Source organism: Hemitrygon akajei, chromosome 2 (genome assembly GCF_048418815.1).
Source record: "Hemitrygon akajei chromosome 2, sHemAka1.3, whole genome shotgun sequence".
In the NCBI taxonomy this organism is placed as follows: domain Eukaryota; kingdom Metazoa; phylum Chordata; class Chondrichthyes; order Myliobatiformes; family Dasyatidae; genus Hemitrygon; species Hemitrygon akajei.
Window position 1 is genome coordinate 112,659,237 of NC_133125.1, and position 144,179 is coordinate 112,803,415.

A 144,179-nucleotide genomic window follows, 5' to 3' on the forward strand; every position below is an offset into this window, starting at 1 on the left:
TCTCTTCCATTCAATCTTGGAATAATTTTGTGAACAAAGATGTCTGTTGTTATTTAGTGTTTTACTTTAAATGCAAGAGACAACAATATGTTCATAGACTCATGACCAAGATTTTCAGAATACTATGTATTTTTTTCTTTTTGTAATGTTGTAGATATAATGTAGCATATGCATTAAAATCATGCATCTGAGTACTTTCTTGTCACTGATTTATTCAGCAGAATGTGACTAAATTAAATATTAGTTTTGATATTCATTATTTATTAGCATACTGTGTGAAACATTTAATTGTCTCACATAGTAATGACTGCTGATATATTCATGGTTTATGTAAGTTATGGGAGCCTTTGATTTTCTGTTTTCCCAGGGTTCATATATATAAAAAAATAAGTATATTGCCTCTTTTCCCTTCTTATTTATGATACTTACTTCTCTTTAGGTTGCAATACTTTATCCAAAAAAAGCCCAAAAATAATTTTAGTTAGCTGTTTGATATTAGGCCAGATGTTCACCAATGGCGGGGCAAATAAAATTGGAGATACCACTTTAGAAAACCAGACATCTGTAAAGCAACAATTAAGAATATTTCAAATATCTCACTCGCATTTTAACCAGTCACTCTCGATGAATCAGCGTCAAACCTGCACAGCGCTTTGATGCTAAACAAGAGATAATGTGGCTTCTCTCAGACACATGTTAAAGAAATACATTTTCTGGAAGGAAATGCTCTCCATAATGAGTGGATTATCAAGTCTTTTATAGCAGAAATGGTAACTTTATCTCCTTTTCCAAATGATAGTTGGAAGAAGCTGATTGAACAAAGTGACAGAGCACAGGAGAACCAATTTAAAAATCAAAGTTTTGGAGAAGGTTGGCTGATCGTGGTTCAGAATATCTGGCTTTGTTAATGCGGTAATACCACTCTTACCATTTGATTCATCTTATTTCTGTGAATCCAGATTCTCTAATTTGGCTGTGCTGCAGATAAAGTGACATTCAAGAATAAAACTGAAAGACAATCCCTGTGTTGGTTTAAAAACTCTCAAAGATTGATAAACTGGTTGTAGAAAAGCAGGCACAACTTTCTGAATAATATAGGAGTCTTCAAACTCTGTGCATGAATGTTTATAATTATTATTCTAATTCAGTGCAGTAATCTAAAGGAATATGTATGTTTGTTCGATGTTCTGTAAACCAGTAAAGGTTATGTCATCTTTTCTTGCAACACTGATTCAGTTTTGCAGACACCACTCTGATTGATTTCATGTAAAGGTATTGTTAGGAGACATGCGAATTGGTAGACTAAATGATTAAATTTAGCATCTAGTTTTTTATATGTTACAACATAACATATTCATGGTAGGGAGAATAATTCCCAAAGTCATGTGGGACCAAGAAAGAAAGTTAAGGAATTACTAGATTTCTTGAAGAATCACAGTTTAAGTTGTAGTTAAGATAACAGAATAAAACAGTGGTTGAATTGAGGTAAACTTTACAAAGCTGTATATATGGCAATGGACTTACAGAGATACAAACTGACAGTTAGAATTTGGAATTAATGATGACTAGATTGAGAGGCAGTTCTTTTCAGAAGTGACTCTGACCTTTGATAATGCATTGAAAATTGCCTTTTCAGTGAAACAGGTGCAGTTCATTTTGTATGAACATAATTTCCTATACATGAGCTGTTTTCTCATATAACTTCCTGCACAGATTAGTTTTGATTTGATCTGAAGACAATCATCTCCATTGACTCCTTATTTTCCCTTGAAACAGCAATATCTGTGAATCTTACCTCCAAGTTGCTGGTAATATTAATAAACATTTAGTAGATACATATATTTTGAAGGAAGATTGTGTTTGAGTTTATCTTTGCACCACTAGTTTATTCTTGTTTACACTGCACAATTATGACATGCTGCATATGTATATTACCTTGGTTAACACCAGTTGTGAGAAAAATTGACAACTTTAATATGTTCAGACATGCAACAATTCTGTATTGAATTTAATACATATTTTAGATAACTGCAGTTTCACAGTAAAGAGATCTTATTAAAAATCCTGAGAAAGCTTCCATCTTGAGTGATTTTTGGGAAGTTGTTTAGTTCACTGCATAGCTGTGCACAGTGAGGGCAGTAGAGGCAAGTAAAGTTATGCAGGATATGTGTTATTATGTGTGTACGTAATAAAAAACGGTTCCCAGTATGCAATGTGGGCAGTTCATGAGGAACTGGGAGTGATGTGGATGAACTGGGAGCATGTGCAAAAGTAGGGAACTAATAGCTATCACGTCTAGAGTGTCCAAATAAATGTGTTAGTTTTTTACCCACACAAACTTGTCTTTTTATCAAGAATAAACATAACATGGTGTCAGCAACCGGTGTGAGGTCGAAGTACAAAGCGTAACTGAATATTGCGAGAGACTAAGAAAGAGAGTGCTAGGTTCCAATGGAGAGAAGCTGCTGGCAAGAGAGCATGATGTCTCGAATTTCACCAAGAGATTCAGGTGAGAGAAGCCCAAAAAACTCTGTTATGGATAAGTTAAGTCCTCCTGCACCTATGCAGTTTACCAGCAATCCAGCTGATAACTGGAAACACTTCAAACAGTGATTCAATATATATTTACCAGTGAGCTGAGCCGGTGAGGTGGAGGAAAAATTGTAAATATTTGGTGCAGATTCTTTGGACATCTACAATAGCTTTCAAATTGATGAAACAGCCTTGACACTGGGCACTCTGATGACAAAATTTGAGGAGAATTTTGTCCCAAGTAATAACATCACACTTGGAAGATATGTTATTTTCCTGCATCCAGAAACAAGGTGTTAGCTTTGACCAATACTCAGCTGAGCTTCACACACGGAGTGAGTCCTGTGAGTTTGGAGGTTCAAGAGACTCACTAGTCAGAGACAGAATAGTTTGTGGAATCCCAGCTAATGGGCTCAGAGAAAGCCAGCTCTATGAAAAGGTTTGATGCTAGAAAAAGCTGTGGATATGCTTACGGCAGTAGAGACAACATGAGCACAAACTAAAGAGCTGCAAAGGTCAGAAATAAGAGTGCATGCAAGGTACTGACTGCAAAGCTGGAGCTACCAAGAGAAAGGAGCATATGGTTACTGAAGAAATGGAGGACTTCTTTGTAGATTCTTTACAGACTTCTGGTGCTGATAAGACAGAATGGATTGTTCCAGTGTCTGAATGAGACAGTAAGTCAATTTAAGCTTACAGCAGAATTGTTATCCATGAATGATTACAAGACTCTTAAAGTAAAGAACAAGATTTACCCAGTGAAATTAAAAGTGACTGACTATTGTGGAGAAAATGTTCCAGTTAAAGGATGCTGTGTAGTGACCTTCAAGCACAAGGGACAGCACCTAAAGGGACAGCTACTGGTTGTAGAAAAGAGAGTACAGCCAATATTAGATCTCAGCGCATGTGAATAGCTCAACCTGTTGTAAAGGATCTTTGTCTTGACTTCACAGACTAAAGAAGTCTTCATTCTACTCGTGGAAGAGTATGTAAATGTCTTTGCAGGGCTTGGATACCTACCCAGTACACACAAAATCCATGTAGATGAGATAGTAGGTTCTGTTGTCCATGCATGCAGGAAAGTTCCATTTGCACTTAGAGACAAACTTAAAGAAGAACTAGCATGGATGGAATGGATAAATGTCCTTCAGAAAAGTAAGGAACCAACAGACTGGATGAGCTCCCTGGTCTTCGTGCTGAAGCAAAATGGAGCATTGTGAGTATGTGTAAAGCCAAGAGATCTCAACAAAGCCATCATTTCAAATTGCCATCACAGGAGAAGATTATGTCCCAGTTTTCAGGTGCCAAGTGCTTTAGCAAACTTGATGTATTGTCCGGGTTTTGGCAAGTGAAACTTGATGAAGCAAGTTTCCAGCTGTGTACTTTTACCACACTAAAGGGTAGATATTGCTTTCTTTGGTTACCTTATGGGATCCCATCCACACTAGAAGTCTAGAATAAAACCATCCACGTGATCTTTGAGGGCATACCTGGCATTGAGACCATGAAGGATGACATCATCTTCTGGAGTCCAGCAAGGAAGAACATGATGCCTGACTGAGACAAGTGCTTGATGTGACACAGAATGTCAATTTAAAATTAAATAAAGTGAAAAGTGAGTTTGGTGTTAAGACACAGGCTTTAATAGGGGATGTCATATTGGAAGAGGAGTGAAATCTAACCCAAGAAATACCATCAGCCATTGAGAACATAGAGAGGCCCCAAAGCAAAGAGGAGGTGGGACATTACCTGGTGAAGTTCATCCTTGTGTCAGCACCCTTGAGTAGCAAAATTAGTTGATTTGATCTCTCAAGCAAGAAGAATGTTTCCAGATGCTGAAAAAAAAATCATAACTGAAGAGCCCTCACGGAGGTTTTAAGATCTGGAAAGGTGTACTAGGATCTTGGCTAATGTGGCTTGGTATTGGTCTTGGAGCAGTACTACTGCAGCAGTATGATAACACATGGCAACATGGGGCCTATGTATTAAGGGTTTTAACAAGTGCAGAAGCCACTATTCACAGATAGAGGAAGAGCTTTTCACTAGCATATATGCATGCAAAAGGTTTCATCAGTATATCAATGAACAAGCTTTTTAAGTGGAGACAGACCATAAACCAATGGTTTTAATTATTGAATAACTGTCCCATGAGGATACAGTGCATATTGATAAGGCTGCAGAAATATGATGTGAAGGTGACTTACACACTGGGAAAATAGATATTTGCTGCTGATGCATTGTTGCAAGCAATCAACAAGAAGAAAAAGAGTGACCAAGAGATTAAGGCTGATATACAGGCCTATGTCAACATTATAGTTACTTCTATTCCAGACCTCCCAATAGAGCAGAGGAGACTAGGACAGCAGCAAGGATGGGTGAAATGATAAAAGTACTTAGAGTCAATACAGAAGGGATGGCCAGCAACTAAGAGTGACTGTCCAATGTGTATTCGGGATTATTGTGCATGCAGAGCTGAACTGTCAGTAGTGGAGGATGTGGTCTTCAAAGGGAACAGGTTTGTGATTCCAGTGTCGCTACGCAAGGAAATGCTCCAAAAGGTACGTGAAGAGTGTCTCAGTGAGTAGAAATATAAACAAAGAGCTTGTGAAGTGAAGTGCAGGCCAAGAATAAAAAAGATATCAGCCAGACCATTGTGAGATTTGTCTTACTCACAGACCAAAGCAGCAAGCAGAACTGCTTACATCGCACCCTGTGCCAGGCCATACTTCAAAATTGGATTAGACTTGCTTCAATGTAATGGAAAAAGATAGATAGATGCAGTAGATACATTATTGATCTCAAAGGAAATTACCATGTCACAGTAGCATTACAAGTGCACTGTATACAAATATTAAAAGAGAAGTAAGAAAGAATAAAAATAAGTTACCTTAAAAATAAGATGTACAAGATTTACAAGTCAAAGATGACAATATTTCCAAGATTTACAAGTCCACACTGATCAGATAGTAGTGTAAGAATTGCCATACTATTATACAGTAATGGATGAACATTCACATATAGTAATGTGAACCAGATTCCCAGCTCTGTGACACAATAGAGATTCAAAGATTCGAAGTACATTGACTATCAAAGTTTGTATGCAATAAAGAATCCTAAAATTCATCTTCCCACAGACAACTATGAAACAAAAAAAAAATGAAGGGAGCCATTCAAAGAAAATTATCAACCCTCCCCAAGTAGAAAAAAGCAGCAAAAGAGAGAATAACACAGGATATAAAACAGAAAAATGGAAAGAGTCAAGCATATTCATGACCTGAAGCTGACTGAATATGCCTGAGAGGTCACAAAAGACAACCTCTGAATTAAAAAAAAAAGTAAATCTGAAATCCTGTACTTCTAAAAGCATTGAGCTGAAATTTCTGGTATGGCAATGAATCGTCAAAATCATTGCAGGCTCTGAACCAAACATCTGGGCAAGAGGCTAGCTGAAGGAAATTCCCCTGAGTTCGAGGAACGTTCTTCATGCTACCATAAATGAAAGCAGGTGCTGAAACACGTAGCAAAAAAATAAACTGCAGGAGGAACTCAGTTGATTGAGAAGCATCTGTGGGGGGAAAATTAATGCAGGATTCTAATGCAGGCTCTCGCTGGAAACAATGATGATCCTTTTGCCTCACCGATGCTGCTTGACCCACTGTGTTCCTCAGCAAATTGTTTAATTCTTCATATTGAGATGAGTGACACTGGCTCTAGAGGTGGTCACTTCTGTTTGCAGTTACCTTGTAAGCTATTCTTTAACTTAAATGTTCTTTAAATTTAGATAAAACTCACTCTGACAACAGAATATGGAACATCTCCTTGTGAGGTTCTTCTCAAAATTGTCTTCCCTAAGGCTTCAAAAAATTACATTTGACAACAGCCATCTGAAATTCTACAACTAGACCATGGGACCTCTGGTTTATGAATTTCTGATTTCCAGTCATTAGCTATCAAATCTCAGCATTCTCAAATTTGCTAATACGTTTTTCCCCTGAACTTGTTGAGGACAAACCTAGCCTTTTAGGAACTTACTTATGTTTTACTTACGTAACTTGGTAACACTGTCACATAGCAATGTCCAGAAGAAGGCCTTGACTTTATATAAACAAATTCTCCAAGATTTCCTTTTCTTTCAATACACAACCTGTTTGTAAAGATTAACACTGACCCTCAATTCCCCACGGAATCATGGGATAGGAATTTCATTCAATTTCTGGTCAACTTTGATTGACCATTACTTATGTACTCTTGGCGTAGGCATAACTGGTCAATTCTGATTCACCATGGGTTATACACTCTTGCTGTAGGCATGACTGCATTAATTACCTGATATATAAGGAAAGCAGCTGTTGTTGCATATGGGAGACCCCTTATCATTTCCGGTACTGGAATCCAGGACTTAGATGAATTCTTAATTTATGTGGCCAAAAATTTTTTTTTCATCAACCAGATGCAAGCTGCTCATTCCAGACTGAGAAATATGATTAACTAACTTGCATTAATTTGGAAAGTGCTCATGCAAAATTCTAAAACTGATTGTGGCCTTGATAGACACTGACAAAACATTTTTACAATGTGCAATGTGCAGATTCCAGATATAATATCTTTCAGTCAAGGTGATATTAACCAGGCAAGACATATGCTTTGAGTAATAAGAAGGTAGGATTGAGTATATGGGATGTTGAGAATGTGCTTAACAGTTTTGGGCCCTTATCTAAGAAAGGATGTTCTGGCATTGGAGAGGGTGTTGTGGAGGTTTGTGAGAATGATCCCAGGGAAGAAAGAGTTAATGCATGAATTACATTTGATGGATCTGGCCTGTATTCACTGGAGTTTAGAAGAAGGTGGAGATCTTATTGAACCTATCGAATTTTGGAAGGCTTAGATAGAGTGGATGTGGAAAGGATGTTCCTTTTCTACATTCAAGACTGGGGGGCACAGCCTCAGAATACAAGGACATCACTTTTGGATAGGGATGAGGGGAATTTCCTTTAGCGGGAGATTTTCTTTAGCCACAGATGGCCATGAAGATCAAGCCATTGGGTATTTTAAAGCAAAGGTTCAGAGCTTCTTGATTAGTAAAGGGATCAAAAGAAATGGGATGAAGGCAGCAGAATGGGGTTGAGGGATAGTAAATAAGCCATAATGGAATGGCAGAGCAGACTCAATAGGCCGAATGGCCTAATTCTGCTCCTATGTGTTATGGTCTGATGTTATGGTGACCTGGAGTAGTTCAGTCGTAGAACAAGTACCTACTTCATCTGTTGCCCTCAAGTTGGTTAGCCTGTTGCTTATAGTTTTCTTGAGATTGCTATTGTAGTTATTGTTGTTGCTTCCACTCTTTCTGCAGATTTCCTTTGACTATAGTTTTAAGAAAAATTGGCTTACACAAGAAATATGCCATTCCAAAAGCTTACACACTGAAAACTCCCTTAGAAATATACTGATCAGAGCAGTTCACAGACCCCTATGATGAGAGTACCTTCAGTTGAGTCTCCTTCAATATATTGCTTCCAGTCAATTTAGTCATTGCCTGCAGCTAATTTGGCAGTGTTTTACCCACTTGGTAAACTGATGGATTAAACTTCCATTACACATCGATAGATCAGGGTCAGGCTCTGTCTCTATCCTAGACATATTTTTTCAACAATTAATAAGCAGCCTGCTTTCTTCTGACAGATGATAGATAGATCGATGTTCTTGAGCAGAAATGGGGTTGTGAAGTAAATCAATTACATTTATTGGCCCTCCAACCTGTTGCACACTGTGTGGGATGGATTTGCATCAATTCTCACTGCATTTTTCGCCTCTTCTGTCCTTTAAGCTAAAACTGGAGATTTTACCTTCGTTCCAGCACTTGGTTCCAGAGCCTTGGAGCTGGTAATATGCAACTGAACAAGCAGATTGAACTTCTGCACTCTGATGTCAAATGAAAACTGATCAGTGTTGCACCAATCTTTAATAATTTTTGTGCACGTAATAAAGGCATTTCCATTACTAGGGCAAATTCCTGCATTCTGTAGCAAGTTGATCACCTTTTTCTTTTCTTATGGAAATAGTGTTCTATTCGAATCCAATAAAATGTTTTCACAGTTAAGTATTTCTATTTCTACAGCTTTGAGAGCTTGACTCTCTACTGCGTCCATCTGGATTTTTTTTCACAGCCTGAAATGCATGGCATGTGCCAGAAGACATATTTCCTTTGGCATTATAGGGTAAGTGAAGATAATATGACTCTGTCACTTCAAGTTTGGAGGGTTTGCTGCTACCTTAGGACTCCATGCCATGTAATGAACTAAGGAACATTTATGTATCATGCTTCCATCCTGTTTAGGGCTGGAGTTCCCAACCCTTTTATGCCATGGATCAATATCATTAAGCAAAGGATCCATGGACACCAACTTGTGAACCCCTGCTTTAGAGTCAATTGTCACAACAAATATGTGTTCCATGGATGTTCTGGGGAAGGTGCTCTGATACTCCATAGCACAATGATAAGGAGAACCCAGTACATTAAGCAGGAGCAAGATCAAATGCCTACTATGAGAATCTATATCATGATAGTGATACACTGGTACGCTGTGACTCAATGAATTAAAACAGAATGGTTAATTCCTCAATTTTGAAATAGAAGGTATATTTAGAAGGATTCTAAGTAAGATGGCTGAAGCAACACAAATGAGGTATATTGGCTATTTGGCAAACATTACAAGACATGTGAAACTAGCATGTTGGGATATCTTCATCAAAACAGAGTAATTCTGAGGTTAGGAGTGATACTTCTGAGAAGCAAAAGGTAATGAAGACGTTGATCTGGAGTTACACTCAGACTTTAGGTCATTGTGGTGGTGGGACCCACTCTTAGGGGTTCAGAACTGGCCACTTTTTAATATCCTTTTGGTTGGCGCGGCTGTAATGAAACCCAATTTTCCCCTCGGGATCAATAAAGTATGTCTGTCTGTCTAAGAATGCGGCCTCGAAGTCGAGCGTGCCTCCGGGTCGCTGAGGTTTCAGGGCCCTGTGAACAGGCTGATTCTAAGGCAGTGCCCCCAAATGAACCTTCGAGGGAGAAAACGGCTCTGTACTTGGCGAATTGTGCTCTCTCTCATTGGTGGGGAAGGGATTGTTGCCCATTCCCTGGGTGGAGAGCTCAGGAAAATAATACTATGCTAGATAGACACTTCTAACACCATAAATCTTATACATTCTTTTATTCTTAAAGACCAAATAGTACGGTGCATTATACGTAGTGCTATTACCTTATATGTAAGACTGTTACTTAAGGTTAATGGGGTGTCGTTAACCCAAGGAAGTTCTGTGACTTAAATAACGTATGTATTTTGCTTCAGCTTAGTGAGTCAACTACTACAAAAGATCATGTATTTCCTTGATGCTGTAAGTAAGATCATGTGAAGTTTCAGTCCAGTTAGAAGAAGAAACCAATATACTCTAGATATTTTCATATAATTTCATTATACATTTTATTTTTACAGTTGCTTCTAACACTTCTCTTCACTGAAGCTGCCTCTTCACTGGAATGTGGGGGAGTGGAACTGGAGCACTTAGTTACATCGTCACAGTGAGAATATAAACTCCTTACAGACTGTGGCAGAGATTAACCTTGGTCGCTGATGCTGTAATAGAATTACACTAACCATTACACTACCGTGCCACCTCATTACAATCCGTTTTAATAATTTATCTGCCCTATCTCAACTTCTATGGTTAAATTCCTTCTTTCTTATTTGATGCACCAGCAGTAAGAACTGTAAAAACCCCTCATAGACAGCAGCAAGAAGCAAAGGGTTTGACTCCTTCTGCTGTCGATGAGGAGTTTTTATGTTCTCCCTGTGACTGCGTGGGTTTCCTCCAAATACTATGGTTTCCTCCCACAGTCCAAAGATGTATGGTTAAGGTTGGTGAGATAGGATTAGTGTGGACATACTACGGTGGCACCAGAGGTGTGGCAACCTTTGTGGGTTTCCCCAGCACAATTCTCGCTAATTTGATTTTATGCACTTCACTCTAGTTGTGCCAAATAAAGCTAACCTTTTCTTTAAAAAATAGCATTCAAACATTTCTTTAGCTATAGTTTTGTCAATTTTGCTTTTAAAATCCAGACTGTGGTTTCAATCTTGTAGCTTCCTATTCATTTTTTGAATATACAGTTCTGATCCTATTTTATACATCCTGATAATACAATCTACAGTATACACCTGATGATAATCTGTACTCTTTGGTTGTCCTGTTTTTATCTGAAGCTTAGCAGCCTTGTTATATATGATCTGTTTTGTTTCATTTTAATCAACCTTCACAGTGCCTTAGTCATCCGTTTTGATTTAGCATCCAAATTCTCTCCATTTCACACTTCAATATTTTGCATGGCTCTTCTATTAACCAGTTTCCTGCTTTGCCAGGTTAATTTATACCTGATCACTATTTGTTTACCTGCATAATCCTTTGACTATACCATTTAATTTATGAATGCACAGGATGTATAATCACAAAAATCACTTCTCAGCTCAACGTAATATTGATAAGAGAGGACAGTTATTGTTGAGCAGTTTCTTTGAGAGAAAATCAGCATTATTCAAGCATTCCTTCAGATATGCACCTGTTTGACAGATTTTTGAATTAAGTGTAAATTTTGCTAGGCTGTGATTATTGTTTTTATCAGCTTGCTTCTTTTCAGATCTTGAAATCAACCATACAAGCAAATGCCTTGCGGAGATCTTTGAAGTGACTCGGAATGAATTTTTCAAAGTGCTCATTTGCCAGCTATTTCCACAGTCAGCAAAAATTCAAAAAAGAATGTTTATAAGAGTTAATTATAGCTTATTTTTTGGTGGAATATATGTCAGTAGGCACTATGTGAAGGCAATCTTTGTCTGGCAAATCTAGGAAGTCTAGTTTTTTTTTCTAATATGTGGTCAGGATATATTACTCTAAATAGGTCATCAGTTGGATACGTTAGAAGATGCATTTTTCTTAAAGGAGAAGTACATCTTCCCTTTAAGACAAGCCGCTTAAAAGGCAGGTGTACTTTTTATATTCAAACTTTCTGAAGAAGCAACCAAAGTAATTTAATCAGGGCACTGTGAATTCTCTGATGAATCTATGCTATTCAGGAAACAGAAAATCCTCTTCCCTTCTGAAGTGTGATAGGTGCTGAAAAGAATGAGTCAGCTGGAAATGAAAAAAAAACTGTATGAAGATTCATCAGGAGATCACCCAGAATGAGGACTAGTTATGTGAAGTGATTGCAGAAACTGAGATCTTTCTCCACAGATCAGAAAAAAGGTCTAGCAGAAACCTATTAAAAACAGTTTTAAGTGATATGATTTTGATAGAACAAGTAAGGCAAGACAAGTGCCTCCAGCAAGTGTGACAGTAATTAGGAAAATAAATAGAACTTATTTCAAATTGAGATCTGGCAGGATTATTAATAAATAACTTGAAAGGATGTTAGTATCATATTTGACAAGAACTTTCAAAGGGACAGATGCACTTGCGTTAGAAGAGGCCTAATTTATAGGGTTACAGGGTATGAGAATGAAAAAAAAACTGGCATGCTCACAATTTGATAAGTAACCTCTTTTTATGCCCTAATATTGTATGGAATTTGGTAAAGCAAATTATATGGTCCTGAATCTACAGTGTAAGAAGAAATTTATTGCTACATCAGTGCTACCAATCCATTCTTCCTGTTCACTCCTTTTCCCTTTGAGTGTATCATTCTGCTTTAGCTGCATCACTGTCAATAGATCCCTTTCTTAGTTTTCCATATCTTTCCTGCAAAAAGAAATCAATCTTCACTTCATTTTCTCCAGCTTGCATGCATACAAGTGAAAAAAACTGTTGTCTTCACAATGACTTTGCCTTCTTGTCCACTTTATTTCAGTTCTGCCTCACCTTGCAGAGTTTACCAAGCTGCTTCATATTTATTTAACTTCTTCAAAAGGTTGCCTGGAACTAACTTTCAAATTATCTACAAGAGAATCTTCCAGCTTGCAGGGAACACAAGAAAGAAACAAAAGACCAAATATTTAGCACATTTTACATCACTTAGAGAGAGATACAGAGCATACAGAGTGTCTCAGCTCATCCATAGCTAACAAAATAATTTTACTGCAGATACTATTTCCTACATAATCAGTTTCTACAAACAGCAGTATGAAAAGAGGAGGTATGTTTCAGAAATGTTATTGATTATTGACTGGGACAATAAGGATGTTCCTTTCGATTTTCTGGTATAGAATCCTTCACAAGGAAACTTTTATAATCACTAGAGTGTCATATCAACCAAAAGACAGCTGCCCAATATACTGGAAAGAAATTTGCAATATTCCAATGTCCTATACAGTATAATTCAGTTTTGCTGAAAAATCATGGAGAAAGAAAAATCACTGCAAGTTTAAGGATGACTGTGATTTTATCTTTAGCTGCTCTGTGCTTCTGACAAACTGCCTGTAGAGCAATTCAAACACGCTTATACTCATGCCTGGAAGGTAGTGTCGTAATTTATAATTGCACATGTGGAGAGCCTGAGAGCATGCAGAGTTAGTTCTTCACAATGCCCATGAGGTTTGCATCGGCATTTCTAATGGGAGATCGACATGAGTGAGTGTGTTATTAATCCCACCTCAAGAAGATCTTCTACAAGTAAGTTCCTCAACCCTGCTGTTCATGGGCTGGCAGCTTAGCACTAGAGTAGTAATGGAAGGTTTACTCCAACAGTTTCTTATCCTACTTCATTTGCTGGGATATGGAAATATCTTACTGGAAGACAAATCATCTGTTTTTTTTTAAGGGCATCATTGCTACCTCCTCCACAGTCATTTTGACTTTTTGTCAGCCAGTGACTCAAAAAAAAAGCTAGTCAGGACAATGTATTATAATATGAGGCCAACACTTTTTATTGCCCAGAGCTGTTCGAGACCAACCTTCAAGGAAATCACCACTTCATATAAACAACTTGTCACCAGTTTGGCAATAGCCACTGGGGATGCATTGTGTAGAAAGCTGGCAAAGGCAAATGGAAGCCAAGAAAACAGATCTATGTGCTGTACAAAGAACTAAGCAGCATCAAGGTTCTTCCTCTTGACTGAGTGAAAAGAGACAGACTAGAAATTTAATCAGCAACAACAGAAAATCTGCAGGTGCTGGAAATCCGAGCAACACACACACAAAATACTGGAGGAAGCCAGCAGGTCAGGCGGCTTCCAGGAGAAGAATACAGTCGATGTTTTGGGCTGAAACCTTTTGGTCGTGTTCCTCCAACATGTTTTGCGTGTTGCTCAGCCTAGAAATTTATTCACACAGATTAGCATTTTGATTTTTTTCAGGGTAGAACACCTTGGGGCATATTGCTGGCTTTGTTACACCCATTGGTAAAATTGTCTCCTATATTTCACAGCGAGTTTTGTGCCAATAACAGTTTTTATTTAGCCTGTGACATTCTGAAATGATGTCAACAGCCTTGAAATGCCAGCATTTCTCATTGGTAAGATTTTGAACCACATTGATCTGAAAAATGGCTGTATGTCAGGATGCAACAAGTAATCCCAACCAAGGTGAAAGAGGCTGTCCAGGGTGAATTGGAAAGTATTAATTGACCAATTTGGGCATTTGTATCTTTTCTTCAGCTTGCATTGATAATCTTCATTATATCTATGAAGACTGGATGTTCCTCATTGTAAGAGCACTTACAGGTAGTTCTTGTGATTGTGACTTTAATTGGTATTAGGAAACAGCAGCGAAGGGAATGGGCTTTTTCTGCCAACATACAGATGATGTTTACACATGGTAGCGTGATTATGCTACAATGTGAAAGTATCGAAGAATATTGCAGGTGCTTTCTTTAAACATTCTTCTCCGTGTAAACTCATCTGATTCATACATTAGGGAAGAGAAACGTTTCTGACAGGGTTCTGGATTATATAATTAAACCATTAATGGTGGATCCCTATGCCAATGATGAAGCCTCACTCTGCACTCTACCCGAGGGAAAGGATTGAATTCTGTTTTGCTGGAATAGAAATCTCTATACACACCCATTTTCCGTGATACAATGTAAACTGGTGAATCTTTCAAAGGTCTTCTGCTTTGGGCTACAAGAGCATTAGTAATCTTAAATGCCACGGGCAAAGCAGCCCGGCGTGGCTCTGCAACTACAACTGTGGCAGGTTGGTAACAATTCCTTACAGGACTTCAGTTTCCACACACAACCTTCCTTTGAACGGTGGACTTCACAGAATACTCCAGCTGAATAAGCCTCCCAGGGAAGCTAATTGCCCCAACCTCCACTTATTTCTTCTTCCAGTCAAAATGAGAAAGTGCACATATCACCCTCTTATAGAAATGGCCTTACTGTCATGGAAACCTCCACCATCTGTATCGTAGGTGTTGCTATTAATCAGAAAGTGAACGGGAGTAGCAACATACACAGGTTTAGAATGAATAAGAATCAGATTGGCCTGGTCTTCAGGGTACCTCGTCATCCTTTATGCAAACCATCACTGTTGACTAACACAGTACTTACTTCTTTAGGAGAAAGGCTGAACCCTAGCAACTGTACTTACTGTACAATGTTTTTTTTTCAAAACTGATTGCAGTTCTTTTTAAACACTTTGCTTTTAATCATATAAGTACAAAAACGCAAGAAATGTCAGATGCTGCCATCTTGAGCAAAAAATTACAATACATTGGAGGAATTCACCATGTCAGGCAGCATCTGTGGAGGCAAAGGGATGGTCAGCATTTTGGGTCAAGACTCTGCATCAGAAGTGAGAGAGTAGAGGCAAGATAGCCAGTGTGCAAATGGGTTGGGGAGGGGGAGAGAAGATGAGACAGGCTGGCAGGTAATAGGTGGAGTTAAAGAGAGAGTGGTGGAGAGGTGAAGCCAGGTGAGGAAGGGGAGGATAGTAGTGGCATGGACAGACAGAAGATGGTGTAAAAGATAGAGATACACAAGGGGAAAAAGAAAGAAAAGCAGGGTGGGGGTGGGGGAGAGGGGTGTAGATGTACAGACAGGAGGAGCTGGTAGGTGATACGTGGAAACACAAGATGCTGTAGATAATAGAATAAGGTAAGTAAGGAGGGTGATAAATTAATCCAGATATGGAAGATATGATGGGAAAATGGAACCAGGTAGGGAAGGAGAACAAAATTGGCTGGGTAGTCTGCAGGAGGTTAGAAAAAGGGGTGAAAAATTGGGTAGATCAAAAAGAGAGAGAAAGGACCCTTGGGGCTGAGGGCAATGAGAAGTTGGAGAATTCAATGTTCATACCATTGAGCTGTGGCATATAGAAATGGCCTTAAATGTCATACCATTGACAACCCAACAGAATATGAAGCACTAATCTTTAAGTCTATATTTAGCCTCCATGTGGCAGTGGAGAAGGCCACGGACAGATAGATTGGAATAGGAGTGGGAAGGGGATTTGAAATGACATGCAACCGGTAGTTCAAGATGTCCATTGGGGCACCGAGCATGTGCTCACAAAGTTTTCAGCTGTTGTACACTAGGTGTCACAATGTAAAGCCCACATTAAAAGCACCAAATGCGGTAGATGATGTTCCAGTGGTGATTTCCATTTTTTTTTGCCTAACTTTGCAGGGCTCCTTAGGTCTTTGGATAGTGGTGAGACAAGAGGTTTAAGCTCAATTATTCCACTTCCTACAGTTGCAGGGTGAGATAGCAGGTGACAGGGAGAGTGGGTGGGAAGATGAGTGAACCAGGAAGTCATGAAGAAAATGGTTTCCTGTGGAAACCAGAAGGGGTACAGAGGGGGAAGACATGACTGGTGGTGGGATCCTGACGCAGTTGGTGGAACTGCTGAAGGAGGCCTAATGGTGAACTTTCAGCTTGCATGCAAAATAGGTCTTACTGGAGCAGCTAACATGGAAAGTAGTGTGAATCAATTTATGTTCAGAAGTGAATCAACATCACTTTAACTGTTAAAACACATTACACATTATAACTAAATATCCCAGCCAATATCTAACAAATGGTGCACTTAAATACCATAATGTAGTATAACTAACAGGTTAATCCTGAAAATCTGCAATCTGGCCATCTGTTCATATCTTGATAACATTATTTTCATTCAATTCTATCAATAAAGCTTTCACATCACTCCACACATTGGGAATTCAGCAGCCTTCTTATTGAAGTGTATAAATCCATACCATTTTGAAACTCAGCATCTTAAATTCAATGCCAAAGAAAGTTTTCCTTAGTTATTGGTATGGCCATTTTCAGCTTTCAAATATTGATCATGAGCTGGAACTCGTCCTTGAAAATCTGTTTTCTATTCAGGGAGTCTCCATGTTAACTTGACAAACAGAAGGCAAGAGCATGGTAGCAAATATATTTCTGAAGGAGTAATCAAGGAAGATTGCAAAGTATGATCCTGTGGAGGAAATTAATATTTTGAACTCAACCTGCAAAGCTAAAATGCATTTGAAAATAACCATGGATGATAAAATTATTGATAAAAAGTAATTAAAGTTTAAATGCTGTGAAAATTGCATCATCTAGTGGAAAATTATTTTAAATCTGTCAGGTTTTATTTTGCTCAACTAAGTACAAAAATTGCTGGTCATTTTGTCCTAATAGATACAATTTAGATCAACAAAAGCTGTATAATAGATCCTTAAAATGCTTACGATGACATTTTGGTTCAGTTCAAAGTGGGAACTGAACAATTATTTTTAATTATCCAGAATACATTAAGCATTTTCAAATACTAATGGAATACATGCACACACTGTTCATTCTGAAAGCGGTAAATTTTGTCATCATCATTCAAACATATGGAAATCACAAAAAGCTCAATTAAAGTGAAAGGATATCCAAGGATGCTAGAAGATATTTCTGGATGATAGATGTTGATACCATATTATTTTATTTGTATTGTTTCTGAATAATTTACCATGATCCGAGAAACTTCTGGGGAATACAGATTAATCCCATATTACTTCTGGGACATAAGAAAAAAATATCAGCAATAGGTAAAACCACTGTTACAGTAAATAAGTCTTTTTTTTCCAAATCAATGATATTCAGTTTGAATTTCAGCTTATAAAACCATTTAGCTTTCTATCTTACTGTTACAAGTTGAGCACTTAACAGTTATTTTGTATTACTCAGATACTATTTCAAATTCCAGGTAAGGAAATAGGATATGTGGCAAATTAATATTCTACACCAAAGGGAAATACTTCGGAGAAAGAACAATTCACAATTCATTGCATTATTAAGGGTATACAAAGTTTTAAAACAAAGATCATCCACATTTCCCATGTTCACATAAAAGATCCCAGAATACTATTTAATCAAAAGCAGGCAAGGTTTTCCAGACGTTATGATTCCTTATTGTTTGAACAACATTACTAGAACAGATCACCCCCAGACATTATTGCTTGTAGGACTTTCCTGTGAACAAGCTGGCTGCTAAAATTCCTGAATTATAATGGTGACAACAAGCAGTTCTTGGGCTCCTTGGGTCACTAAGTGTGCTATATATGTATCTTCCTATATATTCCATTTCTTCTTCCTTTCTTCTTTCCTTCTCTCATTTCAGTTCATCATTCTATCTACCTAACAGACAAGCACTGAGTATAGGCCAGGTGCTAAAATAAGCAAAGAATCTAAATTCACCAGCATGAAAAAAATCTGAATATTGAAATATTGAAAATATGTCATGATCTGTTGCAAGTACAAACCAATAGTATGTGCTCAAACAAGATTTGAATAGCAGAATTTTTTGTTTGCAATTTTTTTACAAAATTAAAAATTAGAAGAGAAAATTAAAAGAGAATTAGTAACCACATAGTTTGTGTTTACAGTGCAAAGATGATAAGATTAAATTTCTATGTGACACGTAGAAAGGTGACATACAGTATCTAATTTCTTCTGTTAGTGATTTAGGTAAGGCTGTTGTGCTGAAAGTAATTGTAAAAAAATCTGGTTTAATTATTTCTGTCTTCTTTATTAAAAGTGAAGATTTAGCTGAGGATGTATATTTGTAAAATTAAAAGCAGAAATTGATGGAAATACTTGCATGGTCTCTAACCCAAAGCTTTTCTCTATCCATATCTGTTGCCTAACTATTAGTTATATCCAGCATTTTCTGTCCTGATTTCAATATTTCAACATCTGCCTTTTGTTTTATTTTTCAGATATATTTTTTGCCCTGAACTACTTTTGTTCCTAAATTTGGTGGTAACTGATATATATATATATATATATATATATATATATATGAAGTTTTCTAAATATGCTAAAACTTAAGTAAAATCACTAATAAGCTGCTTTATAGCCATATAAAACAAGGGTGAAGGGTGAAGTAAAGAGCTGGGAAGTTGTCTCTGAAAGAGGTAAAGGGCTGGAGGAGGGGGAAAGTGATAGGAATGATAGGAAAGTGATGGCAGAAAGGGAAGGAAGAGGATATATATATATATTTTTTGTGCATCAAGAACCTGGATTACTAAAATTGCAATTGAATTTTCGGAGTTCAACTGGTTGCCTGTTTTCTTACCTAAAAGAAAGTAAAACTTGCTTTTGAATCTGCACATCAACTCCTGCCTGCATCATGGTTTCTGCAACTGGGTTCATTCTCAATCCTCAGTGGTCGAGGGCTGTATTTATAACTCAGTGACCAGAGTTTGATTCCTGATTGGACATCCAGCACTTGAGACACTGCAGATAAAATGCAATGCTTGAGAAATTCCACGAACAATTTGAATGTATTTCTTTAATCAACACTCTTAACAAATAGACAATCTATGGGAAAAGCAGCACAAAAAAATGCTTGAGGAAATCAGCAGGCCAGGCAGCATCAATGGAAAAGAGTGAACTGTTGATGTTTCGGGCTGAGAGCCTTTATCAGGCCTGGGATAAAAGATGGGAAGTCAGAGTAAGAAGGTGAGGGGAGGGAAGGAAGAAGTACAAGGTGATGGGTGAAACTGGGAAACGACGAGGGGTGAAGTAAAGAGCTGGGAAGTTTTCTGGTGAAAGAGATAAAGGGCTGGAGGAGGGGGAAAGTGATAGGAGAGAGTAGTAGACTGTGGAAGGAAGGGAAGGAAGAGCAGCACCAGAGAGAGGTGACAGACAGGTGAGGAGATAAGGTGAGAGAAGGAAACAGGAATGGGGAAGTGGAGGGGGGAATTGCAGGATGTTCAAGAAATCAGTGTTAATGCCATCAGTCTGGAAGCTATCCTGACAGAATGTAAGATGTTGCTTCTCAAACTGAGTGTGGCCTCATTGCAGCAGTAGAGGAGGCCATGGACTGACATGTCAGAATGGGAAGTAGAATTGAATTGTGTGGCTACCAGGAGATCCTGCTTTTTCTGGCAGATGGAGTGAAGTACTCGGTGAAGTGGTATCCCAATCTACTTAGGGAACAGTTCACTCATGATCAGAAACCCCCCGGAGGATGTAGAAGGTAGCTCTATGCTCATTGCACTCTGGACAAAAATGTGATTGCGTCAACTTGCAGGATCAAGGTAACAAACAACACTGGAGTGAAAATGGTTTCTTTAAACGTTGTCTTTTTTTAATCTCCCCCCTCTCTTCGTTCTTACCTTTTATACTGCATGTAACAGAATGCAATTGCTTTTGACAGCCATTGTTCTCATTAAAAACAAATGCGGTTTCTTTTTCTGACACAACATCCCCTCTCTCTGTTTATTTATAGAATCAAAGAGCAGTGCAGCACAGAAACAGGTCCTTTGGCCGCTCTCATCAATGCCAGCCCGGTTTCCTGCCTTGTCCCATTCCCCTACACGGAGACCATAACCCTCCATATGGGTTTCATTCATGTACCTATCAAAATTTCTCTTACAATTTACAATTGAACTTCTTCTACTACTTCTGTTCCCTCTGCAACTGGATCCTCCATTTCCTCAATGGGAGACCACAAGCTGTGTGGATTGGAAATAACATCTCCACCTTGCTGACAATCAACACTGGTGCACCTCAAGGATGGGTGCTTAGCCCACTGCTCTTACCTCTCTACACCCATGACTATGTGGCTAGGCACAGCTCAAATGCCATCTATAGATTTGCTGACATCCAATCATTGTGGCGATGATGTCTGATCATTGTCTGATCTCATCAGATGGTGATGAGAGGGCATACAGGAGTGAGATGTACCAGCTAATTGTGGGATGTTGCAGTAACAACCCTACACTCAACATCAGTAAGGCCAAAGAACTAATTGTGGACTTCAGAAAGGGTAAGACAAGACAACTCACCAGTCCTCAGGGAGAGATCAGAAGTAGACACACCCATCCTCATAGAGGGATCAGAAGTGGAAAGAGTGAGTAATTTCAAATTACTGGGTGTCAATATCTCTGAGGATCTAACCTGCACCCAATATATTGATGCAGCAATGAAGAAGGCAAGGCAGCAGTTATATTTAATCAGGAGCTTGAGGAGATTTAGTATGTCATCAAAAACACACTCAAGTTTCTACAGATGTACCATGGAGCGAATTCTAACTGGCTACATCACTGTCTGGTATGGGGGAGGGTGGGGGCAACTGCACAGGATTGAAGTAAGCTGCAGAGAGTTGTAGACTTAGTCAGCTCCATCATGAGCACCAGCCTTTGTGGCATCCAGGACATCTTTAAGGAGCGATGCCTCAAAAAAGTGGCATCCATCATTAGGGACCCCCATCTCCCAGGACCTGCCCTCTTCTCATTGCTGCCAGCAGGAAGGAGGTATAGAAGCCTAGAGGAACTTTCTCAATGATTCAAGAACAGCTTCTTTTCCTCTGTCATCCGGTTTCAATGAATGGACATTGAACCATGAACACTACCTCATTTTTTTTTTATTTCTACTTTTGCACTACTGATTTAATTTAACTATTTGATATATGTACTTACTGTGATTCTGTTTTTTTTTACTATTATGTATTGTATTGGTGCTGCAAAGTTAACAAACTTCACAACGTATGCCAGTGATATTAAACCTAATTCTGATTTGAGTTTGTTCCACACTTGCACTATCTTCTGAATGAAGTAGTTCCTCAGATTTACCTTTTACCCCAAACCTATGACCTCTTGTTCCAGTCTCACCCAACCTGAGGGGGAAAAGCCTGCATATATTTACCCTCCATACTCCTCATAATTTTGTATAAGTTTCTTGTTAATCCTTCTATTACTCACTTTAGAATCTTATATCTCTTCTTGGTTTGCTCATCCACAAAATCATCTGACAAGTCCTCTATTTTTGTATCTCCCCTGACACCCTTCTTTTTGGTTTTGCATCCACTCAGCTGGGTTTTAGTCTTTGTGTTTACTTTTACAAGCAGCTGTTTGTCTCCCACTATAAACTCATCCAAAAACCTTAATGCATGCAGAGTAAATTCTGGTTCTTCATACTCACAAAAGCTGAATGCTTGCAACTTTCCTGTAGCTCCTTGAACTCTCTTCCAATTTAAAACCAAGCTACTCTTTGCAAGTAACTGCCTGATAAACATATCAGAAGCTTTCTCAGATACGTTGCCTACAAAAACAGTTGTAACTGGACCACTGCTTTTGCCATTGTCATGATTCCTCTGTTTCTCTGTTTTTGGAACATTAGAACATTAGAAAGTTTTTGATAGGAACAGGCCATTCAGCCCAAAAAAACTTGCCAAATTCCTATTGACATAATGTGCTGAAATAACCATTGAGTTTAAATTTGAAAGTCTTAAAGCTACTACTCTCAATGACACAACTAGGTAGTTTGTTCCATGTGTCCCCATCCTAGATTGCAGGGGTCTTTGTGGTAGCACTCCATGTAAATGTACTCAGTGGTTTGGAAGGTTTTGCCTGTGATAGACTGGGCTATGTCCACCTCTTTCTGCAGACTTTCCCATTTTCAGATATTGATGTTTCCATACCAGATTGTGATGCAGTCATCTAGGAATCTATAGAGCGTTTGTTCCATTAGTCAGTGTGGCTGAAAGATCCAGTCTAGAACTGCAGATATAACAGATTTTTTTAATTAGCACAAGCAAATGCATAGGGCTCACCAAATTACAAAAAACTACACACCCAAAATATACAGATATTTATATCCATTAGGTTCAAAGATAATAGGAAGAGATTAAATATAACTTCAAAATATACAACTACGTTGTTAGTTCAGCAGTTTAGCATGGAAAATGGCCATTATGAACTCAACTTCACTTGACTTCACTTGCTCCACTGCTGAACTGTTCCTACAACCTTCAAGTTAGACCAGAGGCAAGAGTTTAAAAGGAAGACAGCTTTATAGAGTGGGCGCTGGAGGAGCAGGTGACAGAAGAGAGGTAGACAGAGTAGGAGAGCTTTGGCTCAACAGGGCTTCGACAATAAAGGGTTGAGGCGAGGTATGTTACTAATGTAGAATAGAAATAGGAAGTATGTCTGTGAGGCCGATGTTCTGCACTGGGTGTCAGATGTGGGATGTCCGGGAGACTCCCACCGGTGGTGGAGGCGGGTATGATAGGGTCTTTTAAGAGATTCCTGGATGGATACATAAAGCTTAGAAAAATAGAGGGTTATGGGTAACCCTAGGTAATTTTTAAAGTAAGTACATGTTAGGCACAGTATTGTGGGCCTAAGGGCCTTTGTTGTGATGTAGGTTTTCTGTTTCTATGACTCTTCATCTTACGTTTTCTATTTATTGCTAATTGATTTATTATTATTTTTTCCTTTTAGTATTTGCACAGATTGTTGTTTTATTTACACATTGGCTGTTATCTGTCCTGCTAGGTGCGGTCTTTCAATGATTTTTTGAGGATTATTGGATTTATTGAGTAAGCCCACAAGAAAATGAACCTCAGGGTTGTATATGGTGACATATATGTACTTTGAAAATAAATGTATTGTGAATTTTGTTCTTTGAACCTTCATTATTTTAGGTATACCCAGTAGGAAGGCACCTTCCTCCTCTCTGAATTCATCAGAGACTTGCTTCTCTCTGCCTTCATCTTTTTTCGTCCTGTGTTTATTATTTAAATAGACTTTCTAGTCTTTGGTAAAGGTTGTTAAGTCTCTGTATTCACTGATATATTAGTTTACTGCTCCCTGATAATACGATTGTGTGCATTTGTATCACCAGGGAGCAGTGTTGACTAATGGGACTGTCGCCAGCTATTTGTCACATGAACTCTGTCTTTACTGATTCTATGATCTGGTAATCAGTTGGTTTTCACAGAAAAGGTACTGGTGGGGTGGGAGATTTTGTATTTACTGTTATTTCTGACTAAATTTTTGACTTAGTCTCACACCTTCCTCCCTTGAATGCACACTGTCCTATGTTGCCAGAGGAGGCCACACTGGTTACATATCATATCTCTTGTGTGATAGTTCCTCACTACTGGTTAGTGGTATAGAAATATACTCAGTGGCCCTTTTGTTAGTTACCTCCTGTACCAAATTGAGTGGTCACTGAGTGTATGTTAGTTAATTTCTGCTGCTGCAGACCATCTGCTTCAAGGTTCAATTTATTGTGCATTCAGAGATGCTTTTTTGCATACTGCTGATGTAACGTATGGTTGTTGAATTACTTTTGTCTTTCTGTCAGCTTGAACCAGTCTGGCCATTCTCCTATGACCTCTCTCATTAACAAGGCATTTTTGCCCACAGAACTGCTGCTCACTGGATCTTTATTTGTTTTTTGCACCATTCCCTGTGAACTCCAGAGACTGCTGTACATGATTACCATAGGGTATCCGCTGTTTATGAGATGATCTAACCACCCTGTCTGGCATCAACAATCTTTCCACCATCATATTTCTTCCACATTCTGTTCGCTGGCCTGAACACCAACTGAATCTGTTGGACACGTCTACGTGCTTTTATACATTGAGTTGCTGCCCCATGATTGGCTTATTAGATCACTTGTATTGATGAGCAAATATATAGGTGTACCTCGAAGTAGCCACTGAGTATATGTTCTCTGTATTTACACCTTGATTCCCTCTTCAGAAGCCACTATGTGACCACTTTTCTCTCTTCTTTCTTCTGTCTCCCCAGCAAAGGGCACTCTGCAGAACAGGAGGACCTACAGCTATTCATCGTCCATACTTCTTGATAGGCTGAGTTTGATCTTTCCTGAGAATTTTCAGGAAAATTGTATCATTCTAAACTGGATATTCTGCCCCTGCATTTTCCTCAGATATTTAATATTTCTGCATAGCATAGTCCATGGTCAGACATTGACCTTCTGAACTACTAACATTATTGTTCCTCAGTTCCTCTTGTCTTCCCTCAGTCACTTCCTCCATTAAGTTGTGGTATCTCTTCTCACTACTTGCATTCTAATAGTTGCCTGTATACCATCTTCTACATTCTTGACCGTATTGTCCCATGAATTTTAGGCATTTCACTTTAAACAAGAGAAGCAGGTCAGTTAGGTGCACCTGTTCCATTTTTATCATTTCTTTTAATTTATGCCAAAACAAGGCAATTTTGAGTGGGAGTAGCCCGGTCAGAATGCTCTGCTTCTCCCCTAAGGTAAAGGGTTTGTACATGGTGATAGTGAGTGTGAGGGGCTGGCTGAGTCATCAGGGTTCAGGGCCTGCTGTTACTTGATCTCAAGAGGTTGTGTTGCTGTTTCACTTTCTGAGCACTTTGACCAACATCCCTTTAAAGTTCTTTATACTTTTGAGACAAATAGACATAAGTTTTTCCAGTGCAAATGGCATTTTATTTACACACATGCACACAGAAATACATCATCACTGACGCTGGCAGAAACACTCATAGACACACAAAGAGTCCTGATGAGGCTTCTGGAACTGAAATATTGACTGTCCATTTCCCTTTATAAATGTTGCTTGATTTATTGAGTTCCTCCAGTGCTATGTGCGTGCTGTTCCAGATTTCCAGCATCTGTCAGAGACACACATCAACAGGTATACATAGACATACACATCCATACATACAGACATGCAAAACATAAATACTTAATTATACAATAGCTACATTAGGATTAGAATAGCAACTGTCTATCTGAGGTAAATCGCTAACTTGGGAGAATAACTGGCATCCCTGCTGGATTTCCAGAGTCCAATCTTTAAGAATGGTGGTGCCATTTTTGATTTCTTGGTTGGAATCTCCAAAGTAGGCTTTCACTGACCTTTCCGGCTGCTTTCAAGGTTCTTCTCTTCAGATCGCCAGGGTGGAGTTATCACTGATCTGGCTTGCCAGAAACTTCTCTTGGCTTGACCAATTGCTTCTAAGAGAGCCTCTGCTAAGCACTTCAAATAAGCTTTGAATGTCACCTTGAGGTGAGGTGGAGCAGAAAACCAAGGCTCCATTCAGACAGCCTCTCTATCGTTTCTCCTTCCTTGGAGTTAAAGGTTCAATCGCTGATAAATTGACAGTGCTTTGTGATCAATAACTCCTAGCCTACTATAGAATCACTAACCTGTAAATTCAGATTGACTTTGTGACCCAGTTAATTTTGCAGATTTAGATCTCCCACTAGATTAACGTCAAATTGACCAACTTGTTCCAGCGTTTCCCAATCCACCTCATCACTTTCGCTTTTGGTCATTGTCATGGCTGATAACATTGAGTCTTCATCTCTGTGCCCTGTTCCCATTATTTCTCAGACTGCCCTTATCTCTTGTCCTTCAACTGCTCTGTCCCTTCTACCAGCTTCTCATCTCATCTGTCTCTTTCTGACCAAAAGCTCCTTGTATTTGTCCACTTCTGCTAGCACTCTATCTAAATATTCTCCTCAACTCTCTCTTTCTTTCAGTTGCTCTGCCATTTGTGCACCATGCTCCTCCAGCTGTGCCTGCTATCTTGTTCTGTCTAGCAAGACTTCCATGCCAGTTTCAAGATCAAACCAGAAATATGGAGAGAAATAAAACACAATATCCACAAGATATTCCCTTATGTCACTGAAATCATGATATTCTGCTATATTCCATCTATATGGAATGTTACGTGCACTTAATTTCCTTTTGAGTTTTGATACAAAAGTTCTCTTCTACATACATTTAAACACACATTTTTCCAAAAATATAGCTGTGGAGGTAACTTAAATGAGTATATACAGTACATTTCTGTAGCAAACCAAATAATATCTACACATAATCACAAGTCCTTAGAGGCCAAACCACACTAACATAATGGCTCATCTACAGTTGTGAGTGTTAGTGATGGAAGTACACATGCTTCCCACAGTCCAGAATGCTGAGTACTACATAGCAAACCTGGTGATCTTGTCACTCACCCACGTCTTTCTCTCTGTGAAGGAGTTTATGTAGACATTTGCCCCTGGTGGCTCCAGGTGCTGTTCACTATGAATTTAGAATATCGCTCCCAACAAATGCTTATAAGTGTACTGGTTAGTTTAGCCCATATATGTCAAACTCAAGGCCCGCGGGTGAAATCCGGCCCGCGGTGGAATTATCTTTGGCCCGCGAGATAATATCTAATTACTATTAAAGCTGGCCCCAGTAATCGAAGCGCCTATGGTGTATGATATGGCTAATGCTGAGTTTATTCAGGTACCAGGTTTTCAGGGTTTTTAGTGTTTATTTGGCAGTCTTGCTCGGCAGTCTTCTTCATAAGAAATGGAATTTGTTAAGTGAAACACTTTGTAGTTATAGCAGAGACTGAGACACATGAGAGCAGGCTGAAAAAACGGAGGCAACGAAAGCTGCGTTCACAAGCGTCCGACTGATCCGGCCCGCATGAAGCTGCATTTTGCTCAATCCGGCCCGTGACCTAAAATGAGTTTGACACCCCTGGTTTAGCCTTTATACTCCTGTTAAAATTAATTTGCCTCATTACAAAGATAGCATTTTCTATGAGCCAATGTAAGCATGCTGTATAATGGAACATATGCAAAAGAATGACTTGCAAAGTATTTCAAAATTCTTTCAAGGTGTCCCAGACCAAGGCAGGAAAAGAACAAATTTTCACTCAGAAAATGCCAAGAAAACTGAAATAAGATAATGACCAGATAAACTATTTTGTTCATGTTTCTTTCTTTAGTGACAATTTTGTCTTTGTCTTTCCAATCTTGACATACTTATGTGTGGGAAAATGAAATTTTATTTGTACAGTTCAGGATCAAAATCAGATTTATTATGACTGAGTTATATGACAGAAAACTGTTGTTTTGTGACTTCAGTACCATGCAAAGACAAAAAAAATTGTAAATTATTAAGGTGAATAAATAGAAATAAAAATAGGAACAATGAAGTAGTCATAAACTCAAGAGATTCTGGAGATGCTGGAAGAGTAACACACACAAAATGCTAGAGGAACTGAACAGGTCAGGCTGCATTTATAGAGAGGAATAAAGAGTTGATGTTTTGGGCTAAGACCTTTTTCCTCAGGACCCTTCATAATAAGGTAGTGTTGATGCAGACATGGACAGTTCATATATCTGATGGCAGAAGAGAAGAAGCTGTTTCTCAATCATTGAGTGTGGGTCTTCAGGCACCTCATTTATAACTATACTGAGAAGAGTGTTGAATTAACACTGCCTTCTGGAGGCACCACCTCTTGAAGATGCCCTCGATGGAGAGGAGGATTATGTCTATAATGGAGCTGGCTGAGTCTAAAACCCTCTGCAGTTTCTTAGGATCCTCTGAATTGGAGTCTCTGTATCGAGCTGTGATGCAACTAGTCAGTATGATCTACACTAAACATTGATAGAAATTTGAAAGAGTTGTTGGTGACATACCAGATCTCTTCAAACTCTTAACCAAGTAAAGACACTGCTGGACCTAGATAGATCCTCAGATGTTCATGCCTAGGAACTCCAAGTTGATTTTCACCACTGATCACTCAATGTGGACTAGTGTGGATTCTCCAAACTCTTCCTTCAAGAAATCCACAATCAATTTCTTGATCTTGATGACATTGAGTGAAAAGTTGTTACAACATCACTCAACCAGCTGATGTATCTCATTCCTGCTTATCTCCTTGTTCCTTGTTGTTATCTGAGTTTCCACCAACAACAGTGGCTTCATCAGAGAATTTATCGATCACGCTTGAGTTGTGGTAAGCCACACAAGCATGGATGTAGAGAGAGTAGAGCAGTGGACTGAGTGCACATCCCTCAATTGCTTGTCACTGAGGAGATGTTGAGAAGAATTTTTCTTAAGTGTGGCCAATACTCTAGCTGTAAGTAACATGATACAAATTTATGGAAAGTAACTTAAGATAATATTGATCCTTTCAATAGCCAGTTACTTAATAACTAGATTTAATATCAAACCAATGATCATGTTGTTCTGAAAAACACAGGAAATGAAAGCAGTTTGAAGGGCTACCCTGAGAAAATCGCTCAAAGGTTCAATTGTTATCAGAGTTTACAACTCTGAAATTCTTCTTCATATAGCCATGAAACCAAGAAAGAAAAGAATGGCAGCACAATCATCAACCGCCAGATCCCTTCTCCTCGCACAAAAAAACTGAACAAGAACAGTCACATCAACCCCCAAACCCTCCTCTACTGCACACAAAATAATGAGAAAAATCCGGTGACGTCTTCATCGAGAATGGCAGCTTAAGTCACTAGCTCCTCCGGAAAAATGCATATTAAGCCCCATTAACCCATCAAATATAATATTTTTCAAAAAATATTTGAACTGAAAAGAGGGGCAAGAATGGGGAGAAGAAACGGAAATTTAAAAAGTGACACTGCGGAGCCTGCGTCCGAGAGGAGTGCAGCGAGCGGCTCTCCTACCCGACCGCGTGCTAGCGAGGCGGCCGCTGGGCCTCATTCAGATGAAGCAGTGAATAACTGCAAAATCCTGAAAGAAATAATGGAGGTCCAGAAAGATATGAAGCAATAGCTCTGTGATATTAAGGCAGAGCTCGCCAGCGTTAATCAAAAAATAGCGGTGGCAGAGTCTCGCATTGAGAAGGTGGAAGATTGCGTTCAAAACGTGGAATGGATACTGAGCAAGACAATAAAAATAATACATCACCAAGAAGGCAAACTGCTTGATCTGGAGGGAAGATCACAGCGGAAAAATATCAGAATCTACAATGTTCCCGAAGGAGCGGAGGGCTCGTCTATGATGGAGTTTGTCGGAAAGTTACTGCAGGACGCGCTGGATCTTCCCCTGGCTATGAAGCTGGAAGTCGAAAGTGCGCACTGTGCATTAGTCCCAAAACCTACCCAGCATAGAAAGCCACGCTCAATAATAATTAAATTCCTTCAGTACAGCACCAAGGCGGAAGTTCTACAAAGGGCCTGGGGTAAGAAGAGAGTGTTTTTAGAGGATAAATTAATATATTTTGACCAAGATTAGCCCCCCGCGGTTCTCCAGAAATGCAAAGAATACTCTGAAGTGAAGCAAGTATTAAAGCAAAATGAGATTAGATTTCAAACTCTGTACCCTGCTAAACTTCGAGTGTTTTATGACAACGGGTCGCGGTTGTACCAGACAGTGGAAGAGGTGACTACAGACATGAAGGCCAGAGGGTTGCCTGTCAGCATGAGCAAAACGAAGGAAAGCCTGGCTGAGGAATTGTCCCGCTTGGCTTGGGAAATAGTGTGAAAAACGAAAAGGCAGGAGATGGGAGGAGGCCGAGAGAAACATATCAGGAAGAGACCGAGAGTTTCCCAAAGACAGTCCTCACCCCCTTTAGAAGAGCCATAAGGTTTGGCTAACTTTAAAAATGTTGAGAAGCTAAACAGAAGCAAAAGTACACGGTGATATACCTATCTCGAGAAATACTTATTATAATGTGGATTTTATATTACTTAGTTGTTATTCTTTATTCGCTCACTTACTCCTTTTTCCCCACCAAAATGAGAATATATATATATATAGGTGTAATATTGTGTGTACATATATATTTTTGTGTGTGTATATATATATATATATATATATATATATATATATGTATATGTACACTTTTGTATATATAGGAGTACACAGGGAAGTCTTTTCTGTGTAATGGATTTGTTCACCGACTTTTATGAATACTGTAAAGGGGGCCCTCAACTCACAAGTAGGAGGGGTTATCCCCCACAGCTAGACATTTCCTCTAGCTCAACACAGGGTCATCTACTAGTGACCTCAGCCATGGAATCACACGTTTGTTGCCATTTTTGTTATTATTTGAGTTTCTTGGTTCTTATTTGTTCAGGGAGTAGATCAATTAAGTTTTATTTTAATTTCAATGATACATTGACAGATAAATACAGATGGCTAAGGACAAGGTAAAATTTATTTCTTTTAATGTAAATGGGCTATTAAATCCAATCAAACATAAGAGAATTTTATCCAAAATGAAAAAAGAACAAGCTCATGTAGTATATTTACAGGAAACTCCTTTAAGTGATAATGAGCATAAAAAACTAAAGAGAATGGGCTTCACTAATCTATTTTTCTCCTCATATAAATCAGGACATAGGAGAGGAGTTGCTATTCTTATCTCAAGTAAGCTAAATTTTGAAAAAAATATTCAAAATGGTAAATAAAGAAGGCAGATATATTCTGGTAAGGGGGAATATAGACGGCAATTCAGTTACTTTATTGAATATATATGCACCCCCGGGAAGTGATATTGGTTTCTTTCAGAAAATTACTGATATTATGGTTACGGAAACAAAAGGTCTTCTGATATGTGGGGAGACTTAAATTTACAATTACAACCAAACTTAGACTCTTCCAATATAAAAACCTATGAAACAAAATCTTTACATAAGAAAGTTAATACACTTTTTGAGGATGTTGGTTTAATTGATATATGGAGGGATCTTTTCCCTGACAGAAGAGATTACACTCATTATTCTGCTGCACATTCTGTATATACAAGAATAGGCTATTTCATAACATTTGGAAAAGACAAAGACAATAGAAACACCTGTGGAATTGGGACAATCGATGTAAGTGACCATGCACCTAAATATTTATCTGTTAATTTTGACCTACAACCAAAGAATACTATTTGGAAACTAAATTCAAGTCTACTCAATGATCCCTACTTTAAGGAACAAATTAAAAAAGAAATTGGTCTCTACTTAGAATTTAATGATAATGGAGAGGTTTCACCTCCCATTTTATGGGATACTCTGAAGGTGGTCTTAAGAGGGAAAATTATAGTGATATCTTCATATAAGAAAAAAATAAGGAATAAAGCATTAGAGGAATTACAAAATAGGCTGAAAGAACTAGAGAAGAAACACAAATTGTATATGGCACAGGATCCATTAGGGGAAATTAAAAGAATTAGGAATGAAATAAATAATTTGGCTACGCAAGAAATCAGGAAAAACTTAATGTTTCTGAAACAGAGACGTTATGAAAGTGGATCGAAATCTATGAAAATACTGGCGTGGAAACTGAAAAAAAGATAGCAGCAAATACAATTCATAGAATTAGGGACCCATGAACGAAAATGATAAAAAATAAGCTAAGTGAAATTCAAGAAGCTTTTGAAGTGTTTTACAAAATGCTGTATTCCAAAGTTCCAGGGGGAAGCATAACCCAAATTAACACCTGTAGTGAACTACATATACCTGTCTGGACACGCCCCCTGCTGTCTGCTCCTGTGGCTCCTCCCACAGACCCCTGTATAAAGGCAATTGAGGTCTGAGCCCGGCCTCTCTGTCTCCAGGATGTAGTATGGTGGTCAACCACTGCTTGTTCCTTCTTCCAGTCAATAAAAGCCGATATCTCACCTTTACGTCTCAGAGTGAGTTATTGATGGTGCATCAATTTTATTGACTGGAAGTTTTAAAACATGGAAACCGTTTTACGTCCGGAATGATTGGATTTGGACCCCCAAGCCCCTGAAGCAGCTCTTGCCTTTGAACTCTGGCTTGCGTGCTTCCAATCATACTTGGAGGAGGTTCGTGCAACTGACCCCGCTGTTATGCACAGAATTCTCCTCTTGAGGGTCACCCCAAAAGTTTATTCATTTATCAGGGACCTGTCGACCTACGAAGGGGCACTGGATGCCCTCAAAAGACAGTACTTGCAGCTGGTTGAACACCGTCTATGCAAGACATCGTTTAACTACCCGACGACAGCGGCCTGGAGAATCGGGCGCCGAATTTCTCCGAGCCCTACAGACACTCGTCCGAACTTGTGATTGCAAAACTCTCACGGCGGAACAGCATGCGGAGCTGCTAGTACGAGACGCCTTTGTTACAGGAATCAGGTCAGTGTATGTGCGCCAGCGGCTGCTGGAAAATGCCGATCTTACCTTACGCTCGGCGATCGAGATGGCCGACACGCTGGAGGCCGCTCTGCACAACGCTGACGTTGTCCAGCCGTGCGATTCCATGAACTCCCCGAATCCGACCACGGTTGTGGCCAGGCGAAAGCCCGAGCTGTGTTACTTCTGCGGACTCGAAAAGTACCCCCGAAAACGCTGCCCAGCTCGAGAAGCGACCTGTTCCAGCTGCGGGAAGAAGGGCCATTTCGCCAAGGTCTGTAAGTCAAAACGGCGAGCGGGGTCGACCACCTGATAGACTTAACCTGTAAATATACTTGTAAGAAACTTCGCCCCATGGGGACTCTCTTTTAAAACAAAGGGGGGGGGGTGAATGTGGTGAACGCCCCCCGCTGACTGCTCCTGTAGCTCCTCCCACAGACCCCGGTATAAAGGCGATTGAGGCCTGAGCCCTGCCCTCAGTCTCCAGGATGTAGTATAGTGGTCAATTGTTGCTTGTTCTTTCTTCCAGTCAACCTCCGTCTCCGGTGCAATCACCACCACCGGCACCTGTGAAATCATCACCACCGGCACCTGTGAAATCATCACCACCGGCACCTGTGAAATCACCACCACCGGCACCTGTGCAATCACCACCACCGGCATCTGTGCAATCACCACCACCGGCACTTGTGCAATCACCACCACCGGCACCTGTGAAATCACCACCACCGGCACCTGTGCAATCACCACCACCGGCATCTGTGCAATCACCACCGGTACCTGTACAATCACCACCACTGGCACCTTGCAATCACCACCACCGGCACCTGTGCAATCACCACCACCGGCACCTGTGCAATCACCACCACCGGCATCTGTGCAATCACCACCACCGGCACCTGTGCAATCACCACCACCGGCATCTGTGCAATCACCACCACCGGCACTTGTGCAATCACCACCACCGGCACCTGTGAAATCACCACCACCGGCACCTGTGCAATCACCACCACCGGCATCTGTGCAATCACCACCGGTACCTGTACAATCACCACCACTGGCACCTTGCAATCACCACCACCGGCACCTGTGCAATCACCACCACCGGCACCTGTGCAATCACCACCACTGGCACCTGTACAATCACCACCACCGGCACCTGTGCAATCACCACCACCGGCACCTGTGCAATCACCACCACCGGCATCTGTACAATCACCACCACCGGCACTTGTGCAATCACCACCTCCGGCACCTGTGCAATCACCACCACTGGCACGTGTGCAATCACCACCACCGGCACCTGTGCAATCATCACCACCTCCGGCACCTGTGCAATCACCACCACCGGCACCTGTACAATCACCACCACCGGCACCTGTGCAATCATCACCACCTCCGGCACCTGTGCAATCACCACCACCGGCACCTGTACAATCACCACCACCGGCATCTGTACAATCACCACCACCGGCATCTGTACAATCACCACCACCGGCACCTGTGAAATCACCACCACCGGCACCTGTGCAATCACCACCACCGGCACTTGTGCAATCACCACCACCGGCATCTGTGCAATCACCACCGGCACCTGTGCAATCACCACCACCGACACCTGTGCAATCACCACCACCGGCACCTGTGCAATCACCACCGGCACCTGTGCAATCACCACCACCGGCACCTGTGCAATCACCACCACCGGCACTTGTGCAATCACCACCACCGGCACCTGTGCAATCACCACACCCGGCACCTGTGCAATCATCACCACCAGCACCTGTACAATCACCACCACCTGCATCTGTGCAATCACCACCACCGGCACCTGTGCAATCACCACCACCGGCACTTGTGCAATCACCACCACCGGCACCTGTGCAATCACCACACTCGGCACCTGTGCAATCATCACCACCAGCACCTGTACAATCACCACCACCTGCATCTGTGCAATCACCACCACCGGCACCTGTGCAATCACCACCACCGGCACTTCTGCAATCACCACCACTGGCACCTGTGCAATCATCACCACCAGCACCTGTACAATCACCACCACCTGCATCTGTGCAATCACCACCACTGGCACCTGTGCAATCACCACCACCTGTGCAATCACCACCACCGGCACCTGTGCAATCACAGCCGGTGCTACGTAGATCGCAGCGACAGATTCGACCACCTGATAGACTTAACCTGGAAGAAACTTCACCACATGGGGACTCTTTTTTAAAACAAAGTTGGGGGGGGGGTGAATGTGGTGAACTACATATACCTGTCTGGACACCCCCCCCCTGCTGACTGCTCCTGTGGCTCCTCCCACAGACCCCTGCTGACTGCTCCTGTGGCTCCTCCCACAGACCCCTGCTGACTGCTCCTGTGGCCCCTCCCACAGACCCCTGCTGACTGCCCCGGTGGCTCCTCCCACAGACCCCTGAATAAAGGTGATTGAGGTCTGAGCCCTGCCCTCTGTCTCCAGGATGTAGTGTGGTGGTCAACCACTGCTTGTTCCTTCTTCCAGTCAATAAAAGCCAATATCTCGTCTTTACATCTCAGAGTGAGTTATTGATGGTGCATCAACACCTTCTTGAATTCTTTAGAGTTACCCACTTTAACCGAAGAACAAAATAGAAGGATGACTGTTGACATAACTGAAGTTGAATTAAAAGCTGCAATTAGTAGGATTAAATTAAGCAAGTCACCAGGATCAGATGGGTATACGGCAGAGTGGTACAAAGAATTTAAAAATGAGTTGATTCCTGTTTTACTCCCCACACTGAACTGGGCTCTAAAAAAGGCACAAATGCCACCCAGTTGGAAGGAAGCGATAATCTCAGCTATACCGAAAGAAGGCAAGGATAAAATTGAATGCGGGTCATTTAGACCAATATCTGTTCTTAATGTAGATTATAGGTTACTTACCTCCATCATGGCCAAACGATTAGAGGAGTTTCTATCCATACTGATATGTAACGATCAGACAGGTTTTATACAACAACGCCAGACACAAGACAATATACAAAGGACACTTCACATTATGGATCATATACAAAAAAATAAAATCGAAGCAATAGTGATAAGCATGGACGCTGAAAAAGCATTTGATTTGGTTAATTGGAATTTTCTTTACAGAGTTTTACATAGATTTGGGTTCCAAGACACAATTATTAAAACTATACAGACACTATATGACAATCCTACTGCTAGGATTAAAATCAATGGATATTTATCAAATAGTCTTACCCTAGAAAGGGGCACGAGACAGGGTTGTGCATGATCACCACTACTCTTCGCGTTATATCTGGAACCATTAGCTCAATACATCAGATAAAATGAAGATATCGGGAATTACTATTAAAGGGACAGAGCATAAATTGGCTTGTTATGCGGGTGACATTTTGATCTATCTAGGGCAACCAACATACTCTTTACTTAAATTAATGCATTCCTTTGAACAATATGGTCAATTATCAGGATACAAGATCAACATAGATAAAACCCAATTACTTTCAGATTACTATAGCCCACCAAGAGAAATTGAAAGTTGATACCCCTGGGCATGGCACACAGAGTCTTTCAAATATTTGGGCATCATTATGCCAAAAGATTTGACAAAATTATCAGAATGTAATTATCAGCCTTTATATAAAAAAATTAAGGAAGATGTGTCAAGATGGAGCCTGATTCCTTTTTTCAGTCTCAGTTCAAGGATTGAGTCTATTAAAATGAATATACTACCCAAACTGTTATATCTCTTTCAGACCCTACCAATAGAGATTAATCAAAATCAATTCAATGAATGGAACAAGATGCTATCAAGGTATATTTGGCAGGGTAAAAGGCCTAGAGTGCATCTCAAAACTTTGCAATTAGCAAAGGAAAAGGGGGGATGGGGCTTGCATTCTCTTAGAGATTATTATTTTGCAGCACAGTTGAGAGCTGTGATATGTTGGTGCAACCCATCATACGACGCTCAATGGAAAAACATTGAGGAGCAGGTACTTCCCATCCCCATACAAGCAATTTTGGTGGATAACAACCTGCAAAGGTACATAAATACTATTGATAACCTGTGGGTGAAATTGACTCTTAAAATATGGAAAACTACTATAAAAGAATATAATCTAGAGGGAGATATTGCAATTCTTAAATGGTGTGCATATGACTCTGATTTTACACCAAATAAATTGGATGCTAGATTTAAGGACTGGACAGCTAATGGAATAACAGTTCTTTGCAACATAATGAACAAAGAAACACTATTCAGTTTTGAAATGCTTAAAGAGAAACACTTATTAGAAAAACAAGATTTTTATCGGTATTTACAGATGCGACAATATGTTAATAAGACGCTTAAAAATGTAACCAAGGCAAATACATGCTTGATAGAGCTCTTTAGAAAAGCACATAATTCAGATAATGGTAGTAGAATCATTTCAAGCATGTATAAGGGGTTGTCAAATCTTAAAACACATTCGACTTCATACATTAAAACAAAATGGGAGAAGAAAGGAGGAATAATTATATCTGAGGAAGAATGGATAACAATATGGAGATATCAATGGAAGTGTACCAATTCACAAAAATGGAGAGAGTTTGGATGAAAAAACTTGATAAGATATTTTATTACACCCTCTCAGAAATCCCATTATGATAGTAACCTGCCTGTTTGCTGGAGAAATTGTGGAAATCAAAATGCAAATCATTATCATATTTTTTGGGACTGCCCTGTTATCAAAAACTATTGGAGGGGGATACACAATCCTCTACAAGACATCTTTAAATGTGAAGTACCCTTGGAGAGTAAGACCATATATTTTGGATATATACTTCAAGAATGGTTGAAAAGAGATAAATTTTTAATGAATACACTGTTGGTGGCTGGTAAAAAGACTCTTACTAGGAAATGGTTATCACAGGAGAGCCCAACTTTAAATACATGGATGGTGTTACGTACCCGTGACACGTGACAGTGGTACCCTTGTCACGTGACTGGGGTTGAAGTTATACTGGACATGAGGTAATGGTCTTGTGATGGTGGAGTGATGTCATTTTCCCGCCAGTAGAGGTCATGTGACAGGTTTTTTCTACAGGGTATAAAAGGAAGACCCACCCTGTCAGGTGGGGCAGTTCGTGGCTAGATTTGCCAAGATGACTTCATGTTACTGTGTGATTTAATGTGATGACGCAGTTTAGTTAAAAATGAAGTTTTATATAATGCCTAAAGTTTAAAAGGTCAGAGCCAACGGTTTCTTTGCTGATGGAGAGTGAAGTTTGGAAGATGGCATCGAGAAGAACCGATTTTCGACGGTGGATTGATTTTGACCTTGTTTGATCCTCATTCGGAAGGATTTCGTTGACTATTCTCGCTGTTGATCCCTGGGATGACCAGAAAGGGTTTGAGAATAGTGTGGAAGAGAGGTCAGTCACTTTAAGCCGTTATATTTAATAAAATTCGACGTGGGAGTTCGACGCTGGGAATCGAAGGACATCGACGTGGAAGAGAATTTAAATCGTTTTAAAAAGTCTCTCCTTTTAAAAGTACCGTGAGCTTTTGAACTGTCGGCATACCATTCTAAAGAACTGTTTTCTTTCAGCATATCGCTTTAAAGAACTGTTTTTTTTCAATACCGTTTTAAAGACTGTTTGAGACTGCAACGCTATTAAGAACTGTTTGAACAGCTGCCAGCAGCTGGATTCGGGTCAATGTTTGAGTTTGTTTACTTTTGAGGGGGTTTGTTTCAGTGTTTAATAAACATGTTATTTGTTGTTAAACCCTTGCCTATCTCATCTATATTTATTGTTGCCTGAATACGTAACAATGGAAATTACAATGGACAGTTACAAAATGGAGAAGATAACAGCATCTGTTAATCATAAGCTGGAACAATTTGATTCATACTGGGAAAAATGGTTTAAATACATAATGTCTCACAGGCCTGATTTTATTCTCACAAATCAATGAATCTGTTGTAAAAATAAAGATCACTCCCTACTTGTACATAGTTCTTTCCTTTTGCTTGTTTTTTCTTTCCATTCTTTTCTATAAGTGTATACCCCAGATAAATACTTTGTGGAGATTTTGTGATATATATGATTATATGATATATATGTACAATGTCTGAAATACATCTTATAGAAATGTTTGTTTGATGAACTTCAATAAAAAAATAAATTACAAAATAATGAGAAAGATCGGGTGAAAAACATAGAATAAAAAAACCCATAAGACTAAGGGAAAAAAGTCCATAGTCCAAGTCCATATCCAAAATGCCAAAAACCTGGGAAACACTCTCTCTGTCCACAGCAGAGCGATGTTAACAGCGATAAAAAGGCAGTATCCTCTGTCCGGCAGCAGAGCAAGCCCCCTGTTGATAAAAAAGCAGGCAACTGGCTTTTCAATCTCTCTCGTCACTTTAATTGGCAAACAATAGAAGCTTTAATCTGCGAAATGGAGTCAAACATCAGCTCACAGCCTTCTTGGCATGAGGTCCCTTCATGCTGGTTCAGCCTCCCAGAATCCCCTTGGAGACTGCAGAGCACTGGAACACCCAAACTATATTCAAACTGCAAATCACAGACTCCAACAGCTCTAGAATCATATTCAAGGTAAAAAAAAAAGTCATAAAGAAGTGAAATATATGATTTCATAATCTATCCGACCAAAGGAGCATTGCACACAGGTGCCATCTTCACCACAAAAATGGACCTGTGCCTTTACTTTCTAGAGCCCTGAAATTTGGGACACCCTCTCAAAACATTTACACCTTGCTGTTTTAATTTTTCTCTTGTGATGGTGCTTAGAAATACCTTTGAATAAGTTTCTGTACAAGCATCTCATTGGCCAAGCATCAATTCTTATTGACAATGACCTGATGAATGAACTTAGAGGGTTTCATTTTAATGAAAGTTCTTTTTCAATGCAAACCATTTGAACTTTTGAACCACAGAATCTCAAAAGAGTGAAGCCAGTACTTACTCAGGTTTAATCAAGGTAATCTAAATACTGAAATCTTATAGCAGTTCCTTGTTCATAAATCCTATGGATTTCGGTAAATTGGGCCATTGGTTAATCAGGCAGCCATTTATTTGCCACAAAACTTGAACAAAAACCAATTGAGATAATAGCTGGGTTTCTCTTCATTTTTTTTGGGACACTATGCTGCTTAATTAGGGCAGAAGATTGTTGGTGAACAGTTTCCAACTAGAACCAGTCACATGCAGTTGTGTGGCTGTTGGACATAACACCGTACTTTGAGCAAACAGATTTTAAATAGCATTAGTTGCATGAGTTGTGCTCAAAAGCAGCAGTTTTTGTCACCGTTAGTTAGCGAGAAATAAGCAGTAAGACAATCAAAGGCAACACGAGTGAATCTGCAGATGCTGGAAATAAATAAAAACACAAAATGCTGGCAGAACTCAGCAGGCCGGACAGCATCTATGGGAGGAGGTAGTGACGATGTTTCGGCCCGAAATGTCGTCACTACCTCCTCCCATAGATACTGTCTGGCCTGCTGAGTTCTGCCAGCATTTTGTGTTGTTATTTAGTAAGACAATCAAAACTGTTTTGCTCACTATGGTTTCAAGTATTCAGGCTTGGTGATGCCAGAAACGACCAGGAGAAAAAAAATGAAACAATTTTACTATTTCAAGTTAGAAACTACAAATAATTGAAGGTATTGACAATCAACTTGAATGTTACAATGAAAATAAAGATTTGAGGATGCAATCATTGACAGCATTGTATGAAAACAGTCCATTCTCTGCACTATGTGTCTGCATTGATTTTATTCATTTACAGTCAAAAGAATGCAACGTGGATGAATTCCTTCAATAAATTTTAGGAACTAATATAATTTTATAGTACTGCAGTAGTATTGGTAGAGTTCTAATTTGTTCTGCATTTCATTTAAATATGATTTGTTACTTAGTTTTCTCTTTATTAAACCTTTTTAACTATTTCCATGAAACTTCAGCTAATTGGTGCAATTGCTTAATTGAGCCAAAATACATTGGTTACAATATGTTCCAATTAACTACAGTAGTAACAAATCAAAATTTTCTCTTTTTTTTATTCTTTTATTCCACCAAGGCAGAAATGCAAGAATAGGATTAATAGGATAGTAATAGGATTTTATATGCCAAATGGTAAACAAAATATATTATTTTTTTACAAAAAATGGGATTATGAAACTTATACAGAATAGTTATCAACATGTTAATTCACTTGCCAAGCTATTAAAATTATAGCAGAGAAATTTTACGACAGTTTTCATGATTAAAATATGCACTGCTTACATTATTTCAGAATATTAAAAATGAGATAGGATTTGTGCAAAATCTGTGTTTTTAGCAACTGAATATTAAAATAATGCCATAGCTTGGAGAATTTATTTTTTTCTGCTTGGTTGGAAAGATTGATCTACACTGAGCTATTAAATCCAAGTGGAAACTTCAGCAAATTCGGAAAATAAAGAACTTATAGATCCTGCTGAGGCACATAATCTGTCTTTTATATACAGTATATAAGAATGAAATCAGGTATGCCCACAAATGCTCTAGAATGCTGTAACTTAATCAGGAACTCCTGATTACCTCTTAACCTTAAAATTAGGTTTATTGAGATATTGAAAGTCGGATACATTCACAAGCCATAGTTGGGTACTCAGTTATAATATTGAAGATGTTTCTCAATAGTCCTTATATTTATCACCAGCATGTCAAAATTTATTCACTTTGATATTGAGTATCTGAAGGAATTTCACGAAAGTCTTCCAGTTTACGATGGTGCCGATGAAGCTCAGCAACTACTTTCTGGTGGCTCGAGATTTGATTTAAGTGCTGAGCCGAATTGGAAAGGTCAGATACTGGCCGAATCAAGGCAGCGGAGCCCATGTCTGAGAGCGTATCGAAGAAGTAACCATAGGTTACTGAGTCCGAGAGTGAGGAATGACCCGCGGATTGGATGGTTTAAGCAGGGGCTAAATTGAAATGGTCAGGGTGTTTGGGTTGAGGCAAGGGATGGGCCAGTTCGGCTCATTGCTCTGCAGGGTTTGCTCATCTTTGTGCTGGACTGAGGCTGTGGTCTGCAACTGGTGGACTTCTGGATCAGCTGCAGCAATACTTGGCTTTACTAATTTCTGTTCTGAATGCTGTTTGCTCTCTTTTATTGTTTACTCAATTTGGTGTTTCTTCTCTCTGCGCATTGGGTGTTTGACAGTTTTCTTTTGTTTTCATAGGTTCTATTGGGTTTCTTTGTTTCATGGCTGCCTGGAAGGAGACGAATCTTAAGCTTGTATATAGCATACATACTTTGATAATAAATGTACTTTGAAAAGGTTTTGCATGATAACACACAATATAATGAGCATTTCATAAAAATGATGGTTATGTTTATTACTAATATGCATTATAAAAATAGATTTTTCAATACAAACCAACATATTATTTTAAGAATAGTCTAGTTTAAATCACTACTTTTATGGGAAATTGGATGTATAATTTAGAGCACTTTGCACATCCTCTAACATTTATTCAGTTTGAGAAAATTTTAATTTCTGGAAAACAAAAAAATGCTTTATAAATTACATTAGATTTTCTTGTTATATTTGCAATATTCAAAAGCCTCATAAACTTCATTAATTATTTGTGGGTTATTATCTTTTTTTTTGTTAGGAAACTTAACATTGAAGATAGGACAGTACAGCACAGTACGGGGTTTTCGGTCCATAATGTTGTGCTGAACTTTTAACCAACTGCAGGTTTAATCTAACCCTAACCTCCTGTATTGCCCTCCATTCTTCTTACAGCTAGGTGCCATTTCTTTTCAACTTTTATTTTAATTTACAAAATAACATTTTACTTTCTTGCAGCAAGGTCTCCAAAACAGAAGAGAGCAGCTACTAGGACTCTGCAGTTTACTGAGGGCTGTTCTCAACCTGAATTGCTTGTTAGTCATAAATGAGGAATAACAGTGTTGGAGAGGATCATAAAAACAGCTATGATGGGAGAATGGGCAGATACAGGAAGAATAGCCATCAGCTGGCCTCACTGACTCAGGGTGTAATGGAGTGAGCCTACTCAGCCTTCTCAGTATTGCTCAGCAAGTTCCATCTCCCAATGGTTACTGATTCCGGTTGGGGTGAAGGTGAGGAGAGAAGGCAAATGAAATATCCCATTCCTACCAGGGAGATAATACCTGCTGCCCTGCAGCAGCTGGCAAATCTAATGCCATACAACCCACTGGTCTTCCAAACACTCATCCATGTATATTGGGAGCCAATAAATCAGGCAGTAGCAACCTGCAGAAGATCCTTAAGAGGTTGTTGGTACTCTTGATTGACAATAAATAATCATATATTTTTTATGAATGTTTCAGCACAAATAGAAAATTCTGGAAACACTAAGTCAAAGGTCATCTAAGGAAAGGTGAAGAATTATTATAATAAAATTGTTAATCTGGTAATGAGGTACTGGGCTTGCATATTTTCATGACTGCTCATTGTTTTTCCAGTTCACTCCCCACAATACATTTTTACATTACATAGCACATAAAATGTTTTCTGGATAAGTTTCAGGGAAGTTTCATTGGAATTCAGATAACACAACTGGTGAATTTAAAGTGACCATGGAAATGGTGGCCCTATTGAGTTTAATGGAAGTATGGGATCTAGCAGGGTGAGCCTGTTTGAAGGGAAAAGAATGAATATCACCTGGGAGGCTTGCAAGAGTGATATCAAGGACCAGGGGCAGCATTTTCTTTTGGGGTGAAGGGTAAACCTGGGAAGTTTAGATACCTCTGGCTGCTGAGGGATATTGAGGCTCTGGTCAAGAACAAGAAGAATGCATACATTAAGTTTAGGAACTCAGGGACAACTGAATCCCTTGATGACTATAATAGATCAGGAATACTCTTAAGAGGAAAATCGGGAGGGCAACAAAGAGAGTATTAGATGGATCTGGCAGGTAAGGTTAAGGAAAATTCCAAGTGATTTGAAAGCTATATAAAAAGTAAGAGGATTGCTAGGGAGAGAATAGGTCTCCTTGGAGATCAGCTCTGAAGAGAAAATGATGTTTGCTGAAGAGACATAGGAAATAGTAAGGGTGTTTTGCAAGACTTTCATATTACCAAGCAGCAGATGCTTGTGAGGCCTCTCTGCACATTGAGGTGGATAAATCTCCAGCTAGGTGTTGGGATCCTTAAATTTCATTGAATATACAAATGGTTTGGATGCAAATTTACAAGGTTTGATCAGTCAGTTTGCAGAATGCACAAAATTAGAAGGTGGTGTTGTTTGTTAAGAAGGTTATCATAAATTATAGGGACATGTTGATAATTTAGAGAAATGGGCTGAGGAGTGACAACTGGGTTTCAATACAGGTAAACAAGGTGATGCATCTCGGAAAATCAAACCAGAATAGACCTTGTATTATGAATGAAAGAGACTCAGGTTGTAAAGGAACAGAGGGACTTAGGGGTACAAGTAGATAGTGCATTGCGAGTGGCATCACAGGTAGACAGGGTAATGATAAACATGCTTACCGTGCTGGCCTTCATCAGTCAGGGCACTGAGTAGAGGAACTGGGACATTAAGGTGCACTTGAATTAAGCTGTTGGTGAGGATGCATCTCAAATTCTGTGCAGTTTTGGGCACCATGGTATAGGAAGGATGTGGTAAAATTGGAAAAAAGTGCAGAAAAGACAGACAGGCATGGTGCTAGGACTGGAAATAATGAGTTATTGGGAGAGATTGGCCAGCTTGTGTCTTTATTCCTTGGAATGTAGGACAATGTGTGGAGACGTTGGAGGAATGTTTAGAATTATTAGAAGCATGGATAAGGTGGATAGTAACAGTCTTTTACCCATGGTAGGGGAGACCAAAAACATGGGAGTTAGATTTAGGGTAAGAGTGGAAAAATTTAAAGGGACTTAAGGAACAACTTCTTCATGCAGAGTATGGTAAGTGTATGGAATGAGCTGCCACATGATGGTGCTGAGGAATTTATAATACTATCATTCAAGAATATGAGCAATGTACTCAGAGCTAAAAATTTTAAAGAATATAATCAGTAATAGTTGCTGTTTGTTGCAATCAGACTTCCATCTGGAAGCTGGAACAGGAGCAGTGTCTGTGGCAGTAAGTCCCAGTGGCATTGAATTTCTTAGCATTTGAATTATTTGAGGTGATCAGAATTCATACAAGCCACAATAGCCCAGTTTCCAGCCCTTTGCTACACTTAAGATTTCTTAGAGGTTCTTTACTCAAGTATTAAAAATCGCTATACCTCACTGTAACTCCTCAGCTTTTTTTCTCCAGTCCTGCTGAAGGGTTTTGGCCTGAAACATCGACTGTACTTTTTTCCATAGATGCTGCCCGGTCTGCTGAGTTCTTCCAGCATTTTGTGTGCATTGCTTGGATTTCCGGCATCTGCAGATTTTCTCTTGTAAATAACTATTTACTTACAGAGAGCTATTTCTCTTCTGAGGTTATAGTTCTAAATTCATTGGAAGGAGATCAAAGGTACTAATAATAAGTAATATCAGAAATCCTGGCAGAGATTGTGCCTGGAGTCATCCATTTAAATCACCCAGTGTGAGTATTTAAGGCAGACGTTGATAGGTTCTTAGTAAGGATGGTTAAAGATAATGGGGAGAAGGCATGAGAAAAGTTATTCATGATTGAATCAGCTCAATAGACTAACTCTGCTCTGATATCTTATGACCTTTTGGATCTTTTTCCCTGAAAATGATTCACAGTGGAATCTAATCTAGTAAATTTAATTTGCTGCATGCATATTACCTCGCAAATAGGCATGTATTGATCCTCTGCTGTTTTGTTCAACATAGCTTTCTCCTGCCGAAGGAATGCTGGTGGCTCTCAAAGATAGGAAATTTGAAACTACTGAATTGACACGGACTTCAAATTTCATCAATCCACCATTCACTGTAAAAACCTTTAAACATCTTGTATTTAATGTGTAACTAGATTTCAACATTTTACTAAATTAGAATTGTAGTTGAACAATTTAAATGAATTCAATACAACAACTTTACGTAAGAGTGTCAAACTTTGGAATATAGATTTTATTTTAACATTTAGAATTGTGTTTGTTCGCAATGTTTCACTTTTTAATTTTAATTGATGAAAATATCTCTGTTTAAGGTATATGAGAAACTTTCTTGTTACTTATTGGTTGCTGCCTGTGCCCAGCCTGTTATGTTGCTCAATAACATCAAACTTATGGAAGCCAGAGACTCTGCTTACTTGGTGTAGATTCCTTGCTACAGTTATTATTAGGTCTTTGTGAACAACTCATTTTGGAGCCACTGTTAAGTACCATAACTTCAAAACTGATTCCAAATTAAAACTCGCTGTGTTGAGATCACTGATGGGTTTGTCTAACTGAACTCCCTATGAAGGGAATATTCAGAGTTCTTCAGGATTAACATAACTCAATGAGACTTCACAGTGCAGCAACAAATTACAAACACAAGATATCCTACGGCATCTGTGGAGAGGTTCTGATGCAAGGTCTAGGCCAAATACATCAACTGTTTATTCTACTTTATAGAAGCTGCCTGACTTACTAGAGTTCCTCCAGCATTTTGTGTGCATGTTACACAAGATTTCCAGCATCTGCAGAATATCTTGTATCACTGAGTAGATCCTGGCTACATACTGGACTGCCTGAAATTGACTGCTTGAAACAGTTGGATTGAATAACAACATATCTTCATATTGTGATTTCATGCATAATATTTTGCCGCTGGTACTCATGAATTTCTGACATACTGCTACGTCTTTCACAGTGTAGACTAATGCAACATAATTAAGTTTGTTTGCTCTTTCTTTGTCCTCCATTACTACCTCTCCAGTGTCATTTTCCAGTGGTCCTATCTCCACTCTCAGCTCTTTACTCTTTATATACCTGAGAAAAACTTCTGGTATCCTCTTTTATATTATTGGCTAGCTTGCATTCGTATTTCATTGGTTTCTCTCCTTAAGACTTCTTTAGTTGCTTTTAGTTAGTTTTTAAACACTTCGCAATGATCTAACTTCCCACTATTTTTTCCTACATCATATGCCTTCTCTTTCTTTTATGCTGTCTTTGACTTCCCTCAAAGTGGGGAGAGTTTTATTCCTTCTCCACGGTTGCCTTATTTCTTACTTTCATCCCTTATTTCTTCATTTTTGTGATATATATATTCTGTGCCTTCTGAATTCTCCCCAGAAATTCAAGCCATTGCTGTTCTGTCATTATCCTGCTAGTGTTCCCTTCCAATCAGCTTTGGCCAGCTCCTCTCTCATGCCACTGTAATTCTCTTTCCTTCACTGTAACACTAATACATCCGACTTGATCTTTCTCCCAACTGCAGGATGAATTCTATCATATTACAATCACTGTCTCAAAAGCATTCCTTTACCTTAAGCTCCCCATTCAAACCTAGTTCATTAAACATCTCCCAATCTAGATTTGTCTTTCCCCTAGTGGGCTCAACAACAACCTGCTCTAAAAAGTCATCTCATAGGCAGTCTATAGATCTAATGGTGGTCTTTTGTTCAATAAGGAAACAAGGGATAATCCAGGAAATTATAGGCTGGTGAACCACACATCATTGGTTGGGAAGATATTGGAGAGGATTCTTAGATATTGGAGAGGACTTATTGGACATTTGGATCAGCCTAATTAATACAGTCTGTTCATGTCTAGGGACAGTCTATTGGTTTTCTGTTCATGTCTTACAAGTCTGATTGAATTTTTTTGAGGGTAGAGCAGTGGGCGTTATCTACATGGCAATTGATAAGGTACCTCATGATAGGCTGATTCAGAAGATTAAGATACATAAGATCTAAGTCAGCTTTGTAGTTTGGATTCAGAGTTAGCTTGTCCATAGAAAATAGGGGTAGTTGTAGGGTGAGTTTTTCTCTTATGCTTGGCATGGCAAGTGGTATTCCACAGGAATGTATTGCACATACTAACTTCAACACAGAAGGCTTACAGTCATCCAGCTTTAATGACTTACATCCACTGAATGTAAGTCATTCAGTGCTTACAGTCATCCAGCTCCAAGCAAAGTAATTGTATATTGCCTTGCACCCAGTTATTCAGTCTCACTTGTCTTCCCATTTTTTTGGGTTCTTTTACCATTTTCCCAATCTAATAGGCAACCTAGAGTGGCAAATCATCTGTACCTTTTGGATGTGGGAGAAAGTGCAGAATATCCAGAGTACACCTGCGCAGAGATCGTGTAAGCTCAACACATAGAGCACAGATGTTAGTATTAACTATGGATCTCTGAAGTGTCAGTTCATAGAATACATTGAAGGCGTTTGTCTATCATAGGACTGACTTTGTCTTTTGAACAGACAGCCATTGTACCTATTGGAAAGAAGATGAATCTTATTTAAATATACAGCTTAAGTTTGACATTAAAGTTATTGTAAGCCTAAATGGAAATGCAGTGTCAACTTCACTATGAGGCTGTACATGTGTAATAAGTCTTGAGGATGTGTAAGCAACTGCACCTATATTAACATGACTGGAAAACCATATGGATTGCTGTGTAGACAGCTATATAGTATGAGGGTCTGCATGCTTCTTAATTCTTGTAACTGACTGGAAGTATTGTGTTAGGGAAACATAAGTTCTGTGATTATGCAGACTGTGAAGCTTAGTGACAGTGACAGAAAGAGATAAGAGACATCATCAGACCTCCTGTGGTTTTAGAATGTTCACAAGGATAAAAATTTCACAATGCTCTTGTAAAATAGACTTATCATATCCAAAGGAGCTTTTAGAAATATGAACATGCATAAATTGGCTGTTTATACATGCAATTTCTTGTCAATGTGGGCTTAGCTTAGTTCACTGACATAGAGACTGTGCTGTGAAGATTGCATTTTTTTCCAGCTAAATGGTTTCCTATTGTGAATATGTAATCAAATTGTACTTTGCAATATCAGTAGCTATAACAGGTTATGATACCTCAGTAAATCATGTAATCCTTTATAACTGTAATAATTGTGCTTAATCACCTGAAATGCAGTTCTGAGTTATGCTTCCCTAATGTTAAAAACTGTGTCAAACAGCAGATGTGACACCAAACAAGAAACCAGAAATCTGGTCAGTCCCTGGAAGTTCTATTCATTCTCATCAAAATGGAGCACTGAACAGATCCTGATCTACTTCAAGTTCGAAAGAAAAGGAAGGATATTGTTGTTATGTTACTTCTATTTAAACATACCATGGGTTACCAATTAAGAATCATATTCTGGAAGAATTAAAGAACTTTTATTAACAGAAATAAACAAACACATCTTAACCCCGCCACATGCTGAAACATTCTGGCAAACCCCGCACATACTCAGTGCTGTCCAAACATGTACTGGCACGTCATTGCACGTGATTTCACCACATCTTCCCTTCCTTAAAAAGAAAAAAATGAAAAAAAACATTAAACAAAACAAATACATAATTCAACAAGTCTCTATCAGTATCTCTGTAGGTTTACTTGTTAATATTTACATGTTTTGTCTTGTCTGCATCCTTTAACTGAATCTCTGAAGAATCACATTTTCTTTGCCTTAAAAAGAAAAACAAATAACAACATTAACCAATAAACAAATCTGTATCAGCTAACAGAAACTCTGAAGTTGGCTCTTCGCTATCTGCGCCATGACTCTTCTTGTGCTTCTTTTTCTTCTTCTTTTCTGCTTTAAGCTTTTCTTTATGTATCTCAACTAAACTTTTTGGTGTACTCTCACACGTCTCCTGGTTAGAATCTGGAATTTCAGGTAAAAAGTTCACACTATCCTCTTCAGCAATCTGCTTCCCTGCTTCTGTTTGGACTGTATCTTTCCTAATTCCTTCCACTTCCATTTGTAATGAAATACGAATCTTCTTTTCTTCATCTAATTTATTCATTAACTGTGTAGTCTCTTTTTTTAAGCTGAGACTTCAGCATTTCAATAAAACTTCACAATTCTGTTACTTGAGCTTTCCCTTCTTGATTTTACCGTGCCCACTGTGAGCATTCTTGCTCCAGCCGGTGATTAGACTGAATCTCATACTCTCTCAGTGTCTCTTTCATTATTGCTTGCATTGAAGCAACCTCTTCCTGCTATTTCATTTTCACATCACCAATTGCCTCCTGTTTGGTTGTCTCAGGCACTGTAGCTACTGCTTTTATTTTCTCCATGTCAGTATTTTCGTAAAGTGCATCTATATAAAATTCCTTACGTTCATCTTCAATCACACTGTGAAAAATGATTAATCTTACCGCAGCTGTAGCAAAGTTTACCATATGCGAAACAGTGATTTGGACGGTGTTCCCGCGCACAGCGATCACATGACTCTTTTTTCAAATGCTGTCTTGCTCACTGTCAATTTTGTCAACGTATTATTATATTTCTTGATATATTTGCACTTTTTTACAGCATCTACATTGCAGCTTTCAACAAAAAGCTCTTCAACCTGCAACATTACGGTCTCAGAAGCTTTGCAGAGCGCGAAAGCTTGTTCAAAATTTCAATCTTGCTCACGCAAAAGCCTCTCTCTCAGAGCATTATCTCGAATGCCACAAACCAGTCTATCTTTAATAAGAAATTCTGTCAGAAATCCGAACTCACATGTTCTACTACGCTTTCTTAACTAAGCAGCATACTGATCACTTATTTCAGTAGCTCTCTGTGCACACGTGAAGAATTTATCTCACTCATACGTTAAATTACGCTTAGGTATACAAAATACTTCAAATCTGTCCATTATTGACTTTAAATTGAAATTATCTCCATCTTCAAAGACAAAATTATTATATATCTCTACTGCGTCAGTTCCGATTACATGGAGCAGGATTGCAGCTTTGGTTTTGTCCGTTTTTCTATCAGATCTGATGGCCGATAAATATATTTCAAACTGTTGCCTGAATATCCTCCAATTCTCAGCGATATTCCCAATCAGGTGAAGTTTTTGTGGGGGTGGCAAACGTTCCATTTCATCAATTACCGTTCAAACTTTTTTCTTCTTTTTTTTCCGATTATCTTTGATTCTCCATTCTCCCGTATTACTCTTCCAAAAGCACTTCTGACACTATGTTATCTTACTTCTATTTAAACATACCGTGGCTTACCAATTAAGAATCATATTCTGGAAGAATTAAAGAACTTTTATTAACAGAAATAAACAAACACATCTTAACCCCGCCACACGCTAAATCTTGCTGGCAAACCCCGTGCATGCTCAGTGCTGTCCAATCATGTACTGGCATGTCATTGCACGTGATATAATCAAAATTGTAGCTTTGGCTCTTACATTAAAATGACTATAGCCTTTTATTTTAATAAGGTTTTTCACTGCAGAATCCCATTTTAACATCTTACACTGAAAAGAATTTAAGAGGCTGTTCATTGGTGAGGCTGTGCAATGTTTAAAAAGTGTTGGGTGCTTTCAGGAAATTTCAGCAAGCTGTAATCATAATGATCAATTAGGCACTCAGTGGATCCAATTAAAAAGAAGCAGGTGCAGTGGGAGCAGCCATTGTGTGAGTAGACAGTGTTAGAATGATCAAACTTTGACTCAACAGGCTTAGGTGAGAAGAGGCCTGGGCAAGCACAGTTGGAGGTTTAAATTAAGTGTAACGCTCACGCGATCGGCTGGTGTATGTCTAGGGGAAAATTCGTCCACCCGCCAAGCCGCGCCTCCCGTATACGTGGATGCTGTGAAATGCACACTGGTACAAACTCACACACACAATATCAAACTGCACACCATGTATGTTTACAGAATACACTTTATAAATCTTACTAGAACTAAGTGATTAATAGCGATACAATATATATGAAGGAAAAGAAAGGAAAGAAAAGTTGCCAAAACTTATCAAGGTTCAGTCAATTAGTGCACAATTGTTGGAGCTCAACCATCGAAGTCTTCGGTCCACTATTCAATCTTCTCCGACCTCCACGACCTGCACACCTGGGACCATCCTTTGTGGTCGACCAGAGCATATCCTGCACCATCCGCCTTCCTCGCAATCTCCCCTCCAACTCCCCAAAAGCCTGCGCAACAACAGCTCACAGAACTCACAAGAAAGAATAACATTTATCCCAATTGGTTAACAAATGAATACAATTCTCATTATCAGTAATTATAACCCAAACAAGCTGCGAGAGAAAGCACTCTCTCATCAGTTACCATAACAAAGAAGCATTCCTACTTTTACTTAACAAAGAAGCCATTTTGATTAACATACGCAGTAACATAAAGAAGAAACCCCTTACATAAGTTTTTCTTTTCTGTTAGTACATAGCTGGCGTGGTGAGAATGAGTCCAGTGTTAGTTGTATGTTCCTTGATGTGGTAACTTTGGAAGACCTCTAATCTCCCTGGTAACTACTGTACACCTGCACAAAATGCATCAAGCTAGAGCTCCTTAAAGACTGTGTTAAGGAAGAATGATAGATAGGATCTACAGGAAGGTAGTCACCCCTAAAAGAGGCAGATACCTGGATGACTGTCAGGAGGGGGAAAGGGAACAGGCATCCAGTACAGAGTAGCCCTGTGGCTGTTCCCCTCACTAATAATATGGCTCTTTGGATACTTGTGGGGTGGGGGGGGGGGGGTTGACCTTCCGGGGAGAGCTGCAGTGATCTGGAACTGAGTCTGTCCCTGTGATACTGAAGGGAAAGGGGGGAGAAGAAGAGTCTAATAGTGATAGGGGATTCTACAATGAGGTACAGACAGCAGATTCTGTGGATGTGAAGGAACCACTTGGATGATATGTTGCCTCCTCAGTGCCAGGGTCAGTAATGCCTTAGATTGGTCCACTGCATTCTGCAGGAAGAGGGTGAACAGACAGAAGTTGTGGTACATATTGATGCCAATACATAGATAGGAAATGGGATGAAGTCCTGAAGAGAGAATATAGGCAACTTTGGTAGAAAGCTAAAAAGCAGGACCTCCAGAGTAGTAATCTCTGGACTGTTTGTCTGTACCACACATCAGTAAGGGTAAGAATAGGGTGATTTGGCAGATGAATGCGTGGCTGAAGAATTGGTGCAGGGGTACAGGATTTCAAATTCCCGGATCATTGATCTCTTCTGAGGAAGAGATAACCTGTACAAAAAGGACAGATTATACCCGAACCCGAAGGGAACCAATATCCTTGTGGGCAAGTTTGCTAGAGCTGTTCAGGAGGGTACAAACTAATTTACTAGAAGATGGGACGGTTGGTATACAAGTAGGTGCAGTATGTAGCGAGACTGTGAGGAAGGACAGGCAGGTGACGGAGAAAATGGTGGCCAGTACAATAAGTAAAATTGTAACAGGAATAAGGTAAAATTGAATATGGAATAAGGTAGCACATTTACAGGTCGGCAGGTATGATGTTGTAGGCATTGCTGAGTTGAGGCTGAAAAAAATCATAGTTGGGAGCTTAACATCCAAGGATCATATCGAAAGGATAGGCAGGTTGGCAGAGAGATAGGGTAGCTCTGATGGTAAAATATGAAATCAAATCCTTAGAAGGAGGTGACATGGAACTAGAAGTGTAGAATTCTTCCGGGTAGGCTTAAGAAGCTGCAAGGGTATAATGGTCCTGATGGGAATTATGTACAGGCCTCTGAACAGCAGCCAGAATGTGGGTGGCAAATTACAATGGGAGATAGAAAAGGCATATAAAGAGGGCAATGTAGTGATAATCATGGGAGATTTTAACATGCAAGCAGATTGAGAAAATCCGGTTGGTGCTGGATTCCAAGAGAGGGAATTTGTAGAACGCATATGAGTTGGCTTTTGTGGTTGAGCCCGCTAGGGTAATGACATTTCTCAATTGGGTGTTATGATTGACCCAGATTTGATTAGGAAGCCTAAGGAAGCAGTGATCATAATATGTTAGACTTCACCCTGGAATTTGAGAAGGAGAAGCTAAAGTCAAATGTATCAGTATTACAATGAAGTAAAGGAAATTGCGGAGGTGTAACCCAGATTAACTAAATTAAACCCAAAGATGTAATGTTAGAAAGTTTCACCTGCGGAGGGATGAAAATGAGATTTTCCGAATTTGGAAAAAAAAAGAGGAATTTTGAAAAAATGGCTATGCAAAAACAAGGTGTCGGTGATGCAGGCATGGACAAGCAATGGAGATGCAGCACACTATAGAAAGTAACTAAGGATATAAGCTGTTAAAAGTGGAATTAGTAGTTAGTATCTCTACCCAACTTACCGGAAATCCTTGGGGTGAAACACCTGGAGGAGAGACAATGTTGATAAAAGGTTCATTGAAGCTGCAACTACAATGAGCACCAGCTCTAGCAAGACGATATCAACAGAGAGTAGTGTCCACGATCTCTACCGGGTAACCGGGAATTAGTTCTGTTAAATCATACAAAGGGAAAGAGTGTATAATTTGTGTGTGTAATATGTTCAGTAGTGTTGTAACTAAGAATGGCAAGGTGATATTGAGTTAATTTGAAATAGAAAATAGAATGTGTATAAAAACTTACAGACTGTAATCCTGTCGTATACAGATCAGGTTTTTTTTTCGTTTAAGTATTGTGAATCGACCCTCCGTGGATGACCCACTATTTCATCCAACAAACCAAGAAACAAGATGATGAGCCACCCGAGGTTGCAGAGCCAGTGCAGGAATGAAATGTTTCGAGACATAGAGGATTTAATATATTTGGATGTGTAAGATTATTTCTCATCTGAATGATCTAAATTTGATTTTCTTGAAGAACTGATTATTTTTGCAACGACTTTGATAAGTGACTGAATGAGATTTAGTTTGTTTAGAAGTTGTGATGTTAGAGAATTTTTCATGAAAAGAGTTAAACTGTGTGTGTATATATATATGTGCACACACACACACACACACACACACAAACGTGTGTGTGTGTATGTGTGTGTGTGTGTGTATATGATTTATATTTATGGTTGAAGTTGAATTTATAGACATACTGACCTGAAATTGGAGTTAACTATAGTACTTAAAAATAGGGATTCAGTTAGCTTCCTAACTAACTAGGGATAAATAAAAAAGCACATGTTAGTCTGTAAACCTTTAAATAGGGAATAACTCTAGATATAAGTAGTCAGAGAAATTAGAGTAATAAAGGTTATTCTAATGAATCATACTGATTCTAACTAAAAAGAAACTGGGTTTTTCATTGATATTTGAGATTTGAAACTTAAAACAAAATGTTGGAATTTTGAATTGTGCTTACTTATGTAAATATTTTGTACGCATTGCTAATTTTTTAAACAAAGTTTACCTCCAGAAGTGTGTGTGTTTTCTGTTCACTGCCTCCTTTCGATACTGAGAGCTTCTGACGGCTCACTAGCACTTGATGTTGTACTATGTAATTAGATTTTTCTCAAATAAAGTGTGGCAACCAATACACAAGATAAGACAAGAAATACACAGATGTTACAAAGGCATGAGCTGGCCAAAGTTGATTGGAAGGGGACAACAGCAAGGATGACGGCAGAGCAGCAATGGCTGGAGTTTCTAAGAGCTATTTGGAATGCACAGGAAAGATAAATTCAAAGATGAAGAAGTATTCTAAAGGGAGAATGAGGCAATCTGGCTGACAAGGGTAATCAAATACAGCATAAAAGTAAATGAGAGGTCATAAAATATAGCAAAAATCATTGGGAAGGTTAAGAGGACTGGGAAGCTATTAAAAAAAAACAACAGAAGGCAACAGAAGCCAAAAAAAGAGAAAAGATGAAATATGGTAATCTAGCCAATATTATAAAAGAGAATACAAAAAGTTTTTATCAAATATATAAAGAGTAAAGGAGAGATTATATTGGATATTTGACTGCTGGAAAATGACTCTGGAGTAGTAGTAAAGGGGACAAAGAAATGGTGGATGAACTTAATGAGTGTTTTGCATCAGTCTTCACTGTGCAATACACTAGTAATGTGCCAGAAATGCAAGAGTGTCAGGGGACAGAAGTGAGTGTTGTTACCAATACTAACAAGAAGGTGTTTGGGAAGTTGGAAGGTATGAAGGTAGATTAATCACCTGGACCAAATGGACTATACCCGAGTCAGCATGAGGTAGTAATCATCTTTCAAGAATGGTTCCAGAGGAGTGGAAAATTGAAAATGTCACTCCACTCTTTAAGAAGGGAGGGGGGCAGAAGAAAGGAGATTATAGGCCAGGTGGCCTGACGTTGATGGTTGGAAAGATGTTCTAGGCTATTATTAAGGTTGAGGTTTTGGGGCACATGGAGGCACATGACAAAATAAACCAAAGTCAGCCTGGTTTCCTTAACGAAAAATCTAGCTGACACATCTGTTGGAATTATTTGAGGAAATAACAGGTTGGATAGAGAACGAAGAGTCAATGAATGTTGTTTATTTGGATATTTAGAAGGGCTTTCACAAGGTACAGGGCATGAGGCTGCTAACTAAGTTAAGAGTCCATGGTATTACAGGAAAAATATTAGCATGGATAGAAGATTGACTGACTGGGAGCTAGTAGAGTGGGAATAAAGGAGGACCTTGCTGGTTGGTTGCTGGTGACTAGTAATGTTCCACAGGGGTCAGAGTTGGGACCGTTTCTTTTCACATTATATATTAATGAATTGGGTGAAGGAATTGATGGCTTTGTGGCCAAGTTTGTGGATATTACGAAGACAAGGAACAGGTAGTGTTCAGGAAGTTGGGTGTCAGCAGAAGGACTTAGATAGATTGTGAGAATGAAAAAAGAAGTGGCAGATGGAGTATACTGAAGTAGAGGGAAGTGCATGGTCATGAATTTTGGTAAAAGAAATAAAGGCAGAAAATTAAAAAAAATATCAGTGGTGCAAAGAGACTTGGGAATACTCGTGCAGTATTTCCTAAAGGTTAACTTCAGCATTGAGTAGATGGTGAGAAAAGCAAAAAAGGATGAGGAGGGATCTTATTGAAGCTTAGTGAATATTGAAAGTTTTAGATGGTGTGGATGTGGAGAGAATGTGTATTATTGTGGAGGAGTCTAGGACCAGAGGGTACAGCCTCAGGATAGAGGAATATGCATTTAGAACAGAGATGAGGAGAAATTTCTCTAGCCAGAGGGTGGTGAATCTGTGGAATTTATTGCCACAGATGGTTGTGCAGGCCAAGTCATTGGGTATATTTAACATGGGGGTTGATAGGTTTTTGATTAATCAGGGCATCAAAAGTTACAGGGAGAGTACAGGAGAATGGGTCAGAGTGGGATAATAAATCATTCATGATGGAATGCTGGTGAAGACTTGATGTGCTGAATGGCCTAATTCTGCTCCTATATCTTATGGTTTATGGTTTTATGGCCTTAGCAAGGGCTTTTATATGGCTGGTGAATTTTCAAATGCTGTAAATGATGTGCAAGAAAAGATGACAGGTGTCATAAAAACAATCTCTCACTCAATGTCAACAAAACCAAGGAACTGATGGTAGACTTCAGGAGAAGGAAACCAATACTCCATAAGCTAGTCCTGATCAGAGGTCAGTAACTTTAAATTCCTAGGCATTACTATCTCAGAAGACCTGTCCTGGACCCTTCATATAAATGTAATTACAAAGAAAGCACAACAGCACCTCTACTTCCTTAGGAGTCTGTGGAGATTCTGCATGATATCAAAATCTGACAAACTTCTATAGATGTGTAGTGGACAGTGTATTGACTGGCTGTATCATGGTCTGTATGGGAATGCCAATGCCTTTCAATGGAAAATACTACCAAAGTTAGTGGATTCAGCCCAGTATATCATGGGTAAAGCCCTTCCAACCATTGTGCACATCTACATGAAATGCTGTTGGAGGAAAGCAAATTCTATCAAAAAAGATCCTCAGCACCCAGGCCATGCTCTTTTCTCACTGTTGCCATCAGGTAGAAGGTATAAGTGTCTCAGGACTCACACCACAAGGTTCAATATCAATTACTACCCCTCAATCATCAGGTTCTTGAAGAAAAGGGGATAACCATATTGAGATATTCCCACAATCAATCATCTCACTTTTAGGACACTTTATCTTGTTATTTCATGTTATTTATTGCTATTTATTTATTTATTTATATTTGCCTTTGTGGTTTCTTGTTCTATGCTCATTTCATTGATACTGTTAGAGTTACTAGTCTAATGAATTGCTGAGTATGTGCACAGGAAAGAAAGATCTCAGGGTTGTGTGTGGTGACATATAGGTACTCTGACAATAAAATGTACTTCAAAATTTGAACTTTGAAAGATACCCATCCGGTGCATGGAAGGAGTTGCATCAGATAAGTTGAGATGCAGAGGGTTAAATAATTGTCTTTGGATTCTTTGTGATGCAGGAGCAGCATAATTATTCTTCTCAGCTTCATAAAACTAATAACATTTGGGCATTCCTCAGCCTGAGTTGTCCAAATCCCTGATCTTTTCCAAACCTTCCTTATTGCATTTTCCCCCGCAGTGTCTGCTGGAAATCATCTACCTGGCTGCAGCTACCAGCTACCTGCCCTCTGCTCTGCCTAACATCCAAATAGTCATTCTGGCCAATTGTCAGTTGGTTACTTGCTAAAATGATTTGGATGAGGCCATATTATCAGGATTGGTATGGCCTCTATATCCCCAGCCTTATTGCAATTGTCAATTATTATCAGCTTCACCTATATAACTTTCCAGTACTGTAAATATTAATTTTTCTGTAAAAATCTCAGCAAATTGGTGTGAGCAGAGTATTACAAAGGATAAAGAGAATTCCATTGGTCATGGATTGTCAATTAAGATGGAGGGAAGATAATTTTGTGATTGCACATAATCTAATATTTCAGAATCAGTTCAGGCTTGAACTATTAAATTCAAATGAAAATAACTTGAGATGATTCAAGTGCATAGAAAAAATATTTTGGCAGGAACTGAACAGGATATTATTGATTTGCTGATATGCAAAATCCAAAATCCAGTCAAACATCACAATGGTGTTCAAAAATTCACAGATAGTGGCAGTGTAATTATATCTTCCTTACTTCAACTTACATTATAATCAATAATGGTATTTATAACTATTGGTTTTAAGTTAACAATTTTAACACTCCTCAAAAACTGAGTGACTGTGCAAGAAGGGGCTAGTGAGGGAGGCCACCAAGAGACCTATAACATCTCTGGAGGAGTTACAAGCTTCAATGGCTGACATGGGAGAGACTGCATGTACAACAACTGTTGCCCAGGTGCTTCACCAGTTGCAACTTTATGAGAGAGTGGTAAAGAGAAAGCCATTGTTGAAAAGCAACTCACAGGAAATCTTGGCTAAAGTTTGCCAGAAGACATGTGAGTACTCTGAAGTCAACTGGAAGGAGGTTCTATGGTCCGATGAAAACAAAATTGAGCTTTTTAGCCACCAGACTAAATGCTATGTTTGGTGTAAGCAAAACACTGGCATCATCAAAAACACACCATCCCTGCTGTGAAGCATGGTGGTGGCTGCATCATGCTGTGGGGATGTTTCACTGCAGCAGGCCCTGGAAGGCTAATGTGTGATGGTTCAGTCCGAAGTCCGTGGTCCGGTCCGCAGACTCCGGACTCCGGGTTTTCCAGCAGTCCCTTGCTGCGGTTGGACTTAACTAGAAACACCTGAGGCTCATATTGGAACTGGGAATATAAGTGTCCCTGGCGTTGAGTGTGGTTGGGGGGTTGTCTTGTCAAGAGATTCATGGCTGGTGGAAGGCTAGAATGGGCTATTGCCATCCTTGGGGCTGTGTTGGTGAGCCATGGCTTCTGGGAGCCTTGCTGGTAGTAGTTGGAGTGGTCATTGTGGTATGGATTCAGCTGTTTACCCAGCCAGCTGGGTGGCTGTTAGCCACTCTGAGCTAGACAGGGATCTGGTTGCTTCTGTAGCCAGCCAAGGCTGCTGGCTGTAATGGCTACTTGGAGCTACCCTGGTGCAGAGATGGAACTGTCTGTTGTTCTTTGGTGTTTGTCTCTTCCTGTCCTTGCCTCTGTGGGGTAAGTCAGGCTGTTCTGCTGTTGCCCTGTGGGAGGATCTATCTTGTCTTGGTCTTGCCTCTGTGGGGTAAGTCAGGTTGTTCTGCCATTGCCCTGTAGGGGGATTTGTCTTGTCCTTGCCTCTGGGGTAAGTCAGGCTGTTCTGCTGTTACCTGATGGATGGTCCTGCTCCACCTTGGTGTGGAGTTATAGATTAGTCCTGGCTTGTTGGAGGATAAGTCCTGGCTCCATGTTGATGTAAAGTTCCTAGTTTGCCCCTAGCTCCAGCCTCTGAGTTCCCCAAGCTCCAGGACTGCAAGCCTTGACCCTTGACCCCAAGTCCCTAGCCAAGCCTCATCACATCCTCGCCTGTGTTTGGGGGTCCGAGCCCAAGGCAAGACCCAAGTTCTGAATCCTTGTCCAGTCTTGGGTTCAGAGTCCACCCAGGCTCCTTGTTCCTAGTCCCTCATCCTGGTCCTGCTTCCCTTGCCTTGACTGCATCCCATCCCATCCTTGGGTTCCATCTAGTCCTGTTTCTGGGACTCTAATGTCTCTGTCCTGCAGTTGTGTCCTGATTCAACACCTGACTTATGACATTATGAAGTTAGAGGGTAAAATGAATGCAGCAAAATACAGGGAAAGCCTGGAGGAAAATCTGATGCAGTCTGCAAGAGAAATGTGACTTGGGAAAAGATTTGTTTTCTAGCAAAACAATGACCCCAAGCATAAAGCCAAGGCTATACAGGAATAGCTTAACAACAACAAAGTTAATATGCTGGAGTGGCCAAGTCAGAGTCCAGACCTCAATCCAAATGAGAATTTATGGCTGGACTTGAAAAGGGCTGTTCACTCTCAATCCCCATGCAATCTGACAGAGCTTGAGCAGTTCTATAAAGAAGAATTGGGAGAAATTGCAGTGACCAGATGTGCAAAAATGTGTCTACTAAATACTGACTTGAAGGGTATGAATACTAATGCAATCAATTATTTTGTGTTTAACAATTGTAATTAATTCAGTCCAATTTGTAGAAATCTGTTTTCACTTTGACACAAAAGAGACTTCAACTGTTGATCTGTGTTAAAAAGCCAAATTAAGTTCACTAATTCAATGTTGTAAATTAACAAATCATGAAAACTTCCAAGAGGGAGGTGAATACTTTTCATGGGCAGTGTACATCCTTTTGTGTATATATTTTAGTGGTTTTTTAAATATTGATTGTATGAGGCTAGGCACAGGAGTCTCTGTATGTAAGGTGACTGACAGGAATTGATAAAGCAGAGGTGGCAGGAGAGTGGAGGGGTGGGTTTGCAAGTGGAGGTGTAGATCAGTCTTACTGCTGGAGAAAAGTAACTGTCTTTGCATCTAGTGGTCCTGGTGTGGAGGCTACACAGTGTCCTTCCTGATGGGAATGGGAGAAACAGTCTATGGGCAGGTAGGTGGTATCCTTCATGATGTTACTGGCTCTTTTCCAGCACAATTCTGTATATATGTCCTTGATTGGGGGGGGGGGGGTAGGCTGGTGCGAGTGATGCTTTGGGTGATTTTGACTACTTGTTGTACAGCTTTCCTGTCTGCTGCTGTACAGTTTCTGTACTGTACAGTGATGTCCTTCTGGTACTTTGAGCAATCCCTCAACTCCAATTTACCCCAAGCTAACCGTTGGACAACTTGCCATGTCCAATTAACCTACCTGGACCGTAGGAAGCAACTGGAGCATGCAGTGAAAATGCATGCATTCCACAGGGAGGATTCCTTACAGAATGGCATCGGAACTGAACTGCAAATTTCGGAATACCCCAAGCTGTAATAGTGTCACACTAACTGCTGCATTACTGTAGCAGCAAACAATGCTCTCATTGCTGCATTGTATGTGAATCTTTAACTCGCTCACCGCCCCGACACATGATGAATTCCCTGCTACATTCTTCAGAAAACAGGAAAGGAGGTACAACTAACATTGGTTTTATCAATGATACTCATAGTATTGCCTGCTGTTGTTCTGCTATTTGTGACAGCATTGGAAAAATAGCACTTGGTTTCTCCAAGATGTTGCTTGCGCACTCTATTTTTGAGCTGCTACAGACTCTTAGCTGGTGCTTTTACAGAGCTAATCAGTCTGAATTGAACCCAGCAACAATGACAAGCTGGGATTGTTTCTGCACCATGCACTAACATACACAAAATTGGAGGAGCTCAGCAAGTCAGGCAGCATCTATGGGGGGAAATAAATAGCCAATACTTTGGGCTAAGACCTTTCCACAGGTAATATTTCTTTCCTTAACTTAAAATTCAGATATCCTTTATCAGAGTAGGGAGTAAATGAGATCCCAAACTTATAAAATTGAGTTTCAGGGCCAATATGATACTTGAGCAAATATTTATATACTACTAAAAGTCTCATGCTCTGTCTGTTTGTGATCTCCAATTAGCGCAAACAGTGCATAACAGCGGCATTTTTTTGGCTATGTCAACATAAAATGAGCTAACTTACAGAATGCAGGCAAAGTTCAGGGTTATATATTCGTATATAATTGCTCATTCGCCAAAATCAACTGCCCCATTTTCACCCGAGAGTCGATCTGCCATGAAAATTGGGATGCGACGCCATGACACATCCACATGGCCAGACTCAGCAGCGACACCAACTGGAGCGAAAGGGGAGGGCAGGGCAGCTCTATTTTGAGCGGTCACATATCAGCATCAGCATGTGCAGGATTGGGACAGATCTAACTGCCACCCATCAATAAGAGATCATTAAATCTTATTGTAATATCATACTTCTCTTTCAATTTTTTATTACTTTTTATTTTTATTCAATATTATAAATAATTTTTTTATTATTATGGTTTTATATTGCTATATTTCTACATTATTCTTGGTGCGACTGTAACGAAACCCAATTTCCCTCAGGATCAATAAAGTATGTCTGTCTGTATTAGTTTCTGCATATGGAATACAGAGTACAAGAAGATAGAAGTCAAAAATAAAAGTACCAAATACATTGTATTAAATATACAGTTACCATCACAAAACCCTGTATTCATAAAAATTAAATTAAATTGAAATATAATAATTTTGTTATACAGAAAAAAATCTAAACCCACTACCAAAGTCAGAGCTGTTAAGAAAAGCAAGAAAAAAGGGAAAATACCTTTATCATATAATAAAATATATTATTAGCCAATTCAAAAATGGTCCCCACAATGTGTAAAAGTCTTGACTAGATTCAAAAACTGAACATCAGATCTTCTCTAAATTTAAGTTTGACATAACATCCTGTAACCCGTAATGACGTACTTCGAGACACCCATTAAAACCCAAAGGACGGTGCTGACTCTATCACATCCATTTAGGAGAGCGCCAACCACATAATCAAGAATAATCAGCCTCCTTTGTTATTACTGCTTCGTATCTTCCATCCAGCATTAGGGTAAAAAAATATGGTCAGCTTAATTATGCCGCAAGGAAAGAGAAGGGGGCCATTATGGTCAAGCGATGACACCAAATGTCATCAGGAAGCAGCAAGGAGAGGGAGAGAACAAGAATCGGATGAGGCCAGGGCCGCACAACTCCAGGATCAAATAGTTAGGATAAAAAAGATGAGAGAAGAAGATACAGAGGAGGAGAGACATGCACATCTCCAGAATGACAACAATAGGCACAGAAGAAGGAGAGAGGAAGAGACAAAGGAGCCGAGAAATGCACATCTCCAAGATCAGAGACAAAGAATAAACAGATGAAGAGACGGAGCATGAAAGGACTGCACGTCTCCAGAATGACAATGAGAGGCACAAGGGTGGCAGATCAACTAGAAATGTTGCCATCAGAAATGTCCTTCGTTAAATGAGGAGGAGCTATATTTGCCTTGCTACTTGCCTTTATTCCTTAGTAAACTGTTTTTTCTTCTTCAGTTTCCAAAGCAAAGCAATACCAATAGCATTCAGGAAAATTTAATGTTCACTCTGGTCACATCAGACTGCACTACCTTTCTCTCAAAGGGTGCCCCAACCAGTCACCCTATTGTCTAGTTTCGATCTAATATTTACTTAAACCATGAGTTATATTCTATACAACATTTAATTGTCCAGAAAGTAATTCATCTGATGGAACTAAACATAGAATTTGCTATACCACTGAATTTTAATTCCATTTTTAAAAGTTCCAAATACAGAGGAAGCCACACTTAGAGCACTGGGTGAATTTGATACTCCTGAGAGATGAGGTGTTGTCTCATCTGGAAGGACTGTTTGGGGCACTGAATGTTCATGAGGGAGGAGGTGTAGGGGCAGATATATCATTTGCCATGCTTGCAGGTGGAAGTGCCAGGAAGGAGATCAGTGGGTGGGAGGTGGGGGAATCGAGTGGATGATGTAGTCAATTAGAGCATTTACGTATTTTTCCCATACTGAGCAACTTTGAACACAAACAACAATACTGCCCCTGAGAATCAATGCTTTTATATTTCAATCATGACAAAAGCTATGGGAATCATTATGAGCTTCCATCGTTCCTATTATTTTGCGTACTGACGATGTGACATTGCCCTTCATGACAATGTTATATTTATCCCTCATGAGGTTTAGTTGAAATATCAAAAGCATTTTCAGTTCATTTTCACTTGTGACATACCATTCACTTTCTAAATGTTGATATCCACTTGTAAAGTTTTTGGTTATTCCTCATCAGGTTTCTGTGGAAAAAAATAATGACAGTTGCACTCTTTACATTATTTTCAGTTAGTATATCTCACTACACACTTGGACAAATGGAATTGCATTCCAAGTTACACAAAATGGATGCGGAGGAGATTTTTGATTGGGTTGAGAAGAAATCCAGTAATAATTTATATTTAAGTCACCTAAATCAACCCCAAAGGCTAGATCACACTGTTGAGTTTTAAAGAATAGTAGAACCATGCATTCTTTCCAAAGTACCTCGATCTCTCTCAGTGATTCTGAAAGCACACTTCTGTGCTTCTCCTACTCGGTCTACTTTTTTTTCCACAGCACGCATTTATTACAATTTGCTGATTGTATGTATGTATACGTCTTTATAAGCACTTTTCATTCGAATCCCTTAAGGGGCAGAGTCCTGAAATCACAACCAGGACCCATGATATATGGCTTTAGACTCTTTTGTTAAGGCAAACATGTAGCCACATCTGGCAGCTATTGAAAACAAAATATGTTTTCCTTTGACAAATATCAAATACAAATGCTGAATGTTATATGTGTAGGCTCTTATGTATTTCTCTGAAATAAGAAATAAGAATAGAAAAGCTAAATGAACCCTCATAAACAGTGGATTTTTATACATTGGTTGGTGAATCAGTGTATCAAAAATCATATTTTATAACACATACTGTATAGTTCCTGAAGACACATCCTTACTCAATACATATGATATTTCTCTTTTAAAACAAATAAAGCATTCATACCAACAAATGTGCACATACTGAATTATTCCATTAGTTGATTATAGAACTGTATATTTTACAAAATTAACTAATTTCTTTAAACATAATATACATTAATAAATTTGTAATTTAATTAAACACACATTTGTTTACATTGTATCCATCTCTGCTGCAAACACTGAACTCTAAATTAATCTTAAAACCACAACAGTTTTATTGCCAGTACTAATAATCCCAAAAATAAAATCTCTCTAGTACACTTCATGTATAAAGAATTACTCATCTTGTACTACAATTGTCATTTGAGGGATTGAAAGATATTGGATCTCAGGGAAGTCTGGTATTATACACAATCTCTCATATACAATTTCTATTACTAATTTGATTGAGACTATGTATTATTTTTGTTATGTTCTCAACTGCACAGGCTTCCAAGGGAACCACAACCTTGTCATGGTTTGGAGGCTTGTGTGCCTCAATGACCTATGTTGGCTGGAATCAAGGTTTTATGCTTTGGCTCTTGGCAGAGTCACCCATGCCAAACAGGTCAAAGGGTAGAGGCCAGCCTAAGTGTGGACCACCGGTCCTCCAGGTACTGGAGTTAAGCTCAGGGCTAACAGCCCTAACTGCTAAAACAAACTTGTTATGGAAACAGCAATGAAGGATCCTTCTACATCTGAGTGTGACGGTATTCCTGAGTCTCCACTCAGGACTTGCATGACTGACAGTGGTGAAACTGAGAGGAAGCTACTGACAAGATCAGGAAAGCCCTGAACACTGCCCAAGATGAAGGACCTTCATTACTACCCTAAACACCAATGTTGTAATGGGCAGTAAATAAGTAAGTCAAATGCAGTTAACTCAATAATATTTTTTCAACTGTGAATCCTTATTGAGGCATCACACCTTTATGCCAATGCACATTTTTGTCTCACACTTGAAGTTCTTACCTGAACTTCAAGTTATTGAAGTATATTACTTTATGTAATATACATAAATGATCTGGAAGTAATATACATAAATGATCTGGATGATGGGGTGGTAAATTGGATTAGTAAGTATGCTGATGATACTAAGGTAGGAGGTGTTGTGGATAATGAGGTGGGTTTTCAAAGCTTGCAGGGAGATTTATGCCGGTTAGAAGAATGGGCTGAACGTTGGCAGATGGAGTTTAATGCTGAGAAGTGTGAGGTTCTACATTTTGGCAGGAATAATCCAAATAGAACATACAGGGTAAATGGTAGGGCATTGAGGAATGCAGTGGAACAGAGAGATCTAGGAATAACAGTGCATAGTTCCCTGAAGGTGGAGTCTCATGTAGATAGGGTGGTGAAGAAGGCTTTTGGAACGCTGGCCTTTATAAATCAGAGCATTGAGTACAGAAGTTGGGATGTAATGTTAAAATTGTACAAGGCATTGGTAAGGCCAAATTTGGAATATTGTGTACAGTTCTGGTCACCGAATTATAGGAAAGATATCAATAAATTAGAGAGAGTGCAGAGAAGATTTACTAGGATGTTACCAGGGTTTCAGCACTTAAGTTACAGAGAAAGGTTGAACAAGTTAGGTCTCTATTCATTGGAGCGTAGAAGGTTGAGGGGGGATTTGATCGAGGTATTTAAAATGTTGAGAGGGATAGATAGAGTTGACGTGAATAGGCTGTTTCCATTGAGAGTAGGGGAGATTCAAACGAGAGGACATGATTTGAGAGTTAGGGGGCAAAAGTTTAAGGGAAACACGAGGGGGTATTTCTTTACTCAGAGAGTGATAGCTGTGTGGAATGAGCTTCCTGTAGAAGTAGTAGAGGCCAGATCAGTTGTGTCATTTAAGGTAAAATTGGATAGGTATATGGATAGGAAAGGAGTGGAGGGTTATGGGCTGAGTGCGGGTAGGTGGGACTAGGTGAGATTAAGAGTTCGGCACGGACTAGGAGGGCCGGAATGGCCTGTTTCCGTGCTGTGATTGTTATATGTTATATGTTATATGTTATAACTTCAAATTTGGCTTCTGATGGATATTGAAGATATTTTTCTCACTCTTTTGAGCCATTTAAAGTTGTAACTACTGTCTTTGATTTTCCCTCACTACATTGTTTTCAATATTAATACTTTGTTCTTAACTGTGAAGTTAGTGTAATAATAGTTTAATGGGCAATTGTGTTGCCATGTGGATTGACTCATGCATTCTATATATCCCACGAGTGACAATACACTTGGTTTGATATTCCAGAGCAAAGTATCTACAAACCAAGTGTATTGTCACTTGTGGGATATATACAATGCATGAGTCAATCCACATGGCAACACAATTGCCCATTAAACCATTGCATTCAATGCGGGATTGATACACTCATTGTAATAAATCCATAAACAGAAGCTTGGTAAACAAAACATCTTTCATTTATTGCATTACTATAATTTTACTCAAATGAAATGGACACTCTATAATATCCCATGCTAATCTGTTCATCTTCCATTTTATCCACAGGTTCTTGTAATGCTAAGTCCATTGCTTCAGCATTCTGGTGAATTGTCTTCCTCACATTGTTCAAACAAATTACAGACTATTCTAAACTGCTCACTACTGATTACTTACTTCAAGGAGAGATGCCTTAAAAAGGTGGCATCCATCATTAAGGATCCCTATCACCCAGGACATGCCCTGTTCTCATTTGCTACCATCAGGAAGGAGGTACAGGAGCCTAAAGGCACACACTCAACAATTCAGGAGGAACTTCTTGCCCTCTGCCATCTGTTTTCTGAATGGACATTGACCTCATGAACACCACCTCACTACTTTTTTGACCTACTTAACTATTTTATATATACACTGTAATCCATGTTTTTCTATTATTATGTATTGTATTGCAGCCCCAAAAGAAACAAATTTCATGTCATATGACAGCGATGTTAAACCTAATACTAATTCTGTTTTTGATTCTGTGAAGATTCCCATTTCCCAGACTAAACAAGATCAATATCACCATCAGGCTAGCGATTCAATTGCCCATCAATTATTAACTGTTACTCCGCGATACCTCACTCTGACCTGATTTACTGACTCTCTTGATTCTATACTCTGGAAGTTTGTCTTTCTACCTCATGGTTAACTCCACCAAAGCTTCTGTCATAAATATAATCTATCCAGTCATCTTGCTGTTATTATTGGACATTATTTATTTTATTTGCCCAAGTCCAAGTCAGAGTTCAGTTTATTGTCATATACACAAGTATGTGCACGGGTGAAATGAAAAACTTAACCTGCAGCAGCATCACATGCTGATAGTATCATTTAAGTATCATTTACAATAAAAGTATACATTAAACAGAAATAATGCTCAAGTTGTATAATGAAGAACACAATTAGAACAAAAAGAAATCTATTTTAGTTCAAAGTGATCAAAGTGGTCATATTGTTGCTAAACTGTAGTGCTTAGGGCTTAGGTCTTTTCTGGCAGGTTCATGAATCAAATGGATTAAGTAAGTAGCTGTTCTTGAACCGGGTGGCGTGGGACTTCAGGCTTCTGTACCTCCTGTCCGATGGTAGTTGCAAAACGTTAGCATGGCTAGGATGGTAGGTGTTGATGATAGATGTTGACTTCTATAGTATCCCATAGATACTACCAATGTTGAGGAAGAATGTACTCTCTGCAGTTTCTTACATTCCTGTCTCTTATGTTGCTACCAGTCAAGATACTTTCTGGAGGACATTCCTCATTGCAAAGTGAAAAATAACTGCAGATCTCACAGGTAAATATCAAACTGCAAACCTTCAAGTTTTGAAAAAGAGAGCCTTTTTTATTATCTTAATATGCTAATGCTGTTATCATAGATCATCTCTCTCAAAGTCTTCATGACCTTTTGACTTCTTGCCACCTAGAAGCTCCCACAATCACCCATTTATTGACTTGTGTGAATGGGGCATATACTCCTTATTTGTTTTATGAACTGTTGGCATGGAAAAAGTTTGTAGATCACATCCACCTTTCTACAACTGAACAATGTAGAGGATAGAGCCACTAGCATCTTCCATTTTTGATAAAGGTTCATTATGAAACTCACTGTGGCAAGAAAGTAAACCTAGAGATATATTTAAAATTAGGTAATGAATGGTGCTTACACTTTTATGGAGAGGGAGAAAAGTATCTTCTAGATTTGTTATGGGGTAAGAATTTGAAAGAAGTATTTACTCCTCTAAAGAGAGTTTTGGTAAGTTTCTAAACCAACTTTTTTCCCTCTAGGCAGCATGATGATCTATAACTCTGCATTATTTTCCCTGAGGGCCTCATTAGTTTCTTATAGATTTGAATTGCCAGTCCCATCATTATATGAATACCTAATGTTAGGCTTGGGTTATTTCATATACTTTTTTAAATTTGGTCTTTTAGTAATTGGCATATTATGCCCTTTCGATTCAATTATTTGACTTTGATCGGAAAGGATGAAATTTCTGTATTCAACCAGATTAATGCTGATCTTAATTCCATCTGCTTGAATGACAACAGAAAACAGGCATAGGTTTTAATGATCTTTTTCATTTTACCGTAGTATTTGGGTTGCCAGTTGTCCTGCCACTCTCCATGAGTGGCAGAAAAAGTGAAATTTATTTTCCTCTATTAAAATATCGTTTTTACTTCCTAATTTTTAAAAAGTTTTTATTCTTTAGTTTTGTTTTCTGTAACTTTGTTGTATTCATGCAGCTCAACATACATGTTAACTTATAGACAAACTGAACTTTTTGCTGTGCATTGTAATCATTGTTCCTCAGTCAAGAAGAAAAATAATTTATTCATAAATACTATATTTGACAATATCAGCATTCAACTTTTCACTCCCATGATGCTCCTGCTGGTAAAATTCTGATGACATCTGCTGAGAAAATTTCTAATGACAAGGGAGGAATTGCTCCACTACAAGGAACATGGAAAATTAAAACTCAATTTTATAGAAAATTGGTTGGCAGACAGGAAAGGATAAAAAAATTGGTTGGCAGACTGGAAACAAAGAGTAGGGATTAACGGGTCCCTTCCAGAATGGCAGGCAGTGACTAGTGGGGTACTGCAAGGCTCGGTGCTGGGACCGCAGCTATTTACATTGTACATTAATGATTTAGATGAAGGGATTAAAAGTAACATTAGCAAATTTGCAGATGACACAAATCTGGGTGGCATAGTGAAATATGAGGAGGATATTAGGAGAATGCAGGGTGACTTGGACAGGTTAGGTGAGTGGACAGATACGTGGTAGATGCAGTTTAATGTGGATCAATGTGAGGTTATCCACTTTGGTGGCAATAACAGGAAGGCAGATTACTATCTGAATGGTGTCAAGTTAGGAAAAGGGGAAGTACAACGAGATCTAGGTGTCCTTGTTCATCAGTCACTGAAAGTATGCATGCAGGTACAGCAGGCAGTGAAGAAAGCTAATGGCATGTTTTACCTTTATGACAAGGGGAGTTGAGTATAGAATGTTACGAAGGATGAACAGCTCTGATGGGCTGAAGGGTGCAGAGCTGCCCATGCCTCCCCCCCCCCCCCCCCGGGAGAATCACAAACCGTTACTGTTACTATGCTGCTAATGCGAGAGAGATGGAACAAAAACATTCCAGAACATCTGCTATTGATAAGAGAAGGGAGAGAAACTTGTTGATTCACCATATTATGACTTCTGAAAGACATGGCTTCTGAGAGGGTTATTTATCTTAAACCATTCTGTTCATTAAAATTCCTCAGTGGACAGCCAGAGTGGGCTGGTTTGATGGACAAAGCCATTCAAAACTGATTGACACCTGAGACCCTGTGAGTAGGGATAAAAGTGAGGTCTGGGGAGACACTCCTCAGACACACCAGGAGACACACTAGTGAGCACTGCTTGTGTATTGGAACCCACGTGAAGGTGTGGGGCATCGGAGACCGAACAAAGAATCGGTCAGTTTAACTCACAGTGTTATAGCAGGGCCGGTGGGAGCTTGTGTGTGTGTCCGCCCTTGCCTGGGTGACGAGTCCACCACAGAAGAACGGTCCAGCTGAAGGATAGAGGGGTCATACCTGAATGGCCACAACAATCCGATGGATCAAGAACATAAAGGAAGGTTTGCCTGACTGTAGCTGTTACTGTTTGCTCGCTCTCTCTCTCTCTCTCTCTCCAACAATTACAACACAATGACCAACATCTACCTCAGCACGTATGAACTGAACTGAACTTTATATTCACATATGACAATTCATTATCCCCTAGACATCGATAGAGCTTGTTTATTATTGATTATTATTATACCCACACTTATAGGTTTAGTATTGCTAATGTGTATTATCTATACATTTGCATTGTTGATATTGATTTGTGTATTTTACTAATAAACACTGTTGAAAATAGTACCACCAGATTCCAACGGATTCTTCTATCTTTGCTGGTTAGACACCCAGTTACGGGGTACGTAACAAGAAGCAAAGAGGTCCTTCTGCAGTTGTACAGGGCCCTGGTGAGACCACACTTGGAGTATTGTGTGCAGTTTTGGTCTCCAAATTTAAGAAAGGACATTCTTGCTATTGAGGGAGTGCAGCGCAGGTTCACAAAGTTAATTCCTGGGATGGCGGGACTATTATATGTTGAAAGATTGGAGCAACTGGGCTTGTATACACTGGAATTTAGAAGGCTGAGAGGGGATCTGATATAAGATTATTAAGGAATTGGACATGCTAGAGGCAGGAAACATGTTCCTGATGTTGGGGGAGTCCAAAACCAGAGGCACAGTTTTTAAGAATAAGGGGTAGGCCATTTAGAATGGAGTTGAGGAAAAACTTTTTCACCCAGAGAGTTGAGGATCTGTGGAATGCTCTGCCTCAGAAGGCAGTGGAGGCCAATTCTCTGGATGCTTTCAAGAAAGAGTTAGATAAAGCTCTTAAAGATAGCAGAGCCAAGGGATATGGGGAGAAGGCAGGAACAGGGTACTGATTGTGGATGATTAGCCATGATCACAGTGAATGGAGGTACAGGCTCAAAGGGCCGAATGGCCTACTCCTTCACCTATTGTCTATTTATAAGTTTGGAATCTCATTTACTCCCTACTCTAATAAAGAATATCTGAATTTTAATTTAAGGAAAGAAGTATTACCTGTGGAAGGGTCTTGGCCAAAGGTATTGGCTATTTATTTCCCTCCATAGATGCTGCCTGGCTTGCTGAGTTCCTCCAACTTTGTATGTGTGTGTTACTTAAGGTTTCCAGAATCTGCAGAAGCTTTTGTGTCTCAGGTTATGTCTTCCTTTGTTTAAAATATGCATCTATCCTTCTGTCCTGCAGACTTGCAACAAACAATAACCATCTGTCTAAATTTCTCATTTTCTTATTAAAAATTGCAAACTGATGATTCTATATAACTTTCCAGAAGAAAATGCTTTTTTCTATTCCAATTTATCAAGCTACTTTGATTTGTTTTTCTTTTAATCTTCTCTGAACAAGTGGTAATAGTCCTACTGTTCAAAATCTCTAATGATAATTGTAGACCTCATCTTTACCATTATAATAATCCAAATTTTCAGATTTCAGCAGTTATAATGATGTATTTTCCCCATTTATATTTCCTAGAGACCTATATTTTGTTTCTTAACTTATTTCATTACAACCTGCTTTGTATTTCCACCATCATCTCTCTTGCCATGAAATTTCAGTTGCTTTCCTCCCAAAACAAAACTAATTTTTATCTTTACCTGTTCTCATTCCCACAACCTCAGCCTCCCCAGTCACTTGAATCTTGACCTTTTCCAGTCTGAATAAAGAGTGGAGTGACATTTGCAATTTTCCAGTCCTTTGGCGCCATGCCAGTGTCCAATGATTTTTGAAAGATCATTTCTAATGCCACCACAATCTCTAACGCTACCTCTTTCAGAACCCTAGAGTGCAGTTTATCTGGTCCAGGTGACTTATGTACCTTTAGATCTTTTAGCTTTTTGATCACCTTCTCTCTTGTAATAGTAACTGCCCCCACTTCTCTTCCTTCACAACTACAACAACAGGCATACTGCTAGTGTCTTCCATAGTGAAGACTGATACAAAATGCTCATTTAGTTCATTAGTCACCTCCTTGTCCCTCATTATTATTTCTCCTGCCTCATTTTCTCATGGTGTTATATCCACTCTTACTTCTCTTTTATTTTAACATACTTAAAAAATCCTTTTACTATCCACTTTGATATTATTTGTTAGCTTGCTTTATTATTTCATCTTTTCCCTTTTAATGATTTTTTAGTTGCTCTCTGTAGTTTTTTTATAAACTTCCCAATCCCACTATCTTCCTACTAATTTCTGCTTTGTTGCATGCCCTTTCCTTTGGTTTTACAATAGCTTTCACTTTCCTTGTCAGCCTTGTCAAATACAAAGACATATGCTAACTATAATCTATACAACATTGTATAGCATTCCAACATTACAAATGCAACAAAATGTGAAACCATTATTTTTAAATTTCCTGTCAAAACTCAATAATGGTGTTAAAATGATCCGTAGATAGCGGAAGCGTAAGTTGAATTGTGACTTTATCACACAGGATCAATTATATTATTGTGCACAATTAGCCTAAATATCTTGAAGATTTGAAGCACCCGTTTGAACATCAGGGGCAGAACCATAATTTTTGGATATGCAGTATATCACCCTTGGTCCTATCTAAGACACAAATATGAAACGGTGGCTGTGGCTGAGAATTACTGTTCCAATTATCTACTTTAGTATTTCTTCTGTCATTTATGAGCATGCTTTTCAGTTCTGCTGAAAATAATGCAGATTTCCTTGTTGTGGATCTTGTTGTTTGTACTTGTTAATGTAAAACAAATGCAGCTATAGAGGAGATGAGCATACAATGTGAATATTTAAAGATCATTGTATGAATTACATTGTTTTGCCAAAGATCCATTCAAAGGTTCATTTAATATCAGAGAAGCCATACAGTATACAACCTGAAATTTGTATTCTTCACGGGCATCTACAAAACAAGAAACCCCAAAGAATGAATGATGCACCAAAGCTGCCCTTACCCCTCCTTTCCATTCCCTCCCATCTCCTTTTGCATAAGCAGCAGCAGGAGCTTTATGTAAAGGACATAATTATATTTGCCTTGTCATTGAAATATCATTAGGTTACTATTTTGTTATTTAGACACTGTATTGATAATTAAACACTGTCAATACAAGTAGGCTTTTAACAACATACTAATTCCTAACTTCTGCTAATTAGCAATTTGGAACCAAAACCAAACTTTTAAAAGTATGATCTAGCACACTTTGAAGAATGAATGGAGACTGTAAAATGGTTATTGCTCTTCAATATAATACTTAAATTGTTTATTCATTAAAATCTAAAATATCAGTTTTGGTATTTGCTGAGTTTATTACAACTTGTGATATACCTCTTGATTTACTGATTACAATATATTTGTTCAGGAAACAGGATGTTTGTACTAATACTGCTCTTTTTGTGAATAAGCCTGAATTTGAATCAAGATTTCCTGAAGTAATTTTATGACTGACAGAATTATTCCAACAAACTGTAAGGTTTATAGCAAGCTAATGTAAAATGAACTCCAACTCCAATTAACACAGATGTTATGATACAAATCCTGCAACATAGAATGAGTGAACAGATCTCATTCCCTTCTAGACACATTGAGTACAAATAAATATATCATTTCCAAAAATATCCCAATGATTCTATAATGCAATCATTAATTCTAATGTTCAAGTGTTACACACATCAAAGATGAGATACAATGCAAATTGATGCACACTCTCACCACAGCTGAAGCCTAGTCTTAGTTCTGCTGCACCACCTGTCCCTGCCCTGTCTCAATCTCCAAATAATTTAAAGATATTGACCCTCTCCACCTCTGATCCTCTGTTGAAGTCTGGCCCACGGACCTCCGCTTTTTCCATCCTATAGTCAATAATCAGCTCTTTGGTTTTTCTGATGTTGAGTGAGAGGTTGTTCTTGTGCTCAGCCAAAGTTTCAACCTCTATCCTATATGCTGATTCATCACCACCTTTGATTTGGCAAGCAAGCAATAGTGGTGTCATCTTTGGTGTCTGTAAATTTTTATTGTCGTACTTGCATAAGCAAGTAAGGAAAGGAAGATCTTTCAATGGAAGTACAGAGTTCAGTAATTCTCAACCATACAGTAGTACCCAAGACAACAGTTTCAAGGTATACACTAGCTTCTTAAAGGTGTGCTTAAACTTATTACTATTACTCAATGATTTCTATCACCCATGCCACAGCATCTTTTAACATCGGGTCTGAAGTCCTACACCACTAGGATCAAGAACAGCTACTTCATTTCAACTAGAACCAACTAGGAAAATGTTAAACACTGTAGTTCAGTAACACTCTCCATTTTGCAGTAAAAAGGATTATTTTGTTCTAATTGTATTATTTCATGCAAACATGCATAATTTGTATTTAATTTACATTTTTCTTGTGAATGCTGCTTATCTGATGCTATGTGCCTGTGATAGTGCTGTCAGTAAGTTTTTCATTGCGCCTGTGAATACTTGCATTTGTGTAAATGATAAAACATTTGACTTGATTGCCAAAAAGTCAAAACTTAGTATTTGTTATAAGGAAGAGAAAATCTGCAGGTGCTGAAAATCCAAGCACCACACACAAAATGCTGGAGGAACTCAGCAGGCCAGACAGCATCTCTGGAAAAGAGTAAACAGAGAAGGATATTGAATTGTGTAAGGTAAGGGTAACAAGTAGGGTAGTAATGGAAACTATGATGATTAAAGAGGAGGAAGTACTGGTGCTTTTGAAGAATATAAAAGTGGATAAGTCCTGACAGGATATAACCTAAGACCTTGAGGGAAGTTAGTGTAGAAATAGCAGGGGCTCTGACAGAAATATTTCAAATGTCATTGGAAACGGGGATGGTGCCGGAGGAGCATAGAAGGTTGAGGGGGGACTTGATAGAGGTATTTAAAATTATGAGGGGGATAGATAGAGTTGACGTGGATAGGCTTTTTCCATTGAGAGTAGGGGAGATTCAAACAAGAGGACATGAGTTGACAGTTAAGGGGCAAAAGGTTAGGGGTAACATGAGGGGGAACTTCTTTACTCAGGAAGTGGTAGCTGTGTGAAACAAGCTTCCACTGGAAGTGGTAGAGGCAGGTTCGATATTGCCATTTAAAAAAAATATTGGATAGGTATATGGACAGGAAAGGAATGGAGAGTTATGGGCTGAGTGCAGGTCAGTGGGACTAAGTGAGAGCAAGCATTCAGCACGGACTAGAAGGGCCGAGAAGGCCTGTTTCCGTGCTGTAATTGTTATATGGTTATATATAGTCAACATTTCAGGTGAAGACCCTTCATTACAACTAGAATAAAAGATTAGAAGTCAGAATAAGAAGGTGGGCGGAGGGGAGGAAGATGCACAAGGTAGTAGGTGATAGCTGAAACCAGGAAAGGAGGAGCGGTGAAATAAAGAGCTGGGAAGTTGATTGCTGAAAGAGATAAAAGGCTGGAGAAGGGGGACTCTTATAGGAGGTGACAGGGGACCATGGAAGAACGGGAAGGGGGAGGAACACCAGAGGGAGGTGAGTGCAGGTAAGGAGATAAGTTGAGAGAAGGAAACAGGAATGGGAATGATGAGGGGGAGGGCAATTACCAGAAGTTCAAGAAATTAATGTTCATGCCATCAAGTTGGAGGCTAACCTGACAGAATATAAGGTGTTGTTCCACAAACCTGAGTGTGGTCTCATTGTGGTGGTAGAGGAGGCCATGGACTGACATGTCGCAATGGAAATGAGAATTGAAATTGAAATGGGTGAATTGAAGTGGAATTGAAATGGGTGGTCACCAGAAGATCCCACTTTTACTGGTGGATCTGTATTTGTCATTTCCAGATTAATTACATCAATTCCCACAGATGTGCCTGATCACTTTCTCGATCATTTCCTATTTCAGATATCTAGCATTAGAGTATTTCACTCTTAGGTTAATTCATTTTTCTTCAATTGCCAGTGCAGGAATGGAAATGGACACAATTTTGTTAAAATCATGTGCTGGGGACTTTTGTGAGGAATCTGGAGGGAATTGTTTAAGTATAAGTGATACAAGAATTAGAGTGGATTTGAGGAAGAATGCTTCCATCCAGAGAGTGGTTGAAATCTAAAACTCGTTGCTTGAGTAATCTCACAAAATTAAGTTAAATAAAGACCTGAATTGCCAGCACATGAAAGGTTGCTCTGCATGCATAGTTTTAAACTTTAATTTTGAACTAAAGTGCAGTAGAGAGGAAATTGGAGAGATAACAAAAATTATAGAGATAAGAATTATAATGATGAGCGTTCTGTATAATGGTAATCTTTCACTGTAAATTTATCTTCCTGTTGAAACAGCAAGTGCACTGTTTCTTGTGTTCAGCTTCTAGTAATCAGGAAATTGGTTCTGTGATCCAAAGAGCTTGAAATTGTTAATGTTATGTTTTGTAACTCCAAAACATAACAGTGGTGATGAGGATGGGATAATGTCTTTCCTGAATATCGGTTCAGATCATCGTTGCTTGCTTTAATTGTTTGCACGATTTCGTTTTTTTCTCTTCACGCACATTGAGTGTTGGTCTTTTATTTTTATTCTAATTTTAAAATTGGGTTTTTTTCGGGCTTCATGCTTTGTGGCCACCTGTGAGCAAACATATCTCATAGTTGTATAATTTAAACTGTACATTCTTCAATAATAAATGTACTTTGAGTCTTTGAACCTTTGATCAGGGAGATTATTCTGCTTAGCAGTTGAGACTTGTGGCTGTGAAACAGTCTCAGGTCACGGGGCCTCACCCATGGTGGTTGTAGAAGTTGACTCTAGGACTGTAGTAAGTGGATCTGAGACCTCTGGACAACTTTCTTCTGGACATGTTGGCATCCCAGACAATGCATGGCAAGCTGCTTGATCTGCATCAAGGGTAATCTCATCACACACCGGCAAAGATGAGCATTCTATAGTTTCTGTTGCACATTCTGGCCACTTTGGGTGGCCATGTAAACCTGCAACCGTGTGGGTTCTTTTCTAGTCTTCCTTTGGATCATTGCTGTGTAATGAGGAGACTTTGATTTGTATTAGGGAGGATATGTTAAGAGGAGTCTCCCCTTTTGGAAAATTTTGACATATTCCTTTTCCATGAGTAAACAGAATAATCCATCAGTGTTCTCATTATCCACTTGAATTTGACCTTGTAATTGTGACCTCCAAGAAACAGAGCACATCTCTGCATTTATGCTGCTGCTGTTAGTGGAAAACATTTCTATGCATTGAAAATGGACACTAGCAGTTGATGATCAGTAATGAGGATAGAACATTTTACATGCCAAACCAGACTCAAGGTCTCTTAGTCAATCTGTGCATAATTTTTCTTTGCAGTGGAAGGCAAAAATAATGCAAATGCTATGGGGCTTTTACTTTCATTACTCATAAAATGTGACATGACTGTACATCTACTATATGGCAAGGCTTCACAGGAAAGCTTCACTGGATGACGTGGATCATATGTCATAAGGGGGGCATAGGCAGGACACAAATGCAGGACACAGACACTGAGGTACTAGGAACAGGACAGGACAAGTTGTGGAGACCATGGCATTCGTGGAAACCGTGGCGTTCACGGAGATCTTGGGGTTCAAGGAAATCTGGGAGTCCTAGGAGGTCTTGAGGCTTGACTTGAGGCTGGAGGCTAGCCTCCTGGATGGGCCACAGAACTCCCAGGCAGGACACAGGGGCCTGGGCAGGTCGCGGGACTCCTGGGCAGGACACAGGACACAACCCGACAGAGGCAAGGAACAAGAAGGGACAGAACCAACCGCAGGGCAACGGCAATCTGGCCTGGCTTACCCGACAGAGGTGAGGGACAGGAAAGGAGCTCAGTCTGGGGTGGCTTCAAGACTGGGGCAAGCTACGGAACAGCAAAATCCATAACTCATTCAAAGAACTCACCTTTCAACAGTGGGTACTCCAAGCAGACACTGACAGGACAACCCCCCAACTACACTTAATCCCAGAGCCCCTTGTATTCACAACCAACTGATGAGCATCAGGTGCAGATGCTTGAGTCCAACCGAACCAGGATGTACCTCAGGTGGAAATGCTTGAGACCAAGCCAAAGCGAGGGACAGTCAGAGGACCCGGAGTCCGGAGTCCGCGGACCAGACCGTGAACCGGAATGCGGACATCGGACCGGACCATGACATCATAATGTGTGAGGACAGTGTCTGATGTCACCATTTCCTTCACCTTTTTGAACGCCACCTCACACTGCTTTGCCCATTGCCATACCTTCACCCCAATGAGTTCAAGGGGTGGAGTACAGTAGCCAGGTTTGGCATGAGCCTGTTATAGTAATTGATAAAACCTGTGACCGAAACTGTGACATATTCTTTGTCCTTGGGTCACCGCTACTTGAACTTTCTCTGCACACTTGTATAATTCCTGTATGTCAATGGTGCAACCAGAAAGTGATGCTTGGTTTAAGAATTCACATGTTCAAATGCTGTTCATAGACTTCAGTTCAGCATTCAACACAATTGTCCCACAGAAATTGATTGGAAAGCTGAGCCTACTGGGCCTGAACACCTCCCTCTGCAACTGGATCCTAGACTTCCTGACTGGGAGACTTCAGTCAGTCTGGATCAGGAGCAGCATCTCCAACACCATCACACTCAGCACGGGGGCCCCCCAGGGCTGTATGCTCAGTCCACTGCTGTTCACTCTGCTGACCCACGACTGTGCTGCAACACACAGCTCGAACCACATCATCAAATTTGCCGATGACACGACCGTGGTGGATCTCATCAGCAAGAATGAGGAGTCAGCTTACAAAGAGGAGGTGCAGCAGCTAACGGACTGGTGCAGAGCCAACAACCTGTCTCTGAATGTGAACAAAATAAAAGAGTTGGTTGTTGACTTCAGGAGGGCACGGAGTGACCTCTCCCCGCTGAACATTGACGGCTCCTCGGTAGAGATCGTTAAGAGCACCAAATTTCTTGGTGTTCACCTGGTGGAGAATCTCATCTGGTCCCTCAACACCAGCTCTATAGCAAAGAAAACCCAGCAGCGTCTCTACTTTCTGCGAAGGCTGAGGAAAGTCCATCTACCACCCACCCCATCCTCATCACATTCTACAGGGGTTGTATTGAGAGCATCCTGAGCAGCTACATCACTGCCTGGTTCAGAAATTGCACCATCTCGGATCGCAAGACCCTGCAGCGGATAGTGAGGTCAGCTGAGGGGATCATCGGGGTCTCTGTTCCCGCCATCACGGACATCTACACTACACACTGCATCCATAAAGTAAATGGCATTATGAAGGACCCCACACACCCCTCATACAAACTCTTCTCCCTCCTGCCATCTGGAAAAAGGCACCAAAGCATTCGGGCTCTCACAACCAGACTATGTAACAGTTTCTTCTCCCCAAGCTATCAGACTCCTCAATACCCAAAGCCTGGACTGACACCTTTAGCCCTATTGTCCTGTTTATTATTTATTGTAATACCTGCATTGTTTTGTGCACTTTATGCAGTCCTGGGTAGGTCTATAGTCTAGTTTTTTTCTGTGGTTTTTTTTACATAGTTCAGTCTAGTTTTTGTACTGTGTCATGTAACACCATGGTCCTGAAAAAACGTTGTCTCAATTTTGCTATGTACTGTATCAGCAGTTATGGTCGAAATGACATTAAAAGTGACTTGACTTGACACTTTTTGCATTTGCTCTGAGCCCAGAATTTTCTAATCTTTTTAACACTGTCTTGAGATTTAAGAGCTAAATCTTATCATCCTTACTGGCAACAATGAGGTCATCCAGGTAATACTGAGTGTCTGAACAGCCTTGCAGCTCCTGGTTCATAGCTTTCTGCCAGAGTGCAGGTGCAGATCCAGACTACGTAACAGTTTCTTCCCCCAAGCTATCAGACTCCTTAACATCCGAAGCCTGGACTGACACCTTGCCCTATTGTCCTGTTTATTATTTATTGTAATGCCTGCACTGTTTTTGTGCACTTTATGCAGTCGTGTGTAGGTCTGCAGTCTAGTGTAGCTTTCTCTGTGTTGTTATTTTTACATAGTTCAGTCTAGTTTTTGTATTGTGTCATGTAACACCATGGTCCTGAAAAATGTTGTCTCATTTTTACTATGTACTGTACCAGCAGTTATGGTCGAAATGACAATAAAAGTGACTTGACTTGACTTGACATGAGATGCTACTCCAAAATAAACCTATTACAAGTGAAAAAGCGCTTTGTGAGTGTTTATGATGAGAAACACATTGGACTCTTTTCCCATGTCCATTTGTTGGTAGGCCACAGCTAAGTCCGCTTTGCTGAAGTGTTTTCTTCTAGAAAAGTTTGCAAAGAAAAAGAGGGGTTTGATCTACTTTTACAGTACTGGGTTGATGGTGACCTTAAGATCACCACGGATCCAGACAGACCCATTCGCCTTGGCTACTGAGATGACTGGCATAGCCTATGTGGTCCACTCAAATTTGGAAAGAATTCTTTCAGCCTCCATGCAATCTAGCTCACTGGTTATTTTATCATGGATGTTTAAGGAACCAGACTGTAAACCATGGATGTGGCATTTTCATTCGAAACTATTGTATCCTTGATATGTTTGAGTTTTCCAATGCCATCCTTGAACTTTGCTGTGGCCTTTGTTACTTCACTTTCAGTTGACTCTATTACAGGGGATGTGGCATGCAAATGGTGGATGGATCTAGCATCAAGTTGTAGTTGTCTCAGCCGGTCATGGCCAACAATGCTGCAGCTCCTGTTTTTACCACATATAAGCCTAATGTGGCTCGTTGGTTGTTGTATTTCACTGTTACAAAAATGTCATTCTCACAGGAGTTATCTTTTCTCCAATATAAGTTCTTATTTGGATATCTGCAGGCTTCAGTTTATTATCTTTGCAACATCATTTTGTGGAATGACAGAAACAGCTGAGCCAGTGTCCAATTCCATTTTAATTAATTTGATGTTCATTTCATGTGTTTTTCCGAAACATGGCTGACGGCTAACATCCCGGATGTAAATGTAGAATTACCTGGTTTTACTACGGTAAGATTTGACAGAGATGCCAAAAAGTGTGGGAAGAAGAAAGGAGGGGGACTCACTGTCTACATTAACGTAAGATGGTGTAACCCCGGGCATGTGAGTACAAAGATCTCCATTTGTGAAAGAGATATTGAGCTGATCGCCGTGAGTATGAGGCCATATTACCTGCCTCGAGAATTCGCAAGCGTCATTGTGGTGAATGTGTATGTCCCGCCGCGTGCCGACGCAACGGTAGCGTGTAACGTCATCAGCTCCGCTGTTGCTAGGCTTCAGACACAGCACCCTGAGGCACTGGTGATAATTACAGGGGACTTCAACCATGTGACTTTGGACAAGACACTACCTGCTTTCTCCCAGTACGTGGATTGCTACACCAGGGGTAATAGGACTATTGACCTACTGTATGCAAATGTAGAGGAGGCATATAGTGCATCCCCACTGCCTTCATTGGGGAAAGCTGATCACAACCTGGTTTTGTTACAGCCCAGATATAAATCAATTGTGATGAGGCATCCCACTACCACACGCTCTTTTAGGAAGTGGACTCCTGAAGCTGAACAGGCCCTGAGAGACTGCTTCGGTACTACTAACTGGGACGTACTGCAAGGGGGGCTCTGTGGGGGCGTTGAGGAGGTCACTGAATGCACAACGGACTATATTAACTTTTGTGTGGATGCCGTTGTCCCTGTTAGAACTGTTCGCTGCTATCCCAATAATAAGCCATGGATCACTAGTCACATCAAAGGCCTCCTAAACCAGAAGAAGAGGGCCTTTAAAGATGGTGATCGGTTGGAGCTTAAAAGAGTTCAGAAGGAACTCAGAGTACAGATAAGGGGGGCAAAGGAGCAGTATAGGAGGAAGCTAGAACAAAAGCTGCAGAAAAAAAGCATGAAGGAGGTGTGGGATGGGATGAAGATCATCACCGGATGCGGTGCAAAGCGGGGGGCGAACATAAGTGGAGATGTGGAGAAAGCGAACCAGCTGAACAACTTCTTCAACAGGTTCGACAGCTCAATCTCATCCTCACCGCAGAAATCCACACCAGGCTTACTTCCCTCACAGGAAAATAGCCACTCACAGGAGACCTTGCCCACGCCCAGGATTATGGCTGCACAGGTGGAAGGTCAACTGAGGAAGATCTGTACCAGCAAGGCGGCTGGACCGGATGGAGTTTCCCCACGATTACTGAGGGCCTGTGCGACTGAGCTGGGAGAACCACTACAGCGCATCTTCAACATGAGCCTGGAGCAGAGAAGAGTACCCAGACAGTGGAAAACATCCTGTATTGTCCCGGTACCGAAGAAACCACAACCAAAGGAGTTGAATGACTTCAGACCTGTTGCCTTGACGTCGCACGTGATGAAGACCATGGAGCAGCTGATAATACAGAATCTGAGGCCACAAACCAGGCACGCCCAGGATCCTCTTCAGTTTGCGTATAAGGAGAAGGTGGGAGTGGAGGATGCTATCACGTATTTGCTGCACAAATCACTCTCTCACCTAGATGGGGTTAGTTGTGCTGTGAGGATTACATTCCTAGACTTCTCTAGTGCCTTTAACACCATCCAGCCCAAGATCTTAAGGCACAAACTAATGGAGATGGGAGTAGACTCTCACATGGTGGATTGGATAGTGGACTACTTGACAGATAGACCTCAGTATGTGCGGTTGGGAGACTGTAGGTCTGACACGGTGGTCAGCAGCACAGGAGCGCCGCAGGGAACCGTACTCTCTCCGGTCCTGTTCACCCTGTACACATCAGACTTCCAATATAACTCGGAGTCCTGCCATGTGCAGAAGTTCGCTGATGACACGGCCATAGTGGGGTGTGTCAGGAATGGACAGGAGGAGGAGTATAGGAAACTGATACAGGACTTTGTGATATGGTGCAACTCAAACTACCTGCGTCTCAATATCACCAAGACCAAGGAGATGGTGGTGGACTTTAGGAGATCTAGGCCTCATATGGAGCCAGTGATCATTAATGGAGAATGTGTGGAGCAGGTTAAGACCTACAAGTATCTGGGAGTACAGTTAGACGAGAAGCTAGACTGGACTGCCAACACAGATGCCTTGTGCAGGAAGGCACAGAGTCGACTGTACTTCCTTAGAAGGTTGGCGTCATTCAATGTCTGTAGTGAGATGCTGAAGATGTTCTATAGGTCAGTTGTGGAGAGCGCCCTCTTCTTTGTGGTGGCGTGTTGGGGAGGAAGCATTAAGAAGAGGGACGCCTCACGTCTTAATAAGCTGGTAAGGAAGGCAGGCTCTGTCGTGGGCAAAGTACTGGAGAGTTTAACATCGGTAGTTGAGCGAAGGGCGCTGAGTAGGCTACGGTCAATTATGGAAAACTCTGAACATCCTCTACATAGCACCATCCAGAGACAGAGAAGCAGTTTCAGCGACAGGTTACTATCGATGCAATGCTCCTCAGACAGGATGAAGAGGTCAATACTCCCCAATGCCATTAGGCTTTACAATTCTACCGCCAGGACTTAAGAACTTTTTAAAAGCTATTATTAATGCTTTTTGAGATAGTGATTTAGATGCATATCATATTTTTTACTGAGTTAAGTATTGTATGTAATTAGTTTTGCTACAACAAGTGTATGGGACATTGGAAAAAAGTTGGAATTTCCCAATGGGGATGAATAAAGTATCTATCTATCTATCTATCTATCTATCTATCTATCTATCTATCTATTTCTGGTGTAAGCTATATTGCTTGTCTCATGTAAGTTTTCTCATTATAAATCTCAAGGCTACCTGGTCCTGTGTCACTATCATCATTATCAGATTTTTCATCAATGGCATGTGGATTAGTGCTCTTTTTGAAACTGCAACTTGACTATTTATCTTTTTCTCTTCCCTGTGCAATCCATTTATTTTTGTCTGCAGGATATGCTCTTTGTATGTGTACTACTTTGTTACATTTTTGCAAGTTTCACCTTTAAACCTTCATTGGTCTTGTATCTGCCTCTGCCACAATGGCATTAAAATTTGTTTGGCCAGTTTAGTTTCTGTTTAGACATTGCAATTTTGTTCACATGCACTTTCATTCCTGGCTGTAACTCAACTGCATGTTTGTCTGCTGTTTCCATTGATACACCAATTTCAACTGCTCTTTTAAATGTGAGTTGTTCTTCAATTATGAGCCATTTTTGAATTTTTTTACAAGATTCCACAAACTAAACAATTTCTCATTGCATCATTAAGTCTATCATGAATCTGACAATGCTCAGATAATCTCTTCAATTCAGCCACATCACTGTAATGGACTCCCCTTCCCTTTTGATTCTGCTTATGAAACCTAAAACATTCTGCAATCAACAATGACTTCATCTCTAAATTTTCCTGAATTACATGCATGTCAGCGAAGCTCATTTTGGCTGGATTGGTTGTAGTGGTTAAACTTCTCAGTTACCTTCCTGCTCTTCCACCCAATGCACTCAGCAAAACTGGCACTCACTTTTAATTGGCTATTTCATTCGTTTCAAAGTACTGCACAGTTTGCTCAATATACAATATCCAGTTTCTTTATGTAATCGAAAATAGCTATTTTTCCAATGTAGCCAGCCTTTTCTGCCTTTTTTAAAATTTATGATTATCACCCACTAATCAGTGTTTTGAATCCATAAACTTGTCCATTTTCAGCTTTTTTTTAAGAATGTATCATTATTATCACCCAGGAATCACTGTTTTGAACATGTGTATTTGTCCGTTTTCTGCCTTTTTTTAACTTGAACGTCACTGCCCCTTCCCAAAGAAGCACATGCTATACTGTTTTTATTCAACCATTTCCCATTGTGTTTTTTTAAATCAAATACCTTGCTGTGGTTCAACAGGAAGATAATCTTCTTGGGTTCAGTTAAAACTTATTAACTGTTGGAGTTACAGAGCATAACAGTTAATTAGATACGTATCACTTTACTAGTTCACATTCCATGAGTTTTAGAGAAGTCTCTCATTTTTTTACACCGTGATTTATAACACATTATGTAAGCTTCATTGTTGCTGATTTCAAAAATTAACCTTTGTTTTATAGAATGATGTAGTGCACTTTGGAATTATGAGCTACTCTAATGTGTCTTTTATAGTACTGACACAATTTATTTCAGTAATGAAGCTGAGAAATGGGAAAGGTTCAACAAGGTTTATGGTGGAAGAGAAAACAAAGAATAATGTAGAAGGGTGAAGAGGTTATGAGATAAAAAAAAGAAGAAAACTGGTAAATTGATAAATTGGCTTATTGTTATCACATGTCCCAAGGTACAGTGAAAATTTGTTTTCCATGCCATCCATACAGATCATTGCGTATAATGAGTACATCAAGGTAGTAGAAGGGAAAACAATAACAGAGTGAAGAAGAAAGTGTTACAGTGTGGTGCAGGTAAATAACAAAGTGGAAGGTCAAAATGAGGTGAATTCTGAGGTCAAGAGTCCACCAGTGGGACAGAAGCTGTCCTGAGCTTGGTGGTATGTTGTTTCAGGCATTTGTATCTTCTGCCTGATGATGGGGGAAAAGAGAGAACATCGAGGATGAGTGGAGGGTATTTCATTGTCATCTACCTTACCAAACCAGCAAGAAGAGGAGACAAGACTCGACGAGGAACGTTGGTTTCTGTAATGTGCTGAGCTGTGTCAATAACTTTCTGTAGTTTCTAGTGGTCATAGGCAGGGCAGTTGTCATTCAAGCTGTGATACATTTGGATCAGATGCTTTTTATTTGTCAAGGTCACCAGGGATTTGCCAAATATTTTTAACTTCCTGAAGAAGTAGATGTGCTGGTGTTCTTTCTTGACCATGATAAATATGTGGTTGGACCAGTTCAACCTATTTAATGTTATTTAAACGTGATATTTAACGTTAGGAACTTGAAGCACTCAATCATCTCGACCAACAAAAGAGCTAATTATTGTTTTCAGGAGGTGGATGGTGCACTGGTTACATCAGTGGCTGAGAAGTACAAGCTCTTTACTTTAAGCTTCAAGTTTCAATCTTAGGTTGGCCATGAAGTGTAATGCCAGGCAATAGAGTGTGGTAATCAGATAAGTGAAAATAAGTAAAGGCATGGAGGAGTTAAACAGAATCTTAATTCATGAGCTTGTGTTGAGCTTCACTGTGGCAGTGGCTGAGAACCAAGTGGGAATGGTATGAGAAGTATAAAGTTAACCGATCTGGGGATGGGTTATGAAGCATTAACAGAAACAGAAATTTCTGAAAATATTTCACATACTGTGTCAGGAGTTTTCATCATCATTCCAGTGAACTTGGAGATATCGATTACCAGTACTTTTTCAGAACCCTAATGATAGTTGGCCAGATTAAAGAAGCAAAGGCAGTGTGGAGGGCAGGATGAAAAGCGTTCAGGACAGAATTGATTAACTTGAATCAATACAGTAAATGAGTAAAATGAGGACAGAGTGTATCACCTCACTGCTCTGTCAGCCAGCTCCTCCTCCTCCCGTTGTTGGTTTATTACCACTGGCATAGTATGTCATGAAACATTTGTTTTGCAGCAGCAGTACAGTCCAATACATAAAATTATTATAAGTTATAAAATTAATAAGTCATAGAAAAGATGAATCATAAAGTGGTGTTCATAGGTTCGTGGACCATTCAGAAATCTAATGGTCAAGGGGAGATGCTTTTTAAAACATTGAGTGTGTGACTTTAGGCTCCAATATCTCCTTGCTGATGTAGTAATGAGAAGAGGGTATGTCCTGGATGTTGAGAGATAGATGCTGCCTTCTTAAAGCACCGCTTCTTCAAGGTGCCCTTGATGGCAGTGGGGTATGTGCTTATGATGGAACTGGCTATATCTACAACCCTCTGCAGCCTCTTGCGACCTCGTGCATTGGAGTATCCATATTAGGGTGTGATGCAATCAGTCAGAATGCTTTAACTATATACCAGTAGAATTTTGCAAGTCTTTGCTGAAATACTAAATCACCTCAAATTTCCAATGAAGTAGAGCTGATGGCATGTCTTCATGATTACATCAGTGTGTTGGGGCCAGGACAGATCTTCTGAGGTGATGGTGCCTACAAACTCATATCTGCTCTCCCTTTCCACCGCTGATCTCTAATGAGGATGCGTGGGTTCTCCTGACTTCCACTTCCTGAAATCCAATTCTTGCTGATGTTAAGTGCAAGATTGTTGTTACCACACCAGTAAACCAGCTGATCTCACTCCTGTATCCCACTCTGTCACCATCAGAAATTCTTCCAACAACAGTAGTGTCATTGCTGACTTTATGAATGGTGTTTGAGTGGTATCTATCCACACAGTCACGAATGTAGAGTAAGTAGAACAGTGGGATAATCACTCATCCTTGATGTGTTCCTGTGTTGATTGTCAGTGCGAAGGAGATGTTCTTATCATTTTACACTGTCTGTGCTATTGAAGTCAAGAATCCAGTTGTAGAGGAAGGTACAGAGGGCCAGGTTTTTGAAACTTTTTGATAAGTACTGAGTGTAAGGTGGTGTTGAACACAGCTGTAAATGTCTAATGTATGTTTTGCTGTTTTCTAGGTGGTCGAAGATCAAGTGGATAGCTAGTGAAATTGCATCTGTTGTAGACTTGTTGTGGCAGCGGACAAATAGCAATGGGTCCATGTCCTTGCTAAGGCAGGAGTTAACTCTAGCCATGACTAAGTCTTCAAAGCAATTCACCACAGCTGATGTGAGTTCTAATGGGCAATAGCTGTTGAGGCAGCTTAACCTGCTCTTCTTGGGCACCGGAATGATTGCTGCCCTTTTGAAACTTCAAAGAGGAGCAGCAGTGACAGGTTGACAATGTCCTTGAACACTCCAGTCAGTTGGTCAGCATGGGTTTTCAGTACTCTGTCAGGTGCAACATCAGGGCCTGATGAGAGTTCACCCTTTTGCAGGATATTCTGCCAACATTCTCTGAGACAGAGATCACAAATGTAAGCCAATAAAAATCTACAGAAGTATGAAATAAATAACAAAAAATATGAAAAGAGGAATCTTAATCAGAATATGTTGAGAACTTCCTCAGAACAAAGATTCATTCTAATCTGCCGTGTGACCTGCTGTGATTTTCCAGTTTCTTTTTTTTTTGAGAGATGTAGCTGGAAGATTGGTCCGTGACAGCTGGTGAGTTGTCCTAAATGAACCTACAGCTCTTCAGCTTCACAATTCAGCTTGCTTCCTTTGTGTCTTCCATGGACGGGAATGACCAGTACACAAACTTTATGGAGACAAATTCCTGTTTTCTCATCCAGGATCTATCTTGTATGGCACTTTCACCATGCCAAACTAGACAGATAGAACAGCACTGATTTTTAACACATAGCATTCATTAAGTGGCCTCAGTTATCATCGGCAGCAGAGTTACATTCCGCCATGATCTACAACATTGTAACCTGTCGTTTTCATTGTTGTGTTTTGTTATCAAGCCAAAGAACCTTCATGGATGAATGCATGCTATTTTATTCCATTCACAGCTTCTTAGAAAATGAAGCAGTACATGTTTGCAAGTTGCAAGACATGTCTAGGTTAAAATGCAACAAATTGCATTCACACCGTACAATGATATCCTCTTAGAAGAGAATAAAGCCTTTCAAATTCAGTGGAATTGCCATCATTGAATCTCCCTAAAATATCATCCTGTGGTTTACTGTTTCCCAGAATCAAATAAATACAAGGGATGCAGGAGTAGGTCAGGATTTGGGTTCTCTATGGGAAGTCAAACATCACCCACATCCCAGGCTTTTCATTCCCAGTACATTCTGAAACCAAAAGTCGAGGATGAACCAGGAGGTACGTTGTCTGCTGAAAGCTAGGTCTGTGGCATTCAAGTCTGGTGACTCAGGTCTGTACCAGAAAACCAAATATGATTTGCAGAGGGCTATTTCAAGGGCAAAGAGACAATTTTAAACAAGGTTAGAGGCAACATTGGATGTACAACAATTCTGGCAGGGTTTGCAGAACATTACTTCTTACAAAACGAAACCCAATAGCATGAATGGCAGCGAAGCTTCATTAGCAGATGAGCTCAATGCCTTCAGTACCTGTTTTGAAAGGGACAATAAAATTACAGTTGTGAAGATCCCTGCTGCATTCGGTGACCCTGTGATTTCTGTCTCAAAGGCCGACGTTAAACTGTCTTTAAAGAAGGTGAACCCTCACAAGGCAGAAGATCACGATGGAGTACCTGGTTATGATCTGAAAACTTGTGCCAACCAACTAATGGGAGTGTTCAAGGATGTTTTCAACCTCTCACTGCTACGGACAAAAGTTCCTACTTGCTTCAAAAAGGCAACAATTATACCAGTGCCTAAGAAGAATATTGTGAGCTGCCTTAATGACTATCGTCGGGTAGCACTCACATCTACAGTGATGAAATCCTTTGAGAGTTTGATCATGATTAGATTGAACTTCTGCCTCAGCAAGGACCTGGACCAATTGTAATTTGCCTATCGCCACAATAGGTCAATAGTAGATGCAACCTCAATGGCTCTTCACATGGCCTTAGACCACCTGAACAACACAAGCATCTATGTCAGGAAGGTGTTCATCGACTATAGCTCAGCACTTAACACAGTCATTCCCAGAATCCTGATTGAGCAGTTACAGAACCTGGGCCTCTGTACCTCTCTCTGAAAATGGATCCTTGACTTCCTAACTGGAAGACCACAATCTGTGCGGATTGGTGATAATATCTCCTCCTCACTGACGATCAACAGTGGTGCACCTCAGACGTGTGTTCTAAGCCCACTGCTCCACTCTCTCTATACCCATGATTGTGTGGCTAGACATAGCTCAAACACCATCTATAAATTTGCTGATGATACAACTATTGTTGGTAGAATCTCAGATGGAGACGAGAGGGCATATAGGAGCAAATAAGCCAACTCGTGGAGTGGTGTTGCAGCAACAACCTTGCACTCAACATCAGTAAGAGGAAAGAACTGATTGTGGACTTCAGGAAGGGCAAGATGAAGGAACACATACCAATCCTCATAGAGGGATCAGAAATGGAGAGAGTGAGCAGTTTCAGGTTCCGAGGTGTCAAGATCTCTGAGGACCTAATCTGGTCCCAACATATTGATGCAGTTATAAAGAAGGCAAGACAGCCGACTATACTTCAATATGAACTTTAAGAGAGTTGGCATGTCAACAAATACACTCAAAAATTCTATAGATGTACCATGGAAAGCATTCTGACAGGCTGCAGCACTGTCTGGTATGGTGGGGCTACTGCACAGGACCGAAAGAAACTGCAGAGGGTTGTACTCAGTGTTCCATTCAGTGTCAGTCACACTTGTATCTGCAGTGGTTATTCTTCAAAGTTACCACTGCCAGGACACACAAAGTGTCCAAATTTATACCCATTCTTTATCCGTTCAAATGTTCCAATGTCATTGGTCACAGGTCATGACCTTTAACATCTTGTTATTGGCTCTGCGCCAAGCCAGCATCGATTTATTGCCCTCTTCCCAGCAAGTGACAGTCAATAACTTATGGCTCTTTGTTCTCATTGAGCTCGAATCACTTCAGGCAGGCAGCATTCACAAACCTGTATGTAATATCCAAACAAAGAACATCTCAGAAATACTGTAACTTCTTATTTGGAAATTATCTCTAGTCCAGCAAAATACCTGAAGCATCATTGTGTCTTCTTTAAGACATTGATCAGGCCAAGCACTTCAAGCTCACAAACAGAGTGTCTTCACAAAATGGCAGCCCCCATCTCCAAGCTCGTGGCAAGAACAAAGACACTGTCCATTGTTCTCTGTTCCACTGTCATCGACTCATTTGAATTCACTGATTTGTAGACTGCTCTTTTTCCCAACAACTGTCAGTCCATTTGCTTCTCCAGCCTCTAATGATGAACAGTAGCAGCCAAATATTCAGTCCTCAGAATGAACTACTCCATCAGCACTCCAGAACCTGGCACCTCTACCAATAGGAAGTTTAATGGTGGTAGCCACAGGGAATCAACATATTGTGTACATTTCATTCTGATTTTCAAACAGCTTTATTGGTATACTACCTTTCATTTATGATACTTGGATTTATTCCTGAAGTCTCTTCCCAACGACATTTCTGGTTATGGGAATGACTTCCACATAGGGTCTCCCGCAGCTCAAAAAAAGATTAACACCAGTTCTGCAAGGGAAGTAAAGAGACAGTCATGCCAACATTCCAAAAAATGAATTAAAAAAGAAGTGGTGAGAAGGGTAGAGGAAGGTGTTACATCTTGTGGGAAATTGTGAAGAGAATTTGCATCATCTTAATATTTAAAATTTAATATAATTTGCATTGACTGTGATTGTATCTCCTTGATTAATAAAGGTTAAAAATGATTGCAAGTATAATATACAATCAGACATAGAAGCAGATATAGAATACTTCTCAGCATTATAAGAAAGAAAACCATCTGGCCTTTTCCTTATTTTGTAGAAACATGAACATATTTAATGGATAATACTATGAATAAATTCCAGCATTTAAATCTTCATACAACTTATTAGAATTATCACATCAAACTATGAGATCATAATGTTTCATGTAAGTGATTATCTATTGTCATTTATGATATCCACTTCCAAAATCGTGGGGAATCCAGCCTTCAATGCGATGACTGCACCCCACCAATTAAGCTTACTCACCACCTTTGACTTGCAATCTCCATACTCTTTGAGAAGTGCTGGCTGTTTGATTTTGCATTTCAATGTAATCGGCTCAGCTGTCTGACCATTGCCCCATGAGGTTTCAGTAGTGAAGGAAGACTGTAGACCTGCCATGATTTAATGTGTCTGTCAGCCACATTGGCATGCTGCTGTCATGGTGAGTCCAGTAAAAATATCATTCTCTAAACTTACATGTAGATATGCCTTATGCAGGTGAATTCACAATATTTCCCATTTATTAATTGTACTGTAATAATTGTAAACATAACTATCAGGAAAATCATCTTATAGCCCACAAGACTAAGTTCCATGTGTGATCCAGAGTGGGTCTTCTTAATAATGCAACAACCATGTGCGTTGTGTGAAGAAAGTTAAACAAGAATGATTGCTTGGTGCATTGGCAGTACCATTTCCCGTTTTCAATACCGTTCCTTCTTGCACATACAAAAAAGGGTACTAGTCACATGCAATGACATCAAAAGGTTGGAAAGCTTATTTTGATGACAGTTATGAGATATTATTCTATGCAGACATCACTTCCAAGCAGTGCTATCCTCACATTTTGAAGCATTTCTTAACAGGGAGATGCAGGTTGTGAAGCATGTGGTTAGTGGTCTTTATGTGACCCATTCTTACATGGCAAGTTACCTTGCAGTGCCTTCTAACTTAGGTCTTCCTCCTTAGTAATTATTATTTGTGTCCCTTCCACAACCTGCACACCACACAACAGACTATCTGAGATACCCCCAATCCTCCTCTGCAGTACATTCTATCTGGTCATCCCTCCCCATAACGCTTCCATTGCTCTTCTCCTTCCAATTGTCTTGCTCCTGGAAATAATTTCACTCACTGGGCATTCCCAATCCTTTTTCTTACCTGTCCCATCACCAAGCAAATGATCTTGATGGACCTCCAAAAGACATATCACCCCTGATCTTCATCCTTCCACAACTTGTCGCCCAATCCATTTTCCCTAACTGCACTCTGCTGCTCAACTCCTGCTACACTCTGCTGATATCTTCTTCTGACAAGCTACATTCTCCTTTCTATGAGGGATGCCCCTGTCATTTTAATGCTTGCTGCAAGAATCCGACTTCTTTACCATAAAAGAACATTAATCTGTCAGTCAAATACAGTACCCACCCTCATCTTAACCTGCCACCTAGTTTTGCCAGTATGATTGAGGCCCATTATCTTTAGTTTTCATGGAGAGCTGTCAACTTAAGAACTCTTACCATGTCATGACACTAATTTTTTGTAAGTTGGGTGACTCAAAGATTTTCATAGTTATAAGTAATCACATTGAGGACCTAAATCTGATGATACATTTATGCAAAACTCTGGTAGGATTCGGTAGGAAACTGCTCCCTGTATTCATGTACACTACCATGCAAGCACGCATTTCAATGGATGTTTGAATCTTTAGGCCACCATGCTCATTTACTCCACATCTATACAGCCTTCTGTATTCAGATAAGAATGATTCACCTAGTTGGTTAATTGGCATCATGATGCATGGATACTTTTGTAGAGACAAAGTTATGACATTGAGTTGAACTTCCGTTATGCAAAGTACTACAGTAGATTTCCTTTTGTTCTGCATTTTAACTTCTGGAAATAACCATGAAAACTGTCACACTTTACAGCAGAAGGCCTTAGGTCGCTCTAAGATATATTATGTTATTCAGTAGCCAGATGGCATATGTTTTTTTTTGTGTAGTCGATGCATTTACAGTAAATGGAGTCTATATTTAATTTAAAATGTGACATGGTGGAATGTGATCTGCATGTGCATTGACTTGCAAAAAGTGTTATGCTTATTAATTTACTTGTTTATTACAAAAGAAGTTCTTATTTAGAATAGAATCAAGTTAAATAAATACACCTAACTAGCCAAACACATTGTAATATATGATCAGAATAACTGATGTTAATAGACAGAACATCAGTAAGTCACTAACAATAATATAGAACAAACACAAAATCCATCATATTGCACTAGTTCTGTCAAGTAACATCATGAAAAGATGATACTCAGTTTTCCCTGCTTTACCCAATAATCCACACAGATGGAGCTCTAATTTAACTTAATTGAAAAATGGCACAATTTAACAGGTTAACACGTTTTTCAACTTTGAAAGCTTCAAGATTTTCTTCAACAGCCACCTGGGAGAATTAGCCAGGTGGCTGAATAATTGTTCCATCTCTCCTAAGGCAACAGGAAAAAGTTAACATGAGGAGTATTTGCTCAGGAATCAATCCTTTGCCTCTAACTTCGCCTAACTTAACAATTGCTGAGAAGAACTCGCTGCTACTTAACAAGCTTGAATTTAATTGAGTGTGCTTATTGCTGGCAGCAAGTAATGTTTTCTGCTTGAAATACTACAATTAATTGTCTTGAAATTCTCCAAGGATACCAATGTGAGCCTTTGTGGGTTAAATTAGATCATTTTTTATGATTTAATTGAGTTATTTTTCCTCCTGATTGGACTGTGCAAACCTCTACTGGAACATGTGCAATACAGATAATAAATGCAGAAATAATTGTCAATCAATTGTTATTGTTCAGGGAATGGTTTATTGATTGAAGTAAAGATATTTTTTTATTTGCAGCTTGGTGTGATCCTGTTGATTTGATGATACCTGGAGTGTATTCTAGGTTCTTCCATATGTTTTCAGGGAAATGCTGCTAATTTGAGCTTTTTCCCTTTCGTCTTGTAACTTTCAAAATTCTGACAAAACATTGTTTGACATCTCTGGTTGAGTAATGTAATACTTCATTGGACATACAGCAAGATGTTTGTGGCCTTCCATTTGTGTGTCAGCGCTCCCAGTATTAAGGCTTGTGACTCAGGGCACAACTTATAACAGAGTCAAACCCGAACATAAAAGTAAATATGTAGAGATCACGGATCAGCCGTGTTGTTCCCTTGTCTGATGGTTTTAAAATGTTGATTAATATTCTCACAGTGCAGTCAGATTAAAGCAGCTAACATTGACTTTCACTTCAAAGATGAAAATACACCCTTTGATTTTCATATTAATGATCTGAAATCTTTAAGCAATACAACAAATAAAGCATCTTCATTTTATTTCTTCTCTTCTGATTCTACAGTCCAGATGTTCCAATCCAAATGTATGATGATTGAGGACATTCTAGAAACTATCTATTGCTTTTATGTCAACAAAAATCATTAGATCATTCAGAGATTCTACCATCCAGGCCAAGCACCTTTCTTGCTGCTACCAACAAGAAGAAGGTACAAGAGCCTCAGGACCTGCACCACCAGGTTCAAGAACAGTTACTACCACACAACCATCAGGCTCTTGAACAAAAAGGGATAACTTCACACAACTGCCCATCCATTGAAATGTTCCCATAACCTATGACCTCACTTTAAAGACCCTTCATTTTGTTACCTCATGTTCTCGTTAGTTATTGCTATTTACTTATATTTGCATTTGCACAGTTTGTTGTCTTCTCTGGTTGATCTTTCATTGATCAGATGATCAGAATCAGATTTAATATACCAGCATATGTAGTGAAAATTTGTTAACTTTACAACAGCAGTAAAATGAAATAGATGATAAATAAATAAAGAGGGAAAAATGGGTTACATGAAGTACATATATGCCCATAAAATAGTTAAGTTAAAGTAAGTATTGCACAATAACAGAAATAAAAGAGTACTGAGGTAGTGTTATTGGGTTCAATATCCATTTAGGAATTGGACAGCAGAGACAAGGAAGCTGTTCCTGAATTGCTGAGTGTGTGCCTTCAGGCTTTTGTACCTCCTTTCTGGTAGTAATAATGTGACCTGGAAGCTCGTATCCATTCTTAGAGCTGACTGATTTTACAAGTTTCTGCAACTTATTTCAATCTTGTGCAGCAGCCAGCCACCCCATACCAGATCTTGATGCTGCCTGTCAGAATGCTCTCCACAGTACATTTGTAGACATTTTCAAGCATTTTAGTTAACAAAACAAATCTCCTCACACTCCTAATGAAATATAGCTGCTGTCTTGCTTCTCTTAAGCTGCATCAATATGTTCCATCCATGTTAGGTCCTCAGAGATATTGACAACCAGGAACTTAAAATTGCTCACTCACTCCACTTCTGATCCCTCAGTGAGTATTGGTTGGTGTTCCTTCATCTTACCCTTTCTGAAGTCTACAATCAGTTCTTTGTTCTTGCTGACATTAGGTGCAAGATTGTTGCTGTGACACCACTCATCTAACTGGTGTATCTCGCTCTGGTACGGCTTTTCGTCACCATCTGAAATTCTGCCAACAATGGCTATATCATCAACAAATTTATAGATGGCATTTGAGCTGTTCCTAGCCACACAGTCATGAGTGTACAGGGAGTGGAGCAGTGAGCTAAGCAGATGTCCCTGTGGAGCACCAGTGTTAATTGTCAGTGAGTTGGATATGTTATTTTCATTCTGCACAGATTGTGGTCTTCCAGTTAGGAAACTGAGGATCCGTTTGGAGAGGGAGGTACAGAGGCCTCAGTTCTCTAAGAATAATGGTGGTAAATGCTGTGCTATAGTCAGTAAACAGCATCCAGGCATAGGTATTTGCAGTGTCCAAGTAATCCAAAGCTGCCTGGAAAGCCATTGAGATCACATCTGTTGTAACCTACCGTGGTGACAGGCAGATTGCAGTGGGTCCAGGTCGCTCCTGAGACGGGTGTTTATTCTAGCTATTTTCCCTGCGATAGTTACCATTCTATAGATTGTTCAGTATGCCCACAGGGAATGTATCTCTGTGTTGTGTATGGTGACATTTTTGTACTTTGATAATAATGTTTACTTTGAACTTTGATTCAATCATTATTAATTTTGTGTTGGTAATGCTTCCTCAAAATAACAGATTTTTTTCTCATATTACTCACACAACACTCACTCCCTGCACTTTGACAAGCTGAGTCTTTACACTTTGATCTAATTAAAACACATCGGATTCTGCAGAATCCATGAAGTATGTAAGATTTGCGGGATCTTGAGACATAACAGATTATGAGCAGATTTGCCTGGGTTAATGTGTAATGATGCTTCCCCTGGTCAGGGAAGCTTAGAACAATGGAGTACAATGCTCCCTCAATTGACATCTTCCAGATAGCTCACAGAAATATCTTTTTAAATTATTTTATGTCTGTTTATGGAGAGGAAAAATATTGACTTGTTGAGGGATGACAGTAATCTCATGTTCCACAAACTCTCAGGAGGATGGACGATCAATAGAATGAGGATCATCTCTGGTTACTATACTCACATCATTACAACCTCCCAGTCTTCTGAAGCTGAATCCTTCATTTTGCTTGCTGGACCACAGGTTACACTGACTGTGTAATACCATCATAGAAACATAGAAAACCTACAGCACAATACAGCCTGTCAGCCCAAAAGGTTGTGCCGAACATGTCCCTAGCCTAGAAATTACTAGGCTTACCTATAGCCCTCTATTTTACTAAGCTCCACCTACTTATCCAAAAGTCTCTTAAAAGACCCTATCGTATCCGCCTCCACCACCGTTGCTGGCAGCCCATTCCACGCACTCACCACTCTCTGAGTAAAAAACTTATCCCTGACATCTCCTCTGTACCTACCCCCCAGCACCTTAAACCTGTGTCCTCTTGTGGCAACCATTTCAGCCCTGGGAAAAAGCCTCTGACTATCCACACGATCAATGCCTCCCAACATCTTATACACCTCTATGAGGTCACCTCTCATCCTCCGTCCCTCCAAGGAGAAAAGACTGAGTTCACTCAACCTATCCTCATAATACATGTTCCCCAATCCAGGCAAAATCCTTGTAAATCTCCTCTGCACCCTTTCTATGGCTTCTACATCCTTCTTGTAGTGAGGCAACCAAAACTGAGCACAGTACTCCAAGTGGGTTCTGACCAGGGTCAGATAGAGCTGCAACATTACCTCTCAACTCCTAAATTCAATTCCTCGATTGATAATAGCCAATACACCATATGCCTTCTTAACCACTGAGTCAACCTGTGCAGCTGCTTTAAGCGTCCTGTGGACTCGAACCCCAAGATCACTCCACGCTACCAAGAGACTTACCATTAATGCTATATTATGCCATCATATTTGACCTACCAAAATGAACCACTTCACACTTACCTGGGTTGAACTCCATCTGCCACTTCTCAGCCCAATTTTGTATCCTATCAATGTCCCGCTGTAACCTCTGACAGCCCTCCACACTATCCACAACACCTCCAACCTATCCCTCCACTTCCTCATCCAGGTCATTTATACAAATCACAAAGAGTAAGGGTCCCAGAACAGATCCCTGAGGCACTCCACTGGTGACCAACCTCCATGCAGAATATGACCCATCTACAACCACTCTTTGCCTTCTGTGGGCAAACCAGTTCTCAATCCACAAAGCAATGTCCCCTTGGATCGCATGCCTCCTTATTTTCTCAATAAGCCATGCATGGGGTACCTTATCAAATGCCTTGCTGAAATCCATCTACATCTACATCTACTGCTCTACCTTCATCAATGTGTTAATTCACATCCTCAAAAAATTTAATCAGGCTCATAAGGCACAACCTGCCCTTGATAAAGCCATGCTCACTATTCCTAATCATATTATACCTCTCCAAATGTTCATAAATCCTGTCTCTCAGGATCTTCCCCATCAACTTACCAACCACTGAGGTAAGACTCACTGGTCTATAATTTCCTGGGCTATCTCTACTCCCTTTCTTGAATAAAGGAACAACATTCACAACCCTTCAATCCTCTGAAACCTCTCCCGTCCCTTTTGATGATGCAAAGATCATTGCCAGAGGCTCAGTAATCTCCTCCCTTACCTCCCACAGTAGCCTGGGGTACATCTCATCCAGTCCCGGTGACTTGTCCAACTTGATGCTTTCCGGAAGCTCCAGCACATCCTCTTTCTTAATATCGACATGCACAAGCTTTTCAATCTGCTACAAATCTTCACGATTATCACCAAGAGCATTTTCCATAGTGAATACTGAAGTAAAGATTTCATTAAGTACCTCTGCTATTTCCTCCGGTTCCCTACACACTTGCCCACTGTTACATTTGATAGGTCCTATTCTTTCACGTCTTATCCTCCTGCTCTTCAAATACTTGTAGAATACCTTAGAGTTTTCATTAATCCTGCCCACCAAGGCCTTCTCATGACCCCTTCTGGCTCTCCTAATTCCTTCTTAAGCTCCTTCCTAGTAGCCTTATAATCTTCTAGATCTCTAACATTACCTAGCTCTCTGAACCTTTCGTAAGCTTTTCTTTTCTTCTTGACCAGATTTATTACAGCCTTTGTACACCACGGTTCCTGCACCCTACCATAACTTCCCTGTCTCAGCGGAACGTACCTATGCAGAACTTCACACAAATATTCCTTGAACATTTGCCACATTTCTTCCGAACTTTTCCTTGAGTGCATCTGTTTTCAGTTTAAGCTTCCAATTTCCTGCCTGATATCCTTATAATTCCCCTTACTCCAATTAAACACTTTTCTAACTTGTCTGTTCCTATCTTTTTCCAATGCTATGGTAAAGGAGATAGAATTATGATCACTATCTCAAAAATGCTCCCCACTGAGAGATCTGACACCTGACCAGGTTCATTTCCCAATATCAAATCAAGTACAGCCTCTCCTTTTTTACTTATCTACATATTGTGTCAAGAAACCTTCCTGAACACACCTAACAAACTCCACCCCATCTAAACCTGGGGAGATGCCAATCTACATTAATTATATTAATAGTTTTTTTTCTCTGTGCTTGTCTAACTTTGTTCAGGTCACCTGAGTACTTGTACATATGCAAGATTTCTAACATAATCCAGGTTCTACTCTGTTGATTCCTCGCAGTCTTTACTCACAATACCTGGATCAGATATACATTGCTACTTCAATTACTTTCAGGATGTGTTCGTGAGTATGAGAGGGTTACATAAATCAGCTGTAAAATGGGGTCAACAATTATGGAAATGTGTTTCTTTATTACGCATAAACAATAAATTAGTTTTGTTGTGGGTAAACCTAATTATTTATTAGGTTATTACATTATTCTAGATTATTTATTAAACACTTAGACTACAACGAGATCTAATATTATGTGTTATCTAAACTGAGGGAAATGAGCTCAATATCATATCAGAGTAGGAGATAAAATGGAAGAGGCTTCAGCTGGGAGAATGAGGCAGCTGACAGGCTGTGACTCTTCCTTTTTGAAGAAGCAATTCAAGATTAATTACTTGCCTGCCTCTTCTTCTCTTGGACCATTTTTCTATTGCAGGGGATAACACTAAATATAAGACCCCTTAGTGAGTGACTGCACTGCTAATCTAGATACTGTAATTCTCCGAAACACTTCCACAATATTTGTGATAAAGTTGTTGCAGTCAGGTTTCCTTCAATTGGAAGCAGCAGTCCAGACAGTTAATCTCAAATTTCTTCTTCAAAAAGCAAGTCACAATCTAACCACAGCTGAGCTCATCCTCCCAGCTGTAGTTCTTCAATTTTGGTCCTTCTTCCTTCTGAAGCTCAAATGTATTTGTGACTTCATATTTGTCAGCTTACATTATATCTCATTTTATGATCACTGTTTCATAAATAAAATTGCAATGTTCTGTGCTTAACCTCAATGAAACGCTCATTTAGTGCTCACTGATGAAAAAGTGATGTAAATAACACATCTGCATGTTTATAATGGTATAATGATCACTTTCAGAATAGGTTCAGTTGCACTCCTGTGCCTGAAAGCACATGTTGGGTAAAGTATCGGTGTAATTACACATTCATATACCCATCAACAACCCAGCAATTGTGAACAAGGTGACCATCCTCCACAAGCTAATTGACAGTTAAAATGTGAAGTTATAATGATCCAACGACAGTGGCTTCTGCCTCTGCATTCTAGCCTCCTTTGAAGTTTGCTCTGAAATTATTGTTGGACTGAGGAACAACTGGATCCCATAATCAACAGTAATGTCAATAAACATTGATCCGAAGTAGCAATACAGTGCATGGTACTTATTACGTAATTTGTCAGCAAATAGGTACACTAATTGATAACAAAAACACACATATTACTGTTAACTCTGTATGTTAATTAATCAAGGAAATGTATTTCATTTAGTTTTCCTTCTTTCAAGAAGCATGCTTCCAAGTAATGCTTGTATTTTTTCTTTAAGATTAAAAGTACCATTATAGAAATATTTACTGGATTAATAATGCAGTTGCCTGGATTAAAGATTAATAGGTTCAATAGGTACATTTAATGTCAGAGAAATATATACAATATACATCCTGAAATTCTTCTTCTTCACAAACATCCATGAAAACAGAGGAAACCAAAGAATGAATGACAGTTAAAACATTAGAACCCCAAAGCCCTCCTCCAAATCCCCCCTCCCACACACTAGCAGCAACAAGGCAACAACCCCCCCCCCTCCACCCCCACCAGCAAAAAAGCATCAGCACCCTTCACTGGGCACTCAAGTGTGCAGAGAGCATCAATAAAGACACAGTCTTACAGTACCCCAAAAACTACTCATTTATCTGGTAATTCAACATACCACAAGCTCTTTCTCTTCCTAATAAGGGAAAAAAAGGTATCCCCATTTCACAGCGAGAGGGGAGACATAACAAATGATTAATTGATGAGACTTAAAGTAATGGCACACACAAAAAGTGCTGGAGGAACTCAACAGGTTAGGCATCATCTATGGAGGGGAATAGAACATTCGGACTGGAAAGGGAGGGGGATGAAGCTAGAATAAGCAGTGGGGGGGGGGGGGAGAAGGGAAAGAAATACATGCTGGTTGGTGAGAGGTGAGACCAGGTGAGGGAGAAGGTCGAATAAAGTAAGACACTTGGCGGTGATACATGGAAGAGATAAAAGAAGAAGAAAGAATCTGATAGGAGAGAACAGTGGGACATGCAAGAAAGGGAAGGAGGAGAAGATCAGAGGGATGTGATGGACAGGTGAGGAGAAGAGAAGGGATAAGAGGGCATACAAAATAGGGAATAGGAGAATAGAGTGGGAGAGGCGGAGACTACCAGAAGTAGGCCAAACCAATGTTTGTGACAATAGGTTGGAGGCTACCCAGACGGAATATGAGGTGTTGCTCCTCCAATCTGAGTTTGAGGAGCAGTAGAGAAGGCCATAGACAGACATGTCAGCATGGGAATAGGAATTCAAATTCAATTGGGTGGGCTAGATTATGCCTTTTGTGGTGGACAGGGTAACACATCATATTCTGCCTATGTAGCCTCCAACCCGATGGCAGTTTACACTGTTGAAAGTTTGTATAATAAGAAGTTAAATCCCTAACCAGCAACACGATAAATAACAGGACGGATCCCAATTCCTGTCTTTTTTAATGTACCGAGAGCACTAAACATTGCAATTTGCTGGATCTTTTCTTCAGTTATCAGTACTACCAAATACTGAATGCAAAAGAACATCTGTAATCTTTTCATGAATCATCTTTCTGCTGCAGTAAAAGATAATGTAGTAAAATAGATGTAGAAAACTCATCACTCAGATATTCAAGAAATTAGAGCACAGCATCCAGTAGAAAGCATATTTACTGTGTGCTTCCCAAGGTTAATGATTTCCATCTGATTGTGATGTGTTTCTGCTATGCTAATGCTTTTTTTGTGAATTTCAGCACCAGATTTTTTTTTTTAAATGAGCTGAGCCTGTCTGAACTTTTTGCAGAGATTGTGACCATGGCAATTTATAGTTGTAGATATAAGCACTAGATTTAAAAACTAGTTGGGGTCTGTTAGGATTTTCAGTGGAGATTGTGATGTTTTATGTAATTTTGCACTTGGCTAGGCCCAATGAAAAGAACTTAGGTAAAGTGAAGCGGTCATTGTGTGAATGGAGCAGAGTTAGAGTGGAGAACAATGGGTTTGGTGCAAGAGGCTTTAGTGAGAAGAGGCAGAGACTAGTTCAACATTTCTATCAAGTTTCCACTTCTTTTCTTTATAGTAGCCATGTTGTGTGTTCCTTATGCAAGATTTTGGACATCTGGGAGACATCAAATCTCCATGATTGCTATATCTGCAAGAAGTGCATCTGGCTACAGGTTCTTACAGACCATGGTAGGGAGCTGGCACTGGAGATGAAAGATCTTCAGTTTAATCCAGAGAATGAGGAAATGATAGATAAGCCCTACAGTGAGATAGTCACAAAAACGTTGCAAGAAACAGGTAGCTGGGTGAGACTCAAGAGAGGGAGAGGGAATAGGAAGATAGTGCAGAATGCCCTTGGGTGGTCATTCCCCCCACATCAAGTATGCTACTTTGGATTGCCGTGGCGTGGCGGTGGGGGGCGGTGGGGGGCGGTGGGGGGCGGGGGGGCGTGGTTACAGCCTGCCATGGGAAAGCAGCAGCGACCGAGTCTCTGGCACTGAGACTGGTAGGAGAGAGAAGTGGAAAGCAGTTTTCATAGGGCATAAAGACAGGCAACAGCAACCAGGGTCACGGACGTTGTAGATCAGGTCCATAGCATGGCTCTCTCATCCATTCTGTTCTCCAATGTCTGCTTGCTGAGGGAAACAGGCCTGCAGTTCTCAGAGTCGCCTAATACCGGTGGCCGGAGGTGGGGATGTCGTAAGCGGTGCGCGAGGAAGTGGAAGCGAGGCGAGTGGGCAGGAGTCCGTGCCAGGAAAAAAACAAGCCCTAGCCGGCTGGCCCTCCCGTCCATTCTGCTCTCCAATGGACATTAAATTGGACTACATCTGTGGCAACGAAATACTCAATGGGAGTACAGAAATGGACAGAATCCCAGACGCTGTCATTCAGCTGTTTATTTATGTAACAGATTTTCCCCCAAGCCATCGGACTAGCAACCTACTGCCCTCTGCTATGTCTATTGTCTTGTTTATTATTTATTGTAATGCCTGCACTGTTCTGTGTACTTTATGCAGTCCTGGGTAGGTCTGTAGTCTAGTGTAGTTTTTGTTTTGGTTTATGTAGCTCAGTGTAGTTTTAATATTGTTCATGTAGCACCATGGTCCTGAAAAATGTTGTCTCGTTTTTACTGTGTACTGTACCAGCAGTTATGGTCGAAATGACAATAAAAAGTGACTTGACTTGACTTGACTTAAGGGGTGGGTGTGGGGGTGATGAGCAGTCAGAAGCCATGTTACATATTGTACCAGGAACTTTGGGATAAGGGATAAGGTCCTGAAGGGAGAACATAGGGAATTAGGTAGAAAGATGTAAAACATGACCACAGGGATAGTAATCTCTGGATTGATGCTTGTGCCATGTGCCAGTGAGGGTAAGGATTTGATAATATAACAGTTTAAGGTGTGGCTGAAGAATTGATGCAGAGGGCAGGTTTCAGATTTGTGGATGATTACGATCTCTTCTGGGGAACAGGTGACCTGTACCAGGTTATACCTGAACAGCTAGAGCTGTATGGAAATAACCTAGTTTGACAGGAGGATGAGAACCAGATTGATAGGTCAGAGGATGGAGCAGTTGGTGTAAAAGTAGATGCAGCATGTAGACAGACTGTGAGGAGCGATAGGCGGTGGACAGGAGGTAATGGCAGTCAGGTGAATGGGTTGAAAAGTGCAAGAAGTATTAGGAACAAGGGTGATGAACTTAGAGCATGGACCGATATATGGAAATATGATATTATGACCATTACAGAGACTAGACTTTTACAAGGGCAGGGATGGCTGTTGGATGTTCTGTGAGTTAGACATTTCAAAATCAACAGGGAGCAAAGTAGAAGAGCTGGGGGAGAGGCATTGCTTATCAAGAATAGTATCACAGCTGCAGAAGGGAGAACTTTGTGGAGAGATTGTCTACTGATTCAGTGCAGCTGGAAGTCAGAAACAGAAGGAAAATAAACACTCTACTTGGAACATTGTAAAGCTCCCACAATAAGAACAGAGACATTGAGGAGCAGATCGCGACACAGATCTTTTTGCAAAGGTAAAAGGTTTGTTGTCATGGAGTCTTCGACTTCCCTCATATTGATTGACACCTCCTCAGCACAAAAGCAGCAGATGTGCTGAAATTTGTTAGTTGAGTCTAGGAAGGGTTCCTGCCACAGCCAACTGGTGAACTATAATGCTATTAGGCAGGGACTTGAGAGGGTAAATTGGACAAGTATAACCCGTCCTTGAGAGGACAGGTTATAACAGGGTGATATGCTGGATCATGTTGACATTAAGAGAGAGGATGTGCAGGAACTTCTGAAGAAAACATTAAGATAGTTAAGTCCCTAGTGCAGGTTGGGATAAACCCCAAGTTACTACAGGCAGCTAGGGAAGAGATTGCTGCATCTTTGGCAATGATCTTTGCATCGTCATTGACCATAGGAGTAGTATTAGATCAAACGGTGGCAAATGTTATACCTTTGTTCAAGAAGGTTGATGGGGATAACCCTGAGAATGAATGACTGGTGAGTCTTACGCTACTGGTGGTCAAAATATTGGAGAGTATTCATAGAGACAGGATTTACAAGCATTTGGTGAAATATGGTCTAATTAGAGAAAGTCAATGTAGCTGGTGAGTGCTTTGTCATGCCTCATGAGCCTGATTGAATTCTTTGAGAATATAACATAGCACATTGGTGAATATAGAGCAGTGGATGTGGTATACATGGATTTTTAATAAAGTGCTTGACAATGTTCCTGGCTGTAGGTTTATTCAGAAATGTCTTGCCCGGAGAAGACAATGGTGGTAGTAGATGAAGCATATTTTCCTTGGAGGTCTGTGACCAGTGGTGTTCCACAAGGATCTGTTCTTTTCATTTTTATAGATGACTTGGATGAAGAGGTGGAAGGGTGGTTAAATAAGTTTGTAAATGACAGAAAGGTTGGTGGTGATGTGGATTATATAGAAGGTAGATATAGGTTACAATGGAACATTTATTGGATACAAAGCTGGGCTGGGAAGAGGCAGGTCGAGTTCATTCCATTTAAGTTTGAAGTGATACATTTTGGAAGGTCAAACTTGAAGGCTGAGTACAGGGCAATGGCAGGATTTGTAGCATTGTGGAGGAACATTAGGACCTTAGGGTCCACATTTATAGATCCCTCAAAGTTCCCACACAAGTAGATGAGGTCATGGAGAAGGCATATGCTGTGTTAGCCTTCATTCATCAGGGGATTGAGTTCAAGAACCACGAAGTAATTTTGCAGCTCTATTAAACTCTGGTTAGATCAAACCTGGAGTATTGTAAGTTTAGGTTATTCATTCTAGGAAGGATGTGGAGACATGATAGAGGGCATAAAGAAGATTTACTAGGATACTGCCTGGATTAGAGAGCATAGCTTATAATGATAGGTTGAGTGATCTTGGGCTTTTCCTGAAGGAGGATGGGAGGTGACTTGAAAGAAGTATAAAAAATTATAATAGACATAGATAGAATGGAGAGTCAGAAATTTTTTCTCAGGGCAGAAATGGCTAATGCAAGGGGTTTGAAGTGATTTTGAAGTGATTCACGGAAAGTGTAAGGGGGAAATCAGAGGTAGGTTTTAACACAAGGCTTGCTAGGTGTGTGGAACAGCTATCATGGGTGATGATAGAGGTAGATATATTAGCGATATTTAAGAAACTCTTAGATAGGCACATGGATGAATGAAAAAAGGAGGGCTATGTGGAAGGGAAAGGTTAGATTAATCTTAGAAGTTTAAAGGTCAGCTGAAATTAACTGAAATGTTTATACTGTGATGTGCTGTTCTATGTTCTAAGTACTGAGATTTGCAGACAGGCGCAGTGGCATCCTGTTTACTCAGTACGTTATTTGGATACCACTTTCACAAATTACTTGAACTATGGATGGCAGAAGACATTTACACAACAGTAGGTCTTTATATGAACATGTTAATTGTGCAAAGGTGTCTATTATACTGTCTGACGTAACAGCTTACTGACCTGACAGGGCAAAGAAAGAAAGAAAAATGTACACATATTTAATTTCAATGACCAACAAACAATTAGGATATAGAAACATAAAAAATCTTGCAGATGCTGGAAACTTGAAATAGAAGAGCCAAAATCATGTCAGGCAGCTTCTGTAGGAAGAAAAATAAGTTAACACTCCATATTGATAATGTTTCATCAAAAGCTTAAGAAAAGAGAGGTTAATTTACAAATGTTGTCAGCAATAAGTCCTTGCCTAATGAATTTATAATTACTTTTCTTTTCATCATAGGAGCACTTAAAGTTTCCAGGGCTGCTTATGGTTTCGGATCTTGTCAATAGAATTCAGATAATTATATTTTAAAATAATAGCATTTAGCAGCATTGTTAAAAATGGAAATCACTAAATGCCAACAGAGAAAAAGAGAGTGGAAATATCTGTAATATTTGTTATATATTCTCTTCACTTTCTCTACTTTTATTTTTATCTGAATGTAATTCAAGTTCTCTTCAAAGATATTACTATAGATAATTATGTATAGGTAAGCATAAATATGATTATTAAGTTTTGATACTTTGTTTACGTTGATTTGTCATTTATATAAATATTCAAGGAAGCGAGTACATTGACTGTTTCTTCATGATTACAATATACATCCATAATATGGCTAGCCGCTTGACATCTGGTGACATTCACAATCTGTTAATCAATTCTACAAAGTGTGTATTTGCAATAAAATATACAGGAAGAATTGTTTGATTAAGAGATGATTCTAAGGTTTTGTATATCAGGAGAATCACTATTCCAATATATAGTATACCATTCTTAAATCACAAAAATGAAAGTAAGCATTTCACCATGTATTGAAGATGAGAAGGGGGGAGTTTTTAAGGAGATGTGTGGGCAAGCTTTTACACAGAGAGTTGCAGGTGCCTAGAAATGGCTGTCAGGGGTAGTAGTGGAAGCAGATAGGATAATGGCATTTAGGAGATAATTACAACTGGATTTGGAATTGGTTTATCATTTTCACATGTATTTTCACAGTGAAAAGCTTGTTTTGAATATCATTCATACAGATCAATTCATTACACAGTTTATTGGGGTTGGACAGTGTAAAACAATAACAGATAGATAGATAGATAGATACTTTATAGATACTTTATTCATCCCCATGGAATAAAGAATAAAGCTGAATAAAGTGTAACAGCTACAGAGAAAGTACAGTACAAGCAGATAAGGTACAAGATCATAACAAGATAGATGGTGAGGTCGAGAGTCCATCTTATTGTACGAGGGAACTATTCAATATTCTTAGAACAGTGAAGTGAAAGCCATCCTTGAGCCAGGTTGTATGTGCTTTCAGGCATTTTGAACCTCTGATTCTTTCCATGGTGTATTGATAAAAATTGTCACAACCTGTCAAGTTTCTTTAGCTTCCTGAGGAAGTATAAATTGCATGTAATACAGGGGTAAGGATCATGGATAGGTGGTGAGATTTAGTTAAATTTGTCATTGTGTTCAGTAGAAATTATATGCTAAAGCACCAGATGATGATGAGAGGGCATTCAGGAGCAAGATATACTAGCTGGTTGAGTGGTGTCACAGCAACAACTTTGTACACAGCATCGGTAAGATCAAAGAAAGGGTAATATGAGAGAATGCACAACAGTCCTCATGGAGGGATTAGAAGTGGAGAGAACGAGTAATTTTAATTTCCTGGGTGTCCTTATCTCAAGGACTTAACCTGGACCCAACAGATTGATGCAGCTATAAAGAAGGCAAGACAGAGGAGTATTTCATTAGGAATTTGAGGAGGTTTGACATGTTACCAAAAACACTCAAAAATTTCTACAGATTTACTGCGGAGAGTATTCTAACCAGCTGCATCAACATCCAGTATGGGGGTGGGGGAACTACTGCACAGGATTGAAGTAAGTAAGCTGTAGAGAGTTGTATAATTAGTCAGCTCCATCTTGGGCACTAGCCTCCATAGTGTGCAGGACATCTTCAACGAGTAGTGCTTCAGAAAGTCTGCATCCATTAAGGACTCCCACCACCCACCACCCAGGACATACTCTCACCTCACTGCTACCATCAGGAAGGAGGTACAGAAGTCTGATGGCATACACTCAATGATTCAGGAATAGCTTCTTCCCCTCTGCTATCCAATTTCTGAATGGACATTGAACCCATGAATACTACATCACTACTGCTTTATTTCATATTGTTTGCACTACTTATTTCATTTAGCTACTGCCAAGTTAATACATTTCATGATATATGCCAATGATATTAAACCTGATTCTGATTCTGACTCTGTTGCTGTGTTATACTGTTCTATGTTATATGTTCTGAACTAAATGGGAGGCTATATCATTTCTTAACTTCAAAAACATGGTTAACTTGCTGGGAAAGTTAAAATCATAAACAGGAATCCAATCCAGGATCAATTCAGACTCTTCTGGTCACATGACCAATCCAGTTTCAAATGTGTGGATCAGTCATTGAAGGTTTTATTGAGGAGAATTCATGACATAATTTTCATTTTGCTTATTTATGCATGCCAGAGGAACTCAGACAATTAGATATTATACCTAACCTAATATCCTGTGTGAAGTTTGTGGTGAACTACCTACTGAATCACTAGAAGTTCTGTCTGGATTTAGAACAGCATGGATAATCAGCATGACTTTGTGCATATGAAATCATATCTCACAACTCTGATTATTTTGTAGAGGTGATCAAGAGGATTGACAATGGCAGGACAGCAGAAAATGTCTACTTGGAATTTAGCATGCTTTTTTTTTACAAGGTCCTGCATTGTAGATTGGTCTGGAAGATTCGATCCTGTGGGATCTAGGTTAATTAGATACAACATTAGCTTGGTGGAAGGAACCAATGGACGGTAGTGGAAAGTTACTTTTCAACCAAATGGCATGTAGCTGGTGTTGGATTGCAGGGATCTGTTTTGGGTCCCTTGTTGTTTGTCATACGCAGTATATCGACTACTTGATGACAATGGGTGATAAGTTTGCAGACGACACTGAAATTGATGGTGTGCTGATCAGTACAGGAAGTTGCCTTAGGTTACAGCAGGATCCAGATGAAAGATCTAGGGTTACAGAATTGTCACAAGTTGAAGGTGGGGACCACTGGTAGACAAGCTGATAAAGCACTTGCATCAAATGTAAAAGTTGGGAAATAATGTTGCTCCTATATATAATTTTGGTTAGGACACATTTGGAATATTTTGTGCAGCATGTTGCCCCATAATAGAAATGTTATAGGGAGGGTGCATAAGAATTTTGCCAGGATGCCTGGATTAGAGAGTATTAGTTGAACATAACTGTATTACCTCTTGACCATTTCATGCTCAGGAGTTTAAGTTATGTTTCAGCTGTATAAAATGTTGATGAAACCACCTTTGGAATATTACATGAAATTCTGGTTGCCACACATAGGAAGGACATGATTAAGTTAAAGAGGGTGCAGAAAAGAGTATTGGTGGATGAGAGCTAGGGTGAAAGGTCTGTTTTAGTGCAGAGTAAATCTGTGTCTCTAGACCATGCCCACATACATTTTGGCATGGAGTCCAGGATCCTGAACTTTAACACTGTTATTTTTGATCCATGCTTGCTATTTGGGCACTCTCTTCTGGAAATCCCAACAAGTGAGAATGGGTAGGAGTGTAATAGTGTGTAACAACATTACCATATTATCTCTTGTGACCTGGTCATTCTGTATCTACTAACATTCAGATCAACACCAAAAATTCCATTTCAGTCCTTCTACCTACAAGACACCTCTGCTACCAATAAAGCCTCCACTCCCACATCAAATTACCATTTCTATATTCCCTGCTAATATTCCAATCTCTCCCAGATAAATGTCTTCCTCTTTTTGAAAGAAAGGGCAGCCATTTCTTCAAAGATTTTGGCCATAAAGCAAGCATCAAGGAGGAAATGTTTGAGTACTTGACCTCCACTGTGAAGCTTTCACTTCTTTTATTGGTGAAGTTTGTGGGGTTAGCACTGCTTCATCACCCCAACTGAAAGGAAGTAAAATACATTCTATCCATTTAATTTACTTCCATGTTTTCCATGCAATTTCAGGTTCTTTCCTCCCACCAGCTACCACTGCATTCCCTCGTTAACATTAGAGCCGTTGTCTCAAAGTTCTCAGAGAAAATGTAGCATTTTATTACCCTTCTGCATAATGTTCAATTGAAAAACCTTAAGGCACAAAAATTTGCATCAGAGAGCTCATAAGAAGAGTTTGATGGGTAAACCTGGAAGCTGATAGGCATGCACAATGAGATGTTTCAGATATTATCAGTCTTGCTGACTTTATGTGAATTATCAACAAGGAGGTAAGAGAGTACAAGTGCAATTTAGAGTTTTAGAATAAGAATGCTTGAAATCAGGTTCTTTGACCCAACTTGTCTGTGCCAATAATGGTCCCAAGTAAGACACATTTGCCCATGTTTGGCCCATGCTCCTCTGAAACCCTCCGATTCATGTACCTATCCAAGTATCTTTTGAATGTTGTCATCATACCTGCTGTGTATTTAATATTTTTGTAATATTTGAAATACATAATTTGATTAAGCACTCTTTATTTGTTTACATAATTCATTACGGGTTATATGTTAAAGTAAGTGAATATCATATGTCATTACGCCACCAGGTCGTAAGTGAACAACTCACTGAAGTAACACAGAGTGGACACTTTCCCCATGTTTTTCTTTTGATTAGTTTTTGGAGTTACAAAACAAAACAGGACCTACTTCAAAGTTTTATCGCGGCTCAGTGTGAAATGTTTGAAGCCTGTCCTTCCCATAATGGAAGCGATAACTAGCTCCAGCTCATCATGCTTGGTGATTGATGAGTTTGGTCTCATCATGGCAGTAGAGGAGGCCATGGACAGACATGTCAAAATAGGAAAAGGAATTCAAACTGACGTGGGTAGCCACCAGGAGAGTCACATTGAAATGGGTAGGCATTGAGACAATCAAAGTGAAATGGGTAGCCACAAGGAGAACTCCAACACTCTTTATCCAAAGCAGGTAATATTCAAGGTTGTCCTTTCAGGCTATTTGCAGTCACCTTGGTTATCAGTGAGCTGCACTCTAACAGTTCAATGAGGAAGCATGATAGGACAGTTTAAAACACATAATGCGTATGCATGAGATTGATTAGCCAGTAATTAAATTCATGATTAAGTGTGTGTTAGAATGCCGATTGCCTCATACTAATATCTGGTGATGCTCCTGAATTCTCAGTGTCACCACTTCCCCTTACTGCACAAACAGACATGCTTCTCAATGGGGCTTCTTCATCCTAATTATCACTCCACTTCTCCACCTCCAGAAACTCAAGCAAAGGCTATTGCCTTTGTTAAGCCACAACAAAGAAACAGATGAAAAGGCTGAATACCAAAGCGGCTCCTCTCTAGATAAAGCAAATACTTCAGCCTTTACTTATCAATTATTCACTATTTTTGTGTACAAGGGTTCTCAGGAGGGGTAATCAGAGATCAAGGCCTAAATAGGATAATGTATAAGAGGCCAAAGTTAGTTAGAAGTACGTATCTCCAATAACAACCTCTGAAGCAAAAAAGTTTTAATACTTTGTGCAATCTATCTTTAGTGATAGAACAAACAAAATTGAAAATTGGGGATCACATGAATTGCATGAAGCCTGCAGATGTTCATGTCTATGTCATACAAATGAAAAGAGGGTGTCAGATATGCATCAACTTGAAATGTGCAACTGGACATTATTTTCATAATTTTCCCTAGTGCACGCAGGCTGCTTACGCACAATTAGGCTTTCAGTGCACAAATCAATCTCAGCAACACTTAGAATCTGACTCCGGTAAGTTTTATTTGATAGCTTCTTAACTCATCTTTCTTTTAAATTCCACTTACTATGGTTGCAACTTTTACCCAACCTACCTCCCACTAACTGACTGGCTGATTTAGCCACCATTTTCAGCAATTCCACAATATCCGACACATCAGCTTGTCCATGGTCCACTCCCTGTCTCTAGCTATCCCTCACAACTCAAAACCATTATGACTGCTGATTGCAAATACAGATGCTGCCACAATTATCCATAATCCTCACTATCACTGTTTACGTCTCTGATTTGTAATTTTACATCCAAATACCAATCCTACCATCTGAATATCAGTCCTAAACTCATACAACTAATTTCTCACAATATTGTATGGCTGGAGGCTACCATATGTTTTAAATGTAAACTTTGAATTGACTGGAGGATCTTGCATCAAAATGCTTCACAAAGTGAAGATATACAACTTTGAGAAGGAAAGACTGGAGATGAAGCACAATACAGTTTATAACGTGGTCCACTGTTTGCAGGCTTGTACTCAAAGTTGCAATGCTGCAGTGTATAACCATTCATTTTTGTCCTTCATAATGTCTCCTATAACACATGAGACTATTTCATTTCCTTGGCATATGAGCATCACTGGAAAAACTTAAATGTATTGCCTATTCCCATTGCCCTTGTGATGCTGGTGATTATCCACTGTCATAAACATTTCAGTTCTCAATGAGGCTTTTCTCATAATGCTGATGACTGAGGAATTGCCACTCTATATTGTGCAATCATCAACCAGTATTACTACTCTGATATTATGTTTGAAGGAGAGTGATTGGTGAAGCAGTTCAAGATTATCAGGTCTAAGACATGGCTTGTAGGAATTCTGACTATGATGTCCTAGGGCTCAGATGTTTGATATCTAACACCACATTCATATTCTTCTGTATAAAGTATGATTTCAATCATTGCATTGTCCCCCACCCCCTCGTTTCCACACTCACCAATATCTAACTTGCTGTCAATGGCTGTTATTCTCACTTCACCAATGAATTCAACTCTTTGGTTCAAATTGATTATGACTGTGGTGAGATTTGGAACTTTCAATTATCCTTGGCCACAAAGACAACAAAGGAACAATTATTGTAACTTGCTCTTAACTTTGAACACTATAGTACATAAAATGGCAACCAGCTGCTAGTGAACTGCATTAGAGTTCCTTGCCCTAGACACAAGTGGGCAAGAACAGTTGAAAAAGAAAGCAAGAGAAATAGATTCAACACGTAGACTTGGGTCTAACTGCTCCTGGACGACATATTGTCATAGTTTATGAATGAGCCTTTAACGTAAAAGTGCCTCGCATGCACCACAATTACTGGGTGGACAATCTGCCTGTTTGGCAGCAATTTCAGTACAGTCCAGATGGTGAAAGAGTCTGCTGTTGATCACTATCAAAACTGGAATTGGAATTCAGGGCATTTGGAGTAGCATTTCTCAGAGATGCTCAAACAGGGGCATCAAACTCTTGGCTCTGGCATCTTGTCAGCTTTGACAAATTAATAAACTGAACATATTGCTGGACATGTATTTTGTTTAAGTCCAACAAAATACTTGAAAAATCTCTGTTAGGTCCTTTAGTGGTGTACATTCAATTGTGTACATGTCTTAGATGGCTCTTTCTCTGATGTAAAAATTTGTGTGGCATTATTGAAAGAGGAGGAGAAGATTGTACCTAGTGAGAACTATCCTAATTCATTTCTAATAAAGCAGTAAATACCGGGAATACTCAGCAATTAAGGAATATAATTAGAGGGAGAATCAAAGCTGTACTTTTGAATGTGGTATACTATGTTAAGGAGAAGAAAATTTTAGTGAGGGTTATATAGCGTATCTACTATACATGTACTGTCTTTTGAGTAGTCGCAATCGTGAAGAACTCAAATATCCAACACCCAATCAGTTTTGATAACCTGAATGTATCAGTAAATGTTAAATTACAAACAGGGAGTTTTTGAATACTTGTTCTCTTTTTTATTAATTCCTGTTATCCATATAATTTTAGAACTGCAGAATATTCTCTGAAAGTTGCATAGGCAAATATTATTGTGTAAAGGGAAATAGATCATCAGCTCACCACTATATTGAAATTCCAGCCTTGAATAACCTAAGTGAAGCACGGTGTCCATTGATACTGTGAAACAATAAATGAAGGTCTAGGATAAGTCTAGGATTTAGAACCAAGCATCAGGTGTGCCATGATAAGAGGGCCCTGGGTCTCCAAACCCATAAAGAGGTCAAATGAAGTTCCAGACTGGTTATTCTGCTACTTAAGGTTGTTACAGCTGGGGTTGGCAGTTGTGATAAGCTCCCACTGACATATAGCCTCTATCAACCAAGTCCAGCTCATGGTCTTCATGTATGGCTCAGCTACTCAGCTCGGTGGAACCATTGCTACTGACTGGGGAAGGTGCAAAGGCAGGCTACAGGTGTCTTAAATCTGCTTCAGGCAGATCATGGTTGATAGCTCATCTAGGAGAAGGAAAGCTCTGATCTTCAACTTCCACTGTTTTGCAGCTATTCCCCCTCATGAGGAAGGCTTCAGGAGTTCAATGCAGACTGGCAGCTCCTGCAATGTTGCTGCTGCCAAAATGTATTGGCATCTGTCCTTCCTTTGGATTCATCAGCTGCGTGGAAAGGGGAGACTGCTACATCGCCGATAGCTTGCTCTTCATATCATACTGCCCTGGCTTGTGTGATGGCTTGTATATCATGTAGATGGCTGGGATGTAACATCCATAGCTGATCCTGACCAACGGAGGGCCTCAGTTCTGTTACTTATCAATTCAGACATGGTCATAAGACATTTGTTTTATTAATCAATACCTGAGGTATTTGTGGTTCCAAAGAGTTACTCTCAAAATATGGCTCCCCCACCCCCACCCCTTGCACTCAATCCCTAAACCTTTCAGATACCATGGTGAACTATATTGTCTCATTAAAGGATGTTCATATCCTTTAAGATATGCTCCCTTTTGTCCAGGGAACTGTTTTATACAATCAACATGCTGAGGTGAACTATGTGTGTAACTATTGAGGTTGAACTTGATCATGTGTTTATTTCTTGGGCCTAAAAGATAATAAAAATCCATGTATTGCATGACTTTTATTATAGGAAAAAATTACAGTCAGTTAAAGTCAAAATCAATTTAATTGTCATATACGTAATGCCCTGGTCCATATTTTTACTGTTTTGCTGTATGTTTTTCATTTTGGCAGTTCTGTAAGAGCAGTCCGTTCTGTTTTCAGGCTTGTTTTGGTTACTGTTAAAGATGAGAGGGAGGAGAAATGTGTGCCATCCAATTAGGATGGTCGGATTAAGGGGAGGTTTCTCTGGTGAGGGACACTGAGGTTGGACTTGGGGCTTTTGTTCAAGAGGAGATTCAGAAAGAAGGCACTGGGGAGAACCATTTGTAGCATACAATCCGGTGAGAGACTCATTTGTTCCAGATGGATTGTGAGCGATGTTCGGAAGGTGGAGTGGGAGTTCACATTGACTGAGGGCCCAGCGCGAGAGTGAGAGAGAAGTTCAAGATGAGCTCCAACTTGTGCACATTTGATTGTTTAATTAGAATGGGCCCTTTTCTTTTTGTTATACTTTACTAACCCTTTAGTTCAGATTCATAAATATAATTCCTTTAATTGTATACAGTGTACTGTCTGTTATTTCATGGCATTAATTTGTAACAGGGTAGCATATGACACAGCAACCACACGGACTGGTGTTTGGGGTGGGATTGAGCATGCCTCACTCTGATGAGTTTGGCAGAGCTGAAGGCTGTCTTCCCTAGACTTACGCAGCCAAGGAAACCAGGATGTTTCATTTACAGATGTACATATATTTACAGTTGCACAGATGCAATGAAAAGCTTACTTGCAGCAGCACTACAGGTACATACATAGGTACACAGCATCAGATACATGCTACAAGAGCACTCCAAAATGCTGGAGGAACTAGGCAGGTCAGGCACCATCTACGGTAACGCATAAAGAGTTGATGTTTCAGGCCAAGACCCTTCATCAGGACTCGGCCTGAAATGTTCTTTTTGTTCATTTCCATAGATTCTGCCTGATCTGCTGTATTCCTGCAGCATTTTGTGTGTAATGCTCTCTATTTCCTGCATCTGCAGAATCTCATTATCAAGAGATGCTACAGTCGTTCCAGTGATATTATCTTCCTAGAGAGGTCTAACATTCATATGCAGTACATGATTCCTCAGGTTGGTAGTATTTGCTGTTCCGTTGTGTATATTTTTAGCCAGACTAAATTACTCTTGGATATCTATTTTTAATTTGAATTTCTCAACTGATTGGTGATTTATTCTCCCTCCTCCTTTTTCTCTAGGCTGTTGCAGATGGGTCCTCACGTCAGAGCGCTGTGTTAACAGAAGTCACATACATGTTCAGACTGGTGTCCAGCTGGCCAAAGCCTTTGAAAGCTATCCGAAATTTATCACCTAAACCTTGGCAAGATTTTCAATGAGAACAGGGGAGCATATTTTTAAATTGTCACTTAACTTCTATGAAATTATAGCAAAAGCTTGGCCTATTTCCAACATAAATATAACTTCCTAATTAAAATCCAGCAATAAATTGGAGCAAGGCAACCCCAATGTTATTTTCTGCCATACCAATCATGATCGGAATGTGATTGGTCTTTTAATTTAATAGTATTGTCCATGAAAGTGTTGGCCAGGTGTGCTGTAGTATTATGTATACACCAGGAAATAAGTTGAAATTGACAGATAACTTTCAATTTAGGGCAACAAGTAGAAGATACTTTAACCAGATTTAGCTACAAAACCTAGAAAAGGCAAGGCAGTAAGGACATTTTGGGATCTGGCAGTAATGTTTGCATTAGGTGTTTTTGGAAAATCATGATGATCAATGTGTGATTTTTCCATTCAAAACTTTAAAGAACAGAAATTCAGAGAATATATGAACAGGATATGGTGACTCAATCCTTTGAGTCTGTTTAGTCATTCAATGAAAATCAGATTAATATTCACCTCACTTTGATTTCAGTTGATTTTCAATCTATATCTTTGAGATCAGTTTCAAACTTCCATTCTATGAAGGAGACAGATTCTTGATGTTTATCCTGTCAAACCCTTAATCATTTTAAATACCTTGAATATTTCATCCTTCAAACTTCCCACTCAAGAGAATATCAGTCAGCTTTAACCAATTCTGACTTATCTGAACAATATATGTTTCAAGGATCCACTGCCTGCAGATTTAATTGTCCTTAAAAGGTCAAGTGACAGACTTTGCATTCTTCTATTTTGACTTTCATCTGCCATACCTTTCCCAAATAACTAGTCTGCTAATGGTTTCAGAGTTCTGCATCAGCTTTTTGATTCAAAGCATCAATAATTTCTTTTCTCCCACAGATGTTGTATGACCCAGATGTTGAGATTTTCCAACAACCTGTGTGATGCAACTAGTTTGTCCACTTCGCTTTGTAATATCCTCTTTCATTCAAACAATTTATTGTTCTTTCTAATGTAATACCACCAACAAAAATAGAGACTATCTAATTGTCCATCCTTCATTGCCCCATGCTGCACTCACTTTACAATTATAATTGTGTGCCTTAAGTACTGCTCCAATTTAATTTGCTGATGATACTACATTTATTGGCCAAATCAAAGATGGTGATGAATTGGCATAAATGAGGGAGATTGAAAATCTGGTTGAATGGTGCTATAACAACGACTTCTCACTCAACAACAAAGCCAAAGTGCTGATTATTGATTACAGGTGGATGAAGCAGGAGGTCCACGAAGCAGTTCTCATTAGGGAACAGAGGTAGTGAGGGCCAGTTGCTTTAAATTACTTGTCATCAATATATCAGGGATTCTGTCCTGGAACTAGCAGGTGTGACAGTATGTCTGCTTTGTTAGAAGTTGCATAGATTCAGCATGTCACCAAAAGGTTTGACAAACTTCTATAGAATATAGTCAGGAGTATCCTAAAAGGTTGTATCGTGGCCTGGTATGAAAACACTGATGCCCAGGAATGGAAAGGAATACAAAAAATGATGAATACAGCCCAGGCAATCACCAGCAAAGCCCATCCCACCATTGAATACATTTACATGGAGTAATGATATCTGAAAGCAGTGTCTATCATCAAAGACCCCAACATCCAGGCTAATCCCTCTTCTTGCTACTGCTTTCAGATAGGAGGCACAGATGCCTTAGGTCCCATGCCACCAGGTACAAGAACAGTTATCACCCTACACTATTAGAAGCTGTGATGGCATTGGATTGCTGATTGTGAAGTTCTCAATTCAAATGAAGACCTTCAGCCTTGTCAGATATATTGTGAATAGCCTCAAGTACTCTCACTAAAGGGAGATTATACTGCAACTACCCAATCTTCAAAGACTAGTTTGTTTCCCTGTATATTCTCCATGACAAGTTTATCTACCCATATCCAGCATCTTAGCAGTGGGTCCCCTTTCCCTATCAAGAAGAAGATACTTCCAGCTAACAAAATAGTTCAATCACAGTTCATTTATTTACAGTAATACACATTTGAAACCAAACAACACATTGAAAGCACACTCACAGAGGATTTCTATCTTATACATTTCCAAATTATAATCCATTTCTAAAATACAAAGCGTTTCCTAAACATAAACTATTTCCTAAATGTAAAGCATTTCTGAAACATAAGGTGCAAAGTGCAAAGGATTGAGGATTTCTAAGACACAAGGGACAAAGGATTTCCAAAACATAGGTACAATTCCTATAAACTAAAATGCATTTCAACAAGTTGCAGACAAATAAATTGTCAGTTGCAGAAACTAAAGCTGGAAGAATAGATTCTCATTTACTCTGTGTTCCTTTGAAATTACATCTTGACTGTTCTTACCCAATTCTCTCTACATTTGTACCCTTTTTCTAGCACTTGGATGACTTAATACACCTGTGATATTTCCTCAAATCTCCTTTAAACACAAATTGTCTAAAAGCATTTTGGGAGACATAGATATTAGCTACCATTAATGCTGAAAACTAACTTTTGTGAGCACCTAAACCCTTCCAACTATTAATGTATTAGTTATGGATATGTTAAATGATATTATACATATATTCTGAAATCTTCCTTAAACTAAGCAATTTAAGAGTCAGCTTGTCTGTTTGAAACAACCAATTGTCTTATACTGCATCTCTCAGAGCAATTCGCTTTGTGGTATGAGCCAGCCATCTGAGGCTCCACACAAAACTTACTTGCAAAGCTGTGTTTTAACTTCAAGATGGCTACTGCTTTCCATTTACATTTTAAGAACTAGCCTGACTTTATTTTACAACCATAAACTAGCAAACTATTAGTTGAAAGTTTACTTACATCTGATTTTTATCTTATAAGTGGCAGATGCTCTGTTTTGAAAGCACGTTTAGCAAACATGAGACCAAGAATTCAATATCTATTACACCCACCTCTTGCTAAGTGAAGTTCTCTAAATGACTTTCTTCCTACCAATATCAGCTTCGAGATCAGGACTCCTGCCAGGACTCTTCTTGGAAACTGACTATCACTTCTCCATCCATTCTAGTATGTTATCATTTCTAGAGAAGGCTTTCTTCTCTCCTTCTCTCTGATGCTCAAATTACTCATTGAGCACTTTTCAATGGTAACCCCACCCTTTAGAGTGTTTATTCCCTCAACCTCAACTGGACACATTTCCCAAAACCTCAAAGTAATTTCACCATTATAATCATCCAAATACACATGACAACAATGCATCAATGGTCAATATTATAATTCCATATGTTCCATCTGAAAAATCTTCTTCCCCACAAACAGTTCTTGCCATTTCCTTGATGCAAATTTGAATCACTGCCTCCATTGCCATTAGTTCATCAAGTCTCTCAATGTCTGTCAATAATCTGAAGATAGTTCATCTCTTTCTTCAGGTGCACAACTTTACTTAAGTTTCCTTGTAAATAAGTTACGTTGTCTTCTTTTGCCTAAGGATCAGTAATCTCACAATTAAGTTAAAGAAATTTATATTCATCAGCTACATCATTTCCCAGCATAATAATACACATAAAAATGAAACTCTTACAAAAGTAAGAAAGGGTACATTTCTCCTGTTGAGGATTTTGTCTATACATTAAACTCTAAGCTCCCAGAAAGATGCCTCTACCATGGGAGTAAACACCCATTGGTCTGCTGCAACTTAGCATGAGAGATACCAAACATACAATCTGCATAAACTTCTTCCCATTTTATTGACTCTGGACTCTGTGTATAATTGTTCAGATCTTCATCCTTTACGTTGTTAAGGATTGACCTCACTGAGATGAACTGACACATTTTTCCAATTTCTGTGTTTTCCCAGAAAATTTTAATTGAACAAGGCTATTCTGTCTGTTCTGTCAAACAATAGAATTTTATCAACCAAGTATACAAATTATTCACGTAACATTAAGTATAAAATGAATAATAATAATACGGTGAGGACCTATAGGTACTTGGGGCAACACCTGAATGGCGGACTTGAGTGGAACACCAACATAGAGGCAGTGTACAAGAAGGGTCAGAGTCACCTCTACTTCCTGAGGATACTGAGGTCCTTTGGAGTATGCAGGCCTCTCCTTCACATGTTCTACCAGTCTGTTGTCACCAGTAAAATCTTCAGTGCAGTGGTGTGCTGGGCCAATGGCATCAACATGTGTGATGCTAACAGGCCCAATAAACTGATTAGAAAGGCTGGCTCTGTAATAGGAGTCAAACTGAACACACTGGAGGCTGTGGTAGAACAAAGGACCCTATGGAAAATCCTGGGAATTCTGGACAATGTTTCTCACCCTCTGCATGCCATTTTGGCTGAACAGGGGATCACTTTTAGTAACAGACTAAGACAAAGAGTGCTATATGAAGTCATTCTTGCCCTTGGCCATTAGACTCTACAATGAGCCAACCTATAGCTGGGGAAGTGATGACCCCCTCCTGTTAGACTGTTTGAAGTAACTTATATATTTATTCTTTCTTACTTCTCATCTAATATTTGCACATCTGTGCATTTGTAATGTTACTGACATGCTGGAATTTCCCTTGGGATCTATCTATCTTGTTCTAGCCTTTACTGACAAACATCAAGTCCTTCTAATCTAGAGTATTCTATGTTGCATCCATCAGAAATCATTTCTTACAACGGTATTTGCATTTCTGTCTTGAGATACACAACAGAGATTAAATCTTCAGATTACTCCAAGAAACATTTCTTTTATAAATCGTAAAAAGTGAATGATCTTTATTTGCTATATTTCTCAACAACTTTGGTCATCAGAAATTTCTAATCTTCTGAATGAACTCAAGGATCACATCACTGTTATTACTCTGAGCGTGAGCACCATCAAGGCATAGCTGTATAGACAGTTTTACTCTTTTTTTTTAAAGAATGAAAATTGTTTAGGGCCCAATTGTTTTTTTCTCTCTCTGCCTGTTGATGATAACACCATGTGCCTGAATAGGCAGCAAGAAGTGAAACCTTATCTGTGTATGTAACATTGTCTAGTTAAAGTTCAAAGTAAATGAATTAGTCAAGTACGTATATGTCATCACAGACCACGCTGAGATTCATTTTCTTGTGGGCATACTCAATAAATCCAAAATAGAATAATAACCATAATAGATTCATCGAAAGACCACACCAGCAACCAGTGTGTAAAATACAACAAACTGTGCAAATACAAAAAGAAAAAAATTATTGTAAATAAATAAGCAATAAATATCGAGAACATGATACGAGGAGTCCTTGACAGTGAGTCATTAGGTTGTGGAAACATTTCAATGATAGGGCAAGTAAAGTTGTGTGAAGTATTCCATTTGGTTCAAGAGCCTGATGATTGAGAAGTAGTAACTGTTCCTAATCCTGGTGGTGTGAATCTTGAAGCTAGCTCCTGGTCCTTCTTCCTAATGGCAGCAGTGAGAAGAGAGCGTGACCTGAGTGGTGGGGTCCCTAATGATGGATGCTACTTTCCTGTGATGTCACTCTGTGTAGATGTGCTCAATGGTGGGGCGGGCTGGGCTGTATCCAATACTTCTGTAGAATTTTCTATTCAATGGCCTTGGTGTTTCCATACCAGGCTGTGATGCTGCCAATCAATAAACATACTCTCCACTGCACTTCTATAGAAATTTGTCAAAGTTTGAGATGTTATGCCATATCTTTGCAAACTTGCAAACAATAAATAAACAATAACTGAGCAAAAAATGATTTTGCAAATAAATTATTTAGGAAGTAATTTTATCACTGTAATACTAAAATTTGGCATTATCAATTGGTCTCCAATATTAAAATTTGTCATAGTCTTGTTTCCCAGTTTTACTTGTAGTCGTAGTCTATCTGAATTCATAACAACATCAATAGTTCTGAACTAATTTTCATTGTAAGGTGTTATGAGCACCACAGTATGAAATATTCATGATGCTTTGATTAAGGACAAATAGGAAATCTGTTGAGATACAATAGTCTATGGGATAAAATCTTTAAAAAGCTTATTGGACTCATCAGTTTCAGTTGACCAGGGAGGAAAATATTTTTATTTTATCATTGCATCATCCATCTGATTTTCCCATGCAGACACCTGAATCAAGGGCTTTGCTGAACCACTTAGAATGTTGTCCAGAATTCCAGAAGATTGTCCTGTTACCTTGAGATTGAACAATGAGTGGAATAGTGGCCAAAATTCTAGTCTAAAGGTTTCGATGTCACGTTCCTACGAGTTAAATCGTTCTGTGATATAACAGTATCTGTACTTCTCTTCAAGTGTCAAGGGATTCCTCTATTAGTTTACCTTAGATTTCTGGGCTGGAATATTTCAGTTTTGTTAGGGTATTTCTGTAAATGATTCTTTGCCTTCCCATGTGTCTACGTTTGTTCATTTCATCTGCAATGTGATCAGAGTGAAGGTTTAATTGGACAGCAAGGATTTCATTGTATTAGTTCACATTTTATCAAAAGGTAAGGGCCTTTTAGTTATATTTAACTTAGAAACAGCATTGCTCACAGCTCCTTTTAAATAATATTCTCTGAATCATTAAGATTTAGGTGTGTCCAAGCTGGATCAGAATTAGAATCAGAATCAGAATCAGGTTTATTATCACCAACATGTGACATGAAATTTGTAAACTTATCAACAGCAGTTCAATGCAATACATAATCTAGCAGAGAGAACAAAACAACAATAAAAAAATAAACTAAAACATAATAAAAAATAAACAAGCAAATCAATTACATATATTGAATAGATGATTAAAAATTTACTAAAACAGAAATACTGTATATTAAAAAAAGTGAGGTAGTGTCCAAAGCTTCAAAGTCCATTTAGGAATCAGACGGCAGAGGGGAAGAAGCTGTTCCTGAATCACTGAGTGTGTGCCTTCAGGCTTCTGTATCTCTTACCTGATGGTAACAGTGAGAAAAATGCATGCCCTGAGTGCTGGGGGTCTTTAATAGTGGACACTGCCTAAAGATGAGACAATTTCTGTAGTAAATGTGACTTTGTCAGTGAAAAAGCAAATGGTAAGTAAGGCAGCATTGGACAACATTATTATAAGCCATGCACACAAAATGCTCGAGGAATTCAGCAGGTCAGACAGCATCTATGGAAATAAATTAACAGTTGTTGTTTCAGTCAGAGACCCTTCTTCAAGTCCGGAAAGTAAGGGGTAAATGCCCAAATAAAAAGGTGGGAGGAGGGGAGGAGGACTAGCTAGAAGGTGATTAATGAAGCCCGGTAGATAGGAAAGGTAAAGTGCCAGAGATGAAGTAATCAGAAAGGAAAGGAGGGTGGAACATGGGAGAAAGGGAAGAAGGAGGGGACTCAGGGGGAGGTGATAGGCAGATGAGGAGAAGCAGTAAGAAGCCAAAGTAAGGATTAAAAGAAGAGGAAAGGGGGAAGTAAAAGATTATAGGCGCAAATATTAAAAGTAAAGTACAGCAAGAGCAACAATTATTTCTGGAGCTTGAGTCTGTCTTACTCCAAAAACAACAACACATTCTGAATGTATTATCCTGGAGCAACATATCTATGGGATTGTCCTGAAGTAAACAGGACTTTTTTGTTGCTTTTCAGATCTAAACATTTGTTTTATTTTTTCAATATATCTTACCCCCTTCCCATCGGTACCCATGTACTGCTATAAGGGTTCCACTCATAATAGGGGGAATAAATCCTGCTGGAGCAAGGTTGATGCTTTACTTTCAATTTAACTTACAGCCTTGTTTCCACCTCTAGTTTTGATTATGACGGTCCTATTGTTAGTAACCTGGTATGTTTCCAATTAGGACAGAAACTAGCATTGATATTATTTTTATGGAATTTCTTCTCTTAAACCCAGTTCCCTGTTATGTGGTTTCCAAATTTTCTTTTTAGTTTCTTTTTAGTTTCTCATAAATTCTCTCGGTTCCTTGAGGATAATTGAATTGGGTGTAGGTGATGGTCAGCCTGAATTAACGATTAGGGGTGTATTTAGGTGGACATTGTGCATAAAGGAATACGGTGTAACATTATTGCCAACTCCCCTTCTAACAATTGGCAAAATGCTTATGGACAGCTGTACTTCAGGGACAAGTGTAACCCACTTTTAGACTTTAGAGTAAACCAGGTTTGCCTGGCCTCACTTAATGTCCTGATTCCTTTGCTCCATGGTGTCATTTGATTGTGGATGGAATGTACGCCTGTTTGTTCACACGTGGCCTGAAAGTCTTTACAAATGAAGTCCTTTACCCTCTGTTGGCATGTATGCAAACGGGGATGCCAACATATGGGAATATAGATTTTTGGAGTGCTGTGGTGATTACGATCTTACTACAAGAAGTTGTGGAGACAAACTACATATATCCTGTACAAAGATTTATATTCACTTATAATTGGATTTCCAATTTGGTGGGTTGCATTCGGACGGCGAAATATAATCAAGTTGCCACGCCTGCACTGGAGCAGTTGATTGTGTTTGGCAATACCAGTCAGTTCAGATTGGCAAAAACTTTTTCCTCTACGGTCTCCATCAGTACAGAAACACTGCAGGGACATGTACTTAGCTCCCTGCTCTAGTCACTTTACACCAATGCCTGTGTGGCTAAGTACAGCTCCAACACCATATATAAGATTGCTGATGACACCTCTGTTGTGGGCTGTATCAAATGCAGTGATGAATCAGCATACAGGAGGGAGACTAAAAAATTAACTGAGTGGTGTAATAATAACAACCTATCACCCAATGTCAATAAGACCAAGGAACTAATTGTAGACTTCAGGAGAAGGTAATCAGATGTCCATGAAGCCAGTACTCATCAGAGTATCAGATGTGGAAAGGATCAGTAACTTTATATTCTTGGGTGTCACTATTTCAGAGGACCTGTCCTGGACCCACCATGTAAATATAATCTTGAAGAAAGCACAACAACACCTCTACTTCTTCAGGAGTTTTTGGAAATTCAGCATGTCATCAAAAACCTTGGCAAACTTCTATAGATGTGTGGTGGAAAGTGTGCTGACTGGGAATACCAAACCCTTTGAGCAGAAAATTCTACAAAAGATGGTAGATTTGGCCCAGTACATCATGGTTAAAACCCTCCTAACCATTGAGCATATCTACATGAAATATTCCGAGAGAAAAGCAGCATACATCGTTACAGATCCTCACCACCAAGGCCATGCTCTTTTGTTGCTGCTGTCATCACGAAGAAGGTACAAGAGCTTCAAGACTTGCATAGCAAGTTCAAGAACAGTTACTACCCATCAACCATCAAGTTCTTGAACAAAAGGGGATGACTATACTAATTTAAGGACTCTTTTATCTTGTTATTTCATGCTCATTATTTATTGCTAGTTATTTATATTTGCTTTTGTGCATTTTGTTGTCCATTGATCTTGTTTACAGTTAATGTTCTATAGATTTGCTAAGTACGCTGACAGAAAAAGAATTTCAGTGTTGTATGTACTCTGCTAATAACTTTTATTTTGAACTTTGAACTTTTTCAACTTTGTTTGTCTTGTAGAAGGTGGTCTTGCAACTGCTAATTTATTATAGGCCAGATATTCTTTGCAATTTGCAACAAATTGCATACATTTGCTTAACATGGAAGTCCACAAGTAAAGCATGGCTAATTTCACATGAGTGGCTTATCCGCCACCATAATTGTGCATTTTAAATTGCTATGTATTCTATTTCCTCAAAAAAATCTCAAAATACTTACCGTAAATTCCGGTGTATAAGCTAAGAATTTGGCCCTAAATTTCAGTCCTAAAATTAGGGGGTCAGCTTATACAGAGGGTGCCAACTTTGGAAAAATGAATACACGGAAGACAGGTCGTATTTATTGGCTGTTTTTGAGTCAAATTGGCTCCACTGTTGACGCATGAATTCTTTGGTTTGTTTAAGCTCACATCTAGTGGCTGGAGCACGGACATCAAACCACCAAGGATGACTGCAATGACCGTATTTCAGCTTTCAATGCTGCTTTTGTCTCACCTGACAAGTGCGCTTTGAACACGTCCCAGACAAGTAGCGACTTTTCCTTCCTGAAACCTTCGGGACGTCGATGCCACACCTCTTTAACCCACTTCAAGCAGTCCACTTCGTCCATCCAACAGCGTTCTTGAACGTAAACAACACTCTACAGGAATTTTCTGAACAATCTTTGTTTTTTGTCTCAACACAAGATCACGTCTATTAATAAATCGGGTACACAAACTTTGTGTAGCTTTGAAATTTTCACTGACCACTCGGTGTTTTTCGTCCCATTTCAACGCTTGAACTCGAATCATTTCTCTGGTAACAATGTATCCAGACGATCGCCAGTGATTCACCCACTCTAAAACTTTTTCTTCCAGTTCTGGCCACTGGCATGTTTTCCCACTGTTTACACACTTTGTCTTTGGCATTTCCCTCAGCGTGTCCTCTGCCTTTCTCCACTCTCTCACTTGTTTTCTTGTTTACACTAAACTTATTAGCAGCAGCAGAATTATTTGTTCCTTTAGCAAAATCAACAACCTTCAGCTTGAAGCCAGCATCATATCGCATTTGTTTTAATCTTTTGTAAATGATGGTCGCAATCTCAATACTGAGTAGATGTATTAATCCCGCCACCCTGTGTTATGTTTTAACGAGATTACATGGGCGCTAAATGGTTTCACGGGGGTTACATTTCAGAGGATTCTTTACCATTGGAAACCTAATCCAAAATTTCTCTCCCTGATTTATTTATTAAGAATTAGCTTATAACGCTCTACAATGTGTAGGCCTGTTTTCTTAGCAGATAGTGGTTCACAAATTTTCCAGGGTCGGATTCCGGCAAAGCTGAGTACCAGCATGTGAGATCTTGTGATCTTTTCTGGTTAAATCAAAAATCTCTACAAAAGGGGTTGGCTTATACAAACGTAACATGAAAAAGTCACTTTTTTAACCTTGAAAATAGGGGTTGGCTTATACTCCAGGTTGACTTATATTCCGGAATATACGGTACTTTGCATTTGTGTTCTCAGCTACTTCTGCTGCTGGAGACTTTTTCTGTATTGCTTCTATCGTGATCTTCAAAATTTCAAGTATATTCCCGAACCTTTATTGCTTTAACAATTGTAATTGTTCTAGTCTTATTGTTTATTTTAATGTTGGTTATGTTTCAGTAAGCTTTCTCTACCCTCTCAAAAACCATGATGTTCCATAACTGGTGTTTCACTCTACCCAGTGCATTCCTGTGTATTGTAAACATCTTTCATTTATCTTCACAACAATTAAACATTTCAAACATCAATTATCTTATCCTTTTTGATATTTTTAATGTCTTGCTTTCTGTTGAAATATATTACAAAATACTGTTCACTTAACATAACAGAGGAACAGGAAAGAAATTTTTTTAAGAAGCAACAGAGGTTCATAAACAGTAGAACAATCGACTGTTTGCAGTTAAATCAATTAAGCCATTAGTCTGTAAATTTCCAGATTATGTTGTTTTGTTTCCTTAAAGATTTTGTTTGTCTCATATTTTCCAAACTGCATGCACAGAATGTACTTATCCAAGAAATAAGCTCACCACCTTCCCAAGGTCAATTAACTTTGGAGAATAAATAATAATCTTTCAGCAACATCACATTCTAATTAGCTACTATGAAACACAGTCTAAGAGAGATTCATTTGTGATGTATCTATTTCTGAAAATTTGATTAACATTTCATTACAGCTACAAAATGAGGAATCATGACTGCCATTTACAGAATAATTTTTGCCAGTGGTAGGAGGATTTTAATTTCATCGGCACTAAAAGGCTTTGCTAAGTTTGTATCCATGCGGCAGGCCTCAATCTCCAACCACCTTTGAGTTACATTTTAAGAATTATTTTCCAGCTGTTTTATTATAGGTTCAGTTCCTCAAACTGTCCTTGTGGGCAAGCAGTTACTGCCCACAAACTAAAATCTATTCTTGCCTGTCAACCTTTAGCAGTTGAGCAGTGAACTCAGAGACCAAACCAATTTCAGCTATTAGGTGCTTGTATGGAGGCTCAGCATGGCACTTCAGAGCATGAACATGTGGGAGGAGGTCCCTGTAACCCCCTGTACCAAGAGGATAGATAGGAAGGAGAGGAAATTGCAGCATTCAACTGAAGATCAAAGGGATTTTAATCAATGACCCAATGCTTTCAGAATGTAAAAACTTTACTCATCAAAATTAGTTCACAATACTTGCTTATTGTGCTCCACTTCTCGGTTCCTTCACAGCATAATGATCATTCCTCAATTTTCTGTAAGCAATACATCAGAATCTGCAACTTGTCCTGTCAATGTAAAACCTAATTTCATTGACTGCTCAATAGCCTTTCATCAGAGAAAAAAAAAGTGGCTTTAAGTTACCGAAGAAAGGGAGGGCTGGAGAGAGCAAAGGGCTGGTGAGGAATGAAAGAAATTAATGAACATGTGTTGTTGATTTCAGCTGAGTGTAGTATAGGCCTCCGTTAGTCTCAATAGACCATGGATTTGCACCTTGGAAAGTTTCCAGGGCGCAAGCCTGGGCAAGGTTTTTTTTACTATGGAAGACCAGCAGTTGCCCAAGAGGTAAGTTTCCCCTCTCCATGCCACCAATGTTGTCCAAGGGAAGGGCATTAGGACCCATACAGCTTGGCACCAGTGTCATTGCAGAGAAATGTGAGGTTAAGTGTCTTGCTCAAGGACACACACGTAAGCCTTAGCCAAGGCTCGAACTGACGACCTTCAGATAACTAGACGAACACCTTAAACACTTGACCATGCGCCAACACAGCTGAGAGAGGATAGTTGAAGTGGGAATTTGGATTATATAGAATAATATACTACTAAACATTTATTGGTGCACTGTCAAATGTATCCTGAAAGTTTGCAAAAGCCCTGTACTGCATGTCTAACACTCATAAAAGCAAAAGACTGCAGAGGCCAGTCTATCATTGGCACAACACTCTCCTCCATTGACAGCATCTTCAGGAGGCGCTGCCTTAAGAAGGTGGCATCTGTCATCCTCACTTCTCGATGCTACGATCAGGCAAAGGTCCAGAAGCCTGAAGAAGTAGTATCAGGTCAGAAATAGCTACTTTCCTACAGCCATCAGATTTTTTGAACCAGTCTGTAAAATTCCAAAACTACCTTTGGCAACGAAACACTATGAAACACCACACACACTATCATTGTCTTGACTTCAATTGTGTCTTTGTTTTGTTCATTTGCACTGTATTACTTTTGCAATCTTTTTTCAGTGTATTTTATAATTTTATATATTATTAATATTTTGGTTATTGCCTGTATCTACATGACTGTGATGACGCTGCACACAAGGTTTTCATTGTAATGTATCTCACTGTAAACTTGGTTTGATAATCGACCAAGAGAGTAGTAGGGAAATAGAACAACGTAGGAATTAATGGAGCTTAGGAGGGTTAGTGGCATCTAACGGCATCTCATTTGCTTGCATCTTCAGAAACATCTTTACTATCTCTGTTTTTCCCTTTCAGGATTCTTTTGAAGACTGTGAACTGGGGTTACACGCTGACCACAGTTCTTTGCGAGAATGGGACCCGCTCTCGGGGTTTCATGAATGGCAGTTATTTGGCATGCCAAGGGCTCAACCTAAGAGTTTCATTCACCTTCATAGGACCGAGTCTTTGTGGCTCTGGAGATGGGGGAATTGGAGGTCAGTGTGTCGTGGGAGATGGAAGATCTAAGGCTGTGTGCCCAGAGACCCGAGATCTTTGCGCACAGAGCTCAGAAAAAGCATCACAACAGATTTTTAGCATCATAAACCAGTGAGTTGTTTGTTATGTCTCCCCTCTCGCTGTGAAATGGAGACACCTCTTTCTCCATAATTAGGGAGAGAGAGAGAGCCTGTGGTCTTTTGAATGCCAGGTGAATAAGTAGTCCTTGCAGTACTGCAAGTCTGTGTCTTTGCTGTTGCCTTGCTCACACTTGAGTGCTCGGTGGTGGGTGCTGATGGGTTTTTTTTGATGGTGGGGAGAGGGGGGATTGTTGCCTGCTGTTGCTTATGCGTGGGAGGGACTTTGGGGTTCTAACATTTAACTGTCATTCATTCTTTGGGGGCACACCTCTGTTTTTGTGGACGGTTGCAAAAAAAACATATCAGGATGTATATTGTAAACATTTCTCTGACGTTAAATGTATCTTTGAAAGCTTCAAAACCTTTGAAACCCAAGTCATTAAACCTTACAATACAATGAGGCAACAGCAGCATGCACTGTACAGTGCAGTAACAATCCCACACCCCAGACAAAGTTATTTGCTGGTAAAGGCCAAGAAGAGCAGTGTGTGGATTCAACAGTAAGACTTGCAGTGGTAACAGCACAACCATGAGAGATACTCTCAACACTAGAGGGAGATGCCAGATTAATCAGCTTCAGTGTTTTTGTGCCTGCATGTAATGGTGTTAGCTCATAGGTATGAAGGAAAATATCTCTAGAACCTTCCAACTGTGACATGAGAGTATTCTGAAGACTTTAGAACTGCATACATAAAGGTTGAGATTCTATCATGAGACCAGTAGAGTGTGGGGTCTTCTCATATACTGCCAGATTCAATTAATTTCAAGCTCATCTGTAATGATTGGCCCAGTGTTGAAAACCACAAGTCAATGAATTGGATAAAGATATTGAAATTTTTCTCAAGGTGTGTTTAAGGTTGTGTTTTGCACTGATCAGAAAAGGTGAATGTGGGCTGCTACTAATAAAGTTAAATTGTGAGTTCTTGTTTCTTGAAATTGTGTATACTGTTTCTTGAAACAGTCCAAGAGATTAAATACGAAGCCACTGTTTTGACCCTTGTTCCAATATAGAACAAATAAAATCAGAAAAATGAAAGCATTAATCAAAGCCTGATGTAATAGAGGTGAGTTCCAATTCATATGGTACTGAAGAACATGGGAATTTTGCTGATTGAATGGTCGACATGTAAGCATGCTGGGACCATTTATCCAGTAAGATATTGCCATGTGGCCAGCAGCCAAGCCATTACAGAGACCAAAAAAGGTACAGTATATTGGTAAAATAAACTAAAGCCAACTTCATATGACCAACTGGTTATTGTGTTAAAAAAAAGGTCAAAAACAAATGTTTCACATCAGTGTTTTCAATGTAAATAGCTTATTCACAAGAATACCTGATGGTTGGTGAAGTTCTCTGAGAATAATAATGGAATTGTTGGTGGTGCAATTGAAAGAGTATTTTTCCAATATTGATTGATTGATCGCAGTATTGTGAAAAAGGATCTGTGCTGAAAGGGTGTCTGTGACAATTAAACTGTGCAGTCCAGACTGAAACCAGAACTTCATGAGATAAAGGAACGCGTTTATAACCATATAACAATTACAGCATGGAAACAGGCCATCTAGTTCATGCCGGTGCTTACTCTCACCTAGTCCCACTGACCCGCACTCAGCCCATAACCCTCCATTCCTTTCCTGTCCATATACCTATCCAATTTTACTTTAAATGACAATACCGAACCTGCCTCTACTACTTCTATTGGAAGCTCATTACACACAGCTACCACTCTCTGAGTAAAGAAATTCCCCCTCGTTTTACCCTTAAATTTTTGCCCCCAAACTCTCAAATCATGTCCTCTTGTATGAATCTCCCCTACTCTTAATGGAAAAAGCCTATCCACGTCAACTCTATCTATCCCCCTCATAACTTTACACAGCTCTATCAAGTCCCCCCTCAACCTATTATGCTCCAAAGAATAAAGACCTAACTTGTTCAACCTTTCCCTGTAACTTAAGTGCTGAAACTCAGGTAACATTCTAGTAAATCTTCTCTGTACTCTCTCTATTTTGTTGATATCTTTCCTATAATTCGGTGACCAGAACTGTACACAATACTCCAAATTCGGCCTTACCAATGCTTTGTACAATTTTAACATTACATCCCAACTCCTATACTCAATGCTCTGATTTATAAAGGCCAGCATACCAAAAGCTTTCTTCACCACCCTATCCACATGAGATTCCACCTTCAGGGAACTATGCACCATTATTCCTAGATCACTCTGTTCTACTGCATTCTTCAATGCCCTACCATTTACCATGTATGTCCTGCTTGGATTGCTCCTACCAAAATGTAGCACCTCACACTTACCAGCATTAAACTCCATCTGCCTTCGTTCAGCCCACTCTTGTAACTGGCCTAAAGCTCTCTGCTAGCTTTGAAAACCTACTTCATTATCCACAACACCACCTACCTTAGTATCATCTGCATACTTACTAATCCAATTTACCACCCCATCATCCAGATCATTAATGTATATGATAAACAACATTGGACCCAATATAGATCCCTGAGGCACACCACTAGTCACCGGCCTCCAACCTGACAAACAATTATCCACCACTACTCTCTGGCATCTCCCTTCTAGCCACTGTTGAAAACATGACCTTCCACGCACAAATCCATGCTGACTATTCCTAATCAGACCCTGTCTATCCAGATAATTCTATATACCATTTCTAGGAATACTTTCCATTAATTTACCCACCACTGACATCAAACTGACAGACCTATAATCGCTAGGTTTACTCTTAGAACCCTTTTTAAACAATGGAACCACATGAGCAATACACCAATCCTTTGGCACCATCCCCATTTCTAATGACATTTGAAATATTTCTGTCAGAGCCCCTGCTATTTCTACACCAACTTTCCTCAAGGTCCAAGGGAATATCCCATCAGGACTCAGGGATTTATCCACTTTTATATTCCTTAAAAGTGCAAGTACTTCCTCCTCTTTAATTGTCATAGTTTCCATAACTTCCGTACTTGTTCCCCTTACCTTTCGCAATTCAATATACTTCTCCTTCGTGTATACCAAAGAAAAGAAATTGTTCAAAATCTCCCCCATCTCTTTTGGCTCCACACGTAGCTGTCCACTCTGATTCTCTAGGGGACCAATTTTATCCCTCACTATCCTTTTGCTATTAATATAACTGTAGAAACTCTTCGGATTTATTTTCACCTTACTTGCCAAAGCAACCTCGTATCTTCTTTTAGCTTTTCTAATTTCTTTCTTAAGATTCCTCTTACATTCTTTATATTCCTTGAGCACCTCATTTACTCCATGCTGCCTATATTTATTGTAGATCTCCCTCTTTTTCCAAACCAAGTTTCCAATATCCCTTGAAAACCATGGCGCTCTCAAACTTTTAACCTTTCCTTTCAACCTAACAGGAACATAAAGATTCTGTACCCTCAAAATTTCACCTTTAAATGACCTCCATTTCTCTATTACATCCTTCCCATAAAACAAATTGTCCCAATCCACTCCTTCTAAATCCTTTCACATCTCCTGAAAGTTAGCCTTTCTCCAATCAAAAATCTCAACCCTGGATCCAGTCCTATCCTTCTCCATAATTATATTGAAACTAATGTCATTGTGATCACTGGACCCGAAGTGCTCCCCAACATAAACCTCCATCACCTGACCTATCTCATTCCCGAACAAGAGATCCAACACTGCCCCTTCTCTAGTTGGTACCTCTATGTATTGCTGCAAAAAACTATCCTGCACACATTTTACAAACTCCAAACCATCCAGCCCTTTTACAGAATGGGCTTCCCAGTCTATGTGTGGAAAATTAAAATCTCCCACAATCACAACCTTGTGCTTACTACAAATATCTGCTATCTCCTTACAAATTTGCTCCGCTAATTCTCTCTCCCCATTAGGTGGTCAATAATACACCCCTATAAGTGTTACTACACCTTTCCCATTCCTCAATTCTAACCAAATAGCCTCCCTAGATGAGCCCTCTAATCTATCCTGCCAAAGCACCGCTGTAATATTTTCTTGGACAAGCAATGCAACACCTCCTCCTCTTGCCCTCTGATTTTATCACACCTGAAACAACGAAATCCAGGAATATTTAGTTGCCAATCACACCCCTCCTGAAACCATGTTTCACTAATAGGTACAACATCATATTTCCAGTTATCGATCCATGCTCTAAGCTCATCCACCTTTCTTACAATGCTCCTAGCATTAAAATAGATGCATTTAATAAACTCTCCACCTCTTCCTCTCTGTTTATCCCTAACGATGCGATCAACTTTATTATCTTTTTCTTCCTTCTCCCCTACATCTTCGGTCTGAGCGCTCCCCTTCTCTATCACCTGCCTATCCTCTCTCACACACTGTCTACTAGCTTTCTCTATTTGTGAACTAACTTCCTCTCTCCTAGTCTCTTCAAATTGATTCCCACCCCCCTCCCCAACCATTCTAGTTTACAGTCTCCCCAGTAGCCTTAGCAAATCTCCCTACCAGGAAATTGGCCCCCCTAGGATTCAAGTGTAATCCGTCCTTTTTGTACAGGTCACACCTGCCCCAAAAGAGGTCCCAATGATCCAGAAACTTGAATCCCTGCCCCCTGCTCCAATCCTTCAGCCACGCATTTATCTTTCACCTCATTCCATTCCTATTCTCACTGTCACGTGGCACAGGCAGTAATCCCGAGATTACTACCTTTATGGTCCTTCTTCTCAACTGCCTTCCTAACTCTCTATATTCTCCTTTCAGGACCGCTTCCCTTTTCCTACCTATGTCATTGGTACCAATATGTACCACGACCTCTGGCTGTTCTCCCTCCCACTGCAGGATATCTTGAATGCAATCTGAGACATCCCGGACCCTGGCACCAGGGAGGCAAACTACCATCCGGGTCTCCTGATCGTGTCCACAGAATCGCCTATCTGACCCCCTAACTATCGAGTCCCCTATTACTACTACCTTCCTCTTCCTTTCCCTACCCTTCTGAGCTACTAATTGGAGTAAGGGGAAATATGAAACTATCAGGCAGGAACTTGGAAGCATAAATTGGGAACAGATGTTCTCAGGGAAATGCATGGCAAAAATGTGGCAAATATTCAGGGAATATTTGTGTGGCAATCTGCATAGGTATTTTCCAATGAGACAGGCAAAAGGATGGTAGGGCACAGGAACCATGGTGAACAAAGGCTTTTGATAATCTAGTCAAGAAGAAAAGAAATGCTTACAAAAGGTTCAAAAAACTAGGTAATGATAGAGATCTATGTACCGTATAACCTACAGTATAATAAGAGAGTACTTTATGTTTTAGTAACACGTTGTTGAATGTGTTATTAGGAGCATATTGAGCATGCGCTATTTGGCGTGTATTGATCTGTATGTGTGTGCTGAGTTCGGTTTCTGCCAGTAAAGAACCATGAACCTTAGCTCCCGTCTCCAGTGTTTTTATTAATAGCATTGTTGTGTAACCAGGCCACATACACAACAATCTAGAAGTGATAAGGCTAGCCGGAAGGAGCATAAGAATGAAGTTAGGAGAGCCAAAAGGGGCCATGAAAAGGCCTTGGTGAGCAGGTTTAAAGAAAACCCCAAGGCATTCTACAAGTATGTGAAGAGCAAGAGGATAAGACATGAAAGAATAGGACCAATCAATTGTGACAGTGGAAAAGTGTGCATGGAACCGGAGGAGATAGCTGAGATACTTAATGAATATGTTGCTTCAGTATTCACTACAGAAAAGGATCTTGATGATTGTAGGGATGACTTACAGTGGATTGAAAAGCTTGAGCATATAGACATTAAGAAAGAGGATATGCTGGAGCTTTTGAAAAACATCAAGTTGGATAGGTCTCCGGGACCATACGAGATGTACGCCAGGCTACTGTGGGAGGCAAGGGAGGAGATTGCTGAGCCTCTGACAATGATCTTTGCATTATCAACGGGGAGTGGGGAGTTTCTGGAGGATTGGAGGGTTGCAGATGTTCTCTTATTCAAGAAAGGGTGTAGAGATAATCCAGAAAATTATAGACCAGTGAGTCTTACTTAAATGGTTGGAAAGTTGATGGAAAAGATCCTGAGGGGCAGGATTTATGAACATTTGGAGAGGCATAATATGTTTAGAAATAGTCAGCATAGCTTTGTCAAAGCCAGATCGTGCCTTACGAACTTGATTGAATTTTTTGAGGTTGTGACTAAACACATTGATGAAGGTGGAGTAGTAGTTGTAGTGTATATGAATTTCAGCAAGGCATTTGATAAAGTACCCCATGGAAGGCTTATTCAGAAAGTAAGGAGACATGGGATCCAAGGGGACCTTCCATTGTGGATCCAGAATTGGCTTGCCCACAGAAGGGAAAGAGTGGTTATAGATGGGTCATATTCTGAATGGAGGTTGGTGACCAGTGGTGTGCCTCAGGGATCTGTTCTGAAACCCTTCTGTTTGTGATTTTTATAAATGACCTGGATGAGGAAGTGAAGATTCAAGATTCAAAAACTTTATTGTCATTCTAACCATACATCAGCTCTGCAGAGCAGAATGAGACAGCGTTTCCCAGGAGCAGTGCAATCATAACATAACAAATGCAACACTAAATAATAAACATAACAATAAATAGTAAAACACAACAGCCACATGTCAGTTAAAAACAAGTTATAACTGTCCAGTGCAAGTTAAAAGTGTCCAAAGCAGAGTCAGGTAGAGCAGCTATTTAGCAGTCTGACTGCCTGTGGGAGTCAGGCAGTGGGAGAAAGGATGGGTTAGCAAGTTTGCTGATGACACAAAGGTTGGAGGCGTTGTGGATAGTGTGAAGGGCTGTCAGAGATTACAGCAGGATATTGATAGGATGCAAAACTGGGCTGAGAAGTGGCAGATAGAGTTCAACCCAGATAAGTGTGAAGTGGTTCACTTTGGTAGGTCAAATATGATGGCATAATATAGCATTAATGGTAAGACTCTTGGCAGTGTGGAGTATCAGAGGGATCTTGAGGTCCAAGTCCATAGGACACTCAAAGCAGCTGTGTAGGTTGACTCAGTGGTTAAGAAGACATACGGTGCATTGGCCTTCATCAACCGTGGGATTGAGTTTAAGAGCTGAAAGGTAATGTTACAGCTATACAGGTCCCTGGTCGGATACCACTTGGAGTACTCTGCTCAGTTCTGTTCACCTCACTACAGGAAGGATGTGGAAACTACTGAAAGTGTGCAGAGGAGATTTACAAGGATATTGCCTGGATTGGGGAGCACGCCTTACGAGAACAGGTTGAGTGAACTTGGTCTTTTCTCTTTGGAGCGACAGAGGATGAGAGGTGACCTGATAGAGATGTATAAAATGATGAGAAGCATTGATTGTGTGGATAGTCAAAGGTCCCACAGCTGAAATGGCTAACACGAGAGGGCAGAGTTTTAAAGTGCTTGGAAGTAGGTACAGAGGAGATGTCAGTGGTAAGTTTTTTATGCAGAGAGTGCTGAGTGCATGCGATGATAGGGTATTTTAAGAGACTTCTGGATAGGTACATGGAGCTTAGAAAAATAGAGGGCTATGGGTAAACCTAGGTAATTTCTGAAGTAAATACATGTTTGGCACAGCATTGTGGGCCAAAGGGCCTGTATTGTGCTGTGGGTTTTCTATGTTTTTCTGTTTCTATGAAACTATCGCATGTAACCTTCCTTCGATTTCATTATTCTCATTGGAGAATTCTTGACTTTCTCCGAGGCTCTAGTCGCAGTGGTTTAATAAGTTAAAAACAACAGCACACTGATTGTTTGATTGCAGTATCATAATCAACTTAGAAGCATCTACAAAGGAATCAAAAGCTCAGCAGGATATTGAAGAGCTTATGATCAGGAAGGGCATCAACAATTACACAAGATGACAGAACATAGCAGCTTATTCATGTGGGAAGTAGTTTGGTGAGCTGATAGGATACTAGATAAATTTTCAGTAACTTGAAATTCTTGAATGTGAAAATCAAGATGCAGCAAGTAGTATGCTGCAGGGATCAATATTATGGCCTCGGCGTTAATGTGAATGATTTAGATGAAAGCATCAAAGATGGAGTCATCAAATGTGTTTATGATTTACAGATAGGTATGAAATTAAGTTGTGAAGAAGGCAAAGGAAGTTTATGGCCAAGTTAAGTAATTGGTATCTGGTAAGTATTCAATATTTGATAAATATCTGGAAAGTGGGTGTAAAAGCGGAAAAAGTTAAATTGCCTATTTTGGAAGGGAAAATGAATAAAAGAAGCATATTACCTAAAATGTGAGAGATTGCAGAATAGTGACATTAAATGGAGATGGATATTATTGCATAATCTGTAAATTGCATAATTAGTGGAATCAATTAGGAAAGCTCATAGAAACTCACTGTTTATTGCTTGGAGAATTGAGTGAAAAGTAGTAAGGTTATATTTCCGTTCTATTTGACAATGTTTAGACTACACATCCAATATTATGCGCGGTATTAATCGCCTTATTAAGAGTGAGTTGTTATTGCACTGGAAGCAGTTAGGAGAATGGTGATTAGACTAATACATGGAATAGAAGAGTTGTCTGATGAGGGAAGAATCAACAGGATAGACTCCATTGGAGATTAGAAAAGTGGGAAGAAGGTGTTGATAAGATCTTGAAGAGTATTGACAGGGTGAATGTACAAAGTGTGCTTCCTGTCATGCAAGAATCTAGAACTAAGTATTAAGAATAAATATTTCTCATTTAAAATAGTGATGAAATGATTTTTTTTCCTCTCTAGAATGCCATGAGACCTTGGGGCTCTCTTCCATAGGGGCCAGTGAAAACAATTGGTGAATATTTGTCATCCAGAGAAAGTAAGAGGTAGATTTCTGATAAACAATGAGGTAAAAGATCACCCTGGGTAGACATAAATGTGGAGCTGAGGTTACAATCAAATCAGTCATGATTTTACTAAGTTATGGAACACTTTTGAAGGGCCAAGTGGTCTTCTCCAGTTCCCAATATCTACGTATGTCCATTTGTTTAAATATACATCAAAGTGGCGGTGAGATGGGCAATTAAAGTTTGTAGGGGCAAGAGAAGCTCAGTTACCTTTACAGATCAAAAAAGGTGTTCTTCAGAGTTGACAACCAATGTGCATTTAGTTTCTCTCATGTAGAGAAAGCCACATCATGAACATAGTAAACTGAATTGGAAACAGTGCAGGTGAATTGCTGCTTTGCTTGTAAGGAATGTTTAAATTGCTGAATGATTTAAAAGTAGGAGTAAAATAGCACGTGTTGAATCTCCTGCAGTTACATGGTTGGGTGGCACAAGGAGAGAGTTAATCCTGATGAATTTTACGGAATGAACCAGGGAATCCTGAATGTGGAGGGGTGGGGTTGATATATCTGGCGGCGGCATTTCATTGACCATGGAAGAAATTACAGAAAATAATCTGTTGGAGGTGTTCAAGTGGAAATTGGTGATCACTGAGATTTTGCTCTTACTCTAACTGGCCAGAGTGGAATATGAGCAAAAATTCAGGAAATTGCTCTGTGTGCTTTTCTTTGAATTCTCTCTCAATTTATCTGTTATATCGTCTCCTGAAGTTAACTCATTTGAACTATTTCTGAGATGTTTAGTTGTGTATTTTTATCTCTAAAGTTATCACGCTTGTTTTTTTTGTACAGAGTACTGTATATTTTTGCTGTGAATATGCCATCAGCCTGCTGGTAAGAAGGCTAAGATATGACCATCTGATTTCTTCATTACCTAAGACAGAGTAAGTGTTTTTTTTTAATAACTAATACATATTTATTTTAAGTTTCCTTCTTCTATGTCCATCAGACTTGTATTCACACCTGTCAAGATCCTATTGCAGAAAGAGTCTCTTTAAATGTCAAAGAATAATAATATCCTTCTAGCTACGATAATTCTCCCAGCCTGGTTGTGACAATGTGGTGGCTTCTGAATTTGTGTTGTCCTGGCGACTGCATGCTTCAGCTACTGATCCATAAATCAAATGGCCTGAATCTAGCGGAATAGTCATCCATTTTGTATCATAAATAAGAAAGGATAACTCAGTTGCTACAGACTTACAGCTGGATGTTTGATTTGTACTGGTATGCTGCCTTTTTAGTACCCTGCTGCATTTCCAAAATAAATATTAAATTTCCTGCTTAATTCATTTCCTGCAATTTTGAAATCCAGATATATATTACTACTAGAGCACCATGCATTTCTGCAATCTGTGAACAATGGGTTGATAGCTTGGTGTGAAGTTGCCTGATAATTTTCAAAGGATAAAACAATGAAGACATTTCGTAACTATGAGGGATTGAATTTCAGTTATCACAGTTAAATAAGAAGTTGTAACATGTTGCTGAGAGATGTATTTGCAAAGGAGTGATTTATTTTAGCTTGGCAACCTGTTGCTATGGTGAATTTCTTGTGGTTCCCTCAAGTTCCTCTGTCGTATCTGGAACATGGCCATTTCTATTTGAAATCAATGTGGTTGCCAGAATGGTGGCATAGGCCAGTAATTTCAATCCAAGCAGGCAGCCAGAAGTAAATGTCTTCAGCTTCTGTAATAACTAGACTGTATAAATATAGTATACAATGTGTATGGGAACATGTTCAGTTATGTGCATGATTAAATTATTGTTAATTATAGTATTCAGGGTAGGCTTTTTTGGAAGAAAAAAATGAGTTTAAACCTTAACTATAATTAAGTTATCCAGTGAGTTTTGTTTCTAAATAGTCAAGAATATTTTTGTTACCATATTATGCAATATCTTCATCTTCTTTGCTGTCATTTCATAACATATCCTGGAGGTATTTTTTTAGTGTTGTGAGTTGTTTAAGTGTTATGAGGTGGATGAGTGGCTCCTGAATTTGATCTTCCATACATGTAATGTAATTGTCAACTGGGTTACCTTGGAGACCCCAACTGCTCTTCAACCGTCTCCAAAAGCTGTATTTCATTTATTAGTGGTTAAGAAGGTACCACAAGTATGTGACATTTCAACACCAGACATGAAAGTCTATGACAAGGAATCATTTTTTAGTCTATGCAATAGGTTTGTCTTCCAGCTATGTGAGTTTATCAATGATATTCTGGCATGACAACCTCAACAAGTAAAACTGTTTATAATCTGAATGTTTTGGCAGTTAAATGGTGAATGGAACACTTACTGTAGGGTATAGTATTCAGGTTTTTGTGCCACCTACAATCAGTTCAGAAGATGCTCGGTCACTCCTGGTGATATCTGCAGAATATCCTTTTTAATAATAATCTTTATATTTAAATAAAGCACAATGTGCTCCAAGTTGTAGCGAGGTTATTCCAAAAGAAACAGCCATACATTGTACATTTAAGATACCATTTATGTTGACAAGAAAGGAAATGGATATTGCATGAATTGTGCAGCTGACAAGTTGGTCTAAATTCATACTAAAAGTGGAAATGGTAACAGACAGTCATAGTGATTAATACCAGGAGTCAAGTACCAGATGCGCGAGTACAGTGTTACTAGAAGTTCAATGAATTTTTGAGGGACTTGTTAATCCTCACACCTGTATCACTCAATCATCAATTACTTCAATTTCTTTCAAAAGAGGCTTTCATGTAACATTTGCAAACTTTAACCTCACTGCCACACAGAAACCTGAGAGCACACTTATACAGTAGCTCTGCAACCATGGCCCGAGGCATCACCCAGTCAGAAACAGAATCAGAATTAGGTTTTATATCACTGACATGTCGTAAAGTTTGTTGTTTTGTGGCAGCAGTACACTGCAATATATAATAATAAAATCTGAGAACTGCTGTAAAAGACTGTATATACAGTATATATTTCTGAAACATAGAGTGAGTGCCTGCAGGGTCCTGTACTTCCTCCCTGATGGTAACCATGAGAAGAGGCCATGTCCTGAGTGACGGGGTTCTTAATGATAGATGCTGCCTTTTTGAGGCGTTGCCCCTTGTAGATGTCCTGGATGCTGTAAAGGCTGGTGCTCATGATGCAGCTGATTTGAGATTATAAATTTCTGCAGCTTGTCTCGATCCTATACAACAACTCCCCCCTCCCTCTGCCCCACCAGACGGTGATGCGGGCGGTTAGAAAGCTCTCTGTGGTATATCTGTAGAAATTTGCAAAGTATCCAAGTTATTCTTTGTCAAATATATAACAAAACTTTTAGTTCCTATCGATTTATATTCCTAATTGATCAACATGTTGGATTATCATTGCAGACTTCAGAAACATTTTGGTCAGCTGCAGCCTAACTCGAAGAGAGTTAGAGCATCAAGAGCTGAGAGATAAACAGTCACAGTTC